This window comes from Macrobrachium rosenbergii, chromosome 43 (assembly GCF_040412425.1).
Source record: "Macrobrachium rosenbergii isolate ZJJX-2024 chromosome 43, ASM4041242v1, whole genome shotgun sequence".
Lineage (NCBI taxonomy): Eukaryota > Metazoa > Arthropoda > Malacostraca > Decapoda > Palaemonidae > Macrobrachium > Macrobrachium rosenbergii.
In genome coordinates, this window is record NC_089783.1 from 22,012,180 (window position 1) to 22,148,318 (window position 136,139).

The 136,139-nt window shown below is 40.7% G+C and overlaps 2 protein-coding genes across 2 annotated transcripts; both read right to left on the minus strand.

The window, feature by feature from the left end:
• Positions 1–352: 352 nt before the first annotated feature.
• LOC136828642 (non-lysosomal glucosylceramidase) lies at positions 353–111,117 on the minus strand. Its single transcript, XM_067086680.1, has 16 exons — positions 110,830–111,117; positions 96,138–96,226; positions 88,286–88,466; positions 78,319–78,481; positions 74,386–74,506; positions 71,466–71,584; positions 63,137–63,257; positions 62,741–62,876; positions 60,533–60,658; positions 54,855–54,974; positions 47,977–48,221; positions 43,904–43,989; positions 32,119–32,434; positions 20,184–20,290; positions 3,259–3,450; positions 353–3,054 (listed from the first exon to the last, which is right to left on the minus strand). Exons 1-16 carry the CDS (start codon positions 111,018–111,020, stop codon positions 2,761–2,763), a joined length of 2,607 nt encoding a protein of 868 aa, XP_066942781.1. The 5' UTR covers positions 111,021–111,117; the 3' UTR covers positions 353–2,760.
• A 6,094-nt stretch (positions 111,118–117,211) lies between these two features.
• On the minus strand, positions 117,212–118,684 carry LOC136829026 (uncharacterized). Its single transcript, XM_067087415.1, has one exon. The coding sequence runs from the start codon at positions 118,682–118,684 to the stop codon at positions 117,212–117,214; it is 1,473 nt and encodes a 490-aa protein (XP_066943516.1).
• Between the last annotated feature and the right edge of the window lie 17,455 nt (positions 118,685–136,139).

The following is a 136,139-nucleotide window of genomic DNA, read 5'->3' on the forward strand; positions in this document are numbered from 1 at the left end:
AAAGTGTGACAAGTAACCAGATAGAAGTTGGTTCCTGTCAGAAAGTTTTTTTTATAAATCAAAGTAGATAAACATCAAGAAATAAAAGGCCCACTGCTAGAAGCTACCCTTGGCTCATGCCAGGAGATACAGCTGTTCATAATTCTCCAAATAAATACAGCATATACCAAACTAAAACTCCAAACCTGTTGATGAAGAGCCACCATCCTTCATACCCAGCATTCCCATTGTTACAGGAAGTGCCAGGGGAAAAGAAGCAAGGATAAAATATAAAAGCCTGAAAGTGAGAGGGGAGGGGGAGACCGTCGCAGTCTCATAATTATTTGATGATTGGTTACTTAATTAAATTATACCCTATTAACAGTTCTTTTGTAAAAAATACAATCACTTCTGAATTTTAATTCCTCTCCTGATTGTGATCATCCGTGTGTTTACAGAGAGGAAGTGTCCAACCATTTTCATTTATTCTAGCCTACTTGTATCTATAACTTAAAAACTGCAACCATAATTTTCTAATTACTTTATACAATGACACCACAGTGATTCTTAAAGAAATAAATATGATTTACAGAAAGAATACATGTCAAGATGCTTTGCCCTACATCAATATAAAGTAGACATAAATGCAAAAAAATCATGTGGAATGTCTGAGAAATTCCTCACTTCTAAGTACTACTCTTAACTATCTGAAAAAGCACACATAATTACAGTTCTTCGGGCACAAAGCTAAACTGTGTCTACTTTTTGAAACTAAGATATAAATATGGCAAAGTATTTATCTAATAATATAAATTTAATGGAAGTAAAATACTGTTCATTAAACAAGCATATTAACTCGGTGTCTGCCTAAAATATCTTTTAAAAGTAATTAACAAACACCCATTTATCAATTCTTGTGTATTTGTTCTTTTCCATAAACAACTGCCCTATCACAACATAAATATCCAAGAAATGGGAAAACAGTGTAGATTCCTCATTACAAAGGAAAATGCTTTATGAATACTCTTTATCATTCACCCTGGAAAATGGGTGTTTTAAATGATTTATTCAATCTGGCTAACAGTTCCTTACATCATTAGATTCTTGTATTATAGTTTCCATGACTGTCTCCATAACTGACCATTTCTCTTAACAAAATTTATCTAAAAATTTAGCAGTTTTCAGTTGTAAAAATGTGTACAATTTTTTTTTACCGATTTTAATGTGCAAACTATATTTATACTTTTTTCTGACACTAGAAATTGACAAAAATAAAAAAAATATTATAAATCTACAAAAATGAACTGACAAGATTCTTTTGATTAAAGAACTTATTTGACATATACAAATAAACAGAAAGAAATCAGTGTTTTTCTACTTGTTTGGCAGGAAACTGAGTAACCTACTTGGCATACAAGAGTTAGAAATAGTCTCTTATGCCAGTGTACAAAATAAAGCACTAGTAGTTTTTAAGATGAAACTCTAGTCCAATAGTATCAGAATAAACAAGCAAATATATTTCTGTATCAATGAATAGTATAAAAGCAAACAAGTTACCATGTTTCTGTATCAGTGAACCAAAGCCCAAACAAGTACAATAAGCAAATAAGTCTTAATTAGGTTGGGTGTCTTCTCTCAGATTTAAGTAGCGTGCTTTCCAATAACAACATAGCAAACTTTACTGACAGCAGTAGTTTTTAAGAAAGAAATAATGACAAAAATAAGTCTTATGATGTACTGGGTGGATAGGAAGACTGCTACCTGAAAATTAAAGATTTAGCCATACCTATAATCATCATTAGCATAACGTGTGCAACATACCTAAAGTTTAACCTCCCACTTTGAGACTTTCCTTAAAGAATTATATCTGATATACCTCTTCATGCACTCCTTTCATTAAAAAACTTCCATTCACAAATAAGGAACATTTCTACAACATTACAACAATGTTTTGAATGTTTAACGTTTAAAATTTATTTATACATTATATCTAGATTGTCATGCATAGGCAGTACATCATTTAAATAATCCTATATTTAAGATCGTGATACTTAAAATGTTTAGATAAACACAGCCATATAGAAAAGATAAGTAATCACCATAGCTGCATTCACAACATTCTCAAGATTGTAACAAAAATTTGGCTAATCTAAGTCGCATCTCTTTACTCATAAAATAATCAGATCAGAGGGAGAAATATCTCTAATGGCCTGATGTATGCAAATAGTCCTGAGGAATATGATGGTAGAATCTCTACACAAGTTGAACATAACATTGATATATTTTTAGGAAAAATTATTCAAGGTACCTTCCTTTCATTCATTTTAGTTTGCTAACAGCACTTGTGTCCTAATCTACCTATATTCTATTCAATGGATGGAAAGTTTAAGTACTAATGCACTACAAAAATTGGAAGTAATCTTCGTGCAAATAGAAAGGTTGAGCAACAACATCTTGTCGTGTGGAACTCACTTTGCATGTATGGTATGCCATCAAAATATAAAGAAAGTATCTGTTCTACAAAAAACAATTACACATTGAGCCATATAAATTAAAAACTACTTCAAGAAGTCATCTTAATAAGTTCTAAACAAGAAAAGTTCACTCAAATATAAAGTTGAAAACAGTTTCAAAATTTTTCAATAACTTTGTGCATGATGTATAGGTAATAGAAATATCACAGATGCCATGACTACAAACTTACTAAGTTTTCACAAATGTAATAAGTCTTATAAGAATTAAGGATCAACCATCCAAACCCTTAAGAATTCTACTTATCATTCATTTGGATATGTCACTTGCAGAGTCTGACATCGTTGCATTGTCCGTACTCCTCACTGAAGGTGCAGGAGATGGATCCTTCTCATCATCCTCAATCTTCTGTTGTGATTGCCTCTCACGCTGCAGTAAAAATGCATGATACATTGACCAAATTGAAAGAGGTCTCATGTAACCAATTGCTCTGTATTTGTGTTCCCCATACAAGGCTTCAGGGGTTTCATAACCTTGACCAATCTTTTCATACACTGTACGGTACACACCTTCGGCAGTCTTGAACCCCTCCTCCACCATTCCCTTAAAATGAAGAACAAATATCAGAAAGACATAAAAGAACATATGTCAATGACTTAAATCAAAATGTTTCTTGATACATTCTGTTTCTAATTAAAAATTCTCTCTTTCCCAAGGGGGTGGCTTTAGTACTGCATCTCTAAAACAGTTTCAAGACTCGAGTTTCATTCATGACATCTTGATGATCCTACAGAATTAACAACTAACCTCAAATATCATAGTAGCTGCTAATGCATAAGTAACTCCCACCCACATCTCTTCACTCTGCATAGTATAGCGATCAACGCTACCATCAGGATTCATTCCGTTTACTGCACCCATTTCTCCATTGTTGAAGCGGAGGACATTGAACTCGTACAAATGTTCCAATACTGATTTCACACAATCTCGACGGAAGACCTGAAAAATCAGTGTGTTTTAAAAACAAAAATAAACAAGTAAAAAATGCGCCGAAGTTCCTTCGGCACAATTGAGCTTTCTGTACAGCCGCTACAGTGTATAATCAAGGCCACCGAAAATATATCTATCTTTTAGTGGTCTCGATATAACGCTGTATGAGCCGCGGCCTGGTGGTTGCCTATGATTGTATGTTAGTTTTATAAGTTAGTCATTATTTTATTTTCTGCATTGATGAAGTGTATGGGTATTGCAGAATGTATAAAAAGAAAATACATGTTTAATTTTATAAGATGTTTTTATAGCATAGCATTCCTTATGTTTAAAGAGTATGTTATTGTTGTGACGTCATAGGAAGTGACGTCACAGGACGAAAATGGCGGGAGGGAGAAAAATGTAAACAAACAAGCAGCGGGAGTGTTGAAAGCATGGTGGAAAGAAGGTTAGGTCGATAATGGTTGGGTTGTAAGTCTGTTTGTGGTTTTTGTTGTCGTAAGCTGGATTGCATAGAGTAAAAAGAACAACGTGAACAGGTGAGTGGATCACATAATTGAATAATTTTAGGATAGGTTAGGCTAGAAAAATTTTCGAATGGTAGCAGAGCGTGGTTCGTTAAAAATGGATGGATCTGATGGTAAACTTTGGGAGATGAAATGGAGGAGAGACTGTCCGAGATTTAGCGGGGCACAAGGCGATTATAAAGGATGGAGAGGACAAGTCGAAGATTGGCTTGTGGTGTGTGGAGAAGAAGTGAAATATCCGGGGATAGAGATAAGGATGAGCTTAAAAGGAAAAGCTTTAGAAGTAACAGAAGGAATAGATAGAGATGAACTTAAGGATAACGAGGTTCAAAGATAATCCTGTCCAAACTAGATGAAGTGTATCTAAAAGATACGTTAATGGAAAATTACAGTAAAATGAAAAACTATTTTAAAATAGAAAGAGAATCTAGTGAAAAGATGAGAGATTTTATAATTAGGTATGAAAAGGCAGAGTCAGAGTGTAGTAGGGCACTAGGGAAAAGCATGCTTGAAGGGAAGCAAAAGGTTTTCATGTACTAGAACAATCAAATCTCACAGAAGATCAAAAACAAATGGTATTAGCAGCTTGTGGCCGAGAAAAGTTGGAATATAAAACAGTGTCACAAATAATGAAAAGAATATTTGAGGGATTAGGGAATAGAGAGGAGGGGGAATGGTTAGGATCAGAAGGTTGTGAGAATTTTGGGAAAGGGTGGAAAAGCCAAAGATATCGGGGAAAGGTGAATCGAGGTAGAGGTGGAAGAAATCCTTTAAATAGAGAAGGGAAAGTAACACTGTGTGCTATATGCAAATCGGAATGGCATTGGGACAGAGATTGTCCTCAGAATTTTCAGAATAAGAAGAAATCAGAAACTGGACAAGAAGAAGAAAAAAGTTTATATAGGAAAAGTTAGCAAAATAGAAAAAGAATCTTGGGAAGAGGTTGATGCAATTTTAGACACAGGATGTAAGTCAACAGTTTGTGGGGAATTGTGACTATCACGCATTGTTGTGGGTTTGAATCAGGAAGAATTGAGGAGAATGAATGATACTAAGAAAGAGTCTAATAAAGTATTTAATTTCAGTGAGTCATCATACAAGTCGAAAGGAGAGTAATGGAAATACCGGTGATATTGAAAAACAAAAGTTTTATTTGAAGACAGAAATTTTGCAGGGTGATGTACCATGGTTAATAGGTAAGAAAACCATGAGTAAAATGGGGATGACCATAAATTTAAAAGAGAATTGTGTTAAAATAGAAGTATTAGGGGAAATGAAGGTAAAGTTACGAGAAGACAGACAGGGCCATTTAAGAATACCAATTTTGAGGAGGAAGGTAGAAGAAGAATTATTATTGGAGGGTGGAAGGGAAAGAGCCTAATGGAAATTAAAGGTACAATGATGAAGTTACATCTACAATTTGGCCACGGAAGTGGAGATAAAATATGGAAGCTAACAGAAGAAGCACAGTGGAGTGACGGTTTGGGAGAGAAGGAAAATGAGGAAATAAAAAATTTACTAACTGACTTAATCGCAAGTTGTGAAGTATGTAAAAGATATAAAAGAAATCCAGCTAAACCAGTAGTGGGATTTTCTTGGAGTAAGACATTCAATGAAGTTGTAGCAATGGATGTGGGAGAGATAGAAGAGAGAAAGTTCTTGGTAATGGTAGATATGGCAACAAGGTATTGTCAGGCTTTTTGGATAAAAGACAAGAAACCAGAAACTATTATAAAGACTCTTTTTGACGGGTGGTTTGCGATATTTTTGGCACCTTCTAAAATATTATCAGACAATGGGGGAGAATTTCAAAATGAAAAAGTAAGGAGGATGGCAGAAAGATGGAATATTAAAGTATTAGCCACAGCATCAGAATCTCCATGGAGCAATGGATTGTGTGAAAAGACAGTAGGCATAATCAAAGAAAGCTTAAGAAAGATGAAAGATGATGAGGAAGTGGATTGGTCCATAGCATTAAGATGGGTAGTGAGTGCCAGGAACTGCTTAATAAATAATGGTGGTTTCTCCCCTAACCAATTAGTATTTGGGAAAAATCCTTCCTTGCCTAATTTAATGGGAGAAGAAAGTTCAAGTCCTGCAAGCAGAGAGAAAGGTATGGAAGAAAGCATAGTAAGGGATACACTGAATGCAATGCATAAGGCCAGAGAAGTGTTTATCAAAAATGAGTCTTGTAATAAAATAAGAATTGCTCTAAACAAAATGTCAGAGAACATAAATTTGAAGAAGCAGTAGTGGGAGACGAGGTATTCTATAAGAGAGAAAATGATAATGAATGGAGAGGACCTGCTCAGGTAGTGGGAGTATCAGGTAAAACAGTAGTGGTTAAACATGGGGATTCTCTAAGAGAAGTAGCGAGAATACATGTTACTAGGATTCAAAGACTATCACCAGAAAAGGAGAAGATACTTAAAGTAGACAAAACACACACTGTGAAAGATGAATCCCTTGCATCAAAGGAAGGGAATATAGATGAGCAGGAAGGAAAGATGATAATTGGCTGGAGAAGGAATGCTGATGTAGAAGAGACTATAGAAAGAGATTTGGCAGAGGAAACACTGGAAGATGAAGGGGAAAGGGAGGTAACAGAAGAAAGTGAGTTAATAGAAGAGATACCCAAATTCAGAAAGGAAATAGAGTTAGAGCTATAAACAAAAATACAGGACAAGTAGAAGAGTGGACGATATTGAGCCTTGCAGGAAAAGATCAAGCAAATCTTGGGCTGATTCGTACAATGTAGAAGACTCACAGTCAGGTGACAAGGGATGGGTTGACTTAAGAGATTATAGTCATGTAGAAAAAATTGAAGATGAAGAAGAGGTTTTGCTAGGATTCGAAAATAGAAATGTAATTGAAGCTAAAGAAAAAGAACTACAAAGTTGGAGAGAAAACAAGGTATATGAGGAGGTAAATGACATTGGACAAAAAGCTAAATCTACAAGATGGATAGTAACTGAAAAGGTAAAAGGTGGGGAAAGGATATGTAAAGCAAGATTGGTAGCTAGAGGTTTTGAAGAAGAAATGGCGGAATGGGAAAAGATGCTCCTACATGCAATGCCGAAATTTTAAAATTTTGTTTGACGGTAATAAAACTGAAAGATTGGAATTGTTATACGTTAGATGTAAAACTGCATATCTACAGGGTGATGAAATACAACGAGAGGTATATTTAAAACCACCTAGTGAAGATGGTTGGAGTGGATTATGGAAATTGAAGAAAACTGTTTATGGGCTCAAGGATGCAGCAAAGGCATGGTATTGTAAGGTGGTAAAACTGGTGGAGGAGCTTAAAGGTGAGAGGAGTAGATTAGAACCTAATATATTCTTTTGGAAGAAAGACAATAAATTGAATGGTATTTTATGTACACATGTAGATGATTTTTGCTATGGAGGAACTGAAGGATTTTTAAAGGAAACAATTGGGAAATTGAAAGGGAAATTACAAGTAGGAGAACAAGAAAGTAAAAGTTTTAAATATATAGGAGTAATAGTAGAGCATAAGGAAAATGGAATTTGTCTTAATCAGTGGCAGTATATAAATTCTATAAGAGAACCAGAAGCCAGAAGATTTACAGGTAATAGAGTATTAGGACAAAAGGAGTTAACAGAATATAGATCAGTGGTAGGACAGTTGAATTGGGTATCGCTACATACTGTGCCAGAAATATCATATGATGTTAGTGAATTAAGTAAAGCTTTTAAAGAAGGAACGACTCAAGATATGAGAAAGCTGATTAAGATAGTGAGAAAACTAAGTGCATAATGGGAGAAGTGATAATAAGTGAGTTAGAAGAAGAAAAGATTTATTGGGAAGCCTATGCAGATGCTTCATTCAGGGAATATTGAAGATGGTCATACTCAATTAGGTTATGTGATATCATTGACAGATGGTAAAAGGAGAAGCCCTTTATGGTGGAAATCCAGAAAATCTAGAAGAGTAGCAAAGTCCACCATTGAAGCAGAAGCTCTTGAGTGTTGGGGAGGCCATAGAAGGATTGATATATTTCAAACATTTGTGGGAAGAGATAGTAGGAGGAGAAAAATTAGAAGCACTGGTGAAAACTGATAGTAAAACCCTAATGACTGCAATAAAATCAAGTACCGGAGTAAGTAGTAAGAGATTAAAAATTGATATTGCAGCAATAAGAGAAACAATAGAATCTGGAGAAATAAGTGAGGTGAGATGGATAAAAGGAAAGCATCAGATAGCTGATTGATGTATTGACCAAAGCTGGAGTTTCTGGGGAAAGCATTAGGAATTATGTAGAGGGTAAAGAATTGGAGAATAATGGAGATTAGAGGGGATTAGGATAAGAAAAGGCTGGAGGGGAGGGAGAAGGAGATAAGTGTGATTGTATGTTAGTTTTATAAGTTAGTCATTATTTTATTTTCTGCATTGATGAAGTGTATGGGTATTGCAGAATGTATAAAAAGAAAGTACATGTTTAATTTTATAAGATGTTTTTATAGCATAGCATTCCTTATGTTTAAAGAGTATGTTATTGTTGTGACGTCATAGGAAGTGACGTCACAGGACGAAAATGGCGGGAGGGAGAAAAATGTAAACAAACAAGCAGCGGGAGTGTTGAAAGCATGGTGGAAAGAGGTAGAGAGAGCTCTCTGAAGGTTAGGTCAATAATGGTTGGGTTGTAAGTCTGTTTGTGGTTTTTGTTGTCGTAAGCTGGATTGCATAGAGTAAAAAGAACAACGTGAACAGGTGATTGGATCACATAATTGAATAATTTTAGGATAGGTTAGGCTAGAAAAATTTTCAGCCTATCCTACATTGTTGCCAGAAACACGATTATAGTTAACTTTAACCTTAAATCAAATAAAAACTACTGAGGCTAGAGGGCTGGAATTTGGTATGTCTGATGACTGAAGGATGGATGATCAACATATCAATTTTCAGCCTCTAGCCTCAGTAGTTTTTAGGATCTGAGGGCGGACAGAAAAAGTGTGGACAGAATAAAGTGCGAACGGACAGACAAAGCCAGCACAATAGCTTTCATTTACAGAAAACTAAAACTAAACTACCCATGTATTAAAGAATAATATAAAGAATCTATTTTCCAACCTAAGTTGTACAGGTAAAAGACCATGCTGTACCATATTTGCCAGCATTTAAGACACCCCAATTTTGGGAAGCATATGGAAGATTTAAAAAGACTCCCATTTCCCTAATCTTTATAGTCCTTCCTACAGGCTATTTTAAAGCTTCTTACCCACTTGCATTAAATATTACTATAAACAATATGAAATAGTAAAACATGCATTTTAGGCATGTTAAGGGATTCATCCCTAGAAAAATATGATTTTTCAGAATTATACTGGTGGCCTTAACAAACCACCTGTGCTTAAACTAACACAATTCTACAACATAAAAGAACTTGAACAAAACTATGAATGTCTGTCTGACTAGTCTAAAAATTTTTATTTCACCCTCTCCCATATAAATGAATAATACTGAAACACTCAGTAGACATAATGACTGATGCATAACAATTATGTTTTACAAATGCAGAATCTTGTCACTAAATTATAGGTAATATATGAAGCCATTATGATAAGACATTTGTATGAAACATAAATAACTAGTATATATTGTCACCGAAGATAATATTTACTGACATCTGATGATAGCAAATGTAGCACATAAGTAAAATCATAATGACATGCATGACAACCATGATTTAAACTGTTGATACCAAGTGCTTAAAATGTAAGTGATAAATAAAAACCTCTCATGTTTTGACATTTGTCAGGACATAAGTATTGTTATTTTATAACACTGTACTTTACAGTAGTCAATAACTATAAGTTACTCATAACAAAAACTAATAAAAATTTTCTCTCCCAAGACAGAACTTATATTTAATTTTTATGCTCACTATATTTAATTTTATGTTATGTGCAATGGGAAATAGAATATTCCAAACTGTGAAATATATTTCAATGCATGGATTTTACAGACGTCACACCTAATTTTGTAATAAGAGACCACAGCAGTTTGCAATCATATCTACAGGTGGGATTTGTTAATGATCATCAAAACTGGCTGACCATAACCCAGAGGTTAAACTTATACACTTGACTTTTGCCTGATAAGATGCACCATGGATTTCCTTGACCTTTATATAGATAACAGTGTACAGTATCTTATAAGCTAGCAAATATACAGGCAGTCCCCAGGTTATGCTGGATTCGGCTTACGACATTCTAAGTTTACGACGCTCTTCAAACATATTCATCAAAAATTATTTCCCAGGTTACAGCGCATGTTCCAGGTTTACGATGCCGATCTAACAGAAGAAATATGGCTCCAAAATGGCAGGATGGTCAAGATTTGGAGGTTTTTTGATGAAAAATTCAATAAAAATGCAGGATACATTGTTTTCAAGACACCCAAAGGATTAAAAGTAAGGTTTACTTACGATTTTCGACGATATTTAGCATGATGACAATCTGAACGAAAGAATTATGTATCCAAATGGCAGAATGGTCAAAATTTGGAGGTTTTTTATGAAAAACACAAAATGCAGGATACATTGTTTTCAAGACACCCAAAGGTTTAAAAGTAAGGCTTTCTTAAGATTTTCAACGGTACTTCAGATGATGCCTGTCCGACGCCGATCCAAACGGAAGAATATAGATTCAAAAGGCACAATGGTAAAAATTCGGAGTTTTTTTTTATAAAAAACTTGATAAAAATGCAGGGTACGTTGTTTTCAGGACACCCAAAGGAATAATAGTAAGGTTTTCTTACAATTATTTCAGACAATGCCAGTCCAACACAGATCCAAATGGAAGAAATATGCACCCAAAATGGCAGAATGGCCAAAATTTGGAGGGTTTTCTTTCTGAAAAACTCAATAAAATTGCAGGATACATTGTTTTCAAGACACCCAAAAGATTAAAAATAAGGTTTTCTTACAATTTTTGACGATATCTCAGATGACGCTGATCCAAATGGAAGAAATAAAATTCACATTCGTTGAGCAATATTCACTAATTACTGATCTTTTATTTTATTTTCATGACTAAATACATTTTTTGGATAAAAAATTTATTTACTAATTTTCAACTATTAATATTAAGGTAACCACAGCAAAATATCAATAAAATTTTAAATTAAAATCCCACGAAATCACAAAACAGCTTACCAATGTGAACAACTCTCTCCCTCATGGAGCAATATTCACTAATTAACCCTTTAACGCCGAAGCCCTATTTACAAAAACGTCTCCCCATATGCGGTGGCGTTCGGTGAGTTAAGCGCGCCGAAAAAAAAAGTTTTTAAAATCACAGCACGCTTAGTTTTTAAGATTAAGAGTTCATTTTGGCTCATTTTTTTGTCATTGCCTGAAGTTTAGTATGCAACCATCAGAAATGAAAAAATATCATTATCATATATAAATATTGGAATATATGACAGCGAAAAAAAAAAAAAACTCGTATATATTGTATACAAATCGCGCTGTAAGCAAAACGGTTAAAGCTAATGACTTAATTTTTTTTTTAGTTGTATTGTACACTAAATTGCAATGATTTTGGTATATAACAAATTTTAAAATAATCAAAGCAACACAGAGAAAATATTATCACAAAATGATGCATGAATTTGTAACGCATGGACGTAAAAAATTTTTTTTTCAAAAATTCACCATAAATCGAAGTATTGTGCTAGAGACTTCCCGTTTGTTGAAAAATTAAGCTAATTGATTGAATATTACTAGACTGTAAGTGTTTTAGCTTACAATTGCAGTTTTCGACCATTTCGGTCGAGTTAAAGTTGACCGAAAGTCGAATTTTTTCTATTTATCATTGATTTATATGAAAATATTTCAAAACTGATAAAAGCTACAACCATGAGTTATTTTTGTTGTATTGTAAATGAAATTGCACACATTTTCATATATAAAACTTTATGTAACGACTAATATAAAACGGTGCAAATATTACAACAACGAGACGAAAGAATTTCTGAGATGTTCGGCCGAGTTACCACGCAGACGTAAGGAAAATGTTTTTTAAAAATTCACCATAAATCGAAATATTGTGCTAGAGACTTCCAATTTATTGCAAAATGAAGGTAAACGATTGAATATTACTAGAATGTAAGAGTTTTATCTTACAATTGCGTTTTTACCATTTCGGTCGAGTTAAAGTTGACTGAAGGTTGAAATTTTGGCAGTTATCGTGATTTATGTGAAAATATTTCAAAACTGATAAAAGCTACAACCATGAGCTAATTTCTGTTGTATTCTACATGAAATTGCACACATTTTCATATATAAAAGTTTATGTAACGACTAATGTAAAACGATGCAAACATTACGACAACATGACGAAAGAATTTCTGAGATGTTCGGCCGAGTTACCGCGGGCAGACGTAAGGAAAAAAATTTTTTTTTTTTAGAAATTCACCATAAATCGAAATATTGTGCTAGGGACTTCCAGTTTGTTGCAAAATGAAGGTACATGATTGAATATTACTAGAATGTAAGAGTTTTAGCTTATAACTGCGTTTTTACCATTTCGGTCAAGTTAAAGTTGACCAAGCTTGAAATTTTGGCAGTTATCGTGATTTATATGAAAATATTTCAAAACTGATAAAAGCTACAACCATGAGTTATTTTCTGTTGTATTCTACATGAAATTGCGCACATTTCCATATATAAAACTTTATGTAACGACTAATATAAAACAGTGCAAACATTACGACAACGTGACGAAAAAATTTCTGGCGGGACGTAAGGAAAAAGTTTTTCAAAAATTCACCATAAATCGAAATATTGTGCTAGAGACTTCCAATTGGTTGCAAAATGAAGGTAAATGATTGAATATTACTAGAATGTAAGAGTTTTAGCTTACAATTGCGTTTTTTTACCATTTCGGTCGAGTCAAAGTTGACCGAAGGTTGAAATTTTGGCAGTTATAAGTTATTTTCTGTTGTATTGTACATGAAATTGCATGAAATTTTGGCAGTTATAAGTTATTTTCTGTTGTATTGTACATGAAATTGCGCACATTTTCATATATAAAACTTTATGTAACAGCTAATATAGAACAGTGCAAAAATTACGACAAAATGACGAAAGAATTTCTGAAATTTTCGGCAGAGTTACCGCGCGGGCGTAAGAAAAAGGTTTTTTTCAAAAATTCACCATAAATCGAAATATTGTGCTAGAGACTTCCAATTTGCTGCAAAATGAAGGTACATGATTGAATATTACTAGAATGTAAGAATTTTAGCTTACAATTGCGTTTTTCGACCATTTCGGTCAAGTCAAAATTGACCGAAGGTTTAAATTTTTTGTAGTTGACGTTTGCTACGTCCACTCGGCATTCAACAGACAATTTTAGTCGACGTTTGCTACGTCCAACAGGCGTTTAAGGGTTAATGATTTTTATTTTATTTTCATTACTAAAAAAATTTTTATGTTAAAAATTATTTAGTAATTTCCAAATATTAATATTAATAAAATGTATTCTCTCTCTCTCTCTCTCTCTCTCTCAGTACAAAATATGGATGGATTACTGTATCAACATAAAAATATACTAAAATTCCAGGAAGTTCGCAAAGACCTCATCGGCCATGTTACAATTTTTTTTATTGCTCTGATGTAGGCTCCATGACGATACACTATTGGCTAGAGGGACTGGAAGTAGCCAATAAGACAGCTTGTAGTAAACCCCCCCTCTCTCCAATGATGACATGCTATTGGCTGGAGGGATTGAGGAAGGCAGGATTTTAGCCAACCACAAAGCTTGTACCTCAAGGGCTTAGCATACACTACCAGGAGGGTGAGTAGTATTTGTTTTTTCTCTCTCTCTCTGAGATAAGAGAGTGAGAGATATTTTTTATGCATATGTAACATGTATGTTTATTTGTTTTGTATAGTTTTATAAATAACTGTGACGTACTTTATCATTCATATTTTCCATGCTATAATTACTTTTTGCATTTCAATAACTATGAAAAATGAGGGAAGATTTTACATAGTTATGTGAAATTTCACTGAGATATGAGAGAGGGAGAGAGAGAAAGAGATTTTTTATGCATATGTTAACACGTATGTTTATTTGTTTGTATAGTTTTATCGATATATGTGACTTACTTTGTCATTCACTTTTTCATATTTTCCTTGCTATAATTACTTTTTGCATTTTAATGACTAGAAAAAATTAGGTTAGATTTAACATAGTTCTGTGAAATTCCACGTCTTTTTCAGCTGGGTAAGTGGTGGTAAAAATCTGGAGGGTTTTTTTATGAAACTCATTAAAAATGCAGGTTACATTGTGTAAAAGACATCCAAACAATTAAAAGTAAGGTTTTCTTATTATTTTCGATGATTATTTTGGGTTACGCCGATTTTTGGCTTATGATGTGGCGTCGGAGCAGAATCCCCGTTGTAAACTGGGGACTGCCTGTATTCAAAACAATAAAAATGAAGGCTTCTCTATTATAAGCATTTAAAATACAAAACTTGCAAAAAATATTCCAATTATGAAAAAGTTAAATTACACAAGTTTTATACCAGGCCATAAAACTTTTTTTTACAATGCAAAACCACTTTTTCAATAAAAACTCTTAATCTTATAAGTACATGCCCACACTGCAAATCCACAATATCCCCAGGATCACTGGTGTTTAGTATGTAAAACAGAAGGTAGTCACATCGCACATGCAACCTCTGGACCTAAGGTAACTAACTTCACTTCATAATAACTGTATGCATGGTAGCAAGCTTTAAGTGCAGGAGGGTGAGGACTCTCATTATAAATGAATGGAATTAACTGATATTGCTTTGTAATGTAAAAGTTTTGTTTCATCACAATCACACTAATCATATACATGCCTGAATCACTTTTAATGGGGAGACCAGGAACATTAAAGGTCCCAGAGTGTTTGCATATGCCTGTGGAGTCCAAGAGAGTGCTAGATATTACAGTAAAGAGCTGAACTCTTAGTATCTTATAAGCTTGTAAAAGTTATAGTTCAAAACCTATGGAATGAAATGCAAGGCACTTGTATCAGGTTGGTCTTTCAGAAGTGGAAGAGAAAGCGACTTACTTTACTCAAGTTGTAGCACCCAAAATCTCCTAACAATAGATGTCTCGACAGTGCCAAGAAAGATTGGTGAAGATGAGAATGACATGACCTGAAGTCACTACTACTTGTATAAGAGGGTACATATCCAATTACCCGAGTTACAAATTAAGATGAGTATAAATCACTCGAAACTGGTGACATGCTTTAAACTGTGCTGCTTCATCAACCGTTGCATCAGTATAAGTTTAAAAAAAAAACTTACTTAGCAAAGAGGAGACCAAGATCTAGTGAATTTCTTCTTTCAGCCAGTGAAAAGGTGCCATATGAAGGCATTAACCAAGAAGTAACTGTTTCTTCATAGGTAAAGTCTGATAGCTCTCACAAGACAAGGCAAGTGGTCCTGTCAGTTGCTGATGATGGCAGACATGGCAGGGATGATGAAGTGTGTAATGAAGAGTTTCCTGGCTACATTTGGATCTTCATGCAAATTTAGCAACCAAATTCAATTTCTCAGTGACCATTTCTTGTGCACACAATTTTCCTAAACATTTCATGAGTCTCGCACATATATGTCTATAAGAGTACACTTTTAAGAAAAGAAGAATAGTAGTAAGGAATAGCAGTCTTAAGTGAAGCAGAGCTTCTTCCACCTCATCATTAGGAGGATCAGCACTACTTGGTCTGACAGGCTGCAATACTGCAAGATTTCCATTTTGCTGAATGACCTCAAGGTCTGTAGATTAAAGAATATCCAAGTCCTTTAAGAAAGCAAAATCTTGGTTATTTGTGAGACTTCCAAAGTTATTGGCAGATGCTAGCTTAACCATCCTCAAGCCCCAAAAAACCACAACTTCCACAATGTCAACTTAAGAAAAGGGAAATGTAAAGATGACAAGAACAATTCAAGGATGTAGAACTTTGGGTATCTTTCAAGATGCTAAGTTTCATATGGATGAAAAATTTCAAGAAGCTGTATTTGAAGCTTTACATATGGCAAGGAACCATGTGGGTCACAAAACCTTGTGACAAACCCGACCATAGGACATAATTTATTTGCTGATAAGGTCTACCAACATAACAACAAATTTTTTAAGTAATTTGTATTTTCCTAACAAACAAACCTGAGGTCTTTACATATGAGATTAACTTTTAGCAAGCTGGAAATCTAGCCGTTAAACTTTTGCAAGATTGGTTATGGTAAGTTACCGATGGTAAGGCTGGAAGCACCACCCAACCAGTCGGTATACATTTAGTTCTACACAGTTTACCTTTTGGCCCAGGTAAGAGAATGAGGGGTGGTAAGAGGTGGGCAGTTAATGTAATGACCTCAGGTTTGTATGTTAGGAGAATACAAATTACTTAAAAAATTTGTCATTTGTTCCTACACGAATACAAACCCTTGGTCTTTACATATGGGAGACTTACTTTTGGCGGGAGGATTTCGAGTAAATCTCTGAAATGACTGGTGGTTCAGCTCACCTGGGTACTCTCTTACTGATCATGAAAGAGCAAAGGAAGGAGACCATACCTCTGATCTATTGAACAAGAGAGATATTCACTCGTCAGACTTCTGGGCATTTCGAATTAAAAGGAATGTAATATCCTTGATTTGAAAAGGTCTGGATGAACCTCCCGTGTTGGAGACTATATAAAGCTAAGAATAACCAACTGGTTTGCTCATAGTCAGTCCCTCTCTTCCCTTGCTAGAGAGAATGAAGGATTTGCATCTACTAATCCAAATAGATTATAGATAGGAAACTCAGTCATCTAGATCACCTGCATGCACGCCAGTCCAGCACATGACAACTCATTCACTGTTCCTCTTCTCACTGGAAGACAAAGGAAGACCGGAGAAAGGGAGGAGGCCAGTCCCCCACACACCTTCTCCTAGCAGCTACACACCTTAGGCAAGATGCAACCTGTCCCTCAAGAGCTGGGTGAACTAAATGACTTGTTGAACATTCACCATAGGATCCAAGGAAAATGAGTCCAAGGACCTATGGGCAATGTCCCAAGGTAAAAGGAGATGAATATGATCTGCACAATTACATTCCATCCTAGTACTCGACTGACAGGTTCTTCCTGAATGTGATGGACAGACCGATGCCTCCGCCCTCAAAAGTTCTGGTCCAAAACGTACTGATCCATCTCACTGAACACTTTCGAAATGTAGAATGACGAAAGGCGTAAACTTTCAGATGTAAAATGGGTACCAAAGATGTCTTACTTTATTCAAAGGTGCAAGAAGGCAGAACAGAACAGCACCACCTTCAGTAAGTCAAGAAAGAAGGACTATGATCAAGCCTCTTCAGAGACTGAAGGAATCCAGAGGTCAAAGTGCCAAGATCAACTGTCCTTATCTCCTGACTTCAGCGAATGAATGTTGTAACGACATCCATCTTGCTTGGGATGTAAAGTTGGCCACTACACTGAATGTTCTTCTGTCTGCTTGTGTACTTTCACTGAAATGGAGCAGATGAAAGGACACTAGGGCCTTTTGTTGACCATGGCACTACCATGGTGTCGTTGCTATCACACCGAGGAGTGTCTATCTTGGATCTTGAGACTCTTTAAAGTCTAAAAGGAACTGTGATTAAGTCCCAAGGAAGGAAGTGTAGGAGACTGCTGCCCTGGTCAACATTCCCAAGAATGAAAAGTCTCTGGAGGAGGATAGTGTAACCATGGCACTAGCTTGGGGTTGCTGCTATTAAAGGAGTGCCTATTTGGGCAGTAAGACTCCTAAAACTGTCTTAAGATCCGCATAATACTCTCCTTGGGTTGTGGACCAACTGGTAATTACAGCAGCAGCAGCAGCTACTGCTTACATCTCCCACCCCTCACAAGAGAAGTGTAACTACATCGAGTCAAAAGAAATGGAGCTCCTAGACACCACTTCTTGACTGAGTAGGAATCAAAAACAAGTTGTCGGAACTTAGTCTGGAGGTACTGTTGATCTCCTGGGGAATCAGGCAAAATGACGGGAAGTTGCAAGAACAAGACTTGAATTATGGATGCGAAATTGAACTTATCTGTCATACATCCATCATCCTGCAGTGTATCTGGTTGATCGCTGTGCTGAGTGTACTACTGCAAACCCATGCACCCACACCAACTAGAATCACTTGAACCGTTGCAAAGAAAAGGATAAAAATGGTTACTGGTACAGTGGTCAGTATCTTGTCATTCTACTTGGATCAATGTTGAGAGTTCACGCCATTCCAGGGGGATAAATAATCAATGACTCCGCATCACAGTCAATTACTGCCCCAGTGTGAAGTCTATGGTGGTGGGGGTTGAAGAAAACTGGCTGACATTTACCTGAGTACCTTGAGGTAGTGAGAACTGAAAAAAGGAACTTTAATATTTTAACTTTAAAGGCCGTCACTACGTTCAGGTATCCCTGCACAGGTCTGCTGCACATTCAACCTACACAGGCACACCTGAACATTAATGTCAACAACCTGCACAGATGACCTGAGCAAATAGGTTATCTTAATCGATATGCATGCATCAAAATGACCTGCACAGGTGTGCCAGAACATTACAATGTGGGAAGGCCACTTTTTTGCTCAGCTCTCTTCCCATCCTAGGATGGAGAGTATGTTCCAGTCAGGAACAGCAAGTGCTGAACTGTACTGAACTGAAAAGTGTTTAAACCTAAATTAAAGATGTGTTGGATTTATTTATTCTCTAATAATTGATGCAGATGTCAGACTGATATATATTTATAAATTTGCAATTTTCCACAAGAAAAATAATTATGTATAATGAAGGTTGAAAGTGGCTGCCCCATTCCTAAATGTTTTGAAGATTTCACTGAAATCTATAAAGATAAGCCTTGTCTTGTGCAAGTAAAATCCAAAGACTATCATAGCGGATTAAAAAAAAGCTGCATATTTTAAATTAACCTAAATAATAAAGGATATTGATTCTGCTGCTGACAAAGACAGTGTCTTTGTATGACCATGCATGCTCATCCATAGTTACAATCCATGTATGCAAGTCAGTTTTTTAGTGAGGATAAATATTCAATATAGCAAAGTAATGTAAAACAAGAACAGGCCTATATGCACATATTCATGATTATGAATCATATATGTAATTCAGTTTTAAAATGAGAACAAAATATTCAGTACTGTACACTAATAGAACAAATAAAGCAATAGTAGTCTATTTTATATTCAGTGTTAACATCATATGTTAAAAATGAATGTCCTCTTTAGGCGTTTCTTATTTCATGTCAATCAGCAAGCCAATTATTGCTGAAGTATGGTATGTTGATGCCATGGCTGCTGTAGAGAACTGAGAAAAAACTATCGTTAGTGGCGACCTTAGCTTCTTGTCTTGATGGGTGAAATAACTATTTCCACATCGATAATCACATTCATTGATGTGGTCCTTCCATACTGCGGGACAGGCAAGCATAATAAACCAAGCAAACCATTCTATATCTTCCTGAAAACCTCTCAAATTTATCAAATAAACAAATTTGCAATTAAAAATCTGGAATCTCTAGAAGCCACAGCTGTATTCCCAAAGTTCACACTAAACTATAACATCCTTCTGTTTGACATCCTGCATTGTGAGAGAGAGAGAGAGAGAGAGAGAGAGAGAGAGAGAGAGAGAGAGAGAGAGAGAGAGAGAGAGAGCAGGTATCTAGCTGGAACCATTATGTGGCTGGAAGAGGGGAGGTGATTAGAACATGTGTGATTGAAGTGACTGTGGCTGGAGGCAAAAATGCAGTTTAATTCCACAGAGTAGTTATGCCAACAATGCAGGAGGAGTTGGATGAGCAACTGGGCCGTAAAGAACCAGGCAAGCACTAACCTAATCTAGTGAGTGAAATGGGAAGAAATGGTCAGTGACATCCTCTGCCTTAAGCTGGTCATGACACTCCTCATCTATACAGCTGGATTGAGTTAACCATTTACAAATGTACAGCTTACTGGAAGCAGCAATCTTCTATGTTTTTTATAAGAATCAGAGTAAGGGATGCATGCAGATAGAAAAATAAACTATTTTAATGGCATTGTAAATACAGGTAGTTTATAATGAAATCAACCATTCTTCCATAGAGGTCATTCAAAATTTAAATGAAAGAGGCTTTCTTTAGAATTAACCATTGTCAAACAAAAACTAACCTCGACACCAGCTCCAGACAGTGAAAGGTACCAATGTCCCACCAGTTGGTCTGCCATACTACTATGGCTATGGGGAGCACTACAGTTATCAAATCTATAATATTTACCTGCAAAAAAATAAAGTATACTTATATGGATAAACATGTTAATCATTCTATTTGAAGCAACATAAATGCTTTTGTGGTTGTGTAGTACTTCTGCTTTGTACTCTCAATCAAAAATATTATGCAACAATGATTTATTTCTTTTATATACAAAACGAAATTAATTTTTCTTAATAGAATATGTATTAATCATACTGACACCAATATGAAAATGTACAAAACACACTGAAAATCTTGCTTTAAATTGATATGAATTACAGAACTGAACATGGAGGAAACCAAATGTGAATAAAAGAACTGAGTACGACTACTAATACGATATCTAATAACTGTTGTTAAAAGCAAACTAAGGCATAAAAATATCTTTCACAATGGTTATTAAAAACACACTATGAAACAAAGGAAAAAATGTCCAAAATCTAGTCTCTTAACTTATGATGTAATATATGGATGGGAAAGATTGGCTGACTCAGATAAGATGGAAAACAGGACATGCACAGCACCTTATCTCGAAGGCAATCTATAATCATTCAGTTTAATACTTATCAATTGCCTTTGAGATAAGGCTAATGTTTTGAAATGTGAGACTGCCTGGCAGCTTGTAGTCAACAGATAAACTGTATTTACAGCAGCTGGATAAGATATGAGATAAAAAAAGGGAAATATAAAGATGTTGCTCGAAATGGATAACCCTGTTGCATTATCATTCACAATTATTATTATTAAAATAGTTTAACCAGACCACTGAGCTGACTATCAGCTCTCATAGGGCTGGCCCGAAGGATTAGGATGGAATGACAAGTCTAGGCTAGAAACCGTTTCTACCCCATCCCATTGAAAATAATGCTGTCCCCCCAAAAGGGAAAACACTTTCCATTGTCTGTGATGTTATCGAAGCTGACCCCCAACCATACAATTCCTATTGGTATCCGCCTCTTCCTCTGCCTTTGCCTTTGATAGACATTCCAGGAGTTCCTTTTCCTTTTTCCCCCCTACACGATGGTATTTGGACCTTGTGAAAAGGATGTCCTTACTGTTCTTGTTGTTGTTTTTGTTGTCCCTTTGTAGGGAATCGTCCCTTCTGACCACCTACCTGTTTTGTGAGGAAAACTTTTGGGGGTGACTGAAGGCTTATATGATATTAGATCAAAGTGAGCCTTTTTTGGGGTTGGGTAAAGGGAAATTTTGGGTTCTTTGCTTCCTGAATTCCCCTTTCCCCAGAAGAGCGTACACTGTACAATTTTGTTGGCGGGTTTGCTCATGAGTTGAGCCACAACAGACTCCTTAAATAGGTTGTTACAGAAGGGGTTAGAATGTAATAACGCAGTGACATTGGAGAGTGATTTGTTGCAGCTCTCCAATGCTTCCATTAGCGCTTTTATGCGCCATTCTAGAAAATTACAGTGCTTCCCATAGGGTTCTCATAAGACTTTTGGCCTCAACAGCAAAAATTGTCCTGGAATCTTTTGGTAGCTTTTGGTGGCAACTTCCAGCAAGGTGATAAAGGTTATAATACTAAGGAATTGAAGCCTAGCATATTATTCTGACGAGGGTGTCCCCTCTGAAAGTCTTCTCATAGGGGTCCCAAACTGATGCACAGCTATGTCTAAGGGAGCTTTTTCCTTGGTGGAATTTCCCGAAACTGGGATGAAAGTGGCAAATGGTTTTAATTCTGCCATTGTGTCTCTTTTTTTTAGTCACTATAAATTCTGAAAATCTGTCTTCACATGATTAATAATTTTGAAAGTGAAGGGACAGAAGGCTGGGGCTACTTGGTGAACAACTTGGGTCTTATTCAAAATGGAAGAAGAAATCCATTTTTTGTTGACCTGGTAAAGGGTGTTTTTTTATAGCTTTTAATGCTATAGGCACAGGTAAGAAAACCGTTTCTGTTAGTGGTTCCTCCATGTCTGGTGAAGATGGTACCAGATGCCATTCTGTATTAGGGAATACTGCCCTGTTGCTAAATTCTTCTTGTACATCTTCACTCACAGTTTTTCTCTCATTAATTACATACTTGCCCGCAGGAGAGAAAATGCACACTGAGGCATCTTGCCAGGGATTATCAGTATCAACAGGGGTGGGTATTGGAGCCCCTATTATGTTTTGATCTGAAGTTCTGTACTGTATTCCGAACTGACCATTTTTTTGTTTCCAGTCGGAATTCTAACATTAGACCTTGTTTGGGCAGCATTTGTATCCACACCCACTTTTCGGTTACAGGATGCAGTACTTTTACACTTTGAGGTGCACAAGACTGACTCAATTTCCTTTTTGGAATTATGCTTCATTTCCCTTATATATTGCCATTCTGTGGTAAGGACATCTTTGATGTTACTCAGTTTTTTTATGGAATTGATCAAATGGCACAAACTGTGTGTCCCTTTTGGGGGAGCTTGCGCAGTCTAACTGAGCTTCAACAACTAAACTGTACTGCGTGTTAATCAAGGGGCAGAAGTCCTGGGTAAGTTACTATACCCCTCCGAAAATGTAGTCATTTCAGTCGGAGTTAAGTGGATCTTAGTATCCCTTCTAGGGTAAAGATCCTGTTCAGCATTGATAGCTGCATGGGAAATAGAATTCCTTCTGGAAGGTTTCTCCCATGGCTAACTAAAATTTGTGTCCCTGAGCCTTCTGGGTTCAGCAGGGCCATTTCAGTGGCAATGTCCACTTCATATTCTTTAGTAAGAATGTCAACCCCATATAAAGATTCCTCTACTTCCTCTGCAGGCTTAACCTGGGAGGTACCGGGGACTGATGTTACTGGGTTTTTGCCCAAACACAGATCTTTTTCTGAGAAAGGGTTAAATATCTGCTGCCAGAAAGATATAATCTCCCTTTTCTCACCCCTAATGAACCCTGAGACCCATCAAGGCAGCTTAAAACAAGTTGTTTCATCCTTAAAATTTGCTGCCAGGAGCATTTTACAAATCTCGCATATATCTGGCGACCAAGCAAATTTCGCATATATCTGGCGACCAAGCAAATTTAACTTGTGGTATGCGCCGTACCCATCGGCAAACAGTGAACTGAGCAATTTGCTACAGAACACTTGAGCTGAGGGTCCTACCTTAATGGTGGCCCCATAGTGATATAAAACAAGTTGTTATTAGAGGCTAGTTAGTATTAATTGTTTTTTATGAGGACACTTCTGTATTCCTCATATAGTTTTGCTATTACAGGTTAACTTGATTACAAGTGTGTAGTTGCAATACATTTAATTAAATATCTATGATAACTTAAACCCTCTACGGTTTAGGTTAGTTTTCTTACCTGTATATGGCTGTATTATCTATACACTGTTAGTCCTTTTGCAATGGCTATGTGAAATTTTCAATTGTAATTGTCATGCCATTCAGACTAACTGCTATGAACTAATTTGTTTAAGTAACCCAAGCTACTGTTTTATACAGCTTAAGTTAATGCTTCTAGTTTATAATCTACGTTAAGCTAAGAATAGAGGATTTCTTAGAAGGTTCTCACTTAACCTATTCTATGTCACTGCCTCTTGTAGGCTTATTTAAAACTATACAGAAAATAATCCTCTTATAATCTGGTTTTCTGTTTTATATGGCCAAGACTACCCTTTAACCTGATACTCGGCCATCGCTGTTTTAGGCTAATAGTAGGATATTCCCTAAAAAGGGGTTCCTACTTAATCTGGTTAGGCTACTGCCTGTTCTAGGTTTATACAGGCGGTTCCCGGTTTACGACAGGGGTTCCGTTCTTGCGCCGCGTCGTAACCCGAAAATCGTCGTAAACCGGAAAATCGTCGAAAATCGTCAAAAATCATAAGAAAACCTTACTTTTAATGCTCTGGGTGCATTGAAAACGACGTAAACTGCATTATTATTGAGTTTTACATCAAAAAACCTTCAAATTATGATTATTCTGCTGTTTTGGGGCCAAATTTCTTCCGTCGGATCGGCGTACGACGCGTCGTAACCCCAGAACATGCGTCGTAAGCCGGGAAATAATTTCTGATGAATATATTTGAAAAGCGTCGTAACCTCAGAACGTCGTAAGCCGGAACCGTCGTAAACCGGGGACTGCCTGTATTACCTTTAAGGACATAGGATACATAAGACCCTACAAGTATGTAGCCTTACAGATATGCTACCAAATTATAAAAAACTAGGTTATTTTATTGAGCCTAGGATACTGTTTATATATAATCCTAGGCTTATTCATCCTTTCTCACTTAGTATAGGTAAGAAAGGATTATTATAGATCACTCTTAAACGTATAGGCTATATAAAAACAGTAACTTACCATTATGTAACTTACTAATATGTAACCTTATTTTTTGTCTAACCCAGGTTGTTGTTTATATCCAATCCTAGGCTATTTGGTCTACTATATAAAACAGTAACTCACTAATGTGTAACTTTATGGCCAGGCTATAATTTATTCTAATCTAGGCTTCTGCCTAATCTGGATTTTTTAATTCACACTGAAGGGTATGAGTTACATAAAACACAATTGCCTTAGTATGTAGCCTTAAGGCTAGGTTACCATCTCATCCAGCACAGATTACTAATTCATCCAGTCCTAGGTTACATGGCCTAGGCTAACAATTTAGCCCAAAAAAGGGAGGTTTCATAAAAAGTTATCACATAATATGAGGTCATGCCTAGTCCTGGATTATTTAGATCATGCTGACGTGCACTGGCTTATATAAAAGAAAAAAATTATACTAATATGTAGCCTTATTGTTAGGCTATCGATTTATTTTGCCTAGATAATGTTATTATCTTATCCTAAGGTGTTTGGTCTAAGCTAGGGCACTTAAGGATACGTAATCCTAGGTCATAGGCTACAGACAACATCCACTATGAATCTAGTCAAAATTATTCTGACTTAGTGCCTAGATTATTATAGACATCGTATAATCTGAAAGGATTTTCTATATTAATAAATTGTGGAACATTTCTTTTGGTTAAAACATTTAATTAAAATTTACAATAATTTTCACTTTATGAAACTAGCGATCAACATGAGTAATTGCTGGGTTCTGGCTTTCACACACAAATTATCAATTCCCAAAGTTTACAACTAAAACTTTTAACTGGAACTTAATATTAAGCACTTATCTCGCTATTTTTTGTTTCCATGATCCTCAATAATGAAATCGGAGAAAAAAGTAAAATTTTTTTGGAGTGCTGGTAACGACTAAACCATTTGTTACTGACCAAACAGAAGTAATGGCTCACTGGTCTTTACCGACTCAGTCGTAAACGAGAGGGCAGACGAGCATGCGTAATAGTCACTTCTCTTTCTTGCAGGTTCTTTGATGTTGGAAAAACTTCACTGAAGAAAAAGGAAAGTGTCCTTTTATCTTTGAGTCCATTATATACTCCATCACGTGTTAGAATGTTAATCATTACGACACAATACCTGGCAAAAATACCAACAAGAAGGGAATTCTTTAATATTTGTTTGGTCACCATGGAGCTCTGGTGGACCATGGAAGGTAACTCGAGGACGAAACAAGCGACTACACTATAATAACGTTATTCTGATATGAGTAACTTACCAAATAATTACATAGCTGAATCTCGCATTAATAAGAGGTGGGATACATGGTCATATACTACTCAAAAACCCTTAGAGATGGATGGATTTGAAATAGAAAATTACCTAGCATCATGAAATGCTTGTTGTAACCTTACCTAATGAGGGAGCTACAGCAGGTAGATACTGCCTCTGGTCGGAGCTGCCTCTCAACCTGTTGTGGCATGGTGGGAGAGCCAAGGGTCACCTCCACAGTTTATAATCCAATAAAATATATATATATATACAGGCAGTCCCCGGTTATAGGTGGGCTCAGTTATCAGCAATCCGGTTTCTCGGGGCTTGTCTAGTGAAGAAAATCGGCAACTTTCAGTGCCGATATACGCCGATTTCCACTTATCACCTAATAGAGGCGCTGATAAGCCCCGAAAATCGCAGATTTTCAATTACTGGCAATTTTCGCTTATTGTCAGACCGTCAGAACGGAACCCCGCCGATAACCGGGGACTGCCTGTCAATATATATATACATGCCCTTGCCCTGGTTGCAGTACAACAAAATATGACCAGATAAATTTAAACTATCCCACCTTCAAAAATTAATCCAACCAAACTATAAAAAACAATGACTGGTGGGCACTCACAACACACAGTGCCTAAAGGCTTCCCAAGAAAAAATGACAATCCTTCACAAGGAGAGGGGATAGAGGAAATAGAAAGTATTCCTCCTATCCTTCGCCTCCCAATACCATGCCAGCTGCAAAGAATAGGCCTAATGTACTGCATTTCTCATACACTGCCTTTATATCACGAAGGTATTACATAAACAAAAATGACTTGCATCTCCAATACATGGATTGCAAGATCATTGAGAGCGAGAGATTCCGTTTGAAAGCCAGTGAGGTGGCAACTGCCCTTATTTCATGGGCCTTAACTTTACACATGGGTAGGGTATCCTCTTGAACTTTCAATTGTGATTTGGAAATCACAGTCCTCAAAAAGAAGGTTAAGGCATTTTTGGATACCGGACGTCCGGGATCCTTAATTGAACACCAAAGATTCTGTGAGGAACTTCTAATTCTTTTAGTTCTCTCCAAATAAATCTTCAGTGCTCTTACTGGGCAGAGCACCATCTCCTGATCTCCTGGACCCAGGATATCAGCCAAGCTCGACAGTAAACGAACATGGCCCAGGATTAGAAGGATCTTCGTTCTTTACCAAGACCCTAAGGTCGGAGAGCACACTGCATTCCCTTGAGAAAAGTCTACCGTCTTATCAAGGGCATGCAATTCGATAATTCTTTTAGCAGTAGCCAGAACCATTAAAAATAAGGTTTTCCTGGTCAAATCCCTTAGCAAAGAGGAGCCCAAGGATTCAAATGGAGGGCCCGAAAGCCATTTAAGAACCACATACATGTTCCAGGCAACCGTTGTAGATTTATCTTGTTTAGACGTATTTAATGATTTAATCAAATCACTAATGTCCTGGTTTGTGGATAGGTCTATTCCCCTACATTTAAAAACAGAATTTAACACAGCCCTGTATCCTTTAATGGCGGATGCAGCCAATCCTTTGGAAGACCTCGGAAACAGTAAAAAGTCTGTAACCGAGTTAAAGTCGTTTTAGAAGAGGAGATATTATGCTCTCGGCACCAGCCTCAAAAGACTGCCCTCTTGGCCTGGTAGACTGCAGCAGGAGATCGGCACCTACATTTTGCAATCGCTTCTGCAGCTTTTCTTGAAAAACCCTTCGCTCTGACAAGCTCCTGGACAGTCTGAAGCCTGTCTGAGCAAGAGTGGATAAGCCAAGATGAAAACGGTGAAAATGAGGCTGTTTGAGATTTCTCTTCTGAGGTAACAGTCTTGGGAAATCTACAAGAATGCCAAGAAGATCCAGGAACCATTTTTTGTGTGGCCAAAGGAGAGCCACTAGAGTCATAGATATGTTGTTGAGTGATGAACTTCTTCAGCACTTCCCTCACCATGCTGAATGGAGGAAAGGCATAAACGTCTAGGTCTGACCAATCCTGCAGCATGGTATCTGTCACCCAAGCCTGAGGATCTGGAGCTGGGAAACAAAACAGAGGGAGACAATGGTTTCTTGATATTGCAAAAAGGTCTATCGATGGTTTTCCCCACCATTTCCACAGGTCGGTGCACACCTGTGGATTCAGCGTTCAATTTGTCATGGCATCTGTCACCCATGCCTGAGGATCTGGAGCTGAGAAACAAAACAGAGGGAGACAATGGTTTCTTGATATTGCAAACAGATCTATCGACAGCTTTCCCCACCATTTCCACAGGTCGGTGCACACCTGTGGATTCAGCGTTCATTTCGTCAGTAAAACCTCTTCGCTGCCACTTAATTTGTCCGCAAGGACATTCGGTTTGCCATAAATGAAGTGGGTCACAATACTGGTACTGTTGTCTTGTGCCCACAAGAGGAGATCCTTAGCTGCTTCATAAAGTGAAAAGGAATGTGTCCCCCCTTGATTCCTGATGTAGGCCAGTGTGGCCATGCTGTCTGAATGGACCATGACTGTCCTGTTGAAAGCTGCTGCTGAGAAGAATTGAAGAGCTAGATGTATCACCTTCAGCTCCTTCATGTTTATGTGTAGGTCCCTTTAGGCTGAGGACCACGTCCCAGAAACTTCCTTGTCATTGAGTGGAGCCCCCAACACAGATCTGGCACATCTGAATACAACGTTAAGTTGGGGTTCAGAGGGAGCAGCGACTTTACTACTGCCAGCCACTACCAAAGGTTCTCCTTGATTTCAGGAGTGATGATGAGGAAGACAAACGAGTCCGGGAGGTTCTTCCTGCACCAGCTGGCCCTTAGGAAGAACTGCAACACTCTGGTTTGTAGCCTGCCCAAAGGCACAAACTTTTCAATGGAGGACTGTGTTCCCAGGAGGTTCATCCACTTGTTGGCTGAGCAGGACGGATGAGAGATGAAGTTCCGGACTTTCTTGAGGCAGTTCTGGATCCTTTGATGGGCGGAAAAGCCCAAAAATTTAGAGAATCTATCTTCATCCCCAAATAAAGAATCGATTGAGTGGGAACCAGCTGAGATTTCTTGAAAATGATTAAAAGCCCCAAATCCTGGGCGAGTTGGAGCGTCTCCTGAAGGTCCTCTGTGCACTGGGATCTTGAGGGGGAGCACAGGAGCCAGTCATCTAGATAAAGTATAGACATACATTTATTCCCATTATGTGGAGCCACTTCGCCAGAGGGGCAAGAACATGGGTAAAAACTTGAGGGGCTGTGGAGAGGCTGAAGCTCAGCACCTGAAACTGGGAGACCCTGTCCTGAAAGATGAACCTCAGATACTTCCTGGAGTCCGGGTGTACTGGAACGCGTAAGGATGCGTCCTGCATATCGATTGTCACCATCCAGTCTCCCTGATGGATGGCTGACAGGACTGACTGGTATGTTTCCATTCTGAACTTTGTTGTTTGAACAAAGAAGTTCAGAGCAGTGACGTTCAGGATAGGTCTCCTTCCTCCCTATGACTTGGGAACAAAGAAGAGCCGGTTGTAGAACCCCTCTGTGCTTACATCTTCGACTACATCCACAGCTTGTTTCTCGAGTAGGGCTGAGAGTTCTCAAGACAGGGCCGAAAACTTCTCCGAGCCTATCAAGTAGGCCGTCAAGCTGATGGGTGAGGTTGCTAAGGGAGGTTTCTCCCTGAAAGGGACCCTCTTTCAAAACTTTTAGAACCCAAGTTTCCACGCTCCTGGCCTTCCATTTGATCCAAAAATGGAGGAGCCTTGCTCCAACGGGGACACGGAGGACATGGTGCTCATTTACGAGTGGTGGGTTTGATTGTAGTCTTCTTTGTAGGTCATACTGACCAGAGATTAGTCTGTGGTTGGGATCAAAAGCAGCCTCTACCTCCTCGAAAGGGCTGCTGGGAAAGAGGGGAGGCCGTCCTAACAGCAGTAGAAGTCGAAGGTGCTCGTGTTGGAACTCCAGATCTCTTGGTCGACTGTGCAAGTAAGCCTTGATGTGATTTCTTTTGAAGTTCAGCTGTCACTTGTTCCAAGGCAGCTTGGGGGAACAGACTAGTTTTGTCCAAAGGAGTGAACAGGAGGGACTTTCTCTGAGAGGGAGTGATCCCTTTAGTGGTGAATGAGCACCGTAAATCCCTCTTCTTAAGAAGACCAGTCACAAAAATGGTTGCTAACTCCTGGGCGCTGTCTCAATCGCTCTGTTAGCGCATGAAAGTACCCCTAACCAATCTGCAGTGAAGTTCTCCTGCAGAGTGGTGCAATCTTCAATCTTTTTGGCCAAAGCCCCTACAGTCCAATCAAGGAAACAGGATCTCGAAAACCTTGAAGACTCTTTGATAAGGTGATCCAACTCCGAAGCCATGAACAAATTCATAGTCGAGGAAACCGCCGAACAACATGTCACATCCATGAGACCAGAGAAGTCCCCTTGAGAGGAGGCAGAAGCCCCCAAGGAAGGCGCTTCTTTAGTGGAGTACAATAAATACTTCTGTCGTATTAAACGAGAAGGAAGTGTACAAAACACTGCTTTCCCCACATCTCTCTTCACCACCAACCAGCTGTTGATGCAGGCCAAAGCTTTCCTGGAGGAAGAAGAAAGCACCATCTGAGGCAGCCTGGAAGTCCCTGTAGGCTGTCGCATCATAAAAGTGGAGCCAGAAGTCAGGGTCGCCAGAGAGAAGTCGGATAACAGACTAAAAAGTATCTTAAAAGCGTCGAGTAATTCGTGATCGGTTGTTCCTAATCTAAAGGTTCCTCCTCTGAGGAAATAAGAAACATAGGAGGGTCTGGAGGGCCCTGCGACACCAAAGCGGGCTTCTGAAGGAGGCTCAAAATGTTACCCAACTGATGTTGAATTGGCAACAAACACGGGTCCTCAATAACCAGAGAAATCGCACCTGTCATGCTAGATACTGAATGCCCTACTAGGGGCATTGAACGCTTGTTCTGCCAGCTACCTGAATTTTCATACACTGGGTGCTTGAAGCCTGGCCACTTGGACACTAAATGCTTGGACTTTAAGCACTCGAAGGATACTGAAGGCACAAGCGGAGCCTGACTGGGGAGCTCCCAAAAACTGCAGGAGGGGAGTGGACTATGAGCCCTCTCCATGGCTCACTAAGGACAGGGGGCGAGTCATCCTCCAGCACCATGCCTTTTCAAGGGCCTTGACACTAGAAAAGCACCTACTGCTCTTTTTTGCCTCTTGTCAGTCAAAAGTCGCTCGACGACAAGGTATGCACATCCAACCGGACACCTTTCCAGTGGCTGTCCACCAAGTCCTCGGATTTCTGAACAACAGGCTCGGTTGAGGAAGCGACTACCCATGGGGAAACCCCACCGATCTCCCTTGGACTGCCAGTTCCTGTCCATCAGGACTCTAACTGAATTCCCAATCTGGGAAACAATATTCACCATAAGATCAAACTTCTGATCTACATGAGCTTCTAAGCTGGCAATGGAATTGGGTTCAGGAGAATGGGAGCCAGGGATTGGAGTAACTGGAAAAGTCAGAGGACTGGAGATAGGGGAAAAGGCAGTCACAGGTATTGAAGGGACATGCAAATCAGGAACACCTACTTTTGGAGAATTATCCTGACTAGCAGAAGCTCTAGCTTCAGCCCTAGAGGTTGCCTTCCTCAGTCTGTCATGTTGAAGTTTTTCCATATGAGAATTAAAAATTTTCCACTTCCCCTTATCCCAGTCTTTACATTCATCACATTTAAGGTCTGGTGAGCAAACTTGCTCTCTACAAGAAGAACAAATGGTATGGTTGTCATATTTCACCAACGTTAGTCTGGTCTTGCAGCCTTTACTGCAGTACCTAACACTAGACAAGCTAGATCTGACATAAGTCAAAAACAGTCACAATAGGGAAAATCACAATCGGAAACGTCCTGAATATTAGCTAAGCTAATTAAGATTAGCAGGCTATGAAAATTACAGAGTACTTCACCAAATGAAGAGAAAATCACAACCATCTGGTGAAAAACGAATCCAGAGAGTTGCTCAACAACCAATGTTTAGTTACTGACCAGCAAAAACGAATTCAGCTCTTTACCTGTGTTGTACGTATTCTTCCCCGAAAGTGGGTGGGGCAAGCTACCTACGCCCAAAACAAAAGAGCGCTACAGCGATTTTCAAATTTTGAGCTGCTGCATAAAGTACAAACTAATAGCTATGTAATTATTTGGGGAGTTACTTATATAAAACGTAAATATATTACAATATAATTTTGAAATAATAATGCAGTACTTATTCAGTCTCAGTGACTAAGCAATTCGCTCATTACAATGTGTCTTACTTACCATTCCAAAGCTTATCTTGTAGAGTCACTTTAGCTTTTGCAAGAGCCTCAGCAAATTTTTTCTCCTCCACTTCATCTTTTAATTCTGCTGCTATTTCTACCATCACAGCCAACGCAGCCACCCATAATGAGCAGCAATATGCAGATGGCCCATGCATAATCCACGAGTCATAAGTTTGATCTGCCTGACCATCATTTTCAATCAGACCATCGCCATCTCTATCATACGTGAAACAACGATCCATTACTGCACGGCAAATTGGCCACATATGAACAAGGTAGTCATGATCTTGAAAAAACACGTAATCTCTATAAACCTGCAAATATACAATACATTAACACTGAACTCATATTAACAATATAAATGTACTTATTTCCTAAGATTTTATAGCATAACTAAAACTATACAGTCCTATCATCCCACCACCGAACTGTACTTACAATTGTTCATTCACAGTCTATGACAATGCAAACAATTTTTAAAACATTAACACAAAAAGTGGGAATTTTGGGTAAGATCTTCAGAAATATAAGAAATAGCTAACAAAGTATTTTTATTCTTGAAACAAACACATGCAAATCATGTAAGCCAGTGCTTGGAAATTTTATCTGAATTCTAGCAGGGAACAATAAGCAGAATGGTTAATAAAACAAGATGTGTCAAGACATAATCTTTATGTCCTCAGTAAACAACTTCAAACTCATGAATCTCAAATAATAGTAGCTGTTAAATTACTGTTAAATTACCAAAAAACAGCTTTACAGCATAACAGTTTCTCATATGTGCTATATGAAAACCTTTTACTAAAAATATTGCAAGGTAAATGAATTCATTAAAGATTGTGTGAGTCAACTCTTCATTAGTGCAAACACATCCATAAGACAAACTGTTACAATAACTAATGATCCGCAAACAAATGAAGCTATAACAGCGGGCACAACTTTCTTCAAAATCCCAGATAAAAATTCACATCAAACTGTGTTAACTTGATCAAGTCAAACTAACATACTTTTCAATCCTGTAGACAAAGTTGAAAAAAAATTTAAAACAGTACCTTTCCATTAGTTAAATTCCTAAGTTTCTAGTGAACACAAGTTACATACTAAAAACTTCAATTTTAACAAATTTCATAGAGCTACTTGTAACGGATAAGGATATGTATTGACAATCAGAAGTGGATTCCTGGCTATCCTTTGGAGTATCCTCCTGTTACTGCACTCATAGAAATTAAAATTATCCACTCTGAGGAAATGAATCCAACATTCCTTTTACCATCTGAGTGTTTTGTTTTTAATATGTGAACTTGGACAAAAATCACCTCTAAGCTATCAAATATCAGTAGGAAGGAGAAAATATTCACCACTGATCTCAGTCACAAACTGAGGTTGAAGATTTTTATTACTGATCCCGATCAAATATTAAGGTATCTATTGCTACTTCTCCAAGTAATGTAATACAAATAAGTACCCTTTAAACTTAAAAAAGTTTTCGATCATTTCAAATATCTCTAGAATAACTGGAGTTTCCAAGGTTGGCTTGCAGAGACAAGCAGCTTGAGCAACTCCTTGTAAAAGTTACAGCTAGGTCTGTACCTGCTGGGATATAAATTATCCATTGTAACAACTGTGATTTGGCTTACATTGGGAAGACCAAATAGAAAAATATTCAAAAATGCATTGGAGAGCAAAAAAGTCATTAATGATAATGACAGAAATAATGCACTAGTCACATGCTGGGACTGTAATTGCAGAATAAATTTTAAGGACAGCAAACTTTTATACAAAAGCAATAATGTAAAGCATTGTAGGGTTGAGGGGGTCTTAACTGATTCAATATCAATGGTGGTTGATAAAAAATCTTTCAGAACTTTAGACCACATCAGTGCCAGCCATGTTCTGGAGAACTAAACTCCAGATTTGTCAGGGGAGCTAATATTGTAGCTTTATTCCTTGGACTGAAGGAAAGCCGAATACAATACGTGACATCTTGAACCAAACCCAGGATTAACAACCCCCCTCCTCCCTCATTAAGCAGCATAACCACAACAAACCAGACTGGTCAAGTTATCAGACGATCATGCAGAAACCAAATTTAATATATTCTGTCTGTATATAAATTTTGGTTTAGTTACTTTACCTCTTGACAGAGAGGGCAGTACTCCTCATCCAGCTTATAATTTTCAGTGAATCTTCAGCAATATATCAAGGTTTACATTCAAGGAAGAAGGTCTTACCTTTATCCCCAAAATGCCAATTATTTTTAAATAATTTGCATTTTTCCTAGGTATACTGGCCACATACTGACTAAACAACTGATACTACCCACTGTCCTGACACATATTCAGAGTGAAATACAGAAAGGTATGGTTTGCTCACCTAGGGGAAAATACAAATTACAATACTTTAAAACAATTTTGCATTTGTTCCCCTAAAACGAAGCTCTTTTATGAAAAATCAGGTTATAATAAATTTAGGCCCTCATACAGGATTAAAAATGAACTGCCTTACACCACAAACATTCATTTGATTAATTTTACCTTTGGTCAAACAAGGTCATTCTTGGATTGCTACTGTACGTAAGATACTAAGTGTCTCTGCACCTAGTTATGCAGCATAATAAAGCTGTCCACACTCACTGACATTTACATTTTCTCCTTGACAGGTTATATAGAGGTTTAAGACACATTCTATTTTATCTTTTACAGAACAACAATAGGTCAGTCATTTTTATGGAGGTTTCCTATAACACCTTAGGTGACTGAGTTCTCCAAATGCAGTCTCCATGAGGATTTCTCAAAGTTTTTTTGAGATCAGTCTCCCTGTATTGCAGTGCACTCCAATCAATGACCTGCAAAACAAGGTACATAAAATGATATACCTGGTTATGCAATATGTAACTGGAAACATGCCTTAAAACTAGCATCAATTTTCAAGAATGATCAAATGAAGAATACTGTACTGCTACAATGTAATTTATAATTGATATGGTTATGAATGCTTTAAAATACCATTTTATCTTGGCATATCATTACAGTATTGAACATTATAAAGCAGAGGAGCAAATAAAATTCACACTTACCTAATACTGACCAGTAGGTACAGATTGAAGTTTTCTGGCGCATTTTCAAATTTATCTAAATTAATGGCAGAACTGAATAAGAGTTCCAAGGTAACGCACCATTAAATCTCCCACAAACCTGATTGCATTCCACTATGAGCAAATTGTAATTTCTTCAAATAAAATTAATTTTTTTTCTCACACAAACCCATTACTTCAAGATAACCTAACTGGCAACAGTAGCATTTTCTAGACACCTCCCAGGAAAAGAAGTTTCAATTTCTCCCTTTCTCATTATGCAGTCAGGTCCCTCACCACCTCTTTTGGTAGAATTGATATTATTTGTGCAGACCGACATAGCTGTAATCAGTAGAGGTGGAGAGAAGGGCAATTTTCTAGAAAGTAATCAGTTTGTATATGAAAAATTTTCTCTTTTAAAAAAATTATGTTTCAATAATCTTTCTTTACAACAGATTTTCTAGGTATGGAGTTGGAAGTACAGTAAATTGAGCTCTCTCATGCTTCACCGTCCTGTGCTTTTTCTGCTTAGCTTTTCTTGTCTAAACTTCCTCCAGGTCTCTTTCTTTATCTATCCTTTTCTCCAAGACTTTCTGTCTTCCTACAAATCTTCTTCCGGCTACTTTCATATCTATCACTTCCTGACAAACTGTTCCTGATCCCTTCTCATTACCTATTCAAACCATCTCAAGCTTTGAGATTGTCTTTTTAAGCCTCGCCACCAATTCCTCATTCACAATCTTCTTGCCACTATATTCTGGCAAATCTTAACATTTTAAAATTATATCTTTTTTATTCTCAGCCATTTTCCTTGTCAGTGCCTATGTTTCTGCTTTATAGAGTGGTACAGGCCTTACATACTCCTTATATACCCAGGTTTTGCCTTCCCTACTGATGGAACACTTATTTATCAGTACTGTAATCTAGCCATCTCTTCCCATGTCATACACTTTGCAGCTACTCTCTTACTGCTCCCTCAACTTCTACTTCACAACAGCTTGGCCCGAAATTAACAGAAATGCTCATCTTGATTTCGTCATAAATGACAAATCTCTTTCCAAAAAAGTACTGGTAAAGGCTTCTTTTATATCGTTTATTCTTAAGCCTATAATGAACTAAAGCTGTGTAATTCACTTCCTGATAGATTTGGTGTCATCTATAGGAATTTGACATTTATTTCTTAACAAGCACGAGAAGAAATTGATAAGATGCTTCCAGATAAAGCTAGTTTTGGAAAATGTAGGAATTGCACAAACCAAATATTTGTGTTGTGTTACCAATTATTGTCCAACAGTGTATGGAAAGAGTTGTGTGCTCAACATTCAGGTATTGCTGTTGTTTCTGATAGTGTCCTCCTTAAGGAAAAAGGATTTAAACATATACCTGCTGGAGAAAAAACTGCTGACAGCATGGTTCTGAAGTTGCAGCAACTGCATTATTATGAGGGGACCTGAAAATTGCTAGATGCTGATGGGACTCAAACTGTGGTTGTCTGATTTTGTAACTGTCCTACCAAAAAATCTGACTCTACCTATATAAGAATTACTCGGCAGTAACAAACTAAGGTCATACAACTTATGCTTTTTCCTCATCACTGGTACAGAATGTACTTCTACATTAGTGGAACTAATCGAAAACCCTAAAGAGAAAGTGGCCTCTTTTCAAGTTGGGGGATGGAATGTGACTATCACTGCTAAACAGTGAGTCCAAATCCTCAGGTAAATGACCTAATAAGTGCTCTGGGTGTTACTCTTTATCACCTCATGGAATGCACAGAAAAGATAACTCTTAGACTTACCCATCCTTGATGTAGGAACAGAAAGAGTAAATGAAAATTCTAATACTGACGAGGAATTTATCTTTTGAAGCAGGATGCTGATGCGAACTTTCTCTCTTCTGGAGAAGTAAAATGCTTATGGTGCCTCCTTGACCCATGAAAGACCCACAGCTATTTGGACCACTTAATGCATACTACACATATAAGTTCCAGTGAGTGCACTTGACCCCTGTAAGAGCTACAAACAAGGTGTAGATCATCCTGAATACATGCCATAAAACTCTCACACTGGTTGCTCTCAACTCTTCAGTCACTACACTGTAGCATGATGGTACAATTATATGTAATGCAGCAATGTACAGTACTACAATTACCAGAATCATTATATATATCACAAGGCAGTATTAATTAAATGTGAGAAATTAATAAATCTTCATTGCTAGACTAACTTAAACTTAACCAAGAGGAGCCATATGCATATGCTGTACATGCATAAGCATAAAGAAAATTATTATTATTATTACCGATGGGAGTAACACTGCTTACCCATGAATGAAAAACCTAAATAGAGTAGCTCTTTTCTCAATCAGAAACCAACTGCAAATTTCAAGTTTGTTATATACTAAAACAAATAGTATGAAAGAAACTAGCTGACTGCTAACCATCTAGTCTAAGGGGCAGTGGTCCAGAGAGGGATACCCAAGAGATACCCTGACCACTCACCAGTCCTGGTGGACACTATAAAATTCATCAACACAACACAGTAACTGTACTGTATATGCTCATTATGTTAACTGCATTCCAGGAGCTTCCTTGTCAAAAGCTATCCATATTTCAGCTAACACATTTGTGAAGTTAGTGGGCTAATTATTTTCACTGGGCTCTGCTTCTGATCCAGGTTACCTCAGCATAGTCACTTATGTATTGTAGGCTACTTGCCTTCTCCAGGATATACAGTTTTGTCTTAGATACTGGATGTTTCAGTAAGCACACTGGGAGAATTCAGTAGGCTACTTTGTCTCGCCCATCCTTCATATTGGATGTAGGCTAATTTTCTGATGTACAAAGAATTTCATAGTTACCAGTTTCCTGAACTGAATAGAGCTGCTCACTCATGAATCATCACAACAAGATGGCAGGGAGCTTGAGACATTGTTCCCTTTGCTTGGTGACACTGGCCATTGCTGTGGTATTGCTGCTCATCAAAACCACAGAGTATCCTTTATCTTGTCTTGAAATGATAGCAAAGCATGCAGTTAACTTCTCCAAATGTTGATGTATAAGGGGACTAGAAGTTACATCCACCATCTGACACAAATTCCCAGTTCAAGTGAACCCCCATCACCTCTTCAAGGCCTTTGAGATAGGAGCACATCTAGTGGAGAGGTGAACAGGTGAACCCCTTCCATGAAATGTTTGTCAGTTAACCCCCACAAAAGATCTTCCTTTACTTCCCAGTTCAGTGGAACAAGAGGGAAGGGAAAATAAAAATAAGCTGTCCAAAACTGTTTCAGCTGCCATTGGAGAGATTGCAGAAGATAATGACAGTGAGGAACAAAAATCTCAAGATGATAAATGATCATGAACAGACTGCCAGAACCGACTATGCTGTTCCTGTTGAGAAAGAAATTTACTTATTACTACCTTGCACTTGATTATGTGGGAGTTCATTGAGAAGGCTTTCATCCTCACCAAGTTCAGGAGCATAAGTTGACACATTTTCTGGTGTTTAGGAAAGGTCAGATTTCTTCCAATTAACCACAATGCCTAGTGTTTTGCAAAGGTCAATGCCTAGCATTTTGAAAAGGTCCAGAACACAATCTTGTAATGAGTCAGACATTGTCTTGACAAGGCTAGGATTACAAACTGTTAAGGTACCACCACAGATAAATATCTCTTGAATGGTGCCAAGCCAAAAGTAAATTTAACACTCATGAAAACTTCAAGAGCAGTAAGCAATCCAAAGCAAAGAGCCTTGAACTGAAGGACCATTTTTCCACATAACAAAAAGTACACATATCCAAGCATCTTGATGAATATGTATCTGAGAATACACATCTTGAAAATCTATTGAAAGCATGAGAAGTCTCCTCCTCTGACTAAAGCTAACACGGAACAGAAGTTTTCTCTTGAAAGGAGTCTGCTGAATATACTCATTCAAGAAAGATAAGCTGATTACCAGTCTCCATCCCCCACTTTCTCCACTAGGAATAAATAGCTGTAAAAGCCCAGAGATGGCTAGTTCACCTTTATATGTTCTGCCAAGGCAAGGACTTTCTTGGAATAAGGATAATTAGAAGGAAACTGAATTGGGTTGCCAGAGATGGGAGGGCAGCAGTCACTGAATGGTATCCAGTAACCATCTTGGAGAACTGAAACCACCCAGGGCTCTGCTCCCCACTCCTGCCACTTGGTCCATGCATGAGAAAGGCAACCTGCTACCTGTGGCAGTGGAGGAGGAGATGCCAACCTCAGAGGGTGTTTCCTCACATCTTGATTTTACCTCCAATCCTAGGTGAGGATGTAACATGTCAAAAGAGCTGATGAGGCCAAAAGGACTGTGAAGCTTCATCACCTTTCTTAGACATGAAAGTTTGTGTAGACTGTCTTGGTTTCTGATAGATAGATTTCCTTGTGGTACCAGAGGAGGAAGATCTTGCTGGACCTGATGATCCAGAACCCAGGGAATTATCCAAGGATCTAAAACACACAACTTAGTTCAAGACAGAGTCCCTGGTATCCACTCTTCTTAACTCAGTTGCTGTGTCTATACAATTCCTAAGAAACAGGAGCAAGAAAATTATCTCAGAACTATTTCTATGGGCAAGTGCACTGTCATCAGGTACTTCCCTGAAAAAGAAAGAACTTTGTCTCCTTTATGGAGAATGATGTTAACCTTGTATTTGGAACACTGATGAGCAAGAAATGGGAGAGCCCTTCCTCCAGACACTAATAACCACTAAACAGTTTTCTTGTCTGGAGTTGCAAGACCTGTCCCTGAGAAATTTGCCAAAGAGTTTAGCAACAAATTTAGCAACAATACCCCTTGAAGGGAAGACAGAGCCACAGACTCTAAGATACTTGACTTCCAGGCACTGAAGTTAGGTCTTCTGTCAAAGCCTTTTAAGGGCAGCTCTTCAGTCACCAAACAGATTAACAATTCTAATGGAAGAGGAGCGGACTTTGAGTCCTCCAGAATGTATATCTCTTCTGTTGGGAAAGTGGCTAGGAACGGATTTTGCTTAATTTGCTTGAGGCAAGAGAAACTACCAGATCCACAAAACGAGTTGATCTCCTCCTCCAAAACACCATGACACCATGGAGGCTTTTCTAACAGACACACCTCCAGTGGGCCAACAATACCCAGCTCCCCGAGACTCCCTTGAGGAGTCGGTGGGGAGGAGTGAGGTGAGGAGCCTCTCCCTAAACCGTGTCTATAGACTGGGCATACAGAGAGAGAGAATGTTCCCAAGACTATGAATGAAATTGTCTCTTGTATACACTAGAGCATGCATGAGAGCAATGTGGGTCTACAGATTCAGGAGACATAAAATGGCCACATGCTTGCCCCTGACCCTCATATAAACACTGCCCTAGTTTATTCTCCCTGATGGTAAAAAGAAATGAGACATTACAAAAATGAGACAATGCAAAAAAATTACATATAAAATCAAGCAGTAGAACCAAAAACAAAGAGACATAAAGTCTGCTACAATTATCCACAGGAGAAGTAAGAGCAGCAGCACTTTACAGCACACATTCAAAAGATTAAAGTGGCACTTTAGATTCCAGCAGGTGCGTTATTACTCACTATTGCCACCAGACAGCTAACCTTGTAACTACATTCAAACCGTTCAACTTTGCATGAAAGATATTCTCCACTTAAACTGTATCAGTTTGTATTCTCAAAACAAATATTTTTATGTTCCACAGACATTACAATAGTCTTTACACTTTACATGAAACTTATTCTATAAAATATTTTTATAGACCAAAGCAAAGGCATTATAACAGGTCTTTACATTTCATGTGAAATCTATTCTGAATTAATATGTGTAAAGACCAGCTGACGGCAACCACTTGCACTTAAGATAATTGTTAACTATTTGTTTAATGACTTATATTATCTGAAACTTCATTGTAATCTTTAAACCTATATCTCAATATATCTCTACTTAGCAAAGTTAGTTTAAGTGAATATCATGCAATGCTTGCTTAATGATGGAGAAAGTGCAGGCGACTGCAAGAAAAATATAAAGCATTGTGACGGAAAACAAATCTGTGTTATTCTCTGAAATTTTAAAGGCATCACTATGTGCCAAAAGGGCCATGAATTTTAGGACAGTGGAAAGTTTTGAAGCGCTGTAGTTTGTTATACGAACGCAACAGTACTATCCTTTTTTTACTCTAAGCAATATTATATGAAACAATCTGATGAAATGCTGAAATTATTTATGGCAAGAATATTTCACTATATTTATATACAGTACAGTATTTATATGCTACAAGAACTTCAATATGTTTGCAATAAAACTGGTTCATACAATAGGCAAAAAATTAAGGAATAAAAATACAAAACAGAACACTCATTCATTTATAGCAATACAAACAATAAAACTGCCATTAACAGTGTAAATTCTAAATCTAGAATCATCTTTGTACTACAGATACAACTCTCTTATGTTATTTTTCCCATCCTGATTATACAAAGCAGTTTAGCTGAGAATTCAGTCATCACAGGTAGAGGAAGACAAGAGCTTTCCTCTTAGGTAAGTATCCATCACTGGAGGAAGCCAACTTCATATCACAACTGTCCTTAATTCCTTGAAGACAGCAAATGCATGAGAAGCCAACTGGAGGGGGCTTAATAAGGGTACTACTGGTAAAACAAGAGGACTGTGCTTACCATTAAAACAATTTAAACCATCTGTTACTCTATACATAGTACAAACCTGAGCCTCAATTCAGGTGAGAGGCAATGTCAACTGAGACTTGACTCAGGTGGGAGGCAATGTCAACAGGGTCTTGACTTAGGTGGGAGGCAATGTCAACAGGGTCTTGACTTAGGTGGGAGGCAATGTCAACAGGGTCTTGACTTAGGTGGGAGGCAATGTCAACTGAGTCTTGACTCAGGTGTGAAGCAATGTTGACTCAGGTGAATGCAATGTCAACTGAGTCTTGTCTCAGGTGGGAGGTCATGTCTATTCTTAAGCCAGCTGCCTGACTGATGAAGAAAAAGTTGGTAATAAGTACCAGTATATCTGAAAGAGTGCAACACCTGGTCTGTCTCTTATCCCAATGGACACTGCTCACAAAATATGCACTCCAAGAAAAAGCATTAATCTGCATTAATCATTATCAACCAGATGGTGCTATGTTGTCTACACACCAAATAAGTACCACATGACTGATGTGTAAAAAAGCCTGGACACACGAATGATAACGGAACCAGTTGGATGCATCACATTCAAACGCCCCCATGTCATAGACACCCACACATGCTCATTATCAAGCACGAAAAATCCAATCTCAACAGAGCCAGTGCTGAGCATCGACTAGTCAAAACATAATGTACCTACAAAAGAACACTTTACCTCTTGTTTTCACTTTTTAAACAATTATTCTTTTCAAACATTTGGTACAGTATGACACTTCCCTAGAGAGAGCACTTAACTGTAACTACTTTAACTTGCAGTTGTGATGTACATTTTTCTTACTCAATGACTATGTAAAGAAGATATGATATGGTTTATGAAGATACAATAAGAAAAAAATGCTGCAATTTAATGACATTAACTAGAAATAGTTAATGTCGCTTAGTTTTCCTTAATTTGACACTGGAAACATTAGCTGCTCCATATGTATTCGCATTAAATGTTTCCCTCCATGCAGTCTTATTAACTTTTCTTTTAAGCCAAGATTAGAGCTTCTTCATGTTTCCTTGCTGCTACTATCACCAACATAAAACATGCTGCTACTATCACCAACATATCTTTTAGCATGTTTAGGTGCCATGATGTAAATAATAAGGGTCTTTTAACCAGAAAACGCATGAAAACAATTTAGTGTACATAAACGAGTCACAGATATATTTGAACATGAAAATGGAATGCTATCATTTCACAGCATATCTGATGTCATCAAATAAGATGCTTATCATGTTGAACAAATCCTAAACCATTTTCAAATTCAAGGAAATCCACAATTATTATAGAAAATACTAAATGTATCTCAGCTGAAATTTCAAATACCAGTAAGAGCCCTTATAAACAGGATCATTCTTAGATATTAAAATTCTTGATAATAAATTTTTATTTAAAGCTTATGATAAAAGAATACATGTAGATTTTAAATCTAAAGTACTAAGAATGCCTGCTTTTTTCGATCTTATACACCACTTAATATGATTTATGGAATCATATTCTCTGTTTTCCACACTTGTAAATGTTTCCATAGAAGGTGAAGACTTTATTTTAAATGATCAACTTTTTGTAACCAAACTAACTGATATAAATTTCCAACATGGTTGCTTAAAAACTTATAAATAAGATTGAATTCCACATGAGGCATCTATAACTTTCTAGCAACACTTCTAATATCACCAGTGCTGAAAATAAAGTTTTTCAGCTTGATAAAAATGGCTATATTAAAATTTATGCTATGTAGAAAAATAGATACTTTTTTTTGAAGTATGAAAAGCCCAGTGTACTTGTAATACCTAAAGAATGTGCTTTCATTATGTATTTACATCATTATTCTTAATTGGCTTTTCCCCCTACACTGCACAACGGCAATGGCTTCCATGTTTATGTCAGACACTTGATGACACAGGAAAAGACATCTCTTGAGCTATACTGCTCAACAGCATCTTTAGATTCACCCCATTTATATCTTTCAGAAAAATGTAAACCTCAAAATAGATTCACGTCTTACCTGCAGCACAAACTTGAGATTCAGATCCTTCCAGAAGCTGATGTCGTGAATTTGGTAAGCATTCACTCGAACAAATGGCTCATCCTCTGGAATTATGAAAATAGAATAATGGTAAAAGTTACCTATCACGCATACTTTACTACTGTACTGTAAACCTATTTTCTCAAGTCATTCAAGGACTAGCTTTTAATAATACAATTCCAAGTTTTACAGTCAAATAGGAAAAACATAATACAACTGATAGGTTTTGGATCAGCAAGGAATATTCAAGAGACCAAGAATGCAACAAAAGGCAGAGTTGAGAATGTGGTAAGAATAAAGTTTAGCGGCATAGCTAGCATTTCATCGGGGGGGGCATAGGTGGGGCCAAGATTTTTTGGGGGCCAAAGAAAATTACACAAAACTAATGTTCTAATTCTGTAATTAGTAAAATATACTATTCTAGAATGTATATATTCATGTAAATGAAGGAAAATAATAGTATTAGTAATTAGTAAACATGTATTTCAAATTATAGAGCTCAATTTTCAATTAATTTTCAACTCTTACTATATCCTCAGGTCTTTGTAATGCAAAAGACCAGAAGAAGGAAGTAACAATTTCTATAATAGCATCAAAACTAAATCCATAAAGCAAGGGTTCCATTCATGCTGCTTTGTATGCAATGACTGTTATAACAGCAAGGCACCTGTCTTCAACAGAGATCTCAACTGGACTCTCAGCATGGATATAGTCTAACCATACTTTCCATATGGGCTGGTATTTGCCATACAGACAATGTCTATAGTTTCTGCACTTGGTATCTAGCAATGTTGGGTGGGTAATTTTAACGTTAGACAAGATTTAAAATTCAGCACATGAAGGTCTTGGCTAAGAAAGGAGGACGTTTAGACATCTTTCTCCCTTCTGTCTGGGATAAAACAGCAGACGGTAATGGAATTGAATTCTTCGCCTGTTGTTGAAGTAATAGGAACCAATGCCTGTTTGGTCAATTTGGGGCTATTAAGTGAGTGGTTTCTTTGAAGGTTAGAAGCTTGTTCAAAGCCTTCAAAATCTGAGACAATGGGGGAAAAAGGGTACAGTAAACCCCCCGTATTCGTGTTACCAAGATTCACGGACTCACATATTCACGGATTTCTCTGTGGAACGTATCTACCCATTATTCACAGAAAATTTGCCCGTTTGTGGTATTTTTTACTGAGAAATATTCACTAATTACTGTATTTTCATATCATTTTCATGACTAGATGCATTTTTTGTGATAAAACTATTAAAATACTCATGTATAAACATTTTTAGAGGGTTTTTCTTGTGTTTAAACTATCAAAACAGGCAGTTCCAAGTGTTTTTAGAGGGGTTTTAAGTATTCATGGATTTTAGATATTCGCAGGGGGGGGTGCAGTACACATCCCCCGCGAATAGGGGGGGTTTACTGTACAGTATATAGTTCTCCATTTGTTCCAGTCTCATAGGTTATCAGAGTAAACATGGTTTTTGGGGAAGGAGTCTCGGAGAGTCGACCCACAACCGTAGCAGGATCCTGAAACCATTCTTTCATGGGCCAGAATGGGGCTATGAGAGTCATCATAATGTTGCAATGAGCCCAAGACTTGTTCAGCAGTTCCTTGACCATGTTGCAGGGCAGAAAAGCATTGAGGACCAAGTAGGACCAATCTAGCAAGATGGTGTCTGTTGCTCAAGCTAGAGGGTCCGGGGTCAGAGAACAAAAAAAGAGGAAGGCAATGGTTCCTTGAGGTGGCAAACAGACCCAGTGTCAGCCTGCCCCATAGTTTCACAGATTCCGATAGACCACGGGATCCAAGGTCCACTCGGTGGGAAGGACCTACTTTTGACGGCTCTGTTCGTCCGCCAGACTATTTAGTTTTCCCTGAATAAATCGAGTGACTGGACTCACTTGATTGTGATCTGTCCACAGTAGAAGGTCTCTAGCTGTCTGGCAAAGAGAAAATAAGTGAGTGTCGCCTCGCTTTCGTATGTACGTTAGGGCTGTGGTATTGTCTGAATGGACTACCACAGTCTTGTTGTGAACTGGGTCGAGAATCACTTAAGCCCTTAGTGAATTGCTTTCAGCTCTCTGACATCCCAGCAACTTCCTGGTCTCTAGAGAGGACTCCCCAGCCTAGAATCGAGGAGTCTGAATGTTAGTCTAGGTCTGGGCTCGGAGGATGAAGGGCTTCCTTTCGAAAATCTACGTTCGGACTGCCACCATTGTCTGTCCAACTTGAACTCTGGTTTACGAGAAACATGTAGGTGTCTGGCTGTGTTTCTGTCCCTGTGTTTCCCAGTTGGCCTTGAGGAAGAACTACCAAACTCTCATATGAAGTTTGCCTAACTTAGACAAATGTCTTGACGGACAACAGAGACCCCAGTAGGATCATCCACTGATGGGCCAAGCAAGACGAAAGGGCTAGAAACTTGCGGACCGTCTGAAGGCCGCTGATTCTCTTGGCAGACAGAAAAGCCCGAAAAGTCCGACAGTTGAGACTCATCCCCACACAGAGGAACTCTTGTGACAGGACCAACTCGGACTTTTGAAGGTAGACGATTATCCCCAGTTCCAGTTCTTCATGCACTTTTCCCTCGAAGGGAATCGAAGAGGCAAGTCGTCCACATATAGACTGACATTTATGCCTATACAATAAAAAGAAGTCATTTGTTAGAGGAGCGAGGACTCAAGTGGACACTTGCGGTGCCATAAAGAAGCCGAAGCAAAGAGCCTGCAACTGGAAGATTTTAGCTGCCGCCAGGCGCTCCAAAATTAGACAGATGTTTAGATGATGATGTGGGGAGCCTGACAGAGTGTTCCGGAAGACGAACCTTAGATACAATTGCAGCCCTGGTAGTGGTATAAAGAACTGATTCTTATTAGAAACTACTTGGTATTTACCATCTGCAGCTTTTTTAAATTCACATAATGCAGTAATATACCAGCTAAACAGCTTCTAAATCTTTTCACTGGGACTTAAAACTAAACACTTAGCTTGCTACTGAGTTTTGGTTATTCTGTGATAACCGATCTAGGAGCACTCATCAGCGGATGTGTTGACACTTCAAAGACTATGAAAGTAATGAGTAAGATAGAAAGGTCTCGCACGGTGTGTCATTGACACAGTGATGGCTGACATACGAAGTGCTATTTGCAGTGCCAAGTCTGCAATGGCAACATGCATATGATGTTGTTGCTACTTCTTGCAGGCTGATGATAGGAATTGAGAACTGAGGTAACTGCTGCAGATATGAGAAAGTGCCCTCTTGAGTCCTATACTCGATCAAATGTCAACGTGCATTAATACCGCTCAAGACCGACTAAAAGAGAATTCTTTGAAATTAGTTAGTCTATCTTATGGAGCCTCTAATGGACCATGAGAGTAACTCCTTTGAGGATGAACAGCAACCACACTGTCAAAAATTAACTAAAGAGGCCGAATTTCGAAATTTCTCCGAGGGAGTAAGTGGTAAAAACTTGAGGCAAATCCCTTCAATCATAAGGTAGAAACATTTACTTTATAATGGGGCCTTATGGATTAGGCATCCCCTTCAATAAAATGCTATCAAAAGTCTGCAAGTAATTCCCTATACTATCATCAAGTACAGTATCAGCAATTACATTCCAATTTCACTTGTTATAAACCATGCAAGCCATACAATACATCAGAGGGTGAAACAAAAAAGGGCAAGCAAAATGCTAACAGGTAGTGAAGCAGGAAAGTTACTCTTTTAGTATATAGGAAGTGAAGTGAGATGGTACAGAAGGGATGTGTCATAACAGTCAACAATAAAATGGTAAAAGAGGAAAGGAATAATGAAAATAATTCTAGAAAAGAACATGATACAGTGATTTGATTTATGTGCTCAAAGGATACAAACGGTAATTGCGGAAGCTAGAATAGAATAAATTTATTGAAAGATTACTGGATTCTGTCACAGAAGTGATTCCTAAGGCATCAAACAAAATCATTTTCAGTAAAAAGTAGATATAAATTGTACTTATTTAAATCTTATGACTGATAGTGGTTCCAAAAAATGCAAGAAAACTTCACTGATATCAATACCTGGGTCTCCAATATCATGCGGCACTGCATTTGCCAATTTTCTCACTCCTTTGTTACCTCTAAAGAGGTGAGTGCGGGGGGTAAGGTCTGCCGAAGTAGTCCAGTGTGCCACATCATACTGCAAGGATTTTTGTAACTCAGGCCACAACATTACCAGAGCCCAAGATGCATAGAAGTGTACATCATAAGTATTATACATCCGATACTCATGACTTTCAAGATAGGCAAATCGTCCATACTCGCCCCTGAAAAGTGCAATGTTAATAAAAAAAAAATTATTTATCACTACACCATATTCTATGAAAAATCAAATTTTTTTAACCTGTACGTTATGAGCAACAGTTCAATCATTGGAAAATGTTATTTTCGTAATAAAATTAAGTTTCACATATACTTACCAAGTAATTACATAGCTATAGTTTCAATTCATGCAGCAGCCTTTATTTAAAAAATAGCGGTAGCACTTCAATAGTTTAGTGTAGGTGACAAGCCCCACCCATTAAAGGGAGTGCTGGAAATGACTTGGCAGAAAACCTCATGCTGATTGTGCCTTATGTCCATGAGAGGGGAGGAGGGCGGGCTCCAATTCTGTAATTGCTTGGTAAGTATATATGAAACAATTTTATAAAGAAAATAAAATTTTTATATAAGTAACTTACCAAGTAACTACATAGCTGAACCCCACATTGACAGAGGGTGGGATACATGGACATATTCTACACCAAAACATTAAGTAATAATAATGAATTTGAAATAGAAAAGTCTGCTAGCATTGAAACAATGCTTGTCACTTCCTTACCTGGTAAAAGAACTACTGCAGATGAAAACTGCCTCCGGTTGGTGCTCATCTTAACCTGTGGTGGCGTAGCGGTTGAGCCGTGGGTCGCCTCTACTTAAGCAGGAGCTTTGCAGCGGAAGATAGGCCTGATTGCTGGTAAAGCATACAAAAGTGCCCTTGCCCTGGGCACAGTACCAATACAAAAAACAACCAGACAATACTTTCACCTACACTGAAAACACCACAACCCATCCACTGAGACTGGTGGGTACTCCAGGTACATTGTATCCCATGGCTTCAGATATTCTGACACCTTACTTCAAGGCAAAGAAATAGTAGGAGAAAAAGAGACACCTGTACATCCTCCCCCAATAGCATGCCAGCCACTGAAAATGGCCCCAAGGTACTGCAATTTTCAAACAGTTTCGACTTCCTTCAATTAGTGAGGCAAGAAGATCAGTTCACACTCCCAGTAAGTCACCTGCAGAATGTGCCTGAAAGCTAATAAGGTAGAGACTGCCGCAACATTATGAGCTTTCACTTCAAAAGTAAGCAAAATGTCTCCTGAATCTGAGAGTGCGCCTCAGAAATTAAGTCTTTGATGAAGAAGGACAATGCATTCTTAGTCAGAGGGTACGACAGGTTCTTGATAGACCACCAGAGGTTACTGGATGGTCCTCTGATCTTCTCAGTCTTGCTCAGGTAATAACTTAAAGCCCTAGCAGAACAAAGAACTCTCTCCTTTTCTTCAGAGCCAAGGTATCTGTTAAGGACTTAATGGAGAAAGAATGGGTGGCCAGGGCTTGGAAGAGTCCTCATTCTTGGCAAAAATCCAAGGGTAAAGTAGCAAACTGCATCTCCTTGTGAAAAACCTACCCTTTATTGAAATCTTGGAATTCGAGGAAGAGAGTCTTTAGAGTAAGGTTTCTCCAAGAAGAGGAACTAGGGGTTCAAAAGAGGGACCTGTCAGCCACTTCAACACTACGTTTGTTACAATCTAGGATTAATGCAAAATTCAGGGCCAGTGTTTAAACACTGAACTGAACACAGCTTGATACTCCTTAATGGTGGAGGACGAGAAATTCCTAGATCTCCTCGGGTAAAGAAGGAAATCCACAATTTGGGTCAAAAGCATCTCATAAGAAGAGACGTTGAGTCTGATACACCAGCTTCAGAAAATCGCCCCCTTAGCCTGGAAGACACAGCTAGGAAATCTATGTCTGCATCTTGCAATAGCCTCTGTAGTGCATCTTGAAAACCTTTATGCTCTGACAAGCTTCTGGACAGTCTAAAGCCTGTCAGGGCAAGAGCAGACAACCCTTTGGTATCTCTCAAAGTGAGGTTGTCTGAGTAAACATGGTTTTTGGGGAAGGAGTCTCAGAAAGTCAACCCACAACCGAAGCAGGTCCTGAAACCATTCTTTCATGGGCCAGAATGGGGCTATGAGGGTCATCGTAATGTTGCAATGAGCCCAAGACTTGTTCAACACTTCCTTGACCATGTTGCAGGGCAGAAAAGCATTGAGGACCAAGTAGGACCAATCTAGCAAGATGGCGACTGTTGCTCAAGCTAGAGGGTCCGGGGTCAGAGAACAATAAAAGAGGAAGGTGATGGTTCCTTGAGGTGGCAAACAGGCCCAATGTCAGCCTGCCCCTTAGTTTCACAGATTCCGATAGACCATGGGATCCAAGGTCCTCTCGGTGGGAAGGACCTACTTTTGACGGCTCTGTTCGTCCGCCAGGCTATTTAGTTTTTCCCTGAGTAAATCGAGTGACTAGACTCACTTGATTGTGATCTGTCCACAGCAGAAGGTCTCTAGCTGTCTCGCAAAGAGAAAATAAGTGAGTGTCACCTCGCTTTCGTATGTACGTTAGGGCTGTGGTATTGTCTGAATGGACTACCACAGTCCTGTTGTGAACTGGGTCGAGAATCACTGAAGCCTTAAGTGAATTGCTTTCAGCTCTCTGACATCCCAGAAACTTCCTGGTCCCTAGAGAGGACTCCCCAACCTAGAAAGGAGGAGTCTGAATATTAGTCTACGTCTGGGCTCAGAGGATGAAGGACTTCCTACCGAAAATCTACGTTCGGACTGCCACCATTGCTTGTCCAACTTGAACTCTGGTTTATGGGAAACATGTAGGTGTCCAGCTGTGTTTCCCAGTTGGCCTTGAGGAAGAACTGCCAAACTCTCACATGAAGTTTGCCTAACTTAGACGAGTGTCTTGACGGACAACAGAGACCCCAGTAGTATCATCCACTGATGGGCCAAGCAAGATGAAAGGGCTAGAAACTTGTGGACCGTCTGAAGGCCGCTGATGATTCTCTTGGTAGACAGAAAAGCCCGAAAAGTCTGACAGCTGAGACTCATCCCCACATAGAGGACTCTTGCGACAGGGCCAACTCAGACTTCTGAAGGTAGACGATTGTTCCCAGTTCCAGTTCTTCGTGCACTTTTCCCTCGAAGGGGATCGAAGAGGCAAGTTGTCCAGATATAGACTGACATTTATGCCTATACAATAAAAGGAAGTCATTAGTTAGAGGAGCAAGGACTCGAGTGGACACTTGAGGTGCCATAAAGAGGCCGAAGCAAAGAGCCTGAAACTGGAAGATTTTAGCTGCCCCTGGGCGCTCCAAAAGTAGACAGATGTTTAGATGATGATGTGGGGAGCCTGAGAGAGTGTCCCGGAAGACGAACCTTAGATACTTCCTGGAGTCCGGATGGATGGGGGAGTGGAAGTATGCATCCTGCATACCCAAGGTTATCATCCAATTGCCCTGGTGAATGGATGAAAGGACTGACTAGTCCATCTCCATCTGAACTTCGTCTTCCGGACAAAGAGATTAAGGGCATTTACGTTGCAGACTGGTCTCCAAACCAGGATGATTTGGGGACCACAAACAGACAGACGTACGTACGTACAAGCCTTCCAAGTTGATGTCCTGGACTTCTTCTAAAGCTCTCTTTTGAAGAAGAGAGAAGACCTCCTCCAAAAGGACTAAAAGTTTTTCCGAGTTCTTGAGAAGGCCGTCAAAACAATAGGAGAATGGATTAACGGGGGCTCTCCAAGAGCGGATGGAGTAATCATACCTCAGAACTTTGACAATCCACTATTCTGTCCCTCTGATACTCCACTCCTCCCAAAACTCGAGAAGACTGCCTGCCACTTGTGCACAAAGGACTTCTTCCTCATTTCTGGGCAAGGACTTGAGCTCTTCTTGATAGAACTGGCCGACTGGACTTCAGCTTACTCCCACAAAAGTGTTGTAGCTGGAGAGGAGAGACCATCTTATGAACAAAATGTGGATGAATCCTTGGGGCGTTTGTAAGTATGCGCCAGAAGTCGACTTCTATTGGAGGTCCAACTTCTGGGCCTACATGACTCCTTTAGTGGAAAGGGAGCACCAAAATCTCTTTTCATCATAACCCCTACAGAGAAAAGAGCCGCAAGTTCAAGACAGCTATCTCTGATGGTCTTGTATGCACAAGAAAAGACTCCTAGCCAGTCCAAGGCGAAGTCTCCAACTAAATCATTGCCCACGTTAATCCTCTTGGCTAGCACCCTCACCATCCAGTTCAAGAACCTGAAAGCTTCAAGCAACTCAGAGATCAGGTTCTGCCAACGAAAAATATAATTTTCGCCAATGAAAACACTGAGTGTCAGGAAGAAGGAGCTTCCCTGGTGGCATAGGAAAGAAATCTCCTACGGATTAAGCAAGAGAGAGGAGGAAAGACAAAGGAAGCCTTACCTTGCTCCCTCTTAGCAGAAAACCAAACTTGAATCTCGAGTGCCTTCCTAGAAGACGAGGAAAGACCACTGTGGGGAGCCTAGGTCTGTCATCTGGATGGCTCCTCATCAGGAAGGTTGAGATAGGTGAGACCGGGGCTAGCTAGAACCAAAAAAGGGGTAAGAGAGCTTACCCACAATTGCTGAAGGAGAGCTGCATAGGTTTGGAGATTCACAGTTGGAAACGGGTACTTGGCACACCGAGCAGGAGACTGATACTGAAGAGTTGGTACCAGGCACTCAGGAGCTGGCGCCGAGAGCTTGACAAGTGGCGCCGAGTGCTCAAGAGCTGGCGCTGAGTGCTTGGGAGCTGGCGCCAGGCGATTGGAAACCGGCGGCGGATGTTCAGGAGCTGGTGTCAGGTGCTTGAACAGAGACATCAGGCACCTGAGAGGGATTGATGGGGCAACAGAATTATGCTCAGGAGAGAAATACTCCGGCTGTCCCAAGTGCTGCAGGAAGGTTGAGAACTGCTCCCAGCTACCTAAACTGCTAACTGGGCAGCGGAGAAGAGCTGTCAGCATCGCCAGTGAGCCTCTTCAATGGACGAGACGAATCTAGAAAGTGCTTGCAGCGCTTCCAAGTCCGGGCTGGGGTCTAGAGAGTTAGACAAAAACTGGTGCATCTCTAAGACACCTTTCCAGCAGCTGTCTGTCGAAACCTGGGATACAGTAAACTCCCCATATTCGCGGGGGATGCATACCACATCCCCCTGCGAATAGCTAAAATCCCCAAATACTTAGGACCCTTTTAAAAATACTTAAAACTGCATATTTTGATTTTTCAAACATATACACAAAAAAAAAAATAAAAATGCTTATACAGGTATTATCCTACTTACATGGGGTTAGGTTCCATAAAAAACCCATTGTTTGTTGGAAAAAACATATCTCGAATATAGCCTAGAATACACTAGGGTATTCAGTACCATGTATATATATATGGTGGCCTACCCTACATATAACGTATGCTCTATACATACACAGTATAGTAATTATTAATATCAGCTAATTCTGGAGGTTCATGCAGAGTGACTTATGATAATTCAATACAAAGAGAAACTGAATAACAAACAAGATTTAACTTAGCCTACACTATGGTATATCACATACATCTACAGTAGCTTAGCCTACATTATACTGTAGTCTATATTCACATATTATACAAACATCAACATGACGAATATGCACCTTTTCCATGTTTTTCCTGTCATCAAAACCTCAGGATTTACATGTCTGTGAAATAAGGCAAATTATGATTGATGGGTTTGTCAGGAAACAACAAATAATTCTCCCAAGATGCTTATTTCACAAATAAAAATAAGGTTAAGCTGAATCACAGATGAAAGATGAATACAGGCAGTCCCGGTTTATGAGTTTATGACGGGGTTTCTGTTTTTACGCCGCGTCGTAGACCGAAAATCATCATAAACTGAAAAATCGTCGAAAATCGTAAAAAATCCTAAGAAAACCTTACTTTTAATGCTTTGGGTGTATTGAAAATGATGTTAACTGCATTTTAATTGAGTTTTTTATCAAAAAAGCCTCCAAATTTTTATTATTCTGCCGTTTTGGAGCCATATTTCTTCCGTCGGATCGGCATACGACGGGTCATAACCCCGGAACATACGTCGTAAACCGGGAAATAATTTCTGATGAATATATTTGAAAAGCGTCGTAACCTCGGAACGTTGTAAGACGGACCCGTTGTAAACCGGGGACTGCCTGTATTAATAAGGGTGATTCTCATATATAAATGATCTACAATAGTAATCCAAACAGAGTCTGGAAAACTTCAAGAGCATATTTTTAACACCTGACTTTACATATGAAGAATGAAGCAAGGAGACAGCTCAAAATAATAGGTCATGCAAGGCTATTGTTGGACTACCATTTTTTATTTTTATTTTAACACATACTAGTGTCTTTTGACTTCTTTTCAAGTAAAAATAGGGTTAATTTTATGTAATGGGTCTATGATGAATAAAATAAAATTTTGTCAGTGAAATTCTGTATCTAAAATGAATACTTAAATAATATAAAGTACCACAAACACAGAGCGCTGTAACCAAATCACGGCATATTCTCACTGTGAGAGTGCACTGATCACAAGATATTATGAAATATGAGTAATTCTTAAGTAAACATATCAAACCTGACTTCAGACCTACTTAAAATAAGTGGTAAAAAAGATGGAATAGGCAAAGCAAAAGTCATAAAAATTAAAGTCTTTCCTAATTTTTATTTTCTGACAACCTATCGTTTTATGTAATCTAAGTTTTTAAAATAAATAAAGTAATAAAATCAATACCATACCGTGAATCATAAGAAGGCAATGGTGCACTGAGAGGAGGCATTTCTAACCATACAGAACCACCATCAGATATAAAGTAGAGTTCATTGAAAATTGCACTTTTGAACCAATCAGGAAGACCTCTGAAAATTGTAGAAAATAAGAAAAGATTACCTTGAGTAAAAATAAAAGGCTGAAAAATATATCTAAAAATCTAATATTGGACTAATGAGCATACATCTAGTGTCTAAAATTTTATGAAGAACTTCCAAACACAATGAATACTACCATAAAATAAAAACAATACTTAGCAAATGAATGCACAACAAATCTATACCACTGGTGCAAAGAAATAAATTGAGATTTTTTAGAAAAATAACTGCCAAAATTGGCTCATGTTATTTCTCACTTAAGATAATGTTAAATGCTAGTTATTCCCAAAAACATCCATGAAATCACTATGTACATAAGAAATCTTTTTCAAAGACCAAGTTTTACAAGATAAAATGAAAATTTCTGAAGAAATAATGGTCATCTCATAACCCACCCAAGCTCATGTTAGGTGAAAGCTATGTTGAAAGCATCAGTCAATTTACTTAGTAGTTTCATAGTCAGGAGAAAATGCTTAAAATTCTACTCTTAAAGGTAAAATCTGAAATATTCCCAAATATATGTCAAACTTGGACCGACTAACAACTCAGTCAAGACTGGAAGTGATCCTACAAGTCATTGTACAAAGCCAATTGTGTCAGGATAGAAATCCCCCACATCAACTAGAAAGGCTTACAGCATGAAAGTCAAACAGATCAGAGTTGTAGCCTGAGTTATACTGAAATCCAGTTTCATCACATACCTACATTTGAGTCCAAATGTTCCCAGGTTCACCAGTTTTTAGTCTCTGTCAGGCAGTAGTTTTACCGTGCATGTGCTATCTAGATCGTAGGTAAGTCTCAATCATCTTTGTCATTTTTCATGAACAGTAACAACTGTTTACTGATTGCTCCACCAGCACTCATTACTGATTCAGTTTTAAATTTTTGTTTGTTAATTATCAAGATCTTTATAAGTAACTGATAAAAATGAGAAAGATTAACTTAGAAATTACTGTCTAGTTACCAGTGTTGTCACTTGGATTGCCTGCTTTGTATTGTGCAGCTATCTGAGTGTAAACACCATTCTTATCACCCTGAAAATTTAGTACTTTTAGAGTTTACTTCTTTCCAGTTTGTAATTTCAGTATTCAATTAAAAATTTAATTCTCTTCCATCATTGGCTATTGTTTTCAGTGTAGGTTTTAAAAGTGTTTACACTAATTAGCTAATGAGCTGTTAAATAGTTATCTGTCAGATATGAGTTTCTTCCCTACAAATTTTTTCCCCATTTTTATTTCCATTACTGACTGTTTAGCTTTCCTGATTTGTTTGGGGAATTTTGTTGAATTTGCAAGAATTTTTATTGAATTCTTGGCTTTTTATTTGCATATTGCATAATTTATCACATTTACGTGCTGGATGTAATGTACAAGGATATAAGGGGGGAGTTTCCCTAGTGTAGTTCTGCATTAATAACAGTTTTGATTGCAGAAACTAGAGAGGAGCTAGAGAAAGCTGGATAGGTACGATATGCATCAGAGAATAAAAAAATAAAGTTAGATCTTCAACAAAAACTGAATATAGGACAAATGGCATACATGACAACAAGTAAGCCACAATTAGGCTCGGAGAAGCGAGCGTTGAGAGAGTGTCCAAATATCTGAAAAAGTAAGTATACCTTAGTTTAACCAGACCCCTGAGCTAATTAACAGAGCTCTCCTAGGGCTGGCCCGAAGGATTAGACTTATTTTATGTGGCTAAGAACCAATTGGTTACCTAGCATCGGGACCTCCAGCTTATTGTGGAATGCAAACCACATTACCAAGAAATGAATTTCTATCACCGGAAATAAACTCCTCTAATTCTTCATTGGCCGGCCGGAGACTCGAACGTGGGCCCAGCAGAGTGCTATCTAAGTTTGATAAAACATGCAGTGAGTGATATAAAAAAAAAAAGAGGCTAGCCATTTAAATCAAGTTGAACAGAATACTTGGAAAAGTGTATCAGGCATACTCTGCAAGGTACATAAGTGGTGGTAAGACATGCTATGTTATATATGCCAGATACAGCACCACTGAAGAAATTAGAACAAAATATGTTAGACATGACAGAAATGAGGATGCTCAGATGGATGACTGGAGTGACAAGAAGAGATAGGATAAGAAATGAATACATCAAAGGCTCAGCAAAAGTCTATTTAGTATCAAAGAAAGCCCAAGAATCAAAATTGTGATGGCTTGAGCCCCTGATGAGGAGGGGAGAAGATGAGCAATATGTTGTAAGAAAGATCACACAAATGGAAGTGCTGGGGATACACAGGGGAGGAAGGCAAAAGAGACACAGAAACTGCACAAAGGAATAAATGAAGGGAGGACACACAACAGAAACATCTGGAAGTCTCATTTAAACCCCTAATATAAATTAAGCTGAGGAAAAAAGAAGAAAAAGGAAGCATGGCTCATGCAGCCCTAATAAAGCTATAGATGACGTAGGTGAATTACAAGGAATGTCATGCATACTGCACAGAAAATATTCCTTAAGTAATCCACCACAACTATGAAAGAGGACCACTTGCCAAAGACTCTTTGGGTAAGCGGTGAGAGCATCATCATACTTGGATAGAGAAAGAGAGAGAGAGAGAGAGAGAGAGAGAGAGAACTGATATAGGAAGGGAGAAAGATAAACATTACGTGTTATTTCATCTTATTACATATTATTTAATCTTACAATATTATTATTATTATTATTATTATTATTATTATTTATTATTATTATTATTATTATTATTATTATTATTACTTAATCTTATTAATCTTAATATTTGAAAATTAGTAAATCATTATTTTATCATAAAAAATGTATTTAGTCATGAAAATAACACCAAAATACACTAATTAGTGAATACTTCTCAATGAAAAAGTCCACACATTGCTGAATTTTTCGTGAATAATTTATAGATATGTTCCATATAACATCCCAAGAATCGGTGAGTCTGTGAAACGTGAGAATGCCAAAACGGGGGGTTTACTGTTGAAGGAAGAGCAGGAATAGCTACTAAACTAGGTTTAGGAGTAGTTTCTAGGTTAAGTGACTGTCTCTCAGCTCTAGAAGCCGCCTTCCTCTTCCTATCCTTCTCTAATTTATCTAAGTGCAATTTAACCCTTTCATATCTGTATAGTTATCACATCATTGAGGGTACATGAGCCCCGATGTGTCTGGGAGCGCTCGACAGTGCGAAAAAATAATTATTTCGAAAATTCAGCAAAAATAGAAATTTTATGCCAACAACGTTCATTTTGCTGTCCTTTTTTTCTAAATGTTTATATTTTATGGTGAAATAGTCAGAATAGGAGTCCCAGCCCTCTAAATACGAAAAAATGTGAGTTATTTAACGAAAAAAATAAAATTCTTTACTTATTTTTATATTTTCGTTCGTAACCCAAAAACTATGAAAGTCAGACGAATGAATTATTTTTTATGAGAAAGCCAATAAAATTCCCTAAATATTGCCATATAAAACAATGGAAAACAAATAAGTCCAGTTGGTGAAAAAATTGACAGAAAAGATGGTGAGAAACAGAGTGCTCTGCCCATCCTATGGTGAGAATTATCGCTAGAAAATATTTTTTTTGAAGACCCCCATCTCAGTTATTTTTCATAGAAATTACTTTGTAAATATACGAAAAAGTAAAGGAAAAGTTGAAGAATAAAGGGAAAGTCAAGAAAAATGGCTTTGGTAATGGCAACAGTTTCATTTTGACGTTATAAATTGATCGAAACAAAAAAAAAAGTTACCGTTGTCAACATTATTGTTCGTAGCTCAAAAACTATAACAGTTAGGCGAATGAATTATTTTTTATGAGAAAGCCAATAAAATTCCCAAAATATTGACATATAAAACAATGGAAAACGAATAAGTCCAGTTGGTGAAAAAATTTATAGAAAAGAGGGTGAGAAACAGAGCGCTCTGCCCGGCCTATGGTGAGAATTATCGCTAGAAAAATTTTTTTTTGAAGAGCCCTATCTCGGTTATTTTACATAGAAATTACTTTGTAAATATACGAAAAAGTAGAGGAAAAGTTGAAGAATAAAGGAAAGTCAAGAAAAATGGCTTTGGTAACGGCAACAGTTTCATTTTGACGTTATAAATTGATCGAAACGAAAAAAAAGTTACCGTTGTCAACATTATTGTTCGTAGCTCAAAACTATAACAGTTAGGCGAATGAATTATTTTTTTGAGAAAGCCAAGAAAATTCTCTAAATATCGACATATAAAACAATGAAAAGAATAAGTCCAGTTGGTGAAAAATTTATAGAAAAGTGGGTAAGAAACAGAGCGCTGCCAGGCATACGGTGAGAATTATCGCTAGACATTTTTTTGAAGAGCCCTACCTCGGATTTTTCATAGAAATTACTTTGTAAATATACAAAAATGTAGAGGAAAGGTTGAGGAATAAAGTGAGAGTCAAGAAAAATGGCTTTGGTAACAGCAACAGTTTCATTTTGACGTTATAAGCTGTTCGAAACAAAAAAAAAATGTTACCGTTGTTACTGTTCTCGATTGACGTCGCTGTATGTAAACAGCCACATGTGTTTACCCAACCTCGTACGCATGGTCTCTGACAGAAGTTTGGCCTGCCAGGCCTGCGTGGGTGCGATCAGCTGATGTCATTGTGAGAATTTTACTACGCCATGGATTTGCGCATGCACAGTAGAGGAACTAAAAAATTTATAGAAAATAGAGGATACCAAACAGTGTTTCCAATAATGTAATCCTACATTTTATAAAAAAATGTAAGATACGAGAGAGAAACGTGGGTAGGATCAGCTGATTTCATTGTGAGAAATTTACTATGCCAGGGAATTGCGCATGCGCAGTATAGGGACTGCTTGCCTGGCGTATCGATGCCTGAGTTACACGGTCCAAGGTATGCTTTAGCCTATGGAAACCACCAACTGTCCGAAAATAAAAAAAATTTACCCCTACCACACGTACGAAAAATGTCGGTAAATTTTACGTAAAATTACGTCAGTCAGAAAAGAAGGGGGGTAGGGGGTTGTTGCGTAATATTACGTCAATTGGACAGGAATGGGTTAAGCACTTTCCACTTTTCTCATCCCAAGAAGAACATTCATTACAAGTGTTCTCCTTACTACATTCTTGTCCCCTACAATTACTGCATACTGAATGAGGATCATAACAAAATTTTGTTAACCTAGTTTTACAACCTTCACTGCAATAGCGAAAACTATAGGTGCTAGAATCAGACATAATTCTGCCAAAAAACTATGTAACTAATCCAAAAAGCTAATAAGCTGAAAAAAACTTGTTGGCTACCAAAAACAAAGCAACTGTACTTCACCAAAAGACAACTGAAAACCATGAATAACCAGAAACAAAATTGAGTTAATGTGCAACTTGTTTTCCCTGAGTGCTCAGATAGTGGGTGGGGCCTGTCACCTACACAAAAACAGTAGAGGCACTACTGTGAAGTTTTCAAAGGCTGCTGCACGAGTAGAAACGTTAGCTATATAATTACTTGGTAAGTTACTTATATGAAATAGTTAAGGCCAAAATATATGTACAAGATGTAATTTACTGAACTTACTTGTCTTGAAGAATGGGGTTTTGCCATGTTTCTATATCTTCTTCCCACCGCTTATAGTTCTGCAATGCATAAGCAGCCATTTCTTGAGCAGCTACCTGTTCATCACCAAACCATCTTGTGTAACGTCTTAGGATTACAAAAACGAAAGGGTATTATTACATCTCTTCAAAAGTAACTTTTAAAAAAATTACTATAAAGGAAGAGCCATATCCTAACTTACTAAAACACAAAAGCAGAATATTACTGTATATAAGAAATCAGGTTATTGTAAAGTAGGAAAATGCTTCTCAGGAAAGTATTGAATAGTCTATTTCCATCAAAGTATGCATGACTGACAAGATCTGAAACACCAACATTCATATCTCAAAGATTAAAACAATCAGTATGATTACCAGTAGCCAAAATTATTAGTTTGGCCAGTTACACCTTTAAATAACATTTAGTTGTACTTTCCCATTTATTCACTTTATTACATAAGCAGGCCCCAGAGCATGTTTCAAGATTATCTATTTGTTGATTTATCTACCATACTTTAAAGTATATTCCTTCCTCGCTTCAAGATTCACTGTTGATGTTTAATGCTGCTTAATGATTATGAATATCTGACAACACAGACTGTAGTTGATAATCCTTTCAAGCTTTTAGTTTGTAAAGCATACAAATGCTGACAAAAAGCTAGGCACTGTTTGCAAAAGTTCTTTCAGCTAAAATGATGATGAAATTGAAGCTAACTGATCCATACTTCAAATTTTATCTATTGAAATACTGGCCTCATGACTGGATACTATAACAGCATCCTGGAATGGTTTTCATACAGTTGGCATTACTTGAAATGTAGGTTTTCTTTTTCAATGGAAAAGATTATCAAGCAATATCTAGCCTAATCTCCCATACTTTACTGAAATATGAAACTTCTGCCATAACCTGCACAACATGCTGCTCACTTTGTAGATACCTCAATGTTCCACTGCAAAATGCCAATATTTTTACAGTCCCTTTCTTGTAAAACAGTGGAATATTCTTCCTGACTCTATTATGGATGTTGATGATTGTAAGTATCATGAGAAGGTAGAGGAAAAAATTTGTGCCTAACATCATACAAAAATACAGACCTGTCTCTATGAAGAGATTAAGTATGAGACAAAAACACAGACCTGTCTCTATGAAGAGATTAAGTATGAGAAAGTGGGCATAAGGAAAAATAAAGCTATGATAAAGTGGGCAAAAGGGAAAAAAAGGCAAGTTATTGTTACATTACTCACATGAAATTATTGAGACAAATTTACAAAATTACAAGGGATATGCCTGAAGTATTAAATTCCAAATGAAAAGAGGTCATGTGGGAATAAAGTGAAAGAACAAAACTAAAAGGCAAGAGATGAGAGAAATCTATGTCATAGAAGAGAAAATAGTCACTAAACAAAGGTCACAGAATTGAAATTTATGTGACATCATAAATACCTCTGGGTTAACCATTTCTCCACTAACTCCTACTTGTCTCTTCTACTTTCTGTGGTACTCACCCAAAAGTAATAACATTAAACCTGAATTATTCTATCAAACACACAGAGCCAGTACAGAAACAACCCACCAAATTTAGACATATCAGTAAGTGAAATAAAAGACCCAGTAAAATAAAAATACATAATCCACGTAGCCAAAATCTGGTGAATGTTCCAACAAAAGCTCAGCATACACCATCCTCAATCAAGATTTTTAAAAATGTTTTTGAAGTTTACTACAGCAGATTTTTACTTCTGTGGACTCTGTCTCTAACAAAAGCCTTTAAGGCTGATGGGTGTGTTTACCAATGCATATTTCGGCAGGACACGTCATAATTTTCTCTTTGTACTTGATAACCCATAGTAAACATAGTGGTGCTTGTGGTTAAGTTCATCTTTCTAACATTTAAAAAGGTGTAGGTCTAATTTTACGAAACAGTCAGTCTTCCATGAAATAGGCCAATATTTACTTCAGTCCTCATGAGTCTCTCAAGAACCTTACTAGACATAAGGTTTAATATACTGTATTATCTGAAAGAATTTTTTATGTGGAAATGGCAATTTCATGAACTAAGAAAATGTTAAAAGCTCTACTTAAAGGGTTCATAAATAATTAAACACTCCATTCAGTACAATGATTAGATCTTTCCAATGACAACACTGTGATAAAAAAAATCAAAAATAGAGAAAAATAATATTTATTCACCTAGTATGTGTCATTCCTCGGCTTTTAAACACAATTTGAGGCATATCCCAAGTCAATGCCATCTCTAAAATCCCAGAACTATTACTGCTTACACTGCACTTTCCACAAACAGCTATTGCCATTTCTTCTCCTTTTTCTGCAAAATTAGATAGAAAATTCTATAGTATTAAACTAATGAATTAAAGCAACAATGAAATAACTTGCACATTATTTAATTTAGAAAAGAAAAGACATGAAATTTAATGCACTGCAGCCAAAATATACCAGTTCATTGTTTCAAAATTACACATATCCAAACATAACAACAGGCACATGAGGTTCTGGTAACCTAAATGTTAGTTTTCCCAACGAGCATTACGTCAAACAATAATAATCCACAATAAAGCAGCATCTTACTTGTTTTTGTTAGTACTGCTTCTTTTGGCTCCAGTTCTCCATCTCTTTTAAGATCATTCCAGATAGAGTCACCTGGACTAAGTGGATCAAACCCCGGACAGCAAGACACAGATACGGACGGCTGTAAACAAGAGTGATACAAGAAGCAATTACCTTTTTCCCATAAAATTAACAAAAAATTATGTAACTGTGTAGGATAGTAAACAGTAGAGCTTCAGTTGTGGAAACAAGTTATTTTCATTACTGATAATCATATTAAACAATGTTAATTCATCCATGTTTTTAACAAAGAGGTAAGACCATTCTGTAAGTACTACAGTACAGTATAAACAAAATTCTGATAAAGAATAGAACCTTGAATGACTAAAAAGGTTAAGAGAGATAACATGATGAAAAACTGTATATGATTACATATACTGTACCATACACATCAACTAAGTTTCCTTAAAAGACTGACAACTGCCATTCTTGCAAACAGTAAAAGGGTAAAAATAAAGAAAATATTATTTTATTAGTTCAGACAGAGAAAAACCTGCATCAACATGAGCAAAGAGAGACAACACATTTCTCTCATTTACAGGGACAGAATATTTCATGTATAGGTCATGTTAAGTCAAAGCAACTACCAATTCAATGGGCAAGGAAAACACTACTTGTTAGACAATAATTTTGTCTGTATGGAAATATCCAATATATCTTGTTTCTGGAAGCCAAAAAAAGTTTTTTATTTTTTTACAAAGCTAAGTCCATTATAACACTAAAGAAGTTTATTCGTTCAAACCAATCTATCATTATATGACTATATTTTTGTTCTGAATGTTACCAACTTCACTGGTCTTGTCTGTCAGAGAGAAGATATTCTCTATTGATGTGCTATCTCAATCTCAAATAATAATGTCACTTTACATGCACACTGAATATGAGGCAGTGAAACTTGTGTCAATTCCTAGGTCAATGATCACACCTCGCAGTTCAAAACCTGGTACCTATACAAGCTATGGTGTATGTCCCACATAATGATTATGACAATGGGTTGCTTGTCTCCAAAGTCAGTATCTGACTCTGACGTCAATCATCTAATTCTCACAGTTCCTATTTGACCTCCCACCACAAACTCTATTATTTCTAGAGACAAGCCCTAAATGACAAAAGAACTGCCACTCAGGGAGTACAATCCTCATTTTCTTTCGCTCATTTACCTTTAAGACTAGACTACCATAATCTGGCCCCCTTTCCCTAAGTCATCTAGACTCAGGTCCCTGAAGGAGTGCCTGGCATCCTTTGTCCTGAGGGCATGGAAGAAGAGATTGTCCAGGCCAATGGGTCTGTCCTAAGCACAGTGTGTTTCCCTGAAGATCATGTTATGATTATGATGATCACCATCTTGGATGGTGTTGAAGTCAACTCACCGTGAAGATGAATGGGAATGAAGAGAAACTGGGACATGCTTCACAAATGTCTCTACTGTCAATAAAGGATGACAAGCCTGTGAGGAACAACAGTAAATTTTGTGGATGTAGCTAGCTGCTTTTCAGCTGTAAAAACAGATGAGAGGCAGTCATGAGTTGGTCTTATCCTTTACTGGTTCCTTGTCCAACAATCAAAAGCCTCACATCTAAGGCAACGTACAAGACACCAGCAGACATGAGTAGGTCAAAGGTCAGTAGAGTCTAAAGTTTAACAGCTGATGGTTCAGTGTAGGGTTTCTTAGTTTTTTCAAACACAAAAAACTTTCAGACCTAATTAACATCTACAAAAAGGAAGCCCCACCCTGAAAGACAGGATTCCTTAGTTTAGAAGGCTGAAGGTCAGATAGCTTCTTTATGAAGTCTTGACTTCCTACTCCAATTCTATTGAAATGTTTTGTTTATGGTTCCATTACAAAAGTACTGAATCTCTAACTGATGGCCTCATTGAAAGTGGCCTCATCTTCCTGAGAGGTGGGAAAACACAAACATTCTCCTCATCACTCATTATGAAGATTTCTCCCATATCATCTCCATACCTGACATGCTTGGCTGGAGTGGTGACTTCCCTCAACTTCAAAGCAGGATGAATCAGGGGTTCCCTCTTTGGGCAACTATGAGCAACCATAATTTCAAGCACAGAGTGGTTTCTCCTTCAAGCACAGTGCGTAACCTTCATAGCATAGGACAACGGAGGAGACAAAGAGATAGTCCAGGAGTGGCGGTATTAGCTAGAGAAATCCTTCCCATGACTATGCTGATGACTAATGTCCATTATTATAAAGAGACTACTGCCAAAACCTAACACTGATGATCCTAGGAAGTTGTACCATAGAGGCTTTGACTTGACCCAGGACTGGAACTGGATAGGTTGGAAAGAACAAGGAACTGGGTTAACACCAGCTATACTGGCTAGCAGGCAGCTAACATCAGAAATACTTTCATGGCCAAGGGAGCTGGTAAGCAATAACAGATTTTCTAAGGTGTGGCCATGAGTGGAGGAACAAAAGTGAAAAAAGATAGATGGAGCAGACTGACAAAGGAATGGATGGAGCAGATTGACTTAAGAACAGTTGTTCTCCCAGTGGCAGAACAACTGTTAACTGGGTTAATATTGTAATGAGGAGAATGGCTGGAAACAGAGGCTGGCACTGATATTATATCCAGTCACTAGGATGCTATAGGGACCTGTCGTGACAGCTCAATGGTATTGTAAGTGGCTTCCTAATATGGTGGTCTTGAGTTAAAATCTCATTCAGATTCTTGATAAATTTTCATAGGCACATGTACTAAGACTATGAAGAACAATACTGTTCTTTAAGATGAGGATAAAAAACACAGTTTGATGGGGGAAAACCTATTTTTGGTGGTTGTTGTTGAGTCCTTAAGGAGTTACCTTCCATGGATCTTTCAGAGCTCCATGGTGACAAAACTAATATCAAAGAATTCTCTTTTAGTTGGTTTCGTGGCCAGGTATTGTGGCATAATGATAAACACTATAACACGTGATGAAGTATGTAATGAACTCAAAGATAAGAGAGCTCTTTCCCTTATCTTACAGCGAAGCTGTACCCTGGCTCTTTCCTTCACCAAAGCCCGGAAGAAGAGGAAGTGATTAATGTGCATGTACAGTCCACCATATCATTGACAACGGACTGGCGTGGAGAGCAAGAAAATGCACATTGAGACATCTCGCCAAGGGTTATCAGTATCATCAGGGGTGAATACTGGAGCCCCTATTATCTTCTGATCTGAACTTTTGTAGTCGGAACTGGTTATTTTGTTGTTTCCAGTCAGAATTCTAGAATCAGACCTTGTTTGGGCAGTTTGTATTAACTCTCACTTTTTGCTTATAGGATGAAGTATTTTTACACCTTGGGGTGTACAGGAGTGAACTAATTTCGTTTTCGGGATCATGTACCATGTCCGTTATACATTGCTATTCTGTGGCAAGAACATCTTTGATGTTACTCATAATTTCCTTACGGAAGTGATGAAATGTCGCAAACTGTGTATATCTTTTCGGGGAGCTTGCGCATTCTGGCTGAGCTTTAACAACTGCCTGTTAACCAAGGAGCAGAAGTCCTCGGTGAGTTACTATAGCCCTCCGAGAATGTAGTCATTTCAGTCGGGGTTAGGTGGATCCTAGTATCCCATTTGGGGGAAAGATCCTCTTCAGCATCTGATAGCTGCATGGGGGATGAGTTTCCTCCTGGAGAGTTTCTCCAATGATTAGCTGAAATTTGTGTCCCTGATCCTTCTGGATTCAGCAAGGCCATTTCATTGACAATGTCCACTTCATGTTCATTAGTAGAGATGTCACCCACAGGTAAAGATTCCTCTATTTCCTCTGCGGGATTAACCTTTGAGGTACTGGGGACTGATGTTACTGGGTTTTGGCCCAAAAATATTTTTTGTTCTGAAAAAGGGTTAAACATCTGCTGCCAGAGTTCTGCTGGAAAGATATACTCTCCCCCTTCCTCACCCCTACCAAACCCTAGGACCCATCAAGGCAGCTTAAAAAGAGGTGTTTCATCCCTAAAACTTGCTGCCAGGAGCATACTACAAATTTTGCACATATCTGGTGACCAACCAAATTTTCATTGCTTTTTGCAAGGACTATGCTCATGGCAGGTGGTATGGGCCGTACCCACTGGCAAAAGACAAACCGAGCAATTTGCTGCGGAACACTTGAGCTGAGAGTCCTGCACAATGGCAGGCCCATAGTGATAAAAAACAAGTGTTTCTTGTTCAGTTGTTTATGGCTGTATGCATTTACGCAAGAATATATAACTTTACTAACAATACTTTTATCAATCTCTTTTACTTATTTGACTAGAAGACGGGATGAAGAGATGGAGGAAAAGAAGTTGGTCTATTGTAATTTGGTGTCTCTCGCTGCCTGATTGTATGCTGCTGTCTGCGCCCGTGCGAAATTTAAAAATACTTTATAAATACTGTCATATCAGTATTAACTGCTTACCTAGTAACAAAATCGAATTATTGTAACTCGAACACTACCTGGGTACCTGAGTATTTTAATATTTTTATCACAAAAAGTGTATTTAGTCATGAAAATATGAAAATACAGTAATTAGTGAATATTTCTCAGTGAAAAATACCACAACTGGGCAAATTTTCCACAAATAATGTGTATATATGTTCCACAGAGAAATCCGCAAATACGTGAGTCTGCAAATTATGAGAATACGAGTCCGTGAATCGTGAGAACACGAATGTGGGGGTTTACTGTATACCTGGTCTGAGCTAATGCTTAGTCTAATAATGGGATGTTTCGTAAAAGGGTTACCACTTAACCTAATATAAGGTACTTCCTAACGCAGATTACTTAGATCAAACCAAAGTGTATACGCTATATAAAAGTAAAAATTTTTACTAAGTAGCCTTATAGCTAGGCTACCATTTTATTTTGCACAGATCATTGTTATTATCTAATCCTAGGGTCCTTGGTCTAAGCGAGGCTACTACTTAGGCCCATAATACAGTAGGATATTTCTTAAAAGGTTCTCACTTACTCTAATTTAGGTTACTAAATTAATCTGATCTAGGCTACTGCCTACTGTAGGTTATTGTAAACATCGTATAATCTGAAAAGATTTTCTATATTAATGATAAAATGTGGAACATTACTTTTAGTTAAAACATCTAATTGAAATGACAAATTTTTAAAACAATTTGTACTTTTCATTACTAACAATCAGTGATTATGAATAAGCGCCGGCCATGTGTTGGCAAGAAAAACCAAGTTTTTGGTTTTCACACACAATTTACTAACAATTCCAAAAGTTTAAAACTAAAACTTTAACTGGGACTTAAAACTAAGTACTTAACTTGCTCCTTTAGGTGTTTCCATAATTATTGAATTTTGGAGCACTGACAATAAAAATAATCCGTTCAAAAGATGACCACACTGTCAACAATAAGGTGGACTGCGCATGCGCATTAATCACTTCCTCTTCTTGTAGGTTTTGGCGAAGGAAAGAACCTGGGTACAGTTTTGCTGTAAGATAAGGGAAAGAGCCCTCTTATCTTTGAGTCCATTACGTACTCCATCACGTGTTACAGTGCTATCATTACGACACAATACCTGGCCATGTGACAAACTAAAAGAGAATTCTTTGATATTAGTTTTGTCACCATGGAGCTCTGACAGACTCATGGAAGGTAACTCCTTGAGGACTAAAAAAGCGAATCAGCTATCAAAATAAGACCTTTTCTTGAATGTGAATAATCTTGATATATTGTTAAAATACACTGAAAATCCTTAAGCTTTATGAAGACTACTGAGTTAATTGTCATAGAGTTTGAAACTGAATAGATCACCTGTCAGTGTAAGAGTTTAAGTGTATTTTTAACAATATACTGAGACTTAAACTATAGAAAAGGGTCTTATTTTATCCTTAAGACACATTTCAACAAATAATTGCATTAAAAAACATCAGAACTGCTTCTGGGCTTGAGTTCCTCAGGTTGGTGACCTGATTTGTTAACAAGATACAGATGCAGCACACACAGATGAGCTGAGGCCTGCAAGGGCTGGAGCCAAAGAGTAGGAAAATACCTAGCTTGCAGAATTCTGTAAATTGAGTCCTCATACCAAACAATACAGAGGAAACAAGTCAAGATGGCTAATTTGACAGTGACAGAGGGAATGTTTCTATTATTACCTGACTGCTGTCTTTGCCAAACATGCTACCTTTGCTAAAATAAATACAAAAAGGATTGTCTCGAAGAGCACTATGGGTCATCTGTAAGAAGTCAAAGAGGAGGTACCTTGATGGATCATATAAGACCTTTGAATTTAATGTTTGCTAAAAAATTACATAAGAATATAAACAAAACAAAAAGGTGTAAGGATTTTAGGAGAAAGGAATTTGCTTCAGATGGGTAGAAAACATGCAAGCCATGAAAGAGAGATACTGTACATAGAGAAGTGTTAAAATTTCCCTTTTGCATAGTAGTACATGAATGTTAAATATGTCTTGTCTAGCAGGAGGAATAGAAGGAATATGTCATATACTTTAATAAGCAGAAAGAGTAACACAGCCCAATCACAGGTGTGGCTAGAAGCAGAACAGCTGCTACAGCCACTACAGCAATGATGGTCTCGAGAGTACTAACAGGGCCTTAATTGTGGTCCTAAGGGGAAGAGCAACATTATCCACAACAGCTGCTAATGCCAGAAGAGTGGAAAAGGACACAATAGCTGCCAGAGGCAGGTCTACTACTGGAAACAGATTAACAGTTAGACCCATGGGAGTCATTCTAGCTCTCTTGGAGCTAGAATGACAAGTAATTTGGCAGCAGGTTGCTAGCAAGGACGGATGAGATGCAAGTGTCAGCAGCATCCCCGGGCCTCACAAATTGTTCAGGTGGTGATAAAACCTTGAACAATAGTCACTGCGTGCTAAACGGTTCAGGAAGGGGCCAACTCTAAACAACAGTTTCAAGAGGCCAGTAAACTAATGAAACCTCCAGTTCAACATGGACTTCAGCCTGAGTACAAATCACAAAAAATCTCTGCAAACAGGATGAACATCTATTAGGCTCCAGCTAATGATCATCCTTCAAACAAAGCTCCAGCTAATGATCATCCTTCAAACAAAGAAGACTGAAGCAGCATGAGAGATGCAGGTTCTTAATGTGCCCAACCCCTATGGGTGAGTAGCACACTGCCAGTTGGCTCATGTTACTTCACCACTGGAGAACCAAATTGTTATTTACCACTACAGAATAACTCAAAGCAGGAACTGATAAAGTAGAATGGGAACAAATGGTGCCTCCAAAGCAGAAGACATACAATAGCTGCCTCTTCTGACAACTTCTATGAGCTTGTAACAGAAGGACCACCTTACAGGAGTAAAATTCTTAAACATATCATATTATTTCACAGGAGCATGCTTGACCCTAATAAGAGCTATAATGTGAATGAAGGTCTTTACCAATACTAACTATGCAACTATTGCACAGCCTGATCTTCCAATCCTCTGCACCTGTGATGAGCCATGGCTCTAAATTCGAAATAGCTGAAACCTAGGGGATCAGTTCACGGAAGTTATGCCCACACAGTGCTTGCAAGATCAGATGCGTAAAACTCTATTACACTTAACAAAATAAAATACCAAACCCAGTCACCAAAATAATGATCAAATATAAAAGCAAATAACATACACTTCCAATGACAAGCATAAACAAAAAACTCCTAAACAGAAAGAAAACTTTCACCATAAGAAAGTCCACTACAAAGAAGGCAACCCCACAGCAAATGGAAATACACCCAGTTTCTATGAAAATGCTTGAAAAAGGAAAAGCAAAAGAAGTTGAATTAAATGATCAGGGAACAGGGCACTCATACTGTGCCACTGAACTATCACTAACATTTTACCTGGATATGTGTGAACTGGAAAATACCAACTCTTTAAAAACCCTTCATCCAAACACTGATATGAAATATTTACTATGAAATGAAAAGCTCAACTAATGAGATTGAAGATACTGCTAAAACTAGCAAAGAGGTCAGCAAATAAACAATTTATGAACCAGTTTACTTGCTAGGCCCAGCAAACAACAAAGAAAGCACCTTTCCTGAAAGTTTAGCAGTACAGCTGTTCTATTTCTTTGAAGGTTATGCATGGATTTCATTTGGATGCATGAACAGGCATGTAACTAACGGTTTTTTTGTGCAACAAAGTACATCTCAGTACAAAGGAGGCATAATATCTCTAATCACACAGCAAGAAAATGAACTGCTCCTATTAACTCTTCAATACCATCTTGAACTTTCATGTATATTGACTCCTGAAAATATTTTACAGTATATCAAAACCAATTCATAAAATTACCTGTTCTCTAATGGCTAAACAATATCGCAGATTTAAACTCCTTAACGTCTGATGAAGAACAACACCTTTAACCTTATTTTCCTCTGAATGCCTTTCAAAACTTTCACTCCAACATTCACCTGCCAAAAAAAAAAAGAAAAGTCAACAAGATATATATACAAAAACACTGTAGATATGTTTCTAGTCATTCTAGATTACTTATACATATCCTGAACTTATCACCACATGTAAGAATACAATTTTTTCTAAACAAAATTTATTTCATTACAACCCATCACTTTATAGCTGCCTCATATTCACAACAGCCATGTGTAACCCACTTGATTTGATGGATGATTTTAATCACATCAGAGTTTGCACCTCTTCACTGCAAAAATTAACTTTACCTCTTGCCATCTCAAGGATATTAGCACTTTGTTCCTATGCAGACAATGTATTTGGCAGTCAACTCCTGCCATTTGTTGATTAGTTTATGAAACAATAGCCAAAAGTAAATATTTGGAAACTCTTCATCATAAATAGAATATGGTGGGTTATCATTATTTTCATATATAAAGTTAAAGTCAAAGTATAGATGTACACCTACTGTATATTTTGAGAGCAAGATACATTTTTTGCAATATAAACAATGTTTTAATAGCATAGTTGCTTGTTTCGTCCTCAAGTTACCTTCCATGGGTCTGTCAAGAGCTCCATGGTGACAAAAATATCAAAGAATTCTCTTTTAGTTGGTCCCGTGGCCAGGCATTGTGTCGTAATGATAAACACTATAACACGTGATGGAGTGTGCAATGGGGTCAAAGATAAGAGGGCTTTTTCCCTTATCTTACAATGAAGCTGTACCCAAGTCCTTTCCTTCATCAAACCTTCTACAAGAGGAAGTGATTATTGCATATGCACAGTCCACCATCTTCCTGGCAACAGACTGGCAAGAGACCAGGAAGCCATTACCTTTCGTTGGTCGACTTGGAATGGATTCATTTCTCGTCAGTGCTCCAAAATTCAATAATTATACTTAGTTTTAATTCCTGTTAAAGTTTTAAACTTTTGTAATTGGTAGTTTATTTGTGTGAAAGCTGAAAATCTGGTTTTTCCACTAACACATGGCCGGCGTTAAGTCGTAATTGCAGACTGTTAATAGTGAAAAGTAAAAATTGTTTTAAAATCTGTCATTTCAATTAGATGTTTTAACTAAAAGAAAAGTTCCACAATTTATCATGTATCACTGAATCATGAAAATATGGAATGTGATAAATATATAAATAAAGATAAAATCCACAGAGGATTTTATCTTTATTAATTTATCATCAATATAGAAAATCCTTTCAGATTATACGATGTCTACAATAATCTCAGCAGTCGTCTAGATCGGATTAAGTGAGAATAACTTAGACTGGGTAAATAGTGGATAAATAGTGGATGTTGTCTGTAGCCTAAAACCTAGGATTACATATCCTAAAGTGTGAACTTAGACTAGGCAGCCTAGGATTAGATAAAAACAATAACCTGGCAGCCTAGCTATAAGGTTACATATTAGTGAATTTCTGTTTTATACAGCCTATACATTTAAGAATGATCTAAATACAGTAATCTGGAATAGGCAATACCCTATACTGTACTAGGTTAAAAGAGAACATTTTAAGAAATATCCTATTATTGGCCTCAGCGGTAGTTTAGACCAAATAGCCTAGGATTAGATATAAACAGTGACCTGTGCTAGATAAAAATGGTAACCTAGTTTTACAGCTTGGTAGCCTATATGTAAGGCTACATATTAGTGGGATTCTTATGCAGCCTGTATCCTCAAAGGTGATATAAACCTAGAGTAGGCAGCAGCCAAACTAGATTAAGTAGGAACCCTTTTAGGGGATATCCTATTACAGTATTAGCATAAAACAGTAGTTTAGATTTAATAAAGCAGTGGCCAAATATCAGATAAAAGAGTATCTCAGCCAGATAAAACAGTAAACTATATTATAAGAGGGTTCTTTCCCATATAGTTTAAATCCTTAACTGTGATTTAAATAAGCCTAGACTAGGAAGTGGCCTTGAATAGATTAAGCAAGAACCCTTCAAGAAATCCTCTATTCTTAGCTTAAAAGAAGATAATGCTAGAAGCATTAACCTGAGCCAAATAAAACAGTAGCTTGGGTTAAACACACAAATTAGTTTATAGCAGCTAGCCTGAATGGCATGACATTCAAAAATTAAATTTCACATAGCCCTTGCAAAAGGACTAACAGTGTATAGTAATAAAGTTATATACAGTTGTTAAAATTAACCTAAACCTTAGCGGGTTTAAGTTAATATAGCTATTTGACACATACTGTATAGCAATTTGGTAAATAAAATATTACAGCTGCACACTTGTAATCAAGTTAGCCAGTAATATCAAATATACTATCTGCACAAGGATAACAGACAATTAGTACTAACTAGTTTCTCATACAAACTTGTTCTATATCACTACTGGGCTGCCATTATGCAGGACCCTCAGGTCAGTTGTTCTGCAGCAAATTGCTCCATTCGCTTTCTACCAATGGGTACGGCCCATAGCAACTGCCATGGGCATAGTCCTTGCAAAAAACAATGAAAATTTGGTTGGTCTACAGATATGTGCAAAATTTGTAGTATGGTCTTGGCAGCAAGTTTTAGGGATGAAACAGCTTGCTTTAATCTGTCTCAATGGGTCCTAGAGTTCAGCAGAGGTGAGGAAGGGGGAAATTATATCTTCCCGGCAGAACTCTGGCAGCAGATATTTTAAGCTGATACTTTAAGTATTCTGTGCACATATACCACCCACCAGGAGTACTGGGACTTCCTTTCTAGTATGAATGAAATGCCTCAGATTTTCTGCACATACACAGGTAAGCCATTTAAAAGAAATGGGTTTATGTTGAAACAAATTTGAATTACTTACCATTTCTATCACAGCTTCCTCCTGTTCCATTTTTGAACGTGAAAGTTATAGATACATCTCTGGGTTCAGAGTTATGGTTCTCAATATTCCAAACAAAAACTCCTACAGGCAAACAAGAATCCTGTAAAAGAAAATTTGAAACCATATATAATATATTTCATTTTAGATGTTATGTTAAAATTCATGAAAACAAAATATTTCAAAAAACTTTTGTTTCTAGACATGAAACTTAGTTTACTTATAACCTGATTAGTAACTAGACATCAGTGAAGACGTAATTAAATAATTAAGAATGTCCCTCTTAACAAGGCCCCTTCTCCCTAATTAAATGTCCAATTTCCTGACTATGTTCTCTACACTTTATCAACTACAGATCCTTTGAATCTGACAATATGCTTGTCAGATGGTTAATATCAAACTGCATGAATTTATAGAATCAAATGTTCAAGACATATGACATATTTCATAGTTTCAACACTCTAGAAGCTTATTATTTAGCGCTTGAAAGGACAATCAAAACTCGATCATCATTAAAGTATTAAATAATGGAATCAAGAAAAGCTATGATTTGAACTTATTAATCTAAATTTTTTTCTAAATGATCATATTTTATAACTGACAATAACCTTTGGCCTTTGATAACTCATCTCTTAGGTTAATCTCAGTGCAGTGTTGATAATTTAAGTACTGTAATTACCAAACTTTTCACCAGAGTACAAATATTATATAAAAAAATGCATACACATGTAACTTTTGCTGTTAACAAAAAAAGAATTTTGACGGAAGATCAAATGTATACCCCCTTTATTACCCACATTCAACTCCTATTGATGAAGCTTACAACACTATTTTGATTGTGTGGGGTGGTGAAGGTGAGTTCAGCAAAGGTCTTATGCCACTACCTGGTCCTGAATCTAAGTACTAAATATAATCAGAGAATTTTTGTCAGTATCAATGGTTTTTTTATGTCATCATAAAACCTGATATACTGTTAAGTCTTTCACAAACTGTTTATGCTATTATATTCTCTGTTCTTCCACCTTGCTTGTCTTCTTTCCTAGTACAGTCCAACCTCTTAAATCTGGCACTCAGTGGTCCAGCAACTCCCATTAACTGGGACAATTTTAAATTAGCCGCCATTAGTTCTTGAGTGGCTATGAGGGTGGTGCCACACATTTCAGTTTTTGGATTTTTTGGGATTCAGAACTGAAGCTTGCTCCATAAATATACAAGCACAATTTATTTCCAACGAAAACATTCTGTGAAACTCAAAAATATACTGCATACAAAGGAACCGTAATTTGAGTATCTATACTCGTGTATCATCCAAAATTGTGTATCATGCAATCATTATAATTTCATCCAAAAACATGATTTCATCATACACATCATGTATACATAGTGAGATATGTATTTTCAGCATATTACACTAGGCTATGCTTTCTACGCCCATCTAAGTTTTGGAAGATAACACTGATATGCATAGGCTATTATATCCGAGTTATCATTTAACTAATAAATAGGTCTAGAAGCAAGAGTTCATTATGTTAAATGTAAATCTTCATACATTAAATCAGGTTTACCAACCTTGTGACTTGTCTAAGAATTCATTATTACTGTACTACTTATAATTAGCAACCACTTTACCACATGTAAGACACTGGCATAAACAACAGCAAGTACTGACATAAACAACTGAATCGAGAAACACGTTTATTAGGGGTTGTGTTACGACTTGTTAAAATTTGCAAATTTTCAGTGGTGACATCCATAAATGAAAATAAAATAAATCTTTATTTAGCCTTCATGCAACTGAGAGGAAAGTGTTATGAAAGTACGATGCCACTAAATTTATGGTTGCAGCTGTGGCTGAAGAAACAAATATTGTGCAAGCCACAAAACATTTTGGAAGCAGCTAAAGCAACATCTGACACTAGCAGAATCACACCTATACAGTACTTCATTTAACTTACTACATTTATAAATAAGGTAAGTTGTATTTTTAAACTCAGCCTTGATAATTTACGAAAAAACTAATCTCCGAAATGTGTTCCATTTAGCGACTAATAGCTAGGATGATGTCAGTAAAATGCAATCAGCTGATGATTTTAAAAAGGTAAAACATTATCAGAATGCAAATGGTGCCTGAACGCTTTGTTCATAAATCATACTATAATAATATGACAATAATGCATGAAATATAACTGCATACAGTATCTAAAAAAAATTTAATACAATGTTCATTCCTAATACAGGTACACAATCCTTTATACAAAATTCTAAAAACAGAAAACACTTTGTTGAAAGTAGTGTCAATTTATAAGGTTGGTGGTTTGGCATGCTAATGGCTGACCTGAGTCATTTGGTTGTGTGCTGCTACTGACCTTAGAAAATCCCAAGAAAAAAATAATTGTATCTGCCAAGCCGTAGAGTCCTCTCTCTCTCTCTCTCTCTCTCTCTCTCTCTCTCTCTCTCTCTCTCTCTCTCTCTCTCTCTCTCTCTCTCTCTCTCTCTCTCTCTAACCAATGGGTATTAGCACATATGCACACACTGTGTGTGTTCATAATGTTTTAAAAATGTATAGTACATGTAATACATTTTTGGAAGACAAAAAAATCAAAATTTTTGAAAGTAAATTGTATTTTTCCTAACTATATAAACCTGAAGTCCTTTACATTAGGAGTTACTTTCAGTGTAGGCTGGAAACGGCCATTAAACTCTTGAGCAAGGTGGTTAGGCAGTAACTACTGCCAGGTAGGCGGGAATACCCACATGCCCGGATGAAAACATTCCAGTTTGACTTTCAGTCCAGGTTCAGATTGAGGGGTGGCATGAGGTGGGCATAATATGTAATGTAAAGGACCTTAGGTGTGTATGGTTAGGAAAAATACAATTTACTTTAAAAAATTGGCATTTGTTCCAACACGATATACAAACAGTCGGTCCTTTACATTAGGAAGACTCACTGGTTGGAGGGAGGGATCTGAGTGAGTTTCCTGAACTGATTGGAGTTCTGCACACCTGGGCTACTCATCCTGGTCGAAAGAGCGAGGAGGAGTACCCGAGCCTCTGACATATTGATTGGAGTGTAGGAACTGCAAGATCAAACGTCAGACACTGGACCTTTTCGCATGAGTGAGGAAATGTGACTCATACGAAATAAGCTGGAAGAATCTTAGAGTATGAGGCAGTAAGGAAAAGCTGAGATAGGGTTTCCCTTATTGCCAGACTCTCCTTCCTCCCCTTGCTAGAGGAAGGAGCGAAATTGCTTCTATGATTCTAGGAGAAAAATAGAACGGGTCCTCGATGTGTAGTATCAACGCATCAGCGCCAGGTCCAGCACGTGTTGGTTCGAGTCCTATTCTCATCCGGAAGGAGGAGAAGTAGAAGGACAGGGAAGGAGGAGGAAGAGAGGCCAGTCACTCTCGGTATCCTTCTCACTTCCAGAACCAACACCTTAGGCGAGATGCTAATTGTCCTCTTGAAGGCGCCAGGTAAGAAATGTTTTAAGCGCTAGAAAACATTGAAAGGTGCCAGGAGATCAGAATTCGACAGTGTGCTTTTAAAGTGGTTTAAGCTCCGACGAACCGAGGGTGTAAGATTTCTGGAGAGATACTTATGGAGCAGGCCAGAATTTCCATAAGGAACTAAACCTAACAAATGACAGTGATTATTCATAAGTTTTTTTCTACTTCTGACAACATAGCAACACATATGTTAAATGACCTCGCAAGTCTGTGTTTACGTAGTGGTTTTTTTGGGGTGATTTCTGTCATCTGGGACTTTCTGTGGTCCGGCAGTGGCCTGGTCCCAAGAGAGCCAGTTTAAAGAGGTCGGATTGTATTCTGTTTTATGCTTTTGCTTTCTCATCTCATAAACAGTACAGTAATTATGAACATAAAACTCAAGAACCTTACTGTACTTGATACTTACTTTATAATTGTGTGGAATAACAGGTGATATCTGACGACAAATGAGACGAATACTTTGTTCCTTAATATTATATACAGTCCAAGATCTTGGATATAACCCACAATAGAGGCCATCAGCACCACTAAACCCCCAATCCCAAGCACCTAAATATTTCTTTGGCTTACTGGAAAGTAAAAATTAATTTATTAACATAATCTTATAGTCTTAAAGAATAGGTTTTATATCTAAAGGAAAAACTGATCACTATAGCATATCGGTACAAAGAAGCATAAATACTGCTGTACACAAATGAACTTCCTTACAAACAAATACATTAAGATTCAGTTTTATTTTCATATCAAAATCATTAACTACTTTGGATTTTCATTTCCTAATATGTAAGATATGATTTTTTTAAACAAAAATTGATTTCTTCAGTACAAACACATCACTTTATGACTTTTCAGGTGCACTAGCTCCCTTTCCGAACACACTTAAAAGAAGCAGGCTCTGGTTTGCTGCCCATCCATCTGTGATATACAAACTAGGAATTGGCATATTTATAAAAGAAAAGGGGAGAGATAAAATATGCAAAAGGAAAAATAAAAAAAAAGTGGATTAAATGCACCTTCATGCAATTCCTGACATCAAGGTCTATAATCAAGACCCATGGAAGAACAATAAAAAGCCAATGCCCAATGACATCACTGAAATAGACACAAGATATGTAGTCAAACGTACAGTAAGTGATTCAATCTATATTCTATAACTGAAGCTTCATCTTGTTGAGGGTTTGGAATTAATTTCTGACACTGGAGATGATTTGAATCTCTTCAGTTCAGCAACCAATCTCCTTCTGTTGGACAAAAGTAAACCAGTACAACTCATTCCTCAGCAAAAGGTTTCATTTCCAAACCTATTGTTGAGGCATTTACAGCAACTGGAACCTAAATACATGTCGAATTTTGAAGATAGAAGCTAGTAATCTCATAGTGGACCAGAAAGTAACAAATTTTCTACATTAACTTATAGTTTCCCTAACTATACAAGCCAGATCCTTTTATGAAGAAATATCCTTTAGTGTGAGCTGGAACTGATCAATGAAACTCAGTATCATAGTAGTTAAATGATAGTAAAAGAGTGAGTGAAAGAACCATCTCCACTCATCTACCATAACTGAGCACTCTCCTTCAGCATCAGGGATGAAGTGGGATGGTTGAAATGGGGTTACAGTAAACCCCCCATATTTGCGTTCTCATGATTCGCGGACTCACGCATTCGCGGGTTTCTCTATGGAACATAACTAGCCATTATTCACGGAAAATTCGCCCATTCGCTGTATTTTTCACTGAGAAATATTCACTAATCACTATATTTTCATATAATTTTCATGATTAAATGCAGTTTTTGTGATAAAACTATTAAAATACTCAGGTATATGCATTTTTACAGGGTTTTTCTGTGTTTAAACTATCAAAATGGGCAGTTCTAAGTGTTTTTAGAGGGGTTTTAAGTATTTGCGGATTTTAGCTATTTGCGGGGGGGTGTGGGACGCATCCCTCGCGAATATGGGGGGTTCACTGTATAACAAAAGGCCCTAATTCATACCAAGGAAAAATACAAAATATTTCAAAAAATTTGTTATTTGACCTTTCAGAAATACAAACCATTGTCTACTAGGTTGGCCACTCACTCCTAAGGCCTTTTCGTCATGGGATTTGGGCGAGGGATCATCCTGTATTGACCAACAGAAAGTATTGGCTTCCTTAGTCTCTTGCCAGTCTGTCAAGACTATGGCAGACTGCGCATGCGCATAATCACTTCCTCTTCTAGCAGGTTTGACGAAGGAAATAACCTTGGTACAGCTCTGCTGTAAGAAAGAGCCCTCTTATCTTTAAGTCCATTACATGCTTCATCACGTGTTATATTGTTTATCATTATGACACACTACCTGGCGAAGAGACTGACTAAATGAGAATTCTTTGATATTAGTTTGGTCACCATAGACCTCTGACCATGGAAGGTAACTCCTTGAGGACTCAACAGCAACTACCAAAAACAGGTTTTTCCTATGTCAAAACCTGTTTTTTCATGTGACCTAGGAAAGGAGTGTGGATTTGCCTTTTTAATAAGGGACACTAAAATTAGTGGTTTGTTTGTGATAAGAGTAGGAAAATTGGACCCTCTGAGACATTTGCTGTGACCTCTGGGTACACCTTAAGTGCTTCAACTGGGCATATTGTCTTGTTTGCTACACTGAGTTTTCTTATCAAAATAGGTTTCCTTCTAAAAAGATTCTCATACTTGGCCAGGAATGATGGGCCAGGGGACAATAACTGATGGTCAGCTGTTTGCGTGATGTATCATCCCCGTCTAAGAGAGCCCAGTTCACTAATACGAGCTCCTGATGCTAACGCAATGAAGAAGATCACCTTTTGTGGCATGTGAGTTTTGGTTGTACTGGGTCCGCTGAATTGAGGGGTTGACAGAAGTCTAAGCACATTCAAGGACCAAGTAGGCAAACTGGAAGCCTTTTGGGAGAGGGTCTTTGTAGTGCAAACAGCCAGAGAAGGGAAGTGACAATTTCTATACTAAGAGTAAAAACCGAATCCATAAAGAAAGGGTTTCAATTACACTTCCACGGCGGCCTTGGTAGCCTCCCCTCTGTCCTTCTCTCTCCCTGTAGGTTCTTCCTTATCTCTCCTTCAGTAGAGATCTCTCTCCTTCGCCCTCTTCGCTCACTCGTCAGGCGAAGACCGCGAGGGGGAGGGGTGGCGGGCGGTTGGGCGACCTCTTCTTGGGTACCTCTTCTCGCTTCGTAGGGCAGTTCCCCTCGCAGCGAGAGGAGTTTCCCTCACTAATCATCTTTACTTTTTCTTTCAGGTTGACAGTGAGCATCGCAGACACAGCAGTAGTTGACTGGATATCTCAGGGGATATCTCACATGAAGGAGTCAAGACGTTAATTTAGTGTTGCTTCGGGATCAACCACAATACCTGGCTGGATGACATAGTTCCATGTTGGGATAGTTCCGACTCTGTTCCCGCCAATGTGGATCGATTGCTGTCATTGCTGCTCTTCATGTATGCTGTGGCAATGCCTCTGGCATACCTGTGGTCCATCTGCTCCTGCTGTTCCATGTGTTATGCTCCTATTAACTCGACGACAGCCTCTGGGAAGCTGTTCCTGGTCTCCTACCGCAGCCGTCCTGATCGTTCCAGTCACTGCTGGTGACTTTCATGTAACGTTCCTGGCTGTTGCAGTAGCCCCTGCCTTCAGAACCGCTTCCATAGCTCCTGCATTGGCTGTCCTGATCGTGCCTGTTGCTTCTCCTGGTGGTCATGCCCGGGGCCACTTCTTTTGTGTTCCGGCCAGCTGCCCTGGAGGTTACAATGTCCGCCTTCCTGTAGAAGATATCGGCATGAAGGTGAAGGAAGTCGCCTTGTGGAAGTGACGTTCCTGGCCATTGCAGTAGCTCCTGCCTTCCGAACTGCTGCCATAGCCCCTGCAATGGCTGTCCTGATCATGCCTGCTGCTTCTCCTGGCGGGCGTGCCTGGGGCTTCTTCTGCTGCCAGCTGCCCTGGAGGTTTTGATGTCCGCCATCCTGTAGAAGATGTCGGCGTGAAGGTGTAGGAAGTCACCTTGTGGAAGTGATGTTCCTGGCCATTGCAGTAACTCCTGCCTTCCGAACTGCTGCCGCAGCTCCTGCATGGATCATACCTGCTGCTTCTCCTGGTGGTCGTGTCCTGGGCCACTTACGTTGTGTTCCTGCCTGACTGCCCTGGAGGTTACCATGTTTCATGTCCACCATCCTGTAGAAAATGTCAGAGTGGAAGTGAAGGAAGTCGCCCCGTGGAAGTAGCCATCGTCTTCTTCATCTTATTTTCAATTTTGTCTTCTGCTGCCCCTTCCCTTCCTCTCCCGAGGTCCAAGGGGGTCCCGGGAATTGGACAGACCTCCGTTGGCCAAAGGAGAGGAAGGCTGCTTCTTCCCTTGATGCCCTTGAACGTCTAGGGACTGCCTCCTTCCGAGGAGGCAGTGGGTCTCTCGTTGGCTCTTCCCGACCTTCGGGTTGGGAAACCGATTTGCATAGCCCTGAGTTTTGTGTTTCGGGATCTGCGAGTGAGCAGACCTCGGTTTGCGATCCCGTTCCAAGTCCTAGAAGTTCTGCCTCTAAGACGGGAACTGCTTCGGGCGCTCGTTCGTGAGCCACTCTGAGTGCTCAAGATTCTATGGAATATCGAGTATCCTGATCTGGTCTGGAGAGTATTTGCTCGGCCCAGTTTGGAGGCAGTGCGAGAGAAAGGGCTGAGGCACCCAGGTGTCTCAACTCTTCCTGCCAGCACCACAACCTCTCCCCAAGTGCTTGCCAGTGCTCGGTCGGGTTCCCAGCCTGGTGTCTCGATCCTGTCGGTTCGAACACCAGAAGAAGCAGGGAAGAGATTCCCTTCGGGAGTCCTGTGGGACTTCTAAGCGACTGACTTTCTTCCAGGAGACAAGTTTCTCTCGTTGGCTCTGCCCACCCTTGAGCAGGAACCAATTCGCATTCTCCTGTGGATTCTGGCATTTTGGGGCCACGGGAGCGCAGCCTCTCAAGGGTGCGCCCTCACTGCCAGTCTTGGAAGTCTGCATCTAAGACTGGTTCTGTGCCTGATTCTTTCGATCTCTTAGGAAACTGAAAGCAGACACTCCCAAGTTTTGGGAGTCTCGTGGGTAGCTCGAATTCTATGAATCACGAGCGCTCTCCTGACAAGAGGCACAGGACGATAGAAAATGCCGAGACACCCAGGTGTCTGGGTGCCGAGACACCAGGAGTCTGGGTGCCGAGACGCCAGGAGTCTGGGTGCCGAGACGCCAGGTGTCTTGATACTGCCCACCAGCTGCTTTGGTTGCTCGGCTGGGTTTCATGTTTGTGTCTTGAGCCTTAGGGTTTGAGCATGCAGGATAGACAAAGAATTCCCCTTTGAACCTTCTTCTTGAGGGGCCTCGGCATTGAAGGAGTTTAGAGTTCGGGAACTAGCAATAGTTCATTGCAGACGAGTTCTGCCCTGTCCAGATCCGATTGTGTTCGCGCGATCGGCTCGCCTCGGCTCAGCCCCTGGTTGCACTTAAGAGACTGGCTCGCTCGGCTTGCTCGCCCCGCCTAGCCCTAGGTCGCGCTTCCGAGACTGGCTCAGCTCAGCTAAGCTCGCCCTGCCTGCCTCCAAGTCTAGATTGCGTTCGTGTTATTGGCTCGGCTCGGCCCCACGAGGTTTTTTCTGAATCGGGTTCTTGGCTACGTTCGAGTGAACTTTTTGCTCTTCCCAGGAAAGTGCTTTGCCACGGCACAAGCGCTCTTCTTCCCCCGTGTGGTGGTAATCTCCTTCGGTTGATTATCGTTCACGGTTCACCTCTCCTGTTGGTCCTGCTGGTCTTACTGGCAGGACAGGTAGGGGTACTCCTCCTCACCTGTTCTCTTTTCCTCTCAGTTGTTGTGAGAGGCGCAAGACGGACAGAGATAGCTCTCTGGAGTTCGGCTTCCTGGCGTGCTGTGAGTGTCGGTCTTCCAATTCTCTCGTAGTACAACCAAGTAGCTGAGGCAGGTTTCACGGGATCTGTCAAGGCTCCCTTCAAGGGGAGAGGTACAGGAGTTTCATGCTTCGAAAGCAGAGAGGGTCTTCCTCTTCAAGTTGCGATCGCCCTCGTTTTTCAGAGAACTTTGCGCCAATTCATCAGCGCAACTCCCGCAATGAATAATCTTCATCACTCGCAACCCTTGCAGTTCCTGAGGGGCCGAGAGTGTTTGGCGCAGCTGCAGTCCTTGCTTCTGAGAGCGTTCTCGACCATGTGAACTCTTTTCTTCAGAGAAGGAGTTCGTTCAGGACGAGACATTAAGCTTCTCCCCTGCCTTGACAGAATACAAATTCTTCTTGCCTCAGAGGGTCTTGCCAACTCTGAGACACTTATGACTCAATGGCAGCATTGCCTTTTTTATCAGAGAGGATATAGAATCTCTAATGTTCCTCTTTTTAGGTATTGATCTATGTCTGACTCAGTAACACAGTTTGCTTGTTTACCCTGGGATTTGAACTGAGAATGAGGACGCTTTCATGACCTGGAACTGTTCGGTCCCTCTCAAGAACTTAATGGAAGAGAAGACAGTCTTGACAACTGAGGACAGTGCTCCGGGCTCCCAGGAGCACCCTCCAGCCCTGAGCCTTTGCGTTGTCTGACTTCCAGCTTGCCTGGCGCCAGCTACAGCTTGACGCCAGCTCTGCCCCAAGCTCCTAGGAGTGCCCGCCAGCTCATGACCGATTAGTTATCTGGCGTCCAGCTCAGCTGGCGCCACCTACATCCTGGCGCCAAATCTCCCCACATTCTTGGCTCTGGGGAAGAGTAGGAAGCTCTCTTTTATGTTGGAATGTTCAGGTATTACCCGAGCAGGATTGGAAGTACAGGGGGACCATTCATAACCTATAGTATTCTGACAAGGACCCTTTTTTCGCCCTCTAAGAACGCATTGATCTTCTTCATGTATTGACTTGGTTTATGAGACCATTCTTGGTTTCAGGAGAGCATTAGGCCTACTTTTAAGTGAAAGCTAAAGATGTCAGAACAACTGGCGTCTCAATAGCCTTCATGTATATATGCCCCTTATGTCCATCGTACAATCAACCTACTGGAAGTGTAATTGATTTTTGCTTCTCACCTTTTCAGAAAAGTTAAAAAATTGTTAAAATATTTTTGCAGGACCTTGTGATTATTAGTAACTGGCTTGGCATTGAGGAAGGAAGCATAGGATTTTTTCGTACTACCTCTTCATCTTGTAGTAAGGTGACGAGTTTTGTGAGAGGCAGGGGTACAATGTACCTGGAACACCCACCACTCTCAGTGGATGGGACGTGGTCTTTATTTCAGTGCAGGTAACAGTGTTATCTGGTTGTTTTATTATGGTACTGCACCCAGGGCAAGGGCACTTTTTGAAGTTTGGGTAGCTTTCAGTTAACTCCTTCACTGCAAAACTTCCAATTATGCTTTATTAGCCATTGGGCTTCTCTTTCACTGCAAAGCTCCCACTAAGTGGCAGACACTCCTGGCTATGCTGCCACATCGCTACAGGTTAAGTTGAGCACCAACCAGAGACCGTTTTCTACTGCAGGCTGTCTTAACCAATGAGGAACAAGCATTGTTTTCAATGCTAGCAACTTTTTATATTTTAAATTCATTACATGTCTTAATGTTTTGGAACAGAGTATGTCCATGTATCCCACCTCCTGTCAATGTGGGAATCAGATATGTAATTACTTGGTAAGTTACTTATATAAAAATGACATTTTTATGATAAAATAAGGTTTTCTATATGCTTACCAAGTAATTACATGATCGGAGCCCTCCTGCCTCCCCTCCGATGGACATATGGCATAAACAGAATGAGATCTTCTGCTAAGTCGTTCCGGGTATTCCCATTAGTGGGCAGGACTAGTCATCTGCATTGGACTTTGAAGCGTTACCCACGAATTTTTGAATTTAAGTTGCTGTGCAAGAGAAAACTGTGGCTACGTAATTACTTGGTAAGTATATATAAAACTTTATTTTATCATAAAAATGTAATTTTTTAACATAAGTTACATAACACTGGCAACTGCTCCCTATCCAACACACTCAGCCTGAGCTGCTGCCTCACAAAGGAAGGAAAAAAAAGAAAAGAAGCCAGTCATTCTACCCTTCAAAACCAGTCTCTACGTCATCCAAATACCTTAGACAAAATGCTTTTCTGTCTGAGAAGAGCCTGGGTGACTACACAACCAGTTGAGCAGCCACTTCAGATCCCAAAGAGAAGGTATCCACATACTTGTGGTTAGGTCCCTAAGGTAAAATGAGGTAAAGGTAGACATCCGTGCTCATTACCTATGCTACCAAATAGTTGCTCTTGCCCAAACTGTGCGACATTTTACTTAGCCAGGAGCTTTGACTGATTAAAGAAAGAAGACAAAAAGGCCCACCATAAGCATAAAGTTGTCAGCTCTGCTGGACTCCTACAAGGACTGTACTGTTTTCATCTTGAATCAATTCTGATGGACAAACTCTTTTCAAGAGCTCTACACTTACTGGGTCAAGAAACATGAAAAAACTTGTGTCTTGAACAAGAAAAGAATGAAGATCTGGCATCACAACTTGTCATAACACGCAGCACTATGCAACTTCATTAGACTCGAAACCAAATCAGTTGCATTCTGAGAACCTGCTTCAAGCGATAACACTTCTGAGATTGCCTTACAATGCACCTTAACAGAATCAGGTAGCTTCAACTTCTTACTCACCAGAACAGGAGCCAAGATAGAAGCCGATGACTGATCAACAGGATCATCCTCAGTAAAAAGGTAAGGGTAAAGTAAAGAAGCACATCTATCAAGCTCTTACAAACCATTGGAGAATCCTCCAAATCAGAGTCAAAATCTGACCAGTCTAAAGGAAGAACCAGTGCAGCAGAAACCAGCATAGCTATGGACTGAGACAGTGAGGCAGCAGTTGCCTGAGACAGTAACACACTAAGGGCTTCTGACAATGTCGTCATGGGAAGCAGTTGGGAAACACCGGAGGTAGGGAAGGGGTGATTTACTAGACGACAAGACAATGGTAGGGAGGGTGACAGCTGGATGGAGAGAGGCAGAGGGTTCTTACATAACACCACTGTGGTAGGCAATCACCCATCCTGCGCTTCATCAACAAATCCAAAGGAGATGACCCTATCGCGGCAAAAGCAGGAGCTGTCGGCGCAACACAAGAAGCAGCAGAAGAAGAAGGGTTGCTAGTACATACAAGTACAGTTGTCAAAAGGTGAGGAATATGAGGTGATGGGGGAAGGGATTGGGTATGAGGGTTAATGTTAGAAAGGAAAGAACCTAACTCTTTTATCTCTGGTTGCTGTAAATGACATAAGGCAAAACAGAAAACAAGCACAATACCATACAGGAGAAAATCATCCAAAGTACAGTCAAAATTAGTACAGCCTGTTCACACCATATAACCAAGGACACAGCAGAAGAATTCTGACAAGAACATAAGCATTCCAATGCCACCTGGTGGGAAACAGGTTATTATAAACAGTCCACCTGGATCAGCCAAGCATTATTCTTTTGTTTACTGTATTTTGAAAGCCAATCACACCTAACAGCAAAAAAATTTAGGCTAACTTTAACAGTAGGTAAGTTTCATCCCAAATATTCACTAGTTCTGCCCAGTTCTGATCGTTATACCTTCAGCATCTCAATACCATCAAGCTAAGAAATACAGCAATCCTAATAGCAAGTCTTTCAAGAAGACAAGCAAAATAAAGAAACCATCTTTAGTTCTTTGCTTATTTTAATTTTTCAGAAATTACCAAGTACCTATATGAGCAGAGTAGACATTTTCAGTCTTTTACTTAACTTTAATACTGTGCTTAGTTCTGACTGACAATTGCACTTTGCCTTCAAACACGTGAAGTTAATTAAAACCAACAATTTTAAAAAGAAACAAGGACAAATTTTAGTTTTAGAATACATTTTTAAGTCATATGCAGAACATTTCTTTGATCAAGCATTAAAAAAAGCACTTCAAATAAGGAAGTAATGCTATTTCAAAAATAAATTACTACAACTTGGACTGGTTCTGCTTTTTAAAGAACTTAGGAAGTGACTCTGGTTGTCTCCAAAGAAAATGTGAAAAAAGAAACAATGAAAGCTATGATCCTTAACAAGAATACATGTATTGTACGTGAACTGATGAAAAGAGGCCTGTGCAAATGGACAGAAGTGACACCAATAAAAGCAGTAAAAAGATACTTAATACAATAAGGACTAAGAAAGAATGTTGACTAACATAACACTGAACTACATGCAAAAATATTAACATTCCTTTTCATTTCATAAAATTCAGAAATCCAAAAATGATTACATTAAGAAAAACAAAACTCATATATTTACAAAAGCAGACATTTGTTCTTAAAAGAGAAATATTTTTCCGTACCTGTGAGTTGATAAAACTTTTTGATAGAGAGTATTGCCTTTAGGATCTCTTATAGTAACAATAAACTGGTTTGCCATAACAGTGTGGTATTCATAAATTCCGGGGACAATCTGGTAACGACAAAATTCTCCTCGAAATCCTCGGCCAATAGTTCCTGAGCCAATGCCTCCAAGTGGAACACCTACAAAAAAGCAAAAAACTTCATGAGGCTCTGATTCACCATCAAATTACACAAATAACTTTTACAAAACCTGAGCATTCAATTCACATACAATTATAAAACTAAAGCAATGCAAATCATATGTTACATAAAAATGAACCTATCTTTTCTTATACAAGTCCAACATGCATGTTGTGCTGAGTTTTGAATGTCCACAAGATGAATTCTGAAGTTGTTCTTTAAAAATAATACTGTACTCCCCACTACAATGGGAAGCTCTACACTTCCCTACCGTTAAAGAAGGACTGGAATGTCAGTAATCCCAGTACAATATGTGGCTCGCATTTCAAAAGCAAAAAGATTATATCAAATTTGTACATAGCAACAAGCTTTTGAACCAGTTAATTTATTTATGCTGAAATGGAACTTCACATAAATCTTTTAATACAAATTCCATCAGTTCACATGATCTTACAGGTTTAACTTGACAACTGGCCTTCACCTGATAAGACACACCATGAAATTCCTTAAAACTTTAAAGAAAAAAAAAGTGTCTTGTATGCCACAAAATACAATACTGTATTGACTCACAATGCTAACAGTACCCAATATCTAATAATCTCACTACAAATAAATTCAGAAAACTCCACCATGCCTTATAACAGTTTTTACTCAAACAATATGGGTAACAAGGGAACCAAACAGAAAAGAAACCTAACTAAAATTAACAATACCCCAAGGAAGTTCAAATGAACACTTGTACTTACAACTGATGTAATCACCAACAATTACAAAACCAATGTTTTGTAACTTATATTAAAAAATTACATTTTTATGATAAAATAAAGTTTAATATATACCTACCAAGTAATTACATAGCTATAGTTTCCTCTTGCACAGCAACTTAAATTCAAAACTTTCTGGGTAACACTTCAAAGTCCAATGCAGATGACTGGTCCTGCCCACTAATGGGAATACCCGGAACGACTTAGCAGACAATCTCATTCTGCTTATGCCATATGTCCATTGAAGGGGAGGCAGGAGGGCTTCGATCATGTAATTACTTGGTAAGTATATATAAAACCTTATTTTATCATAAAAATGTCATTTTTATACAAGTAACTTACCAAGTAATTACATACCTGATTCCCACAGTGACAGGAGGTGGGAAACATGGACATACTCTACTCTAAGACATTAAGACATGTAATGAATTTAAAATATAAAAAGTTGCTAGCATTAAAAACAATGCTTGATGTTCCTCATTAGTTAAGACAGCCTGCAGTAGAAAACGGTCTCTGGTTGGTCCTCAACTTAATCTGTAGCGATGTGGCGGTATAGCCAGGAGCATCTGCCACTTATATGGGAGCTTTGCAGTGAAAGAGAAGCCCAATGGCTAGCAAAGCATAACTGGAAGTTTTGCAGCAAAGGAGTTAACCAAAAACTACCCAAACTTCAAAAAGTGCCCTTGCCCTGGGTCAGTACCACAATAAAACAACCAGATAACACTGTTACCTGCACTGAAATAAAGACCACGTCCCATCCACTGAGAGTGGTGGGTGCTCCAGGTACATTGTACCCCCGCCTCTCACAAAACTCGTCACCTTACTACAAGGTGAAGAGGTAGTACGAAAAAATCCTATGCTTCCTTCCTCAATGCCAAGCCAGTTACTAATAATCACAAGGTCCCGCAAAAATATTTTAACAATTTTTTTAACTTTTCTGAAAAGGTGAGAAGCAAAATTCGATTACACTTCCAGTGGGTCGATTGTACGATGGACATAAGGGGCATGTATGCATGAAGGCTATTGAGACACCGAGTTGTTCTGACATCTTTAGCTTTCACTTAAAAGTAGGCCCAATGCTCTCCTGAAACTAAGAATGGTCTCATAAACCAAGTCCATACATGAAGAAAATCAATTCGTCCTTAGAGGGCGAAAAAAGGGTCCTTGTCAGAATACTACAGGTTATGAATGGTCCCCCTGTACTTCCAATCCTGCTCGGGTAATACCTGAACATTCCAACATAAAAGAGAGCTTCCTACTCTTCCCCAGAGCCAAGAATGTGGAGAGATTTTGGCGCCAGACAATCAGAAGCTGGCGCCAGGATGTAGGTGGCTACAGATAACTAATCGGTCATGAGCTGGCAGGCACTCCTAGGAGCTTGGGGCAGAGCTGGTGCCAAGCTGTAGCTGGAAGTCAGACAATACAAAGGCTCAGGGCTGGAGGGTGCTCCTGGGAGCCCGGAGCACTGTCCACAGCTGTCAAGACCGTCTTCTCTTCCATTAAGTTCTTGAGAGGGACCGAACAGTTCCAGGTCATGAAAGTGTCCTCATTCTTGGTTAAAAATCCCAGGGTAAATGAGCAAACTGTGTTACTGAGTCAGACACAGATCAATACCTAAAAAGAAGAACATTAGAGATTCTATATCCTCTCCGATAAAAAAGGCAATGCTGCCATTGAGTCACAAGTGTCTCAGAAGAAGAAGTCCTTCTTCTTAGCACCAGAATTGCCCACAGAACTGCAGTCGGCAAGACCCTCAGAGGCAAGAAGAATTTGTATTCTGTCAAGGCAGGGGAGAAGCTTGGTGTCTCAACCTGAATGAATGCCTTCTCTGAAGAAAAGAGTTCATATGGTCGAGAACGCTCTCGGAAGCAAGGAACACAGGGGGCTCCCACTCGGCCCCTCAGGAACTGCAAGGGTTGCGAGTGATGAAGATTATTCATTGGGGGAGTTGCGGTCCTGTCCTCGGGATCTCGCGCTGATGAATTGGTGCAAAGTTCTCCGAAAAACAAGGGCGATCGCAACTTGAAGAGGAAGACCCTCGCTGCTTCCGAAGCATGAAACTCCTGTATCTCTCCCCTTGAAGGGAGCCTTGACAAATCCCATGAAATCCTCCTTGGCTACCTGGTTATACTACGAGAGAATTGGGAGACCAACACTCAAAGCACGCCAGGAAGCCAAACTCCAAAGAGCTATCTCTGTCCGTCTTGCACCTCTCACAACAACCGAGAGGAAAAGAGAACAGGTGAGGAGAAGGAGTACCCCTACCTGTCCTGCCAGTAAGACCAGCAGGACCAGCAGGACCAGCAGGAGAGGCAGACCGTGAGCGACAATCAACCGATGGAGATTACCACCACATGGAGGAAGAAGAGCACTTGTGCCATGGCAAAGCGCTTTCCTGGGAAGACCAAAAAGTTCACTCGAACATAGCAGAGAACCCGATTCAGAAAAAAAAAACCTTGTGGGGCCGAGCCGAGCCAATCACACAAACGCAATCCAGACTGGGAGGCAGGCGGGGTGAGCCGAGCCGAGCCAGTCTCGGAAGCGCGACCAAGGGCTAGACAGGGGCGAGCAAGCCGAGCGAGCCAGTCTCGTAAGTGCGACCAGGGGCTGAGCCGAGCCAAGCCGATCGCCCAAACACAATCGAATCTGGACAGGGCAGAACTCGTCTGCCATGAACTATTGCTAGTTCCCGAACTCTAAACTCCTTCGAGGCCGAGGCCCCTCAAGAGGAAGGTTCAAAGGGGAACTCTGTGTCTATCCTGCATGCTCAAACACTAAGGCTCAAGACACAAGTATGAAACCCGGCCGAGCAACCGAAGCAGCTGGTGGGCAGTATCAAGACACCTGGTGTCTCGGCACCCAGACTCCTGGTGTCTCAGCACCCAGACACCTGGGTGTCTCGGCACTTTCTCTCGTCCTGTGCCTCTCATCAGGAGAGTGCTCGTGATTCATAGAATTTGAGCTACCTACAAGACTCCCAAAAATCAGGAGTGGCTGCTTTCAGTTTCCTAAGAGTTCAAAAGAGCCAGGCACAAAACCAGTCTTAGACGCAGACTTCCAAGACTGGCAACGAGGGTGCACCCTTGAGAGGCCGCGCTCTCGTGGCCCCCGAAACGCCAGACTCCCAGGAGAATGCGAACCGGTTCCCGCTCAAGGGCGGGAGGAGCCAATGAGAGAAACTTGTCTCCCAGAAGAAAGTCAGTCCCTTAGAAGTCCCGCAGGACTCCTGAAAGGAATCTCTCCTCTGCTTCTTCTGGTGTTTGAACCAATAGGATCGAGACACCAACCTGGGAACCCCACCAAGCACTGGCAAGCACTTGGGGAGCGCTTGTGGTGCTGGCAGTAAGAGCTGAGACACCTGGGTGCCTCGGCCCTTTCTCTCACATTGCCCCCGAACTGGGCTGAGGAAATACTCTCCAGACTAGATCGGGATACTAGATATTCCATAGAATCTCGAGCACTCGGAGCAGCTCACAAACAAGCGCCCGAAGCAGTTCCCATCTTAGAGGCAGAACCTCTAGGACTGGGAACGGGATTGTAAACTAAGGTCTGCACGCCCGCAGATCCCAAAACAGAAAACCCAGGGCTATGTAAATCGGTTTCCTAGCCCGAAGGTCGGGAAGAGCCAACGAGAGACCCACTGCCTCCTTGGAAGGAGGCAGTCCCTAGATGTCCAAGGGCATCAAGGGGAAGAAGCAGCCTTCCTCTCCTTTGGCCGACGGAGGTCTGTCTGATTCCCGGGACCCCCTGGACCTCGGGAGAGGAAGGGAAGAGGCAGCAGAAGACGAAATTGAAGATAAGATGAAGAATACGGTGGCTACTTCCACAGGGCGAATTCCTTCACTTCCACTCCGACATCTTCTACAGGGTGGTGGACATGAAACATGGTAACCTCCAGGGCAGTTAGGCAGGAACACAACAGAAGCGGCCCGGGACACAATCACCAGGAGAAGCAGCAGGCATGATCAGGACAGCTGATGCAGGAGCTATGGCAGCGGTTCAGAAGGCAAGAGCTACTGCAACGACCAGGAACGTCACTTCCACAAGGTGACTTTCTTCACCTTCACGCCGACATCTTCTACAGGATGACGGACATCGAAACTTCCAGGGCAGCTGGCAGGAACACAACGGAAGTGGCCCCAGGCATGACCGCCAGGAGAAGCTACAGGTATGATCAGGACAGCCAATGCAGGAGCTACGGCAGCAGTTCGGAAGGCAGGAGCTACTGCAATGGCCAGGAAAGTCACTTCCACAAGGAGACTTTCTTCACCTTCATGCCGACATCTTCTACAGGATGGTGGACATTGTAACCTCCAGGGCAGCTGGCAGGAACACAAAGGAAGTGGCCCTGGGCATGACCACCAGGAGAAGCAGCAGGCACGATCAGGACAGCCGATGCAGGAGTTATGGAAGCGGTTCGGAAGGCAGGAGCTACTACAACGGCCAGGAACATCACATGTTGAAAGTCACCAGCAGCGACAGGAACGATCAGGATGGCTGCGGCAGGAGACCAGGACAGCTGCCAAGAGACTGTTGTCAAGTTAACAGGAGCATAACACATGGAACAGCAGGAGCAGATGGACCACAGATACGTCAGAGACATTGCCACAGCATACATGAAGGCCAACAATGACAGCGATCGATCCACATTGCAGGAACAGAGTCGGAACGATCCCGACATGGAACTATTTCATCTAGCCAGGTATTGTGGTCGATCCCGAAGCAACACTAAATGATCGTCGGGACTCCTTCATGCGCGATAATCCCTGAGATATCCAGCCAACTACTGCTGTGTCTGTGATGCTCACTGTCAACCTGAAAGAAAAAGCAAAGATGATTAGAGAGGGAAACTCCTCTCACTACGAGGGGAACTGACCTATGCAGCGAGAGGAGGTACCCAAGAAGAGGTCGCCTGACCGCCCGTCCCCCCTCCCCCTTGTAGTCTTCGGCCAACGAGTGAGCGAAGAGGGCGAAGGAGATCTCTAACGAAGGAGAGATAAGGAAGAACCTATGGGGAGAGAGAAGGACAGAGGAGAGGCTAACAAGGGCGCCGTGGAAGCGTAACTTACAGACGACGCCCGCAACCTCCCACCCACCCCCGCAGCTCTCTAAATGCAGGCAGCAAAAACAACACTCAGCACAAGTAGGAAGGAAGTAGTTATGCCCTTGTACACAGAGGGCAGGAGCCCAAGAAGAGAAGCAAACTCTTATGTCCCAATCAATGTAAGGGAGTGAAGATATTACGTCCCAATCTAATATTTCTGATTGTACAGGGGAATGCCTTCACTATCTAAATAAAGGGCTACTGGAAGAGAAGCATTACCACTCGGTTACGCTCCTTTAAATACGCCCTTGGCCATCAAACCCAAGGCACAGCACAGGGAACGACGGCTATGCAAGGTTATCACAAATCGGGGGTATGTATTAATAAAAAAATATCAAACACACGTAATATATACACAAAAATACATAAAGATCCCACCGGGAAATAAGAGCTTAACGATGGTCAGGTGGAGAGATCCGAAACCACGTCTGCAAAGCATGACGGCCGAAAGCAAACTGGAATGTTTACATCTAGGTAGACGGGTTTTCCCGCCTACCTGGCGGTAGTTACTGCCTAACCACCTTGCTCAAGAGTTTAATGGCCGTTTCCAGCCTACACTGAAAGTAATTCCTAATGTAAAGGACCAACGGTTTGTATATCGTGTTAGAACAAACAACTGCTTTCACGTGAAAGTTCAAACATTTCCACACAATTTACATATAAAATACTCCCCAAACCTAATTATTATATTTTTCATGATTATCTCATAAAAGATATCTACGATTTTCCTTAAAAATTTCACGTACATCACGTCTTTTTATTATTTCTAAGCCTTGCAAAGATTTTCTGATTGCTTAGGAAAAAATTCAATCATTTGCCGACATCATAAAACAAACCAGAAGCCTATATCAGAGCCCCACTTTTCCCTCCACAGCATATGTCACGTACCGGGTAGCACTATAGGAACCCCTGTAAGGGCGAGAGGGTTAATAACAAAACAATAATATAGTGATCCCAAAAGCTAAAGGCTTGAAGGCTACCCAAAATCAGCGATACAGTAATACTTCACCGAAATCCAGTTTCCAACTGGCAAATTTAAGAACAAAGCTGCCATCGACACTCAGTGTCTACTCGAGCATGGCAGACACAGAATGAGATTGTCTGCTAAGTCGTTCCTGGTATTCTTGTGAGTGGGAGGGACTAATCATCTGCACTGAACTTTGAAGCGTTCCTGCGAATTTTTTAATTTAAGCTGCCATGCAAGAGGAAACTATAGCTATGTAATTACTTGGTAAGTTACTTATGTAATAGAAAGATGTTTTGCAACTTATGTTGAAGACAAAGATCTTTACTTTCCTATTTTTTTTTATACTGTATGAGTTCTGTGTATTTTACGTGCCCTGTAAGCATAAGTAGGTTAAACTACTGCAATCAGATATATCTCTGAAATTGAACAATAATTAAAGTAATATTTTAAACTAAATGATAATGACAAAGTATCAGTTAGGATAGCCTATCAATTGTAGAGTAAAAGTGTTGTACATTATAAGGTAAGCAAAGGCTATATGTAAATCTTCATTACTTTACATATTTTGCTACTTATTGGGAGGGCGGACCCTCCTGCTGTCTAAGTTGTGGCGTCAATATACAGTACCCTGGTCCAGCAAGTCTAAACATGGAGTTCAGTAGTGAAAGCTATCATTTTGACTCTCTTAAATTACTGTCCTTCTTACAGTATTGGTAACTGATGGGAATAATGATACAGTAATATACAACTGATAATACAAATGAGCTAACCTACACTAAACAAAGTGACCCTTAAGAAACAAAATACACAGTAACAAAAGAGGCAAGTTATCTTACCATACATTTGCTTGCCATGCATCATGGTTATGCAGTCAATCCAAGGCTTTCTCCCTTGAACTTTTGTGTACAAATACCACACTAAATATCTGGAAAATACAATTCTGTTACTCTTCAGAAATAACAAAATAAGTTATACACAGTAACAAGCCTAATCAAGAAGCAGCAATGAAATCTGTATAATTTTGACATTTGAAAAATGATATTTTCATAATAAAATAAATTTTTAACATACTTACCTAGTAGTTATATATATAGCTTAAGTCCCTGACGTCACGGCAGAATTTCAAAACTCGCGGCAATCGCCGATCGGTAGTCAGGTGAACCACCTGTGCGCCCCTCTACCCAGGTACCTGGAACCATTCCAACTATTCCTCAGATCTTCCATGCCCCTAGTCTCTAGAGGGGAGGAGGGTGGGAATTTAATTATATATAACTACCAGGTAAGTATGTTCAAAAATTTATTTTATTATGAAAATATCATTTTTAAACATCTAACTTACCTGGTAGTTATATATATAGCTGATTGACACCTTTGGTGGAGGGTCAGAGACAGCCAACATCGTTGGAATTTGCTTAAGGGTTAATAAACCAACTTAAGGTCCTTACCTGGATTAAGGAAGCTGACTTCAATGAACTCCCTCATTTTGTCTGCTTTCCTTAAGAGGTCCAGCGATCCACTCAGGGGGCTGAAGACCTCTAGGAGCTGCCAACCGGTGTACCAACCTCTATGTGACAGACAACCTATAATACCCTTGTTCCGGGCACCACCAAGGAACAAAAATGATCATTTGACTAAAATTGATGATTGTGGAAGACTGCCTTCAATCTTCACAAACAACCATAAAATTTCAACCATTCCAAGGTAAGAACAAAGGGTATTGTTTTATGGAATTGGATTAAGGAAGCTGAGTTCAATGAACTCCGCCTCATTATGTCTGCATTCCTTAAGAGGTCCAGCGATCCACTCAGGGGGCTGAAGACCTCTAGGAGCTGCCAACTGGTGTACCAACCTCTATGTGACAGACAACCTATAATACCCTTGTTCCGGCGTCACCAAGGAACAAAATGATCATCTGACTAAAATCAATGATTGTGGAAGACTGCGTTCAATCTTCACAAACAACCATCAAATTTCAACCATTCCAAGGCAAGAACAAAGGGTATTATTTTATAGGATTGGATTAAGGAAGCTGACTTCAATGAACTCCCTCTCATTATGTCTGCATTCCTTAAGAGATCCAGCGATCCACCCAGGGGGCTGAAAATCTCTAGGGGCTGTCAACTGGTGTATAACCTCTATGTGACTAGACCTCCTCTCAATACCCTTGTTCCGGGATCTACCAAGGAACTTTCATCCCAATGATTGCGGAAGACTGCGTCCAGTCTTCACAAACAACCATAAAAATTCTCAATTCCAAGGTAAGAAAAAGGGTATTGGTTTATGGGATTGTAGGGTATTCCCTCTCCCATTACTGAATTAGATGCTATAAACGGCACAGCGTATAGCAATCTTCGCATAATGTCTTGACTTGTTTTAGATAGTGAGAGGCAAATACTAACTTGCTTCTCCAAAAGGTCGTGTCCAAGATACTCTGCAGGGACCTGTTCTGTTTAAGAGCTACAGAGGTTGCTACTGCCCTGACCTCGTGCGTCTTTACTTTCAGAATCCTGTAGTCTATCTCTCTACATTCCATATTTGCTTCTTTTATCAACTGTCTGATAAAATAAAACAGAGCATTCTTCGACATCTATACAGAGAGCTTTTTGACTGAGCACCAAAGCCCTTCTGAATTCCTTCTTAAGTCCTTTGTCCTGTCCAGGTAGAGCCTTAGAGCCCTTACCGGGAATAGGACTCTCTCTCTCTCCTCCCCTGTTATGTCCGTTAGGTTCGGAATCTCGAACGTTCTGGGCTAGGGTTGTGACGAGTATTCATTTTTTGCAAGGAAGCCTAGTTGCAGTGAGCAGATTGCCTTGCCTTGTATAAAATCTATATTCTTGCTGAGAGCATGTATCTCACTAACTCTTTTCGCTGCGGCCAAACTGACCAAGAAAAGAGTTTTCATGGTGAGGTCCTTTAAAGATGTCCTTTGCAAGGGATCGAACCTACTCCCCATGAGGAACCTCAAGACCACGTCTAGGTTCCATGCTGGTGAGTTCTCTATATACAAATTTGGGTTACAGAAATATTGGAAGAGGACACATGGTTGTCCTTGCACCATCCTCTAAATACCTCCCACTTGGATTGGTATACCTTAATGGTGGATAACTTCCTTGATTTGCGATAGCGCCAGCTGCCTCCTTGAAAAACTACTGGCTCTTGTGAGTTTTCCGATAGTCCAAAGCAGTTACTAGTAGCGCTTGTAGGTTTTGGTAATATCTTTCTAAGTGGGGTTGTTTGAGTAGATCTACTCTCTGAGGTAGGCTACTCGGGATGTCCACCATCAATCCAGTACTTCTGGGAACCAATCTCTTGTCGTTTAGTAAGGGGCCACAAGGGTCATTCCGGTCCTCTCATGTGACACAAATTTTTTCAGTACCCTGTGTATTATCTTGAAATAGGGAAATGCATACACGTCCAAGTTGGACCAGTCCACCAGGAACGCGCGTCTGTATATAGCCCGGGATCTGGTACTGGAGAGCAGTAAGTGTCCAACCTCTTCGTTTGCGCTGTGGCGAAGAGATCTATGCAAGAACGTCCCCAAAGTCCTGATGTAGCGTTCATTCTTTTGAGAGGACTTTATTTCCTGCTCAGAATGTCCGCCCTCACATTTTTTCTCCCCCTTGGATAAGGTGGGTTACTAGTTTTACATTCTCCTCCTTTGCCCAAAGAAGAGATTCTCTTATTGTCTCGTATAGAGACCTGGAGTGAGTGCCCCTTGTTTGCTGATGTAGGCCAACGCTGCCGTGTTGTCGGTGTTGACCTGCACCTCTTTGTTCCCCACTGTGTTCGAACTCCTGAGAGCTAGAAGGATTGCAGTTAGTTCCTTCTAATTGATGTTTAACTCCTCCTGCTCTCTGGTCCAGGAGCCCGAGACTTTTATTTCCCTCGTGTTGCTCCCCATACTGAGTCCGACGCTGCGGATAACAACACTAGGTCTGGGTTCCTCTAATATAGAGAAGGGACCTCCTGGAGCTTGACGGGACGTTCCACCACTATAAATCCGGTCTTATCGGTTCCGAAATGGGGATGCACTTGGTCTCCAGTTCTATTTCCTTGTCCCAGTTCCGATTTAGATGAAACTGTAACGGGCATAGAATTAACCTCTCAAATGAGACAAACCGTTCCAGCGAGGAAAGGGTTCCCAGCAGACTCATCTATTCCTTTGCCAAGCATGACTGTCTCTTTATAAAGTTCTGAAATTTTCTTAAGGCTTGTCCTGTCTTTGCAATAAACGGAAAAGCCCGAAAATCCTGACTCTGAATCTTCATCCTAAGGTATAGGACCTCTTGGGATGGGATCAGCTGAGATTTCTATCTGTTTATCAGTAGACCTAATTCTTTGATAGACGCTTGATGCCAGTGCATCTTGCGTCCTGAGCTAACTCCACGTCTTGGCTTCCATTATCTTGAAGCCTGACGTCCTGACGTCCAATGCCTTGACGCTTGACGTCTTGGGTTCATTGACGCTTGTCGTCATGGTGTTTCACTCCTAGATGCTTGACGCCACTGCATCCAGCGTCTAGAGTTTCATTCACTATGTTCAGCGTCTTAAACTTCTGGACGTCTAGAAGCTTTAGTTGGACGTCTATTATCCTTCTCTTTTGCCTGGTTGTCACGCTTGTACCAGGGAAGACAAAGTCTGCTGCATATTTTGTATTAAAGCTATATGTGGGGCTTCCTGCTGTTGGGGACAGGTTGGGGAAGCCTCAGCTCGACAATTATTTCCTCCTCATCGTCAATAATGGATCGTGGAGAGGTTCAGCAGACAGTACCAATCCTAAGGAGGAAGAGGAGGATGTACGAAAGGCAGCACAGAGTCCGTTACGCTCTTGCAGCCTGGTATCCTGACTGAACAGGACTGTCTACGTTTGTTCTTAGTAGGAAAGCTACCCTGGGGCTGGAAGGGAAGAGCTCCGGGCTGCTCCAGTGGCTACAACCTGGAGTCTATGAAGTTTTATCATGACGTCCCTCAATATTGGGTAACTTGCTCTTGAGAGATCTCGACTCCAGAGCCAGACGTCATCCCGTCTGCTTAGGCTGAAACAAAGAGACCGAAACTGGAAAACCTTTCCCGTGGGCGAACTTCAGAAAATTCTTGGAGTTCGGTGCATGGGGATGTAAAAATACGCATCCTGGAGGTCCAGTGAGGCCATCCAGTCATGCTGTCCGACCGCTGCTAGAACCGATTTTGTCGTTTCAATAGCGACCTTTGTTTATTGCACAGAAAAGTTGAGTGCAATCACGTCTAGCACCGGTCTCTAACCCCCCAAGCATTTAGGGAACAGGAATTACCGAATGTAGAATCCTGGGGAATTCGGATCTTGAACTCTCTGTCTGGTCTCCTTTTGCAACATCATAGACACTTGTTGCTATAAAGCCTTTGCCTTTGTTCTGTTGTTGCATTTGGCAGAAAAGTCTAATTGTCTTGTTAGTATAGGGGGCCTCCTCAGGCTGGACAGTCTGGCTCCTACCTCAGTCTGCAGGAAAAGAAAGGCAGGTTCTCTTTCTTCCCTGTGTAGAGCCTCTTCTCGTTGCCATTCATCTACCCGCCCTAGAGGAACCTCTATCGGAGGGCCGACCACGAAAGGGCTGAGATACCTGAAACACAGTAGCCTCAGCCTTACTCTTTTTAGCGATGAAAGTCGTTGGTAGGACTTTTCTTGCTGTTTTTTAGATATTAAATCTTACGTGGTTTTCTGGGCCAAGGATGAAAAGTCCTCTTTACCAAATCTTGAAAGAAGAGGTGAGAGGAAAAAAGGGGTATAAATCAGTTCTGATTTTGATTGGACGTGACCCCATTAGCCAGGAAAGAGCAAAGCAAAGATGGGCTCTTTTCTTCAGGATTCCCGCTGAGAAAGATGCAGTAGATTCGTTGGAACTATATCCGAGTCCTTTATCCATACACGACATCAGATATATGAGTTCTTCGGTGTCAGTCGTGTTGAATAATTCCATCTTCCTTCCTGGGAAGGGGCAGGTATTTCGAGGCCGAACGATTCTCTAGATTGATACTAAAAGCTACACCTTGAGCTAGTTTGGTTGGAGGAAAAACAAAGGCTGTCTTTCATTGTTTCTCCTTCGAAAGTATCCATTCTTCGTAAATGCTGCCCTCTTAGACGCCTTCGCAAGAGTAAATTCTGAAGGCGGGGAATGAGGAGCAGTCAGGTTAAATTTCTCTGGAAAAAATTTCCGAAAATCGCTTCATAAGTCTTTTCAAGTCTGATGAAAGCTGATGGCCTTTATATTGTCTTCGTCGAAATCTTTACAATAGGATTCACAGGAGAATGCAAGATATTATCGTTCTCTTTTTCCCATTTTCGAAGACGGAAGTAGAGACGCGTCTTTCAAAATATCATCTTGACGCCTGGCGTCCAGTCTCTTGACGCCCGGCGTGTTGGCATCCATTTTCTTAAAGCTTAATGTCTTGGCGTCCAGCTTAATGACGCCTGACATCCTGGTGTCTAACTTCGACACTTGGCGTCCTGGCGTCCAGCTTCTCGCCCGGCGTCCTGGCGCCCAGCTCCTCGGCGCCCGAAGTCCTGGCGTCCAGCCTCTTGGCGCTTGATGTCCTGGCGTCCAGTTTCTCGGCGCCTGGCGTCCTGGCGTCCAGCTTGAAGCCCGGCGTCCTGGCGTCCAGCTTCGGCGCCGATGCCCTGGCGTCCAGCTTCGGACGCCTGACTTCCTCCTGGAGTCCTGGCGTCCAGACTTCAAACATTCGTTTTCCGCCAAACCTAGAGGTTACTTGAGAACTGGCGCCTGTGCGACATCGGTCAAAAGTTTCCTCGGTTGACGTACAGCAACTGGTGGACGAAAAAACACTTTAACCTCGCCTTTCCTATGGCGGGGTGAGCGTCCTGGGAAGCGTCAACAGGTGCGCTCGAGGGGACGACCGCCGGTAACTAAAGCCTCTCGCCTCCCTTCATCTTTCGACATTCCTTCTCACAGGGGTTGGTGAGCTTGGAAGAGGTCCAGGACTAGGAGCGCAACAGGACCGAGCGGCCGCACCCTCCACTGCACTTGCACTAACAACATATTAACACTTTTATTTTTTAGATCTCTTATTGTTATCGATCACATATTATCCCTGTCTTCTGAGAGGGATTTTACCTGTTGGGGCAGGGTCTGAATGGCCGCCAACAAAAACATGAAGTGTTGGGTCCTTACCTGTTTCAGTAGGGGGTTCAGAGACTACCACTACGGGAGAAGGATCAATAGGATAGTTAGCAAGGGAAAAGAATTAACTATTCCCCGGTTATATCAAGAAGAGTGAGATACAGTACTCTTGGCTCTTCTGAGCCGGTCTTCCATTCCCGTTCTTCAGACATACTGAGTGGGGATCCAAGGAGACTTTAGCAAGCCGCTTGCATCCCCACACACATTTTCACACTCGATGAAGATAGATATGTTATAAGAAAATCCAAAAGCGAACAAGCGAAAGCCAAGCCAAAGTGTACTTCACCAAAATAAGTTGCGAAAAAACACAGGCTACGAGCGAAATTCCATCGATGTTACCAACACAGCGGCAGGGAAGATCTGAGGAATAGTTGGAATGGTTCCAGGTACCTGGGTAGAGGGCGCACAGGTGGTTCACCTGACTACCGATCGGCGATTGCCGCGAGTTTTTGAAATTCTGCCGTGACGTCAGGGACTTAAGCTATATATATAACTACCAGGTAAGTTAGATGTTTAAAAATATTGTGCTTTCATGCTTTAGAACTATTTCAGGGTAAAGTATTTCAAAACTAACGGAAAATTTTCTACTTTCATCCCAATATAATAAGACACTGTCAATAATACTTTCCCAGCCCGAGAAGAACCCTAAAAGAGTTCAGAGGTCTGGTTAAACAAATCATTTATAACTGTCAATAATACAAAGAATAAAAATAATTCCTTTTCTTATAACAAACCAAATGTCTCAGATAGCTTAGTCTTCTGTTCAACAGACTAATAATACAGCATTGGTAGTTCTGCACAAGCACTTACAACGGCCTGGGACCCAGCAGTCAACTGCCTCACTTCTACTCTGGCTGATCAGCAGAGTTGAGAAGTGGGAACTTGCATTGAATGAAATAAACTACTAAGAGGAAAATTTATTTATTTTAGTATAAACCCAACACTTCACAGCAGTTTAATCCTGCTATCAACAGCTCCCCAGTCATATTCCAGAAAAGACAATGAAAATAACAACTTCTACCTGGTCACACAAGTACATCTGGGCTCCAAATCTCCTCTCCCAGAGAAAATAGCCACCTCTGAGTTGCCTGACACCTCTGTAAGAGATGAGAGGCAGAATGGGGGCATGTTAGTTTGAAAAAACAGTAAATTATTTGTGTAAACAAAAACCCATTACCCTACAGCAGCACGAGTACCTTAGGTGGGATGGCATTTAACCAGCTTCTTTATCCTTTATAGGTGGGATGGCATTTAACCAGCTTCTTTATCCTTTATTTCATAAACTCTGTGCATATGGGGTATCTTGACAGTTCTCTGAATGCCATTTGGGTAATTTGCTCAGTATCTAATTTTAATTTTTAAAATGACATTTTTATAATAAAGTTTAACATAAACTTATCAAGTACCCTGTAATTACACTGCTATAATTTCTATTAACCGGCAGACAGAATTTTTGAAATTCACGCAGTGCTACTTTGTTTAGGTTAAGCGACTAACACCGCCCACTTTCGGAGTAAGAGAGGAAGTAGTCCAGCAAAAAGAGCTCAGTATGTTATGCCTTCCTATCCATGTGAGGGGAGGAGGGAGGGCTCTGATCATGTAATTACCTGGTAAGTGTATTTAAAACTTTATTTTATTATAAAAATGTCATTTTTATATAAGCAACTTACCAAGTAATTACATACCTGAATCCCACACTGAAGGGGGTGGGATGCAATGAAATGAGAAAGAAAAAATGCTAACATTTGTAAAATGTTTGCTCGTTCCTTACCTGGCAAGAGTACTGCCTCTGGTTGGTGTTCATCTCAACCAGTAGTGGCATGGCAGTATAGCCAGGAAGCCCCTGCTATTTAGTGGGATTCTTGACCGCGAGGGAGTTTTCCAATTGCAGATAACGAATTAAAAAGTTGCCCCTACCCTGGGCTCAGTACCGTACACATAAAAACAACCAGAGTAATCAACGTAGTTGCCTAGACCATGAATTAAAAACCACTACCCAACATAAAATACAAACTGGAGGGCACTCCATGTACATAGTACCCCCAGGCTCCCCTACAACTCAACTCCCTTATTTCAAGGCGAAAAAAAAAAAAGGTATGGATGGGATACTTCCTACACTCCCTCTCCCACCATCGTGCCAGCAACGGACCCAAGGTACTGCAATTCTCATACAGTATATAGTTTCACCTTCACTCAAGTAATGCGAGGCAAATCTGCTCTTCCAATATGTTGTCTGGATAATTGAGGAAAGCGACAAATTATGTTTAAAAGCCATGGACGTGGCTACCGCTCTCACTTCGTGTGCTTTCACTTTCACTAAAGATAAGTCATCAATCTTAAACTGCGAATGAGCCTCCAGGATAAGATCCTTAGGAAAAAATGTCAGAGCATTTCTCAAGAGAGGATATGCAGGATTTTTCACTGAGCACCAAAGGTTGCTCGATGCACCACGAATCTTTTCAGTTCTTTGCAAGTAAAATTTAAATGCCCTTAAAGGGCAAAGGGTCCTTTCCTCTTCCTCAGGCTTTAAGACTTTTGATAGAGAAGGAACAAGGCCACAGATTGGAAGGGGTCTCATTCTTCACTAAAAACCCAAAAGTAAACGAACAAATTGCAATACCCTGAAAGAAACCGATTCTTTTATTTAATGCTTGCATCTCGTTAACATGCTCAGCTGTAGCCAATGCTACCAGAAACAGAGTCTTACTTGTTAAATCTCTCATAGAGATTGAACTTAGAGGTTCAAACTGGGGGTCTAACAACCACTTTAAAACCACATCCAGGTTCCAAGCTAATAATTTCTCTTCCTTACGTTTGGTCGTATCAAACGACTTAATAAGATCAGACAAATCCTTGTTAGAGGAGAGATCCACTCCCCTGTGTCTAAATACAGAGCTCAACATTGCTCTGTAACCCCTAATAGTTGAGGAAGATAGTACCCTAGAAGATCTTAAATAAAGTAAGAACGCTCCAATTTCAGCTAAGTTGTCTTAGAAGACGAGACGTTATGCGTTCGGCACCAAGAACAAAAGATTGTCCATTTGGCTTAATATGCATTGCTCACGGACTGGCGCCTGCATCAAGCAATAGTGTCTGCAGCCAACCTTGAAAATCCCTTCGATCGCACCAGTTTCCTGACAGTCTGAATGCAGTCAGGGCCAGAGTGGACAGTCCTTGGTGGAACTGTCTGAAATGCGGTTGTTTGAGTAAATTTAGTTTCTAAGGCAACAGCCTCGGAAAGCCTATCAGAAGCTCTAACAAGTCTGGGAACCACTCCTGGGTTGGCCAAAATAGAGCTATTAGAGTCATTGTTGCATTTTGGTGATTTCGGAGCTTGTTGGTTACTTCCCTTACCATCCTGAATGGAGGGAAGGCATACACATCCTTGTCTGACCAGTCCACAAGCATTGCATCCGTCGCCCATGCTTGCGGATCTAGGGCCGGCAAACAATACAGAGAAAGACAAAAGTTCTTCGCAGTTGCAAACAGATCCAGAACTGGCTTTCCCCACAGTTTCCAAAGTTTTAGGCACACTAAAGGATCCAGGGTCCATTCTGTAGGGAGCACTTGTTTTCGGTGGCTCAGTTGGTCTGCTAAGACATTTAATTTCCCTTGAATAAACCTGGTTAGGATCTTTGTCTGGTTTCAATCCACCGACAAGAGAAAAGCTCTTACTGTCTCACAAAGGGTAAAAGTGTCCCTCCCTTGCTTCTTGATGTAAGACAGTGCCGTGGTACTGTCCAAATGGACGATCACTGTTTTTCTGAACACTTCCACAGCAAACTCTTTCAATCCCCAGTGAATTGCTTTCAACTCCTTTACGTTGTTATGCCATTTGCTCTGTTCTGGAGTCCAAATTCTGGAGACCTCCCTGTCTCCCAGGAGAGCTCCCCAACCTAGGTCTGAAGCGTCTGAATAAAACACTAGGTCAGGGCTCAGAGGAAGGCAGGACTTTCCTTGAGACAGTCTGTCCTTTGATTTCCACAACAGTGAGTCCCGTTTGATTTCCTGAGTTATTAGGAAAAGAAAAGTATCCGAAACCTTCCTGTTCCAATTGGCTTGTAGATAAAATTGAAAGTTCCTTATGTGCAGTCTTCCTAGAGACATAAATTGCTCTATGGAAGAGAGGGTCCCTAGAAGGCTCATCCGAAGCATGAAACTCAAGTACCTCCAGTACCTCTCTCCTTGGAGGGAGACCTTGACAGATCCCAAGAAACCCTCCTCGGCTACTTGGTTGTACTACGAGATAATCGGGGGACCGACACCCAAAGCACACCAGGCAGTGGAACTCCAAAGACAAATTCGTTGGAGCTCTCTCTGTCCGTATCACGCCTCTTGGAACAACCGAGAGGAAAAGAGAACAGGCGAAGAGAAGGAGTACCCGTACCTGTCCTGCCAGTAAGATCAGCAGGAGAGGTGGACCGTGAGCGATAATAAACTGAAGGAGATTACGGCCACATGGGGGAAGAAGAGCGCTTGTGCCTTGGCAAAGTGCTTTCCTGGGAAGAGCAGAAAGTTCATTTGAACAGAGCCGAGAACCAGATCCTGAAAAACCGAGTGGGGCCAAGCCGAGCCAATCACGCAAACATGATCCAGACTGGGTGGTATGTGGTGGACTGGTGTCTCGGCACTTTCCCTTGTCCTGTGCCCCTCATCAGGAGAGCGCTCGTGATTCATAGAATTCGAGCGACCTACGAGACTCCCAAAAATCGGGAGCGGCTGCTTTCAGTTTCCTAAGAAATCGAAAAGAGCCAGGCACAGAACCAGTCTTTGATGCAGTCTTCTAAGACTGGCAACAAGGGCACAGCCTCTTGAGGTCGCGCTCTCGCAGCCCCCAAAACGCCAGACCCCACAGGAGAATGCGAATCAGTTCCTGCCTGAGCGCAGGAAGAGCCAAAGAGAGAAACTTGTCTACAAGAGGAGAATCAGTCCCTTAGAAGTCCCACAGGACTCCCAAAACACAAAACCCAGGGCTATGCGAATCAGTTTCCTAACCCGAAGGTTGGGAAGAGCCAATGAGAGACCCACTGCCTCCTTGGAAGGAGGCAGTCCCTAGACGTCCAAGGGCATCAAGGGGAAAGCAGCAGCCTTCCTCTCCTTCAACCGTCGGAGGTCTGTCCGGTTCCCAGGACCCCTCAAACCTTGGGAGAGGCAGGGAAGAGGCAGCAGAAGTAAAAATCAAAGATAAGTTGAAGAAGACGGGGGCTGCTTCCACAGGGTGACTTCCTTCACCTTCACTCCCACATCTTCTACAGGATGATGGACACGATACATTGTAACCTCCAGGGCAGCTAGGCAAGAACACAATGGAAGCGGCCCAGGACACCACCACCAAGAGAAGCAGCGAGCACGATCAGGACAGCTGATGCAGGAGCTACGGAAGCGGTTCAGAAGGCAGGGGCTACAGCAACGGCCAGGAACGTCACATGAAAGTCACCAGCAGGGACAGGAACAATCAGGATGGCTGCGGCAGGAGACCAGGATAAGCTGCCAAGAGACTGTTGTTGAGTTAACAGGTGCATAACACAAGAAACAACAGGAGCAGATGGACCACAGATACGCAAGAGGCATCGCCACAGTATACATGAAGGCCAGCAATGACAGCGATTGATCCACATTGGCGGGAACAGAGTCAGAACGATCCCAACGTGGAACTATGCCATTTCAACCAGGTACTGTGGTCGATCCCGAAGCAACACTGAATGAACGTCGGGACTCCTTCATGCAAGATATCCCCTGAGATATCCAGCGAACCACTTTTGTGCCTGCGATGCTCACTGTCAACCTGAAAGAAACAGCAAAGACGATTAGTAGGGAGACTCCTCTCGCTACGAGGAGAACTGCCCTACCCTGCGAGAGGAGGCCCCTTAGAAGAGGTCGCCCGACTGCCAGCGCCCCTCCCCCCTTGTGGTCTTTGCGCAGCGAGCAAGCGAAGAGGGCGAAGGAGACAGATCTCTATCGAAGGAGAGATAAGGAAGAACTTACAGGGAGAGAGAAGGAAGGAGGAGAAGCCACAAAGGCCGCCGTGGAAGCAGGACTTACCGACGATGCCCGAAACCTCCCCCCCCCACCCCTCTATAGCGCAGGAGGCAAAAACAACACTCAGCACAAGTAGGAAGGAAGGAAGTAGTCATGGCCTTGCACATGAAGGGCGGGAGCCCAAAAAGGGAAGTGAACTCTTATGTCCCAATAAATGTAGGGGAGCAAAGATATTACATCCCAACAAATATCTCCGAACGTACAGGGAAGCACCTTCAGTATCTAAATAAAGGGCTACTGGGAGAGAAGCATTACTACTCGGTTACGCCCCTCTAAATACACCCTTGGCCGTCAAACCCAAGACACAGAAGCAGGGGAGCGATGGCTTATGCAAGGGTATCACAAATCGTAGATTTGTATTAATAAATATCAAACACGCAATATATACAGTGCACAAAAATACAGGAAGATCCCACCGGGATAATAAAGAACTTAACAACAGTCAGGCAAAGAGATCGGAAAACATGTCTGCAATGCATGATGGCGGAAAGCAAACTGGAATGTTTACAGTGAACCCCCCGTGTTTGCGGGGGATGCGTACTGCAGCCCCTTGCAAATAGCTAAAATCTGCGAATACTTAAAACCCCTCTAAAAACATGTAGAACTGCCAGTTTTGATAGTTTAAACACAAGAAAAACCCTGTAAAAATGCTAATACCTGAGTATTTAAACAGTTTTATCACAAAAAGTGCATTTATTCATGAAAATTATATGAAAATACAGTATTTAGTGAATATTTCTCAGTGAAAAATGCCGCAAATGGGCGAATTTTCCACGAATAATGGGTAGATATGTTCCACAGAGAAACCCGCGAATGCGTGAGTACGCGAATCATGAGAATGCGAATACGGGGGGTTTACTGTACATCCGGGCAGGCGGGTATTCCCGCCTTCCTGGCAGTAGTTACTGCCTAACCACCTTGTTCAAGAGTTTAACAGCCGTGTCCAGCTTCGCCATAAATAATTCCTAATGTAAAGGACTGACGGTTTGTATATCGTGTCGGAACAAATAAATTTTCAGTTAAGTTTAGTATGATTTTAGTATTAGCCTAAGCCTATTTAGGAGATATTAGCAAAGTAAATTGAGTCATGGTATAACAGAAGTACTGTATTGCCAGACTGACTTATTTTTTGGGTGGGGGGAATCGAAGACTATAAGCTTTGCTGAATTTTTGAGTGATGGGAAGTGGAAGTGATGAGAAGTGGAGTAGAAAGCACAGAAACTGAGAAAAAACGGTTCATGAATAAGATAATATCCAAGGTATTTCTAAGTAAGAGCTCGGCACGGACTACAGTATTACCTTAGATTGGCTTTTCCTATAACCTAGTTTCAGTGTTGCTGATGAAGGAGGTGGTGTTATTTATTGTCGGTCGATTATGATTAACCTCATATCTCCCAACCATGGTTGGGGACCTTTTGGGAACGAGGACTTTTGGAGGTATTATTTTATAAGCTGCCAATACACGACATGAAATTGTAACCTACATTTTTGAAAAGAGCTCTACATCAAATTACGACTTATAAGGTAAAGACAACACTGGGCCCCGCCCCTCCATAAATAATGCGGTAAAATTGTAACCAGTAAACAACCCGAGGTTACGCGGTATTACTTTATATTGGCAACTTATAAAATTTTACCCTTTTGGAAACGTTGGGAGAAAGACCAGACTGACATGTTGTTGTTATGGAATAGCTCTGCACATGCACAAGTCATAGGGGAGCCATATGTTTAAGAAGGGATTGGCTATGGAAACCTATTATAAAGGGAACTATACTAACCTAACATACCCTAACCTAACCTAACCTAGCAGGCCGTGTTACTTACGCTAGTCAGGGGGCAGATCCTGGCGAAGGCAACTCCACTTTTTACCAACAGCTCCCCAATAACACTGCACATGCGTAATAGCATTCAAGGATGGCCAGTGTACAACTTCTGGGGTTAATTACAGTCGACCACCCACAAACAATTACAGTAAATTCTTAATAAACAACCAAAATACTATACTAGGCTATAGGCTAGGCTAGGAAAAACCAATTCCCAAGGTAATACCCGACGCGGAGCTCTTGCTTAGTTCTACCCTATCCAGAATTAGCAGAAAAACCACCGAACATATCGGAAAAATATATTTTATCACAAGGTTTAAAACTGTTAGCAGCAATTCTATGAAGAAAATATAGGCTTACGAAGTACAATTTACTCTTAGTGCTATTGAGGGCATCACCTCTGACAATAATGAGCAAGGCTATGCCAGCTTGGTATATAAATTTTAAAAAGCAACAAAGCATTAAAATGCCACTGCAGGCACATGAATATTTACCGCATAAACAAGGGCATTAAATGTGGCAGTTGTCCTATTCTTGGTCTAATTCGCTGGTCTCTCTTTTCAGGGAATTTGTGGTCAAGTGTGACTTTCCATCCATGTCGAGGAAATCGAGAGACGTTGGCACTGCTGAGCTCATCTTCCCGAGACTCGAAGTCATTAATTGTATCGGTGTTCGAGGCCATCATTTTCAAATAAAGTTTCTCATCTGTAAGACAACATTAGCTCGAGCCACATTCACGTACGTGACAGATCCGGAAGAAGAAGTTGTAGTAGTAGTAAAACTTGTGTACCTCTATAACAGCTCCGTAACTCTATTTGATAAAGTGCCCACTTTGATTCTTGGTTCCTCATTGCTTTCCCCACAAATCTTTCGTCATGGACACACTGCTGGTGCAGCTGGTATAGGGGCAAAGCTCTACATTCTGCAATGAATAAATGCTAAACAAATTTTTAAAAACATGGTTTTATTAAAATGCACTAAAAAGTACAAAATAATTATTTGAGACACACCTGGATTTTCTTAGAATTAATCATGTCTACAAAAATAAAAGCGTGGACGTCAAACATGGAAGGAAATGCTACAAGAAATAAGAAATTATATTTCTTTTCTTGTAGCATTTCCTTCCATGTTTGGAGCCCACGCTTTTATTTTTTTAGACATGATTAATTGTAAGAAAATCCTGGTGTGTCTCAAAAAATTATTTTGTCCTTTTAGTGCATTTTAATAAAAGGGTATTTTAAAAATATATTTTTTTATTATATACTTTTTAGTTTTAACAGAAGTTGTAACTGGTTGATGATTGTAAATAAAAAAATTAATCATGTATCCTGTTGAGCCAAAGAAGGTTTGAAAAATCTATAGAGATATTAACTTGCTCTGCTGAGTTAAAGAAGGCATGAAAAATCCGAAGAGTTTCATACAAACCCTGAGATACAGGGTCACCAGAGGTCTCTGCCAACCTACTGGTAATGTAAGGTTCTATTGTCAATTGGATTGATTAACCGTGCAAAATTTCAAGTCCATCGGACGAAGGGAACAGGCTGAAAACTGAGTTACAAGTTTTGACCCAAACAGGCAGACACACAGATGCAGGAGTCAAGTTAAATTAAAGCATGTAAAAAGTCCATCATTATCACAAGACTTTTACACAGACAGCTTAACCTGTTTGTATCTATCTTCTATCACCAATGTTATATAACCTCTTTTTTTTCAGTAATTCAGCTAAACAGACGTTCCATGGTGTCAACTGGCTCTGTGGACAAGTTACATAATCTATCTCCTTTCCCGTTTCTTTGATTTTATTTTCTTTTTTGCCCAACGTGTTTCATGTTGTCTTTATTACAATGATAGCCCCTCTGGTATTTAGTTCTTTAGGTCAATTTACCCCATCTGCCATGTCCTTTGAGAAACCTCAACTTAACTTTATCGTTCCTGCTTTCTTTCCTTTAATTTTGTTATTTATTGCGCTGGGTACTTTACTGTTTACCTTCGTCTTGAGATCCTGTTTTCCGTAATCTCTTGCTTCTAATTTCATATTTTTGCATATTTCTAAAAGACAGCTAGCACCCTTCATTCGGTTCCATTATTTGGTATTTCGCTATCTTTATTTTAAATATTCTTTTTATTGTTTGAGGTTACTGTATTGTGTTTTGTACTCTATCTACTTTCCACTGACCATGCAAATGTGCTGACTACTATGCAAAATGGATGTGGCAAAACATTGGTCTCTGCTTCAGTCCCCAGTATGGTTTTCTTGCAACTCTTCAAACATCTCTTTGAATATCTTGTATTGTAACCCTGTTCCTTTCATTTATTTTTCTCTCATAAGAAGAAGATCAGTTCTCAATGGACACGGATCATCATCTGCTTTTATTTTTTTTTAGAAGCCTTTACATGGCCCACCTATTACTCCTTTCTCGTGTGTCATATGATTTTTTCTTAATATTAATCATTCTCCTAGGGCGCCACTTTTTCAAATGTACACCTTCGGTTTGTTTAAATTCAAATTGACAGTAATCGTCTATGATAACAGAACAGGCCACGTTATCTCTAAGCGACCAGATCTTTTTATTTCCTGAGTCAACTCCGTGAAAAACATGGGTGTTGCGTTCTCAAAAGTCATTTTCCAAAATCTTAGTTAACATTGGCTCCATTAAACTATATTCATCCATGATCCTACAGTTATATTTAAAGCGATCTTTTAGGTATTTTCCCTTCAAATATTTCTTGTTATGATGATGCATGGCAATTCAGTCTGCTGTCAGTTCTTGCCTTAACAGGTAACTGAGGACATTCATTCAATAATGAAGAGAACAGTAACGCGAGGTCATTTATTTGTTCATAATTTGGTTGCTTCGTTCATTAAGACTTGCAATACCTTCAGACAGTAATTTTGTAGAATATTTAATCTTTTTATTACATAGGTATGTACACGCTTTTATACCAAGCCTCTCTCGTTTTCTTTTCGATCCCATTAATATACATTTTGTCTTTTCCTCGTTCAGAATCAGTTTTACATTGCCTTTTAAATTTTTGTCTCTTACTGTGTTCTTTATTTCTAACATTTTATCTGCAGCATCGCCCATAACGAAATAAGATTGGAACTACTTCGTGTCCCTACATGTTTCTGGTATTTTATTTTTCTTTACTACGGTATTATATCGACTGTCTTTCCCTTTCATTGCCGATTTTGAGTCTTTCCGGCACAGTACCTATATATTTTCTTTATACAGTCACCCTTATTTTTCAGTCTAGGAAATACTGCTCTGAATTCCGAGTTTTCCGTTTCTCCTCTCCTCTTCTGCTGGCCTGTTTCACCTTTTAGATTCGATGACTCATTTCAAATTTCCTTGAACATTGTTCAGACAGTAATTATTATATATTTTGAACAAGAGGCCTCTTCGTTTAAACCAAAACAAAAGTTTGCACAAGTTATTGTAGGAAGCCTAATAAATTTGTACTATACTTTTTTCATTTTGCAAATAACAATTATCTCTAAAATGTCGAATTTTGACCTTCATAAAGCCCATTGTCACTTTGACACTTCGATTAATAAGCCTCTGTCACCCGTACATGGCACTGGCATGAATTCCTTGTATAAGTCAAATTTTGAATATTATTAAAATGTTAATATATAATTTTCCGGGTCCTGCATACGTAAGTGTTGCTATAAAAGAAAAATGTACAACAGCATGCAGATTATTTTATTAAAAATGCTATCAGTAATTTACTTCATGAACTATTTGGACACGATTTGCCTTATATTCAGAACAATATAGATAACCAAATTATGCGCAACAGACGTTCAACCTGCGACGTAGAGAAGTAATCATTTTGTAATAACGAGTCCCTCTGAAAATTTTGCCAAGGTCCTTGAAAATCCTTACCGAGTCAGTGTGGGTTATTCCTTGACATACTGAGATCCAGAATACTTAAAAGCGTGCAAACATTAGAGATGATTTTAAAACTTAAATTCACAACCATATGGAGGAAGAGTTATAGACCATAAGCCAGTCTTATCATTATTATCGTCACGATCTTTATTGCTATTTTGATAACAGCCATCTTCATTATCGCCACGCTCATTTTTATTGACGTTCCCCTCGGTCACTAAGGTCTTCGCTGTCCCGGGACGAAATTGGAAGAACAAACGCATCTAGTGACCCCATCATAAGCTTCATCGAGTGGCGTAGCTGGCATTCCATCAGTGGGGACCCTAGGTGGGGCCAAGATATTTTTTTTTGGGGGGGTGCCAAAGAAAATTACACAAAACTAATGTACCAATTCCGTAATTAGTAAAATATACTATTCTCGGATGCATTTATCCATTTGAATGAAGGAAAATAATGTTAGTAATTAGTAAACTTGTATTCGAAATGATAGAGCTCAATTTTCAACTCTAACTATATGCAAATGTATCAAATACTGTAAGGGTTAAAGTTTAGCTACAAAGGGAATTTCAACTGGCGGGTGGGGGGAGGCCAAGCATCTGACAGCCCTCCCAACCCATAGCGACGCCACTAGCTTCATCTTATCATCAGATAGACTTAGCTGGCCTCTGGAGAAACCTGCGTGTCTTAGAAATCAAGGATAAAGATAAAAGGAAAGGAATAAAAATGTTTTCACATACTAAGCCATAAATAGCCCCTTAATATCGCATTTTCCTTAGGAGTAATTTAATTATACCCAAATGATATTATATATAATGAATATACCCACCCCTAACCGGATTCGAACCTATTCTCCCGATGGGTAAGTGCATTAAGTCAGTGCCACATGCACCAATCTTAAAATGCGTGGGTTCGAATCCTAGTCAGGGTAGGTGCGCTTATCAATATGAATTCGTTTGAATGTAATTTACTTTCAAAGTAAAGGGATATTAATGAGTTACTTAATATCTGACAGTATTAAAAAATGTCAGATGCAAGAATAGCGACAAACGGTTAGATGGAGTCGTTGACAAGTTGTGACCTTGGTTAGCGGGTGTAGTTGGCAAACTTCCAAAAACGGAAAAGCTATATAAAACAAGCATTGTATTTTATTTTTATCCAAGCCGTAAACAATTCCTCGTCGGATTCCTTCTATAAACTCTATTCAAAATCATATCACATGTCCAAGAGGAATGAAAATAAAATCCTAAAGAATTATTTCCACTTTGATTTGTAATTACTTTTGGAACGTAGTCGTAGTAAGCAAGTAATATCTTCAAAGCTTTAGCATTCAAACCTGCATCTTCATGTAAATAAAACGCAATGCTCTCTCTGTTCTTGATATGAATGGGTAACGTTATTTACTGTATATTTATGAGGAATAACCCCAAACTATTTGCAAGTCGCTAATACAGAGGGTTGGGTGAGACCAGAGGGGGTCTGTTAACATTGCGAAATCTTCGGGTGTTCGCCGACACAGATTTTATTCACACCATTATTCTTCACCCAATTTAAAGTTTCGTTGCATCATTACACACACATAAAAAATTATTTTCTTCCTCAATGTGTTAAATGCCATTATTTTTGCTAGATTAAGTTTGTCTTATGCCATCATGGGCTTTTGCTTAGTGAAGGACTAATCTTCCAGTTCTGAGTGAAAGTTTTAATTTTAAATAAAGAGCAAGAAAGAGATGTTATAACGTTCGTATGAAAAAAAATTATAAAACAGAGTCATTAACATTTCTTCAGTCGCAAAATGTGTCGAGTTCAGTTTAGGATAATAGCTTTGGCTGAAGAAAGGTAAGGTCGAAGGGAAGGTTCTGAAATCCACACATCTCGGTCAAACGGGGAACGTGAACCTGTCAGGGGGACTTTTGGAAACCGAATTTCACCGGTCTCAAGCAAGTACTCCAGCGGATACCCCCACCAGACTCGACACAGGTGGGAACTACCGAGGACTATAAATATCATCACAAGACAGCCGTCATTTCCAACGCCACCAACGTCGTTTAAACACCTGCATATCTTATATCAATGTGGAGAATTTCTCGACGATAACCCAGTTTACTTGGCTCTTGCCTGCTATTCTGGGACTAATACACAGCCTAATTGCCTGCTATTCTGGGACTAATACACAGCCTAATTGCCTGCTATTCTGGGACTAATACACAGTCTAAAAGAGGCTTGGGCTCCGAACCAGCACTACAGGTGGTGGCTACACAAACACGAGTTCATTTTTAAAGGTTTTACTACAAAAAATATACTATAACACAGAAAAACACCCAAGCTATGAACTTACGTTACTACAGGCTAACCGCAAATTTACAACAATGTTACGTTAATGCAAGATTTACCTGGGTTCATAACCAAAATGCACCGACAATGAACAAAGAAAGAATTTCTGGAACACGTGGGAACCGGCAATCAATTCAAAAAAGATTACCTCATGTGAGGTTCAAGAAATGTCAGAAGTGAGACTGATCCTTTATTATGTTGTTGTTGTTTTAGATTTAGCTGGCCTTGTGCAAGCACGGGCTCTTGCTCCTCGAGCAGCCTGTAACACTGGGAACTGAAACTGACTAACCTTTATTATTCTCGACAGGTGTTTATAATACAGAAAGCGGACGGAAAGATAGCGGGCGACCTGAGGGCCTCCGCTGCGTCCATATGAAGGTTGTGTCTGTTAACAGGCATAAAAAGACATATATAATGCGTTACAGAACATGTAAAAGGCAAGTATATATATTGGCAGACAGGCCGTACAATGATGCATACAATGATACATAAAGAATCAGAAATATCAGCGAGCAACACATATGATGTGATTAATGTACATGTGAAGAGAGAAACACAAGAATGGAGAGGCGATTTGACGCCCTTACAAATACTGGCCCCCCTCCAAACAAAAGACAATGATTTGAGGAGCAATTATTGGAGGAAAATAACATTAATCACGCAGACGCTGAGGCAGTCGGAGCGGGCCCCTGCTCCCGGAGAACTGTGGACGTGGGGTGGAACCGATATCCGGGGTTGGCTTGATGTGTTTCCTGGGCAGCCCCGGACCCTGCTTTGGTGGGGGAGCGGGTGTGTCTGCAGGGAGGTACTGAGGGGGAACTCTGGGTCGCCTGCCTTCTTTCTCGCGTACTTCACTGTTCAACAGGAATGCCGGTTTCAGCCTGTCAATGGTGATCCAGTCTTCCCACCCGTGGATGTCAAGGAGGTATGCCTTGGCGGCCAGCTTGATGACTCGGTGGGGCCACCTGTAGGGCCTGGTTAAGGGCGGCCAATGGGCGTCCACCCTGATGAAGACGTAGGTGCAGGAGTGTAAGGCGGGTGGGCTGCCGGTGAAGGTCTTATGGCAGGACGCGAACTTCTGTGCGAGTTCCCTTAACCTCGGGAAGGGGATTTCGGTGCCATCAGCCGATGGCGGGAAGAACTCTCTGGGGATGGTCAGTGTCTCCCCGTAGACTTTCTCAGCAGGGGAGGCGTTGCCATTTGCCTTCAGTGCGGTGCAGAGACCCAGCAGGACCCAGGGCAGCTGTTCCTTCCACCTCTCATCGGTGCAGCGTGCCATGAGAGCTGCCTTAAGAGAGCGGTGCACCCTCTTGATCATGCCATTCACTGCAGGGTTGTAGGCCGTTGTGCTGTGTAGAGTTGTACCCATCAGGCGTGCCAAGGAGGCCCAGAGCTCTGACAGGAAGGCTGGACCCCTGTCCTTAGTGATGCTGTCTGGCACTCCGAAACGGCTGATCCAACTGGAGTGGAGGGCCTTTGCACATGATGCTGTTGATGCCTCCTCCATGGGGGTTGCCTCGGGCCAGCAGGTGGAGTGGTCTATGATCAGGAGGTATCTGGCTCCTCCCGATTGCGGAATGGGCCCAATTACGTTGATGTGGATGTGGCCGAAACGCCGACGAGGCTGGGGGAAGTCACCGACCCCAGACTGTGCATGCCAGGACATTTTGCTCGCCTGGCATGGGATGCAGCTCCTTGCCCACTGGTGAACGTCCTTGTTGATGCCATGCCAGACAAACTTGTTAGTCATGAGGCATGCCATTGTGCACCCTGATGGATGGGAGAGACTGTGGACTATGTCGAACACTTGCTTTCTCCTCGAAGCAGGCACTAGGGGGCATGGGCGGCCTGTGCTGGTGTCGCAGAGGAGAGTTGTGTTCGAGCTTGCTAAGGGCACGTCTTCCCACTGAAGAGCCATCACTGCCATCCTGTAGTCTGCCGTCTCTGGGTCCGCTGCTTGTTCTCTTGCCAGGTCTTTGTAGTCGATGCCGAGGTGAAGAGAATTTATTTCTACCCTCAACAGGGCGTCGGCCACCGGTTTTTTCCTGCCAGGGACGTAGTTGATGGTGCACCCGAATTCGGAGATGGCGCTCAGGTGCCGCTGTTGCCTTGCAGAGCCACGCATCTCCCAGCTTTGCAAATGCATGCACCAAGGGTTTGTGATGTTAGGATTGTGGATTCGGTCCCCTCCAGCAGGTACTTGAAGTGTCTCACAGCGTGGTAGATAGCCAGCAGCTCTCTGTCGAAGGCGCTGTAGCAGGTCTCTGCTGGCGAAAACTTGTGGCTCAAGAAGACCAAGGGCTGGGAGGTGCCATTCACAAGCTGCTAGAGTATTGTGCCGCAGGCGATGTTGCTGGTGTCCGTTGTCAACCTGAGGACAGCAGTGGGGTTGTGGTGAGTTAAGGTAGTGGCACTGGAGAGGGCTCTCTCTGTTGCAATGAATGCCTGCTGCTGCTGAGCCTCACATGTCAGTGCTTTTGGTTTGCCCTTCAGGACTGACGTCAGGGGGTACATAGTGCGGGTGATGTCTGGGGTGAAACGTCGGTAGTAGCTTATCATCCTGAGAAATTCCTGAAGGGCCTTAATGGTTTGTGGTTTCGGGAAGTTCTCTATAGCTTTTACTTTAGAAGAGTGTGAGGCGCACTCCTGCTGGGTAAATCTTGTGGCCGAGGAGTCTACTTTTTCTTTCCAGAAAATGCACTTATCGAACCTGACGACTAGTCTGCTGTCCTGCAGACGTTTCAGGACGGCGTGGACGTGGTGAAGGTGTTCCTCTGGGGACCTGGAGAAGATGAGTGTTATTGACGTAGCAGATGCAGAAATCCAGATCCCCCAAGATGGTGTCCATTAGGTACTGGAATGCGGCACCTGCATTCCTGAGACCAAAGGTAGAATAGGAAAATGTGTAGCTCCCGAAGGGCGTGATGATGGCAGTCTTTGGGACGTTGTCAGGATGCGCAGGGACTTGGAAGTATGACTTCAGCAGGTCCATCTTGGAGAAAATCTTCGCTCCATGGATGGCGCCCATCAGGTCTTGCATGTTAGGGAGGGGGTTGTGGTCTGGTGTTGTTAGTAAATTCAAAAGCTGATAGTTCCCGCAGGGCCTCCATGAACCATCGGATTTCTTTACCATGTGGAGGGGAGAAGCCCACGGGCTTGATGCTTTTTTACAGACGCCCATTTGTTCCATCTCTGTGAAGGCCCGTTGGGTGTCTTGTAACTTCTGTGGGGACAGTCGTTGGAACTTGGCATGGGTTGGTGGGCCCGTCATGGTGATGTGATGGAAGATGCCATGCTTTGTTGAAGCCCCAGGTGACTGGCGTAGCTCTGCTTTGAATATGTCTGGGAACTCCTGTGGGAGGGATGTGTAGCAGTTGGGGGCTGTGGAGCAGATGGTGGGCATTCCAGGTCCGGTGGAGAGCTGACGGGAGAGGCAAGTTCCTGTGTCGAGGAGGCGTTGTCTTGCAATGTCGACTAGAAGTCTGTGGTGTCCTAGGAAATCTGCGCCCAGCAGAGGGAACTTTACATCCGCCACTTTTGTCGTTTTTTGTGAAGGAACAGGGAGGCCTGCAGTTTCTGGCGTTAATTCCGAACTTTCTATGGAAGAAGCACCACGCTGGGCTTGACCATGTCCTGTGTTCCCTGAGTGGTCTTTCTGCAAATGGCGTTGATGTCTCCGTCGTCGTCGTTGTTCTCCTTCAGACTGCAAGGGCGGCGGCATTTTTCGAGGCCTTGGTGGCCTGATACAGTTTCTGGGTGTTGTCGACTAAGGTGTCCATGTCGAGGGTGTCAGCATCCCTTATCTAGTGCCTAACTTCCTGCGGGAGGCGCCGAAGGAAGATTGCTTTTATTAAATCTACCGTTCTTCTCCTCCTGTTTTCGTCGCGGCCTAGCAGTGTTACCAACCCCCGTAGTTCGTCCCAGGCTTCCCTGGGTGATGCTTCTCTCAGGGGCTGGGACAACAAGTCGAGTGCACTCTGTGCTCTCTCGGTCACAGGCATGGAGTAAGATTGTATCAGTTTATCTTTCAAGGCTGCGTATGTGACCCTGTCCGGTTGCGCGTCGAACCAGGGGGAGTGTCAAGGACTATCATTTCTGGATGTTGCTCATCCTCATTGAGTTGCTCCAAGGCTTCTGCCAGTTCAGTTGTGTCATATGGCTGAACATCGTCCAGTAAGTGTGGAGCAGATGCCTCTACTGTTTTTGTTAAACATGTAAGCAGATTAGAATTTTTTCTGAGACAAAGTTTTCCTCTGTCAGACAAAGAAGGAGGGAATGGGTGGTTTTCATGGCTGAAAAATGAAGCCATATCAGACTCTCTGTGTTGTGCCGTTATTGTGCAGTTGAAGATTACTGTCCGACATATTGTAAATGTAACCTGTGATTCTTGAATTTCTTGATTTTTTAGAGTAGGTCTTTGCAACATCATTGAGACAAGCATTTTCAGTGTTGTTGGTATTGTGTCTTCTTGGCAATTTGGTGGAAAGTTGCATCAAAGTGAAATCCTTCAAACTTCAAAATGTCCTCTCTGATGATTTTGGCAGCTTTCTCCAAAATGGAAGCATCTCCATAATCAGTTAAGGCTTGTTTCAGCATTTGCCTCATTCTTTGATCAGAAATAAGCATCACGTTTTTTCCATCATTTTGTTCTTGTGCTTTGGGAAAGAAGTGGAGAATTTGTTCTTTGAAGCGCACTTTGTTGACGTCTTTCTGAATTCCAAGTGCAGCTAGATGTGCTTCACACATGTGCTGCAACTCAGAAAACTTGAAGCAGAAAGATCTATCTTCTATTGAAGTCTCTATGTAGCTTGTCAGCTCAATAAAAGCCTGAGCTTATTTTTTTTTCTATTTGACTCCCATAAGAATCTTTTTGTTTTCTTTGAACCCTCAGGAAAGTGCGATGGCCGTTCCAGAACTCAGTGAGACTGTTCAAATGGTACATGCCATCTACAGCTACTATATCTCCAGCAGCAATTCTTGATAGCACTGCCATATCCTGTAAGTCAGCTGCCATTCATCTGATGTTCTGGTCAGCACCCTTTGTCATAAATTCATGGAGCTGGCCATCATACTTTGAACAAAACATACAATTGTCACTGCAAGACAAACCTTCTGTCGCTTTTCTTGCACACCTTCAACATATGGTCATGCTTCTTCAAACTCTCTTTTTCTTTTGCTCATTCTAACTTGCATTTGCTGAACTTGCCATATCAAGTTCTATGCCACTGAACCTGGATATTGACCAGGTCGTCAAAGAGAATAGTCACAGGTAGCATGCGCAGTCCCCGAAATTCACTGACGATATTCAGAAAGTTTTTATACAGCTGCGACTTGTCTTGATTCCCATGGGCTTTCAAGGGGCAGTTCAACTTCTCACTAGTTTTTTGTTGGCAAATCAAACAAGCTTGTAAAGTCCCTGCTGAGTAAGTCTTCTGTGACGAACCCATTTTCTTCGATACCGCTCCTATAGGATCGGGTCAAGCAGAATCAGCCATATTTTCCTATATAAATTTGTATCTAATACTAATTCATTTGTATCTGCTTCTCTTGCACATGTGTTAGAATGTTGTTATGTCGATCCTTGTCAACTCAGTTTTTACATTACTTGTATCTATTCATTGTAATTATTGCCAAGAGTATTTGACCTCAGGTCACCAAAATTCTACTGTATTCCTCTGTGTGGCGTCCGCATGGCGCTTTATAAGTGGCCTGCATTCTGAATAAAGTAGCAGTACCTTTCCTACTGCTCATTCTTTTGCACCTCTTAAAGTGGTGACCCCGGAGTGGTTCCCGGAGCCATTAGCGGACTCAGACAGTGGCCTAGTCTTGGCTCCATGAAGTACCCCATGCCCCTAATGGACTAAGCACGGCACTGTAACCAGCGTTTGGGCGTGCTGACTCTCGTCGGCAAATCACCAGCGTCATTAGTGGACTCACACGGCGCGCTCCCAAGTGCGTATTGCCGCAGTATCCCACTCCAATTAAGAGGACAAGAGTGAGTATGGAGGCGGACATTCCCTCTCACATACAGTTAACCGCGAACTTTGCGGACTCAGACATCTACCTCGCACACGTCCCACCCGTGCCAAGAATCGCACACTTCTCCATGCTGCTACCCGCGTGCTGCTCATCCCAGCAGAACAGACTAAATCCACCCTCGCCATAAAGCTGCCGCCCTTCACGCACAGCAACCCATCATCATGGCTCTACAGGGTCGAGGGACAGTTCAGACTGGCGGCACTCACTGACGTGGTGCTGCAAGTCGATGCCGTGTTCAACGCCCTACTGGAGGAGGTCTACAGAAAGCTCGTCCCGTGGGCGTCTGCCGCACGCCCTGTCACCTACCAGCATCTAAAAACCTCTCTCGTCGAGACCTGCTTCCTGCCGGTCTCCAAGAGGGCCGCCCGCAGCCTTGACCTCATCAACAACCCGCAGCATGACCAGAACATCCTGGAGACTTGGGGTGTGATCCAGGACCTCCTCACCCTTCCCGAGATGGACAGCAGCGGTAGGCAGTCAGAGATTAGCCTATCGAGGGAGATCCTCCTCCGTCAGCTCCTCCCAGAGGTCTGAACCCAGATCCTCCACCCTTATACCATGCGCTCGAGGACCTGATCAGGACAGCGCAGCGGCTGACAGACTCCGCAAGGGCAGCGAAGCGGGCATCCACGGCCGCACACCCCATCAGTTCCCTCCAGCCGGAGGATAGTACGCAGCAGGAGGAGATAAGCGTCGTCACCAGAAGGCAGCCAGCGTACCAGTACAAGAAAAACCCACCGGGGCCTTGCTACTACCACCAGCGGTATGGTAAGGATGCCCAGAACTGCCAACCCCCCCTGCTCTTTCGCCCATCCAAAAAACAGGGGAGGCGGCAGCCAACAGAACAGGCTGCCATGGCAGCAGAGGAACCCAGGAGCCCAAAACCATTAGGCTCCTACGTCCATGACACCGTCTCCGGCAGGATGATGTTGGTCAATACCGGGGCAGTTCAATCAGTGTTTCCAACATCCAGGGAAGACCACAGACGTCCGCTGGACCTGGTTGCCTTCCTGACGGCCGCCAACGGGTCCCCCATCCTCTCCTACGGTCCAGGCTCCTGTCGATCTCCATCCTCGGCCAGAGATATACGTGGAAATTCATCATCGCGGACATAAGGACCCCACTCCTGGGCGAGGATTTCCTCGCCCACTTCGGGCTGGCAGTCAACATCAGTAGAAAGCGTCTCCTAGACACCGACTCTTGCCAGTCCCTCCCCATGGCACCGGGACCCAGCGTGCCTACCATCTGCTCCGTTGCCCCACACCAGTACGCCCAGCTGCTGAAGGAGTTCCCCGACGTTTTCAAGCCTGAGATGCGCCAGATACCCGGGGCCCCGGCAAAGCACGGAATCTAACACCACATTTAGACAAAGAGCCCCCCAACACACACAAAGTTCCAGAGGCTTCCCCCTCAGCGCCTTCAGGAGGCCAGGGACGCTTTCGCTGAGATGGAGCGGATGGGCATATGCAAGAAGGCCTCCAGTCCGTGGGCCTCTCCCCTCCACATGGTGCAGAAACCGGATGGCTCCTGGAGACCCTGCGGCGACTACAGGTGGCTCAACCTTGCAACTGAACCTGATCACTACCCTCTACCAAACATGCAAGATCTCACGGCCTCCTTTCACGGGGCCAAAATATGTTCTAAATTAGACCTTTTGAAATCTTACTTCCAGGTACCAGCTGCTCCAGAGGATATCCCCAAAACTGCCATCATCACGCCCTTTGGGTCCTACGTCTTCACCTTCTCCACCTTCGGCCTGAGGAATGCGGGGGCAACCTTCCAGAGGCTGAGGGACAGCATCCTGGGGGACCTGAACATCTGCGTCAGCTAAGTGGATGATATTCTAATTTTTTCCAGGTCCCCCAAAGAGCACCTGCGACACATCTGGACGGTCCTGCAGCGCCTGTAGGAGAACAGCCTCATCGTCAGGTTCGACAAATGCACCTTCGGCGTTGAAAAAGCTGACTTTCTGGGCCACGAGGTATCCCCGGAGGGCGTCCGTCCACTAGCATCAAAGGTCGCAGCCGTCACCAGGTTCCCCACCCCTACCTCCGTCAAGGCCGTCCAGGAATCCCTCAGGATGGTCAATTACTACAGAAGGTTCATCCCCAGGATCACACACACCATGGCCCCCCTGACGGAGATCCTGAAGGGCCAACTGAAGTCCTTAATTTGGGGACCCAGCCAGCAGCAGGCCTTCTCCCTGACGAAGGCCGCCCTCGCCGAGGCAACCGCCTTGGCCCACCAGGACCCCAATGCCCCCCTCCAGTTAATGACGGACGCCAGCAACGTCACCTGTGGGGCCGTCCTGGAGCAGATCGTCGCCGGTGCCCCCCAGCCTATCGCCTTCTTCAGCAAAAAGTTCAGCCCCGCGGAGGCCTGCTACAGCACCTTCGACAGGGAACTCTGCGCAGTGTATCAGGCGGTACATCACTTCAAGTTCCTCCTAGAGGGTACGCCCTTCACAATCTGGACGGACCACCAGCCGCTGGTCCACGCCTTCACAAAGCAGGGGGACACATGGTTTTCCAGGCAGCAGTGGCATCTTGCGGCCATCGCGGAGTTCACCTGCTCAATCAAGTACCTCCCCGGCAGGAAGAACCCTGTAGCAGATGCCCTCTCCAGAATCGAGCTCAATGCAGTGCAGCTCGGGATCAACCACGAGGACCTCGCCCGGGAGCAGACCGCCGACCCAGAGACTCCAGCCTACCGCACTGCCATCACGTCCCTCAAGTGGAAGGATGTGACCCTCGCCCCTGGGGGACAAAAACTGCTGTGCGACGTAAGCACCGGCCGACCTCGCCCCCTGGTGCCTGCCTCCTGCCGCCGTCTGGTGTTCGATGTCATCCATGGGCTGTCCCACCCCTCCGGCAGGATGACAGCCAAGCTGCTGGCAGAGAAGTTCGTCTGGCATGGGACGCGGAAGGACACAACAGCCTGGGCGAGACAGTGCATCCGGTGCCAAACCAGCAAGATAGGGTGTCACACCGAGACAGGGGTAGGCGAGTTTCCCCAGCCGGGGAGGTGGCTTTGACACATATACGTAGCCGTCGTAGGCCCCTTCCCCATCAGGCGGGGCCAGATACCTCCTGACGATCATCGACCGCTCAACCAGGTGGCCTGAAGCGACGCCCATGCAGGAAGCCACCGCCCGTGCGTGCGCTGAGGCCCTCCTCTCCAGCTGGATCAGCCAGTTCGGTGTCCCAGATCACATAACCACCGACAGGGGCCCGGCCTTCCTGTCCAAGCTGCGGTCCACCCTGGGACGCCTGCTGGGGACATCTCACCACACCACCACCGCCTGAAACCCTGCAGCCAACAGACTGGTGGAGAGATTCCACAGGTCCCTGAAGGCGTCCCTCATGGCCCGCTGCACCACCAAGGATTGGAAGTACCAGCTGCCTTGGGTCCTCTTCGGACTGAGAACTGCCCCCAGAGCCAATGGCGACCCGTCCGCAGCAGAGAAAATCTACGGGGAGCCCCTTGTAGTCCTGGGCAAACTCGTCACGGGAGATCGTCACAACCCGTCAGTCCAGAGGCTCCGTGACATTGTCAGGAAGTTCGCCCCCTGCCAGCGGACTATACTGATAGGTCAACAACAAACTTCATGCCTCCTGGCCTATCCTCCACCACCCATGTCTTCGTCAGGGACGACGCCGTCTGCCCCCCACTGACCAGACCCTACAGGGGACCCTGCCACGTGCTCCAGAGGAACACCAAAGCATTCTGCCTCGCCCTGCACGGGAAGGACGACTGGGTGTCGGTCGACCGTCTCAAGCCTGCCCTGTTGGAGGAAACAGCAGACTGTACCACGCAGCACCCTCCTTGAGAACTGTCACCTCCGCAGCCGAGCCACCCCAAAAGGAGGTCGCGTGGCCGCCCCCGAAAGCAACCAGCTAAAACCACAGCCAGCCGCTCCCACTCACACCGCACCCCGTAGCTAACTTCGCAGAGCCTCGGCACTCCCCAGCGTCCCAGCAGATACCTAGATTAATCAGACGTTACCCATGTCTTGATGAACAACCCGTTTTCTTCGACACCGCTCCTATAGGATTGGGTCAAGCAGAATCAGCCATATTTTCCTATATAAATTTGTATCTATTACTAATTCATTTGTATCTGCTTCTCTTGCACATGTGTTAGAATGTTGTTATGTCGATCCTTGTCAACTCAATTGTTACATTACTTGTATTTATCCATTGTAATTATTGCCAAGAGTAATTGACCTCAGGTCACCGAAATTCTATTGTATTCCTCTGTGTGACGTCCTCACGGCGATTTATAAGCGGCCTGCGTTTTGAATAAAGTAGCAGTACCTTTCCTCCTGCTCATTCTTTTGCACCTCTTAAAAGCTTGCCAATCCATCCTTCATCCACTTTAGGTCAGCCCTGAAATGAGCAAAAGATAAAGGCTATTTTTATTATAACGAACAAATACAAAAAACAAAATACAAAATTACAATTACAAAATTATAATTCTTATTTCTTGAAGTCCAATGGCTTCTTGGATAACTCATTTTAAATAATGACTCTCTTCGAAGAGCCTTTCTTCATTTGATTAATCTTGTTGTCAAAGACGTGACCACAACCGATAATTTGTTGTCACCACACTTTTTTATTTAATCGTGTTTCTCGGAAACTATTGCTGTGCTACCTTGGAACATATCAAAATCTGCAAGTATAAAGTATGTAGACCACCCAGAAAAAATATGGTACTTTTGTCCACTCTGTCCCCATTTCATCAAAAAATGGGTCTTACAGCCCTCACTACAAGCAGGATAATGGACACTATTCCGTGTCTTACAATCACACAATATGGCAGTGCAGGGCTAAAATCATGGCGTTGGCATAGAGCCTGTAGGGGATTCGGTGCTCCAACGTAACCAAAAGGCATGTAGAGCATAAACTAACTTGAAGTATTCAGCTCGAATCTTCTTAGTTGTGAAAGTATCTGTCATACTTTCGTTTGGGGCTGCGGCAGGCAGCAAATGGATGCTCCTACCTCGTAGGAGATGCGACGGACTGAGGATCCCATCCTCGCGGGTATCACCACAATAAGTAAGAGGGTGGCTGTTGATGATACACTCCATCCCTTTAACAAGTGTTCTTGCCTGTTCCTCGTTGAACAATGTTCTATCAAGACTGCAAGGACACGCTTCGCCACCCCGATTAGTCTCTCAAACATTCCGGTCATCCAAGGAGAATGTGGAATTTGGAAATTGCAGCATATTCCTCTTTCTCTCAAATACGACTGAGTCACATCCTCATCGCAGGGATTAGCTAACAAGTGCTTACAGTTTTGAAGGTGGCATGATTGTCAGAATAGATGAAAGCTGGAGTGCCGTGACAGTGGCAAATCTATGAAAGCACAGGATGAAGGTGTCAGCAATGAGGTTCGTTGCCAAATCCAGGTAGACAGCACGAGTGCTGAAACACATAATTAGGAGGATGTTAGCACGACCCTCCTGAATGTTGATCAGACCAGCATGATCAAGTCCTATGGGGTGAAATGGTGTCGTCAGTCACACGACGGTTCGGTAGCAGGGGTTGAGGAGGCTGCGACAATGGAGCTCTGAGCATCTGCTTACATTTTACACATCTACTAAAGATTCTTTTAACTAGCACTCTCACTGCCAGCGTCCAACACTCGTCTGAAAATTGAGATAACTGTATTGACACCACAGTGAAGATGAATTTTGTGGATATGCTCAAGATGTAATGTTACTAGTTTTCCCTTAGGGGGCAACAGGATTAAGTCATTCTTGGTACTACTTGCGTTCTTCAAACGATATCTAAAGTATATTACATTAGTAATTAAAACTAAATTCAATTGTCTGGTGAAATTAACTATTTCATGAGAAGCTTCTCCAACTTCCTCCAGATACCTACACAAAGTCGGCCAATGATGGCGTTGTTCTACATATGCTAACTTAATTAATGGATTATCTCTGATCTTCAGGAATTTACAAACATGTTGCATTATATTGTAAAGAGATCTGTAGTTGGATATACTCTCCCAGAAGTGAAGTAATGGAGCAGGAGTGCTGGCTGAAGTTCCTTCTGCAACTCTCGTAGCACAGACATTACTATCGATTAAGATGCATCGTCTTGGGAGTCATCAATTGCTGCTTGGTGACCTGGTATGTGTAACATGGCTGGGCCTCTTGCCCCCAAGGATTGCTCATGCAATTGCTTGACATCTGCCCCTCGGGACAGCACAACCGCTGGGTTCTGCTTGGTGGAAATGTACTGCAAATCGAATCCGCACTCCTGTATAATAAAGGATACCTCCCATGCCCTAACGGCTATGGTGTTTTCGTTTTCAACTTTGCTACCCACCCATGTGATAGCTATTTTACCATCTCCCCAGATCGTTACCTTACTAAATTTAAAGATCTGGCCGAGATACTTGGCTTATTTGGCCCTGACGATTAAGGCCATTAGCTCTAATCGTGGGATCGTTAGCTAATTTTCTTACGAGGGGCAATTCTCAATTTGGCAGTTAAGAGATAGGTCCTCCCATTGACGTTTCTAGCATTAGCTACTCTGCCATAGGCTTTCATGGAAGCATCACAAAAAACTTGTAATTCTGAATTCTCCGAGACTATTCTCCTTTTGAATTTTAATTTATCTATCTCTAGAAAATCAGAGAGTACTTCTCTCCGACTACTTTCTCAGGGGTTAGCACATCATCCCAACCCACTTTTCATGCCACAAAACTTGCAAAAAGGTTTTACTTTTGACAAAAACTGGAGATACAAGACCTGAAGGGTCAAAGTTGGACACAACTAAGGACGGGATCTTTCGTTTGGTGGGTACCCATTTATCATTTATCACTCCCTTCCCCTTGAACAGTTTGAGCGACAAAGTGTTGGGTTCGCAGTTCCATATCATTCCAAGAATTGGAATTTTTACTGGCTCTTTAGTGAACTTCAGAATCAAATTTTGAAATGTTACTAGCGCATCCCCCGAGTGGCATTTGAGTGCGTTCCAAAATTGCTTTGCCTTGGACTGAATCTTCAATATGTTCTCTGCAGAATCATAGGTTTTAATGGAGTTGTCAACATAAAAGCGCTTTAAGAACTCATCTCTACCCTTCCTTTGCAGATGAGTTTGTAAGACTTACCGCAAGAGGTAGGGGCTCGATGTTACACCAAAACTACTTCGAACTCAAAGGTGGTAAAGTTGGATGAATTTTCTGGACACAGAAAACGAGCATATTTGGCATTTTTTGGGTCTAGGACAATGCGGTGAAATGCCTTAGAAATATTGGCTGTTACAGCATAAGGCTTGGATCTGAATCTTAACAAATCAAATAACACTTCTACTAAGTTAGGGCTGGCATACAGGCACTCATTAAGTTACTGCCCACCACTTTCCTTTGAAGAGGCATTAAACACTACTTGGAGTGGTGTGGTCGCGCTTTCCTTAACTACCCCAAAGTGAGGCATATAATAGCCCTCAATGACTGGGCTTGTTATATTTTGAATAAACCCGATATCTACGGAAATTTGGAACACATCAGAATATTGCTGATGTTACAAGGGATCACGATTGAACGAGCTTCTAATGATTTCAAGTGAGCAAGTGCACACTTCTAATGGTAGTCGGCCTCTCTCAATCATGGAACGGCAGACTGACCTGGTAACCTCGCGAGGTTTGTTAAATGCTGCTCACAGCATGTCACATCGCAACATGGTGTGCAACAGTAAATTGCTCACCAGACTGAATGCCCAGCATATCTAATCTCCACCACTCGTCAACGCCTTGCTGTCTCTTGAATTCTACACACACATTTATGTTCTTACGAAGGACGCGTCAACGCCCAGTCTAGCCCATCCTGGGAGTCCCCCACTCCATTAGGTGTTACAAATAAGCTGATGCCATCACATTTCTCTAAGCCATACACAAAATGACTGAAATAATTAGCTCCAATTAAAATCTCTACATTGTTGAGTGTGTCATTTTCAACCTCCTGATCAGCAAGTGTGTAACCCTTCTGTTGCAAATGCTCTCCATTCATCAGCCCAACAATGTGAATGGGTGTGTTTACTTTATCATGAACTAACAACCGTAACCTCAGGACTCGTTGGCCTATTCTCAGCCGTCATGCTACTAAAACTCTCCATTAATCAGGTCAGTTGCAAAAGATGCAATATTTAATGCAACCTTTTTGATGATGGGTAGGCCCAATTCAGTTGCTAAATGGCTACTAATAAAGCTCCTTTGGCTTCTGGAATTGAAAAATACTTGGGTCACACGTTCTTTTTTTATTTTTACCACGAATGGTAGCTGAAGCAGTCAGCAATAAAAAGGGTGGCAAGTCCACGCTACTAAGCAAATTCAATAGTCTAGCATTAACAGACAGCTTTCCGTCTGATTTGTTACACGGATTGCTTATGCTAAGCTTTCTCTTCGGGCTCTCTTTTTGCTGGTTCTGAGCTTGAGTGGTGGCTTTAGACACAATGTTGGATCAAGGGATGGTGTTACTAGTTGAAGCTACGTTAAGGTTTTGATTAGACTTTACGTTATTAGAACAAATGAGGGTATGGTGATGTCCTCCGCAACTTTCGCAATTTTGGTTACTACGCACTCATGACTACGATTACCTTTCACAAGGCAATTGAAACAATGTTGGTTTTGCATAAGACCCTCTTACGGTCGTTTACACTGACAAATTTGCGACAATCATTTGCAGAATGCCCTTTGTTGCAAATGGGGCAAGATTTGACGCGCACAGCAGCTGATGGCTGTTCGGTCTTGGGCTTTGAGAAGTTTGACGATGGTGTCATGATTACAACGTTGCTCTAAGTACGAACGTGAAAGTCTACAGCGTCATACAACTCAGTTACTGAATAATCTGACTGACGCAAAAAGTTGACAACTTGCAGGTAGATTCCCCCTGCAACAAGTTTCTTGTTTACTCAGTCAAGTACTATCCCTTCCCCGCCTAACACAGGACTAAGCTTGTCAATTTGCTCCAGTACAATAGCAAGTTCGATTCAGAACTTCTTGAGGCTTTCGTGCTCAAAGGTAGGGATAGGCAAATCCTCGAAGCAATTGAATAACAAGAGCTAATGTCTGTTGTGAATTACCATATAAATTGTCTAGTAAATGGATTGCTACTTTTTAGTTCTCTGTGGTGACGCTCAACGACTTTATCAATCAAAATGGCTCTAATTTTAGCGCGCTAAGTAAGTGTGTGAACTTTGTGATCGAATTTAGCTCTGAACGGTTGTGCACATAGACATTGAAAAGTGTTTGAATGTTGCGTACTCGCTCATATCCCCTTTAAAGACAGGTAATTTGATCTCCCTTGAGACAGTTTATAGGTCTGGGAAAGCTGAGAGACTCTGCTGAAGGGCACCTTTAGTAGCTCTAGCTTTGCTGAGTGCACTGCACACGTCTTCATTAGACATCCTTTAACTTGACATCAGAGGTAAAAATATCGGTAAGTTTGTCATGACCTCAATCGATCTTTTTAATGAGATCCCGATATGACTACAGGTTGAGTCTGCAGCAGTTCTCGATTGCACTCTCTTACGTAATGTCCAAGGAGAGTTAAAAGGGCTGATACTTTAGCCGTCATGTTGACTAGTTACTTGTTACACACTTGGGTGTTGCAAATCTGAGGTTGTTAAAACAACTGCGTGGTCTCCCAGTCTGGCAGTACAGATTACCAGCGTTCGATGGGTTTGGGCTCAACCACTGCCAGATCGTTACCCCAATAAGACAAAATCATGTCCAGAATTCCGCATTACTTTAATTCTACCTGGAATGGTATGGCCTACCACGTGCGTATGACTTGCCGTCAGTGTATCCCCGTCAAAGAACCAAATGTCGAGAATTTCTCAACGATAACTCACTTACTGGTTCTTGCCTCCTGTTCTGGGCCTCATACAGTCTACAAGACTCCCAGCTCCGAAACACTTACACAAACACGAGTTCATTAAGTTTTACCACAAAAAAATATATATAATGTAACAGAAAAACACCCAAGCTATTGAACTTTCGTTACTACAAACTAGCCCCATATTTACAACGTTACGTTCATACAAGATTTTGCTGGGTCCATAACCAAAATGCACCGACAATGAACAAAGAAGGAATTTCTGGAACACTGGGAACCGGCAATCAAGATTCAAAAAAGTTAGCTCATTTCTGTTACAGATCACTGAAAACGCAACTTGGTGAACCCACGATTGTAGTGTTACTACTTGACATGATACACATCAAAGCAAAGCAAAGATCGGCGTCGATCAAGTTGGATTAAACGACGGTACAATTACTTAAATGTTTCGAGAACGATCTGGCGAGTGTTCGGCTGGCACATCAGTACACACACACCTGGGACACGTTCTAACCATACAACTGCTAAAAGAGTGAAAAAGTGGACACTATTGTGGCATGGCCGGCCAAAAGTGTTCTTTTCAGAAACTTCAAATTTACAATTACGCCACTACAAGTAAGTTTCTTCGTTCCAAAACTCTAGATAACTAAAGGTGCAACGTACAGTGCACTTTCAAGAATAAAGAAAATGCAACAAATTAAATAATACTAGCCATTTCCAAATCAGAACCATCGCGTAACTTCCACGTCGTCATTTCTAGACACAATCTACTATGTTCCTAGTTATAATGATATATCCAAAACTACTAGATAGGAGGTTTTGGCGACAAAATCCTTGCAGAAGATTTCGTCGACAATTATTGCTCTTGTCTGCATTAGTCAGTGATCATGATTGAAGATTGTCAGTCCAAGTACATGGTTTTGTTGTGCAAATACTTTTTCTAGCGGCCTTTTAAACATTGTCAGAATACACTTAAGTATACCTTAGTTTAACCAGACCACTGAGCTGATTAACAGCTCTCCTAGGGCTGGCCAGAAGGATTAGACTTATTTTACGTGGCTAAGAACCAATTGGTTACCTAGCAACGGGACCTACAGCTTATTGTGGAATCCGAACCACATTATACCGAGAAACGAATTTCAGTCACCAGAAATAAATTCCTCTAATTCTTCATTGGCCGTCCGGAGACTTGAACTCGGGCCTAGCAGAGTGCTAGCCGAGAACGCTACCGATTTGTCCAACGAGGGACTGTTAGATTACACTAAAAAGTCATTAATCAAAGGTAAAGTTTAAAAGAAATGAAATGAATAAGTTTTTTTTTTTTTTCGGCGCTTGAAGTTTCTTTTTTCTGCATTTGAGTCCGTGAAAGGAACGGATTCGACAAAAATAACAGCTCTGCACCAGGTCATTTGGATTACAGGGCCGTATTTTATTCTCTACAGTGTTTTCCAAAAATGATTGCCCTTCTCTTTCTCTGGTGTGTGCATTCACATGAAAAGGTGCATGCTAACAAAGGTAGAGTACTCAGAAACAAAGACAGTTCCCTCCGCAAGCATTTGCAAGTAACTGGCTCATGGTAAATTCATACGCAGATGTTCGACGCTCTTTTGTGTCTCTCCCAATGTGGAAAAAAAGGTTTTCCTGACAAAGAAACACTACAATATATTTTTCCTAATATTTTTCCTCTCAAAAAGCGCCCAGGAATTCCTTTTGTAGTCTTAAAACTCTTACAAATTATTCTTTCCTTTTAACGAAGTCGAGATATTTTTCAGCAAACTTATGTAGTAAGATCCGCAGCTACCAGACGCGAAAGATTTCGGTTAGCGAAATCCGTGAGAGAGAGAGAGAGAGAGAGAGAGAGAGAGAATGGTCACATTATTTGCGCATTTATAATTACATTAAAAGAAAACAAGACTACCAGTCTATGCTTTATTTTTTTACTGACTAACACCTGACTACAGAACAAACATACGAACAAAGTTGGGCGGTCCACAGACATTACAAAGTAATGCGTTCGATACAAAAGAAAATATAAATGTTATAAAATGAAATTAGATAACTTTGCTGGATTGTGGAATTTCCTAAATGGCCATTAAACTGCATTTTTTCTAAACGCGACGGGACAATTAGTCACAAAGCTATAAAAATTAGTTACTTCATAATTCAATTTTTCTCATTCTAATTTCTCGCTAGCTAATAGCTTAAAGTTACCACATATGCTATAGCTGTTTAGTGAGGCTTTAAAGGAGTGTTATCTTCATACTGTACAGAATTTTCCTAAATTATGTCATAACTCCCTAGACGATAAGCTAATTATTTCCCTGACCTACTCGTAGCATCTTCAAGATAGTGTAATACTGTGTGTTACGTTGGATAGATAATGATAATCTTAAAATTTAGAACAGCAACAGGGATAAGGAACTAAAATCTATTTATAAATTCTAGAAATGTTCGCGAGACGGCAGCACTCACATAGAAACACGGTACTCTTGCGTGCGTGCGTGCGTGCACCTACTACTTAATTTATATAAGCAGAGATATGATTGATACTATGACTAGATTAGTTTGCTGACTTCAATAATTGCAAACAGATCCTGCTGTTCCGATTTTAAATAACTCATTAGGATATTTAATTCTTTCTAAAATCTTTTCCATATACCGGACAATAATGGTAGAAACTATTTCACTCAAGGCGACATGAATTGTAGCAAGATAATTTCTGATCATTTATCGACTAATTGTTATCTTGAGGGCGTGATATAGAGCTATTGAAATTAGACGTTGAACCTGTGAGGCCATAAATAAAATGAAGGCTGCAACCTACTTAGTTATGAGCTTACTTTCCCTATTTACCAAAGCTCTTAATCTAGTATCTTATGGTTCACAACATATTACAGATAAAAAAAAAAAAATACGAACTCAAACCACCGAGTAGCTAATAGTAGCCTGGTTGGTTTGTTAAGGACAAGGAAATGCTTTGAGATAGGTCAAGAAGGCCAGCGAGAGCAAGCAAAACAGGTCTAGTAGATACATTGCGCCTATTTTCTTTTGATTACGCTAGACTTTTTTTTTTTTTTGTCCCTTTTACAGGTCATATAGTGTGCACATGCACGATGGAATGAAGATAGCTATGGCGTTCAGGCTTATGGGAAATGTACAGTATATTCTGCCTCTAACTAGTTGCATTGCACAATTAGTTGTCAGGTCCAGTGCTCAATGGCATTGTTCACATTCGTTTTCATTGCCAGACGCACACATACAATAAGAATAAAAAAAACTGATCACACTTTTTTGTCGGCCTTTTCCCAAGGGAAGACCCACGTGATCGACGAGTGACAGCATTGTACAGCACGTCACGCCGACCTGTAAGCTCACGCTTCACAACTCTACTCGTATATCTGTAAACAGAGCAAACAGACAAAGTCTACATGTGACGTCACAAATTGCCTCCACTTTGGGAGCCTATGTCTGAGATGAGTGCCAGAACGTTGTCAGAAAACGTCTATGTTAAAAAGAAAAACAAAATATTTATTTTAAAAATTAAGAATAAATCAATCAAAGTAAAATCAAATATAGCCATAAGTATTTTCATATACTATAATGTTTTGAAAGAGTGGTTCTAAGGAGAAAATGCGGTTAATAGAAGTTAGTACGGGCGAACGATTATGAAAACTACGATCAATTGTGGATAC

Bases quoted from the DNA above. Each gene is read 5' to 3' on its own strand.
- LOC136829026 (XM_067087415.1), bottom strand. From the start codon at position 118,684: ATGCGTGGCTCTGCAAGGCAACAGCGGCACCTGAGCGCCATCTCCGAA.
- LOC136828642 (XM_067086680.1), bottom strand. From the start codon at position 111,020: ATGATGGCCTCGAACACCGATACAATTAATGACTTCGAGTCTCGGGAA. The intron at 48,222-54,854 runs GTATGGTATTGA...TGCACTTTTCAG, and splicing joins TTGCCTTCTTATGATTCACG to GGGCGAGTATGGACGATTTG. The intron at 20,291-32,118 runs GTAAGTAAGACA...ATTTTTTTGCAG, and splicing joins ACAAGATAAGCTTTGGAATG to GTAAATATTATAGATTTGAT.